The sequence below is a fragment of the Patagioenas fasciata genome, chromosome 1 (assembly GCF_037038585.1).
Source record: "Patagioenas fasciata isolate bPatFas1 chromosome 1, bPatFas1.hap1, whole genome shotgun sequence".
In the NCBI taxonomy this organism is placed as follows: domain Eukaryota; kingdom Metazoa; phylum Chordata; class Aves; order Columbiformes; family Columbidae; genus Patagioenas; species Patagioenas fasciata.
Window position 1 is genome coordinate 194217124 of NC_092520.1, and position 144179 is coordinate 194361302.

Sequence of the window (144179 nt, forward strand, 5' to 3'; positions counted from 1 at the left end):
AAGAAATTTGCTGAAACTGATTTAAAGCTGACATGATGAAATCCAGGAGGAAAAGGCTTTTACTGTGATTGTCAGAAATTCACGTTTCCCATTTTTCACTACAGAACATAATAAATGAGTTGAACATGCTTTATATTTCCCACAACTAGTAATTTCCTGTCTTTGGAAAGTTTTAGAGGGAGGAGCTCAGAGGTGCTGTGGGAGGGACTAAAATTCATATTAAAGTTTTGGCATGAGAGAGAAAATTGTCAGAGTAGAAGGTTTCTTCTGAGGTTTTGCCTTTTTTTTTTTTTTTTTCCCTAATTTAGGATGATAAGTGTTCGTGGTCAGATTCTTCTAATAATTCTTTTTTGGAATTCTGATTGTCAGATTATTCCCAGGATTGAAGAATGTGGACTTTCATGTTCTCAGGTAATCTCTTACTTGTTCCTGTTTGCTCTCTACTAATATAGTAGTTGTATGTTGTGAAAATAATTGGAAGAAATGCAAGAAAGCAAAAGTGGAAAAATATTTCTTCTGTCCTGAACATTCACTTTATATTCCTGTCATTCTGAATTAAGTATCCAAAGTGGCAAAGATGACTGTTAGTGAGGGAGTAAGGAAATGTATCTTGCACTACTTCCAGCTGCTGTTGTTAGTACACTTTTTAATTTGTCTTTTGTATTTGAAAAAATGATTTAGTTCATATTAATTACTTTGGAGAGTCAGTTTTTACAACAGCAGTGGTGCCAAAGAGATGAGGGAGGGAGGACTGAGAGGTTTCAGAAATTGCTAATTATATTAGGAATATATGAAACATTGATTTTCCTGTGAACAAATGAATAAAGTGTGGGAAAGAGTGAACTCTGGTTTTCATTTAGTGGGACGAATGTAACTGCAGTATCAAATTTAATGACTTATGTATGTGCATAAATGTGCAGTGTGAACAAAACCATCTCTTTAAAAGCTTTGAATTCTGTATGTTTCAAATATCCCCACAAAGGGGCAGTATGGAGATGTTCTGCTTCTGTTGGCATCCTGAAACTGTAAGAATAGAGTAAATTGAAAGATAAATTAAAAAAGGATAAAATAATAGGGAATCTGACTTCCAGTCTTATTAGAGGATGATAACTCTATACTTGCTGTGGAGAAGTGGAATTGATGGTATGAAAGAATCTGACCGTCTGTACAGGCTTCTGCTTGAAGATGTCAGTGTTTAGGACAGGCAATGAGACATAATGAAGATTATCTAAATGTTGTGGTACTAGTAAGATATTAAGTCAGTACATGTTACAGCAATTTATTCTATATTTTTTGTGTGTAGCCTAGAAAATATCAGGAATAAAGATGCTTATAGAATACTAGATTGAGGGGAAAAAATATCCCTCTATATTTAAACTTGTTTTATATTCCTGTATTAAATTTCTGTAGTCTCTATCAATTTAAATGATGCTTTTAGAATAATAAGAAACAGTCAGAAGATATTAATCTCTAGACATATCTGAGCACTTTTCAAGAAGTTTTATGTGCTTATGTTTATTAATGCAAAACCACATGCATTTAAAATAATTTATGCTCCTTGGTCTGCTGCAATGAGAGTTCAAAATAGAAATGATTTTCTGTTCTAATTTATTCCTCCAAACAGTGTATGGCTATCGGACTCAGCATGGAAAAAAACAATAGCAACATTTTCCAATGAGATTCCGTCTAAGGGATAGGATTTACCTCTGGGGACCTTAAGGGGCATCTTTCTCTGTCATATCTTAGGTGTGCATATTAGGAACACTGATTCACAGGATGCCTGAGATATAGACACAGCTCCGAGGTTTTGTGGGTGGTAGGCTGGAGCCTCTTATTTGCATTCAAGAATTTGTCTTTCAACTTTTCTGATACTGAAGGTTGAACAACTGAGAAAGGTGTGGGTTTTATTTTATTATTATTTTTTTAATTTACAGGGGAAATACATCCAATATAATGAATCAATCAATCATTTGTGATGTTCAAGATAGAATTCAGTTAATGTTCTCTGTGTAATGTTTCTCCTAGTTGTATTCAGTAGAATCTTGAATGCATGAATGACTTTTTAGGACAAAAATATTTTCTCATTAGGAGCAATAATGGTCTCAATGGGACAAATTACTGCCAGCGTAGCATTTTCAGTCTAGTGCAAAGCATTTTAGCTACATGAACTTTAGAGTCTCATGACTAGCTTGTTAGAGAAAACTGCTTCTTGCTTGTCCTTTGGAAGTAACTTCAATTTCCCTATGTAACTGCCCACAATTCGTGGCCTCAATCCCATTTCTACCTCAGTTACTTTAAAAGGGAGCAGTTTATCTTCTCTATAATTTATAACTCAACGGTCTTCATAGGGGCACTAACCAGGGGTTACAATTTATCTTTGTCCATGTGCAATATATGTGTTCTGCCTTCTCCTATAGCACATCATATCACAAAGTAGTGAATCAATGGCTTTTTTTCAAGCAATATGTTTAATGTTATAATGAGATACTGTAATTTTAAAACTATAAGAAGTTTTCTGTAGCTGATATTGCTATATATGAGTATTAAAGGTTTTTTTCTTTACAAAGTTCTCCCATATTTTTTGTAGTGGATTTCTCTTCTGCAGAGTCAACCCTGAGGCTCTGTGGTTTTTCATAAAGCAATAGGGGAATGAAAGGGAAGTAATTTGCATTCTTCTGCATTTTTCAAAATATCTGTGTTCTCAAAAGGTTTTGAGTAGGTTTAATAATTATAACTGCTGAGTTTGACCAGCAGACTACAATTTAAGGTGGCTGTGTCCCTTGAATATTTGCAAGCAATTTTGACCTTCTTGGCCAGTCCTGATCTGAGTAAAGCACTGGTTGTGCTTCAGAGGGAAATAGTGGCATAACTGTTTTCAGGTATGTGACCTAAGAACCCTTACACTGAACTGTTTAGATTTTGGATCTTCTTACAACTTTATGGATCATTCTTAGTTTACCATGAGTATTCAGCAAGACATCCCAGCATTGCCCTGTATAAGGCAATATCCAGGTTTCATTACTATAGCACAAACTGCACTGCTGTCCAGTACAGGAAAAGGAAAAACAAAAGGACTTTGGATGTTTATACAAGTATTATGTGAAGACTTAAACACCATGAAAATACACAGTTGCGGGTTCAGCAATGGCAAAGGAACGACCAAGCTTTTATGTCTTACGATTGATTTCTCCTTCCTTATTTTGATGGCTTGGCTTTAGAGCTTGCGTGATATTCTGGTATTGAAAGGTTAAATACAATGGCTTGGTTTCCATGCCTCACCCAATAGCAAACACAATTATCAACCAAGTTTCCCTGTAAAACATTGGGGAATCCCAGCCTGCAATTGAAATTGGGTTTGTGCACTGCTCATTTTACAATCCACATTGTTTGCAGGCTATACACAAAGCAACAGGCTTACACTAAATTTGACTCAACAGCTGGTGAAAATCAAGAGCCCTACATTTAAAATAAAATCTCCAGAAAATTACGAAATAATATTTGTATTGTATGCCATTAAAGGTAGTGATGCTTCCAAAGTCCATGGGTAAAGAAGGAAACCCTAAACTGAATCTGGGATTTCCCTCCAATTATAAAGGTTATTGGCAGCAGATTCTTGATATAGCTGCTGCCTGTTCATGCTATTCATAGTCAAACTATGTGGTGTTTCTTTACTGAATGTTTATGCCACAGATCAGACCATTCTGGCTGAATACTACCCACTGCAAAACCAGTGAGATAGTACAGTCCTTAGGCTGCTAACTCAGCTGCCATAAATCGACATTCTGTGTTCATTCTTAAGGTGAGCAATTTCTATTTTAAAAGAAATCTCAAGCCTCTAAAAGATGGACATGATAATCCAGGTGACATAATTCAGATGTTCTCTAAAATCTTATTGAAAAACTAGTTTTAGATGTGGAAAGTGTCTTAAGAGACTGATCAGAGACCTGGTTTCCTCAGAATGAGAGATACAGTGTGAAGTCCAAACATAGGAAGATGATTTATCACAAACTTTTTTGTGTATGCAATGATATACCTGATGACTGGAGGAGATGCATAAAAATATAAAACATAGCCTTTGATAATATTTGATGAGATGCAATACAATCCACGAGAGGATGCCCTAAGTAGAAAGCCTGGGTTTTGCATACCTGCCTGTCATTGACTCACTTGTGTGACCCTATTCGAGTAATTTCCTTTCTCCAGTTTTCACGAGCACAAAATAGTGCTGACCTTCCTGTGTAATGTGTCTTAATTATGTGTTTTAATTAAGTGCTTTGAATACTATAATTAAGTGTTAAGTACTCATTAGTCAAACAAGTCATACTTAAGGGGCTCAATCATGTTGAATCACTGTATTAGAGTAATATAAATTATTTGCTGAAATATCACAGAATCACAGAATGATTCGGGTTGGAAGGGACCTCTGGAAATCATCTAGTCCAACCACCCTGCTAAAGCAGGTTCACCTAGAGCAGGTTGCACAGGAATGTGTCCAGGTCTTTTTTTCATATTTCCAGAGAAGAAGATTCCACAACCTCTCTGGGCAGCCTGTTCCAGTGTTCTGGCCCCCGAAGTAAAGAATTTTCTCCTCATATTCAGATGGAACCTCCTGTGTTTCCGTTTGTGCTCATCACCCCTTATCCTGTCACTGGGTAGCACTTAAAAGAGTCTGACCACATCCTCTTGACACCCACCCTTGAGATATTTATAAGCATTGATAATATCTCCTCTCAGTCTTCTCCAGGCTAAACAGACCCAGCTTTCTCAGCCTTTCCTCATAAGCAAGATGCTCTAGGCCCCTAATCATCTTTGTAGCTCTCAGCTGGACTCTCTCCAGTAATTCCTTGTCCTTCTTAAACTAGGGAGACCAGAACTGGACACAGTACTGCAGATGTGGCCTCACCAGGGCAGAGTAGAGGGGCAGGATAACCTCCCTCGACCTGCTGATCATACTCAATGCACCCCAGGATACCGTTTGCCTTCTTGGCTGCATGGACACATGACCATGGTTAACTTCTTGTCCACCATGACTCCCAGGTCTTTTTCTTCAGTGCTGCTTTCCAGCAGGTTAACCCCTAACCTGTACTGGTGCCTGGGGTTATTCCTCCCCAGGTGCAGGACCCTACACTTGCCTTCATTGAGCTTCATTGGGTTCTTTTCTGCCCAACTCTGCAGCCTGTCCAGGTCTCGCTGAATGGCAGCACAGCCTTCTGGTGTGTCAGAAAACCAGGACAATCAGCCACTCCTCCCAGTTTGGTATCATCAGCAAATCTGCTGAGAGTGCACTCTGTCCATTAATTTAGGTCATTGATGGGTAGTTTGAACAAGGCTGGACCCAATACAGACTCCTGGTGGACACCACTAACTACAGGCCTCCAACTAAACTGTGCCACTGATCACAACCCTCTGATCTCTGCCATCCAGCCAGTTCATGATCCATCTCACTGTCTACTCATCCAACTCACACTTCCTGAGTGCACCTATGAAGATGTTATGTGAGACAGTGTCAAAAGCCTTGCTGAATTCAAGATAAACAACATCCACTGCTCTCCCCTCATCTACCCAGCCAGTCATGCTATTACAGAAGTCTATCAGGTTGGTCAAGCATTATTTCCCCTTGGTCAATCCATGTTGACTACTCCTGATAACATTATTTTCCTCCACATACTTAGAGGTTGCATCTAGAATGAGCTGTTCCATCACCTTTCCAGGAGGTGAGGTTGACTGGACTGTACTTTCCTTCTTGTCCTTTCTGAAGACTGGAGTGACATTGGCTTTCCTTCAGACCTCAGGCACCTCACCTGTCTCCGTGATATTTCAAACATGACAGAGAACGGCTTAGCAATAACACATGCCAGGTCTCTCAGCACTTGTGGATGCATCCTATTGGGGCCTATGTATTTGTGAGTGTCCAGTTTGTCTAAATGATCTCTGACCTGATCATCCTCAGCCAAGGGAAAGTCTTTGTTTCTCCAGACTTCCTCTCTTACCTCCAGGATCTGAGATTCCTGAGGGCTGACCTTAGCAGTAAAGATGAATCAAAGGCAGCATTCAGTAACTCTGCCTCCTCTGTATCCTCTGTCACCAGGGCACCCACCTCATTCAGCAGCGGGCCCACATTTTCCCAAGCCTTCCTTTTGCTACTGCTTGCCTTCTCTGATGGCAGTCAGGAGAGCTGCAGTTTAGCAAGCTTAGGTGATTTATCTCTTGGACTGTGTTTCACATTTGCTCTTTTAGGGTAAAAAGTAGCTTGGCAATGGCACAAGACACTTAAGCTTCTATATTTCGTACTCTGTCCTATGCTGCTGGTTGGGAGCCGTCCCATTTCCTCACTCCCTGAGAAGAAAACAGCCAGTGGCAGGTACAAGCAAGGACTTAAAAACTCTCCAGTGTTCCTCATTATTAGAGCATCTACCATCACTTATTCCAGGAGAGATGGAAATGGAGAAAGCTCTGCAATTCAGAACTTGCCAAAAATGCAACAATAGCACTTTTTTTTCCTTTCTTTCTCATTTCTCACTTCCTTAAGAACTCTGGAAAAAGGTTGCAAGGTGTGGAAAGAGATAAACCACTGGAGCAGCAAGAGCAGAGGCACCACAGACAGTCATGAAAGCTGGGGGCACAAAATCAGCAGATGTTGGAACTGGAACTGACAAGGTGTCCTGAAGCTGAAACACAAAGCAGTGCTAGAAGCTTCACCACTGTCAGAGGGCAACATAAATATGTGCAATCAGTACCTGTAGATGCTCAAAAAAAAGGATGTATAAGCAAGCTCAGCAGCAGGTGGGAGCAGCTGACCTTTATTATTGGCAGTGAATTTTATCTCACAAATCTCTTAGCCCTGATCTTAAGGTAGAAAGATACCCTTCAGCTTCATTTGGACCCAGAGCTCAGGGGTGAATATTGAGATTTCAGAATATGCGCAGTCCGCAGCTGCAGAATATTGCTGTCTGAGAGACTGCTTTGCAGTTGGAAAGCTACTTGTAATTTGGTCAGGACAATTTTTCTAGGAGAGGTAGTAACTTTAACAAGAATTCTTGCAGTAAGAATTGTTGCAGTAAGGTCTGGGATTAGCTTAATTTGTACATTTGCTGGAGCTGGCAATGCTGTACCTATTACTTTGTCACGTTTGTTTATACTGTCCCATACTTCCTCTCTTGCCAGAATGTCTGTGCATGGGAGAGAACTAGGAATGATCAAAAATGAGAAGAACCAAGAAAAGGTTTTAAAAGACTTCTTTCTGAGGATAGCTTTGGATTCTCCCCCAGCTTTTTGGCTCAGTATTGAGAAACTAGGCCTCAGTCCCAGACAGGTAGGGAACTTGGACCTAAGAATGGAGTTTCCTCCTATCCTTGACTGAAAAGAACTTAATTTCTGGCAGCCATGGATTCCCACACATCGTGCTGTGGCTACCAGGCTGTTCAAACCAGGAACCCACAGTTAAAGGCCTATGCATTTTGTTACCATCATCCCCACAACAGATCCTTAGATTTTATATATCAACTCTGACACAGATGTTTTCATAGTAGTTTTCATACTTTCAGGAAAATATTTGTCTTTGTAAAACCTTTTTTTTTTTTTTCTCATTTTGTTAACACTTATTTGCCATTTTTTGAAGGCCAGGAAATTATTTGCCATCTTAAATACACAGAACAGAAAATATGCCCTGAACAGCACTGTGTTGCTGAGGAAGTTCCAGACCAGCTCTGAAGTACTTGGCTAGGAATTATCACAGAACTAGTAAATTCATGTAGACTCAGGTGTGATATGGACACATCACATCCTTGATTGTGCCTTCACAACTGTAGGAATTTAGTGGGCCAGAATTTCTGAGGTCATGAATAAGCTGGAAAGTCACTGTAACAAATGATGCTGAGCCCTGGAATAGATTTCCTGCAGACCTTATAGAGATCTCCACACAGGCTAAACAAATATCTCTTGGATATGTCTCTGATAAAGATCATTCTTCCTAAGACAGAAATTTATTGTAGATGGCTTCTTGAGTTCTTTTCTAACCCTAATATCTCTGCTTTCATGCATAATTTTCTCTTTTGTGGGATCTAAAGATATTTTTTGAATCACAATTAACTCATTTCTTTGGAACAGTCAACAGAGTCTAAGACCTGTGTTGCTGTATTCTTGCTGTGCCCTTTCAGCATGTAAAATATGGGAGTCACCATAAAAGCTATGGGACATACAATCTCATTCAGGAAGTGTCTGTGGAAAAATGAAGAGAATTTTAGTTCTACTTTGCAGATTATCTGTGGCTCTTTCTCTTGCAAGAAAAAGTTTCAATTTAGTTGCTTTGAGTACATATGGTAAATTTCAATAATTTCTGGAAAACTGATTGTCTTGGAGTTGCCTCTACTTGCCTGCACGTTTTCAGAAAGTATGAATCATAGAAACAACATCGTACACTACTTGATGTGCATTCATTGTCTTATCTTGGAGAAACTTTGAGGAAATAGAATTTATTGCAGTTAATACACTTCACTGTCTCTAGTTTTGTTTTTTCTTTTCATCCCTACACATGCAAACTTCCTTGATCTTTTTCCCCCCTTCATCTCACTGACCTGCTCTTCTTCCTTCCATGATTGCAATGGCAGATTTCTTCATTACTTTTCAAATTTTGAAAACCAACCTTGTATTATAGTTTTTTATCTTTTTTTTTTTTAACATCTATTTTTGCAATTCTCATTATAGTATCGTGCTTCATGACACTATAATGGTGGGTAGTAGGTGTTCTTTTATTTTTTTCCCTTATTTTCAGTATATTATATTTACATATAGTAGAATAATTTTTAAAGCATGGTCACATCTGCATTAACCATTCAGTTTGCCTTTGTGGCTTATTTTCTCCTCCACTTAGGGAGAAAAAAACACATACACTTTTTAGGCAAGTGTGTACCATAGGTGCTTTTCATTGAGTAAGCGCTATAATTAAAAATGAGACACAGGGTGAAGCAACATATGCAGGTACTGAACACTGATAGGTTTATGAAACTGGGGCCTTGCCCAGGAATTATCGCTGTCTCTAGAGACAACAGAGTGTTGAGGAGAGTCAGCTGAAACAATGCTGCTGTTGTCAAGTTGGGGGAATCTTGCCTTTTCGGAAGTCCTTCTTTTGGACCTCTGCCTCCTTTAACTGGACTATGCTAACTTTAGCAACTACAGTGTGTGGAAGGTACAGAAGATGAAGCCAAACTATATGACTATTCCACTTTGTTTCTTTTTTTTTTCCCTCCTTCTCCCCACTCCTAAATTCCCACAAAATTATGCGTTAACAGTAAAAGGCTAAATAGACAGTGTAATGACTTTATAAGTAATTATTTTTTATTTTGTATTTTATATGATTTAGTCTTCCTAATAAATTCACAACTAGCTTCTATATCGATTGTCTCAAACTGCAAATGTTTCAGCTGGAGTGCACAGAACAGCTGTTTTCAGTAGGCCTTCTCTGCATGCCAAATTTTGAATGTTTTTTAATTTTTCATGTACTCACACTGCTAGCTATTTCAGGGAAAGGTATTTTTGGCTTTTGCTGCTCTTGATAGGGTAGGAAAGGCACGTATGCAGAGATTGTGGTATAAAACTTCCGATGTAGGATTAAGACTTTCAGGTACCATAATAATACGAATATGCATAGTTAGGAAATAATCCTCCCTTTCAAAAATTTTCAAGTATAAAGCTGCAAAAAAAAAAAAAAAAAGAGTTTTTCACCTGCATGTACTAAAAAGATTTTCCTCATTTTGCTGTGGCTAAAGTGTTTCTGTAACTCCAGCAAGCACAATTAGAGCGAGTCAGGCATGTTTATTGTTGTCTTTAATGGAAGCAGTTCATTAATTGATGCTGTGGCACCAGGAAGGAATGCAGTGGCCTCTCAGGATTGCCATCCCATACTACGCTACCGCTGCTTCAGATGGCCTGAGGAATCATTTGTGCAGCCTTACAGCAACATAAGCTAAGGCTACAATAAAACCAAAGTCAACATTTAAAAATATTTCTCAACAGGAAGAGCTATAATCAAGGGTAGTTCCAAGTTTATTTAGGCTTGAGATTCTTCTTTGTTTAAGGAAAAGAGGGAGAAACACCATTTTTATGGGAGCTACAAAAACCATAAACGTGCTCCCGCATTTCTCTCCATGGCTCAGCCCTGACGTGCTCTCTAAAGTCTTTAAACTGTTAAAATATGTTATTGGCAAGTGTGCTTTGATGTTCTAAATTTTACTTCGACTTTGTGATCTGTGCTGGCGAGGTTGAGATTAACAAGTTCTTTTTTTTTTTAGGGCTCTCTGCCCCCAACATTTCCGGATAGTACCTGTACAACATCCACCCATTCTATGACCCTGCTCTTTTCCTATGATTCCGGGTTATTAAATACAAATTAAATGGAGATCACGAGAAAGCATTAGCGACTTCTCAGAGCAGTATGAGAAACCTGCATGGTCAGCATGGTGCTGCCCCAGGTTAGGCAAGGGAAAAAGTTAAGCACTGAGTTAGTCTGAGCTCCACTCTCCAGAGCCCAGGCACCTGAGTTGTGAGCCAGAGTCTGACATTCTTTATTCAGAGCACTTACCAAGAGCCACTCTTCCAAAGTTTCAGTTTCTGTTTTTTTTTTTTTTTCTGATGACTGCTTAAAATAAAATGGAAATGACCTTTGAAGTAGGAAACAGGTGTCCCATTTGAATGTTGAAAGCATTCTACTTTAAAAATTTAGCTGCATCTTGGCTGTCCTTCTCTCAGACTATCATTCTTGCATTTCCTTTCTATACAATATTGCTGCTCTGACAGGAGGCCTGGGAAGCCCTTTTGTATACTGGGCAGTGTGGCAAACAGACAATTTAGGATTAGAACTGCTTCAGGCTAAGGAGGATGTTGAACCTGGCTGTCCCTTGAGACAAGGACATGGAAGCTAGAGTATTAAAGTGGGAACGTGCCCATATTCTGCTTCCCTCTTCAAATATTTCCAGTTTGAAAGAAGCTGGATGTGAGCTTTATTAGTTTGACCCCTGTGACTGTTAAATCTCCTCAAGCCACCTGCTACACTGGGGAATGCAGGCATCTCACAAGTGAGTGTGTGCTCTCCCAAAAAGCTTTTGTCATTCCAGCTTTGTTTTGTTCATGAACTAGACACCAAACTACATGCATCCAGGGAGCTTTCAGACCAGAAAGGGAGATAGGTGCCTAATAAGCTTATGTGCCTCTAGTGTAGAAGGGGCAATTAATAAGGTATTATAGATCATGGCGTTTGTCTGAGATTACCACGGTTTGCTTAAATCATGTTTCAGGTATGGAAATCCTCTTTTTGATTTGGTTGACAATCTTATTTTGCAAATGATGGAAAACCTTGTCTTGATTTCACTACCAGTAGTAATGCAAAATCCGCACAGCCAAAGTGCCTTACTTGGAAATAACGTGACAGTTTTCTCATGGAGAAAGCTGAAATTTGTAGAGGCAAAAAGTTTTTTCCCACTTGAATCTCATTCAAAGTTCATTCAAATTGGTGGAAAGAGTTTCAGTCACCCATAGTCCTCCACAACTTGTGAATGTGAGCAGGATGGCACGTACCATTTATAAAGGTCACAGTGTAGGGCAGAGTGCTGTTCTGCTCCTGATACTGACTCTAAACATAAGAACTCAGTAGTCTATTAGAGCAAAATGGTGAGGACTTCACTGTGTGTGCCAGAGCACTGGGAAGCCAGGCCTACAATATATTCCCATCTTTTACTGAGCAACAGTGTAAGGATGTATAAGAAGACAGTAAATTGAATGGGAAAGGATCTTCAGGCCAAAAGAAAATAATTTCCAAAAGAAATAGCCACTGCCTCCAGCAACAACAGGAGCATTTCTATCCTGGAGGGTCTCTTCTCATGAGCTTCACTTAAATTCTTCTTCTTTTTTTTTTTTTTTATCCCTCTTCTGTGGCAATCTCACGGCCCACAGATTCCAGTCACCTCTGAGGCTCCAAGTCTCAGTTCTGTCAGTGCTGCTGAGGGATCTTGACTAAATTTTTCTTGCAGCCTCTTTTGTGTTACAGAGATCATTATACCATCCTAACCTCAAAGCATGGTATATCCATGGTTGTTTGGAGAGCTTATGGAATCTACGTCCTCCAGTTTTTCAAGCAATGGCCAAAGTAATGGCTGAATTGATTTGATGTTGGTGACAGTATTGCATCTAGCAGGAGGCTGCACTTGACGACCTCCAGAGACCCCTTCCACTCTAAATTTGTTTGATTCCATTTTATCATACTCCGTATGAAATTTCCAGTCATTCATTGGAAGAATCATTAATGCTGTGTTAGAATGTCCCTGTCTCATTGTTAGGCTAGAAGTGCTGATTTGGTGGATTAGTTGTCCTTTCAAGTAGCTGAGCGGTCTGAAATTTTTGGAACTCCATGTATGGGATTGTGCTGATTTATACCAGCTGAGGGTATGGCATTCAAAGTCCATTTTAATTTTACTTTGTCTATTGTATGCAATTCTATTTTGTTAACAACTTGTATTAGTATTTTAGGAAGTGTAACATGAAAATTATTGACTTTTTTGTCTTATTATTTTTCTGTTGTTGTTTTTATTTCTTAAAAAAAAAAAAAAGCTAGAGTATACTGTTGCTTCAAGCAAATTCTGCTTCTTGTCCTGGAATTGGAGCATACAATAGAACAGGCAGCTTTTATTTCAGCCTGTCATAGCTCCTTTTGGTCTAATGAATTTAAAATCAAGTGGTTTCTGTGTAGGCCAGTTTTGTATCACAGCACGATTCTTACACACAATTCACTTTAAAAAAATACAAGGAGGTAATTTTCTTCCGAGTCATGAGGATGAAAGCAATATTATTTTGATCATGCATTCACTTATAGGAAAAATGCACATCACTGCAAAGTGTTCCCAGAAATATAATTACTGTGCTGCCAACTCTTTCACTTGTTTGTCTTTGTAAAAGGGATCCAGCAGCCACAGTGATGGTCAGAAAACGTTATGTGCCACATGTGTTCCAGCCAAAATACGGGACAGTCCATTTAAAATATGGAAACAGGATTCCTCTGCATCAATACAGTACAGGAGGAAGAACATACTGACTTGAAAATGGAAATCTCTGTTACACCTGAATAGCTACAGATAAACCGAAGGACAAACATCTAAGGGGCCTGAGGGTCTCATGTTAGTCATTGCTCCTGCACTACTGGGGTGCTGCTGGGCTGTAGCTGAAGTGTTGGACTTGTGACAATCAGGTCCATACATTTGCATATACATGTGAAATGGCAAACGGTGCAGGAAACAACGACTGGTACAAGGCTATGCTTTAGACTGCTGTGGAGCCTTACTGAAGCAGTAAACCAAATAATCTCTTCCGTGTTTGTTCATCATCAGTTCACCATTTAGTTGAGAAAACATTAATATGTCATTAAAACAGGCAGATGTTACCTTGCTCTGTTGGACACAAGCCAGCTCAAATTCATTAAGTGTGTGACCTCGTTAGCACTATACTGAGCCTGAACTTAACATCCCACTTCTCAGCGGTACTTATCTTCTGATGTTCAGCACTGCACTGATGTGATGGGCTCATTTTTGTTCAGCTTGGAGTGCACACAGAGAGGCTCAGAGCTGGATAATGTATAGGCACGACTCTGATGTTTTGTTTCTAGCATTCTGTAAAAAAATTCCAGCAATATCCGTGCAGTATTGTAGAAGCAATAGTTCCAAGTAGTCCAAAATAGTGCTTTGCCCTAAGTTCAGGTGCCTATTTCTTTTCTGCATGGATGGCAGTCCGAATATTTCATTCTGCTGTTGCTTAGTTGATCCCATTGCACACTGTTCACATGTATCTGATTACCACACTCTCAGTCAAAGCTGAAGAACAGCCTTGTGGTTTGCCGAGAATTAAAAAGGATCATCAGTAAGATAGTTTTACCTTGGCAATGAGAAGTAATTATGCATGACATCAAAACAAATGCAGTTGCTCCTATTGATAAAAGGTATTTTTGAGATGCTGTATCAGCAATACTATGAATTTTTAAGAGTTCTATATTTTCATATTGTTTGTCTTTATTATCTCCGTGCTTTCTCTTGCTATACAGAATTCTGTTTCCTTACATTTGGTAAGATAAATACAGGGGTGACCTTTAGAAGAATAGAATGAGAAAAATCCTGTGAGGTTCAAATCCCCACCAGCATCATGTAAAGTGCAAAGCTGTTATCTCCTTCACCTATGAAAACAGTGCTGGAAAAAGCTAAAGCATACTCAACTTTTTCCATTTGTGAAGTTCACCCTGGATAGCTTCTGGGACTGAATGCAGAAAGAAATTACAGTCATTTGTTTATAGTCAGAGGAGCTTATGACACAGCTCTAAATCCTCTCTGTTTCCATCCAAAGTGTTTAAATTGTATAGATCCATAACACTTTGCGTGTGGCTGTCCACTGCTCAAAGACCTTTTCTCTATGGAGGTGATTGAGATCACATTAGCATTGTCAAGTTTTTCACTAGAGGCCATGAGAAATCATTTAGGACTCTTATTGTTAGCAAATGAGACACATAACCACTGACGCAGTTATATGCGGTGCTTTTATTTCAGTGCTGGGAAACCAGGGGTTCACACCCAAAGCTGGTTTCTAACAACTGATTCAAACTACACCGTATTTATACAATTTGGTCACATACATATTAATTACTATTCTTGACAACCATTAGCATATTCCACACCTATTCTAACACAAACTGTCTATCTAAGTGATGCTAAGTAACATTCCCATGTTTATCAGTTATTTCTAAGTTACCTGTTTTAAAGAATATATCATAAATCTATGTCAATTTTAAGAATAGGGTTTGGTTACTAAATACAAGAATTCTATGGTTACAAGGTCTGCTTGTACAAAGATTCTATGGTTACAAGGTTGGTTGCTACCTTAATGTTCTCCTAAACTTGGTAAGAACCCTGCCTACAGCATCTTAGATTCAGCATCCCAGATATGGCATCCCAGATACAGCATCCTAGATACAGCATACAAAAATTAATTCAACTATAACATTATGACCCAGCATCTGTTGGCTTTTACCTCCATGAACTGAATGGGGTGAGCAGATGGAGAAAAGAAGGCTGCTGGTAGATTGACTTCATAGAAAGGGGTAAGTATCTCCCTCTCTGTATCAGAGGATAACTACTAATTTGACATGGTTGTGGTGGTCCCAAATGAGACAAAAAATATCACCACTTTACAAGGCACCAAATGAACCCTCGTAGGAAACCGTCTTTGGAATGGTGTATGGTTCTGGTCACTCCATTGGGAAAGATGCATTAAAGTAGAAATAACTGCTAAGAAGGGTGATGATAAGAAGGAAAGCTTGTTTTATTAGGGAGGAATAAAAGGGATTGGCTTTTATAGTCCACAAAAAAGCTGAGAAAAGTTATATTACTGGCTGTGGACAAATGGAAAGTAAATTCCAGGGTGAAAAGCATCTGTTTAAGTGGAAAGGTAATGGGTGCTATCAGAAGTCAATACAAGCTGACAATTTCTGTGTTCAAGTTAGAAATGAAAAGATTTGCTGCTGTTACAGAACAGGTCTTCTGGAGTAGCCTTGGCTATTGGAGCAGTGCACATGAAAACCTGACTGATTTTAAAATGAAGCTTCACCAGTTTTTGAAAGGAATTAGATGATATAGTATCTGTGGTTATCAGGGGGCTAGACCCACTGATTTGGGAGATCCTTTCTAATTGTGTGCAGAGCATCACCTCTTCACTGGAAATGGAAAAAGAACATGATTAGATTAATCACTTTTATCAGCCTTTTGGCTGCAATTTGCACATCAGTTATTGCAAGACCACACCACATTAAGACAGCACTTTTTAATGGTGGTGAAAGAAGATAAATTGTTGGAATAGAAGGAAATGTCAGAAGATGGTCATGTTCCTTTTTCTCTGCCCTGTTTTACAGTTGAACATAAAGTAGGAATGTGGGCAATAGCGTTGCCACCGAGGATCTCTCAAAATGGTGAAAAACTGTCTGCTGTACATTCGCTGACTTTAGTGTAGGCATTTTAATGGATGAATGTTAAATGTCTGACAGCAAGATCCCAATTAAAGAACACATTTTAAGGCATTTTGAGGCTTATTCCTCATGGAATTGTGAAAGAGCTGCCACCAACTCTGCTATGAACAAGGTATAACAGAACTGATAGGTAGATTGTAAAACCAATTTTGCCTTAGAATCTTTCCTGCATGACAGACTTATGTGCTTGAGTCAGTGCCTGGAGATATAAGAGGAAATGGGAAGCACATCTAATCTTTGCGGTTTTTTTCCTTGGCAATTTTAATTCATGAAAATACTCTCTGTGCCCCCAAATCCAAGTGTTTGTCTGCTGATCTCACTTTCTTCTCTATGGTCTTTAAATAAAACAATGTGACATTACAATTGGGACAGATTAAGGAGAAGTTGCTGTGCTAGCTAAAAAGTTGGCACCACACCTTCTATTCAGAATGCTGCCCATTGTTGGTGTCTGTTCAGATAACCTCTAGCTACAGTTGAGTAATACCAGAAATGGGGAAAACCCTAGAGAAATAGGAAAATCCCTAACTGTTTCTGCATTGTGTAAGATTATTTTGCTTAGGTTCTTTCCCTAAGCAGATATGAATCAAAGATGCTCTCTGTATAGGAATAAAGTGTACTATCATGTTCAGGATCTTATTTTTGCATAAAAGACACCCATGGTATTTGTGAAAGGGGAAGAAAATTTCCATTCTGGTTTTAGTGTGTTATGTTTTTCTATTGCATTCATCACTGAAAATTCCTGAAAATAAAAGGTATGGAAAGTGGGAGAGGAGCTTCATTAATTTATTTGAGTCCTTCTTTGAGACAAATGGTCTCTTTTGACTATTCTGCAAAATGATTATAAAAGAAAATTGCACCCCATACCCCTGGCATCGTACAATAAAAAAGAAACATTTAATAGAAAAAAAAAGTAATTAGGCTGTGAACAAATGCTTGCTGTAACTGGCAAATGTTTGTGCAAATGTTTGATTATTTATGTAAAACTTTCCAACAACTCTTCATCCAGAACAAAACCAAGTGCCCAAGAATGTCAAAATATCTCCCTATCAGAATAAAAATCACTGATGGATACATTTCTTGTTTTCCTATGGAGAAGATAAGCAAATAAATGCAAGATGGTACTGGAAGGTATTCAGATGGTAGGATTCACCTGAGCAATAGTGATAAACAAGATTTAATTAGGATAGACTAGAAGGTATAAGAGGATTTCTGCATTGTCTCACAGCCCTACAGAAGTGGGTAGATTTTTTTAATGTTTATAACTTAATTTATTTACATATGATTTGCATTTTTCAGGTGTCATAACAGGGGGTCCAAAACACTGGCCTTCTCCAAGTAAAAGTCTGAATCCTCTCAGTTTTGTGAGATTTTTGTTGTTTACTTCAATGGGATCTTGATTTTTTCCTAATGTATGTTTGTACCATGATTGTAACCAGAAAGAATGCTTGGAGAAATTAGCTTAAAGATGATATTCTAAGAAATTTTGACTGGGAATTGGAAAATTTCTCAAGCCACCTAACCAAAATATTTTCAATAGTCTGGCTGCAAAATGAGAAGTAATTTGCTAAATTATCAGCCCCATGAGAGATTAATTTCTTCCAGTAAGCAGTGTCTCAGTAATTAGTTCATCCAACAGTTAGGTTTTCTCACCAAGAAAGCTAGCTCCCTAACTCACTCACTCAATTTTTTTTGCAGTCATTTTGTGTATTTGTCTATTCTGCTCCCTAAGGCTGTGAAGAACCTCAAGTAAAGAGACTAAATTCAAATTGTCTTTCTGCATACTCCAGTGGGGTTTTATTAGAAATAATTCAAAAGGAGGTCCTTGAAACAGCAGTTAAAATTCCAGTGGGGTTTTATATGAGCTGGCATGTTCCACTTTTATTGGTTTAATGTTGCAATTAATTATTCAGAAAACTGCAGTCTTCTTTCTATTGATGAATGTGCACTGGGAGAATCAGCAAACTACCAATGAAGCTTTTTTGGGAGAGGCAGAAATAATTCATAAATGACAAATATTTCTATGAACTCATTAATGCAGAAGTGAAGTTGCATCAGTTACGTTTTTCAGTCCTTCAGGGGTATCTGAAGAATTTATGAAACCATTGAAATAGAAGTACCCCAGTTTTAGAAGAGTTATGTAAACAAGTTTGATTTCCTTTAGAGAGTCAGAGAATCATAGAGTAGTTTGGGTTGGAAGGGACCTTCCAAGGTCATCTAGTCCAATCCCCTTGAAATGAGCAGGGACATCTTCAACGAGATCAGGTTGCTCAGAGCCCCGTCCAGCCTGGCCTTGAATGTTTCCAGGGCTGGAGCATCCACAACTTCTCTGGGCAGCCTGTCCCAGTGTCTCACCACCCTCATCATAAAACATGTCTTCCTTGTGTCCAATATAAGCCTCCCCTCTTTTAGTTCAAAACTATTACCCCTTGTCCTATTGCAACAGGGCCTACTTCTTTGAGTGTTGTAGTATTCTGTAGCAGCAGCCAAAAAAATATCTATAGCAATGTCACAAATAATTTTTAGAATCTTCAGTCTATGAAAGTACATGACAATCTGTGTCTAATTATAAAAAGTGGTTTAAAATACCACCTTTTATGCTTCTGAACTTTTATGAGTAATAGTGACAAACTGCCAATTGTAAAAGGTGACAACTCACCTCCAGAAGTGATTATTAAAAATAAAAGTGCCAAAAGGACAAAAGAATGAGAACTAATACAGTTTAAATACTGGTCACTGGTTTTCCAAAGGCCTTCTTTAAAAACAAAGTTATGTAACAAAAAACTTAAAAGCAGTGATGAAGGACAGAAAACACACTTCTTGGGTACTCTAGGCAGCTGTCACAGGGTAGCCAACCTCCTGTCATTTCTCGCCTGCAGCAGTAATAGGATTTTGCTCTCCAGCTGTGTTCACGAGGAGGACAGAGCTGCCTGTGGATTAAAGCCTCCTGGAAGACCAAGCAATAATTATTTTATGATGTGCTAATGCTTACCCAGGCTGCAGCCTCTGTGTTTTTCTACAACTTGAAAACTTCCCAGTGTCCAGTGAGAGACTTTTGCTGGCTCTAAAACTCACAGGTTGTTGGCTTATTGACAAGATCCTAAAATGTTTTGAAAGAACTGAGAGCTCCCAGTCCACCCAAGGAGAGAGGAGACAGGGTGGTGCCCACTCTTTCTGTGGGTGTGACAAAAGTGTATGTGCCTGTGAATGAGACACCGGTTTTAAAGGAAAGCAGAGGGGAACATATATGCTGCGTACAAAGAAATACTGGTAAAAGTAATATGTCAGAAACTTGAATGCCAGAACAGGAGAAAACAGTATTCGCTGGCTAAGTAATAGCCTTTCTTTAGAACGTTATGCATAGTATTCGAATTAAGAGCTGTTGTTTTTATACTCTACAAAAATGTTAGCGTGTGGTTAAGGGTTTATTTTATTGGGAAAATGGATGCAGTCTGTCTGAAAGATAGCTGGCAACTTTTTAAAATCTCAGTGTTGGGTTCTCTTCGCCTCTTACAGTGGTAAGTGCTGTGCCTGAGTAATGTAATTTTCAGGAACTGGAGCCAGATGGTTCTCAGGAGTAAAAAGGCAAATCTTGTTTCTAAACTTCATTTGCAATTACTGTAATACTTCCTTCCATTGGCCTAGTGTGATCTTCTGAAAATGATACAATATTCAGAAGTGTTCTAGCTGTCTTCCACCGAAGAAATCACTTGCGTTCTTTGCCCTGGTATGAAGCAGTCCATGGTAACAAAACAATAAATAAGCTATTGGTTGGTGTGAATGACGGTACCTTGTAAAATGATGTCTGTATTTGTTGGAAGTGTTATACTTGTTATAACAATTACACCTCAGCAGAAATATGTGAAAAGAAGGATAATGCTGATCTTGTGTCCCTCTACGTATTGGGCTGCCATATGCAGTAGTCATATGCATTTTCACTGTGTTTGAAAATCTTTTTTTTAATCTTGAACATGATTTATGCTATGGACTTTGAATATGTATACTTGTTTAAGGTATGTTTATGTATGTGTACAATAACTTAGCAACATTTGTTTTTATTGCTACCTCAGCTTTTATAATGTTTTTTTTTTTTCTATTTGCAGGGGATTCATTGTAAAAGCAAACCTTCCAGTGAGTATACATCATTCACGTTTTTACTAATTTGCTTTTGAAAAATAAAGATAATTCATTGCTGATAATAAATCCACTTTTCTGGTGACATCAGATCACTGTCATGACAGGGTATTTCCCACCGCTTTCCTTGTATGAAACACTGGAAATTGGTAAGTTCTGATAAAGAATAGGTTAATAATGACTGTGTGTTGTTGCTTTATGATCTTCCTTACCATAGATGGTCATTGGGAGAATTTGCTTATTTATTTGCCATGGTTTATTCCTTCTATTTATTATTATTGCCTACAATAATAAAACAGGCTCTTGGATTACCTGAACTCTGAAGCCTCCATCAGTTGCTCCTCCAGTGCACACCGTCACTTGACAGGGGAGCATGAGGCAGCTGCGTTGCAGGCATCCCCCTGAGGTCAGTGCTGCTGGAGGCCCAGCTCTCAGCATCACTTGTCTCCACGGTGCCTTTCCCGCATCCCCGTGGCAGAGAGTCCACAGAAAGGGAGAAGCTGCAGCACTGAGCCATGACCACGTGAGATGCTGATGCTGCGGCATGGGGCGTGAGCTGAATGTCAGCTGTCATGAGTCTTACTCTGAAAGTGTGTCATTTGTGGGACACATGTTGATGCAGAGAGAAGGGACATGGCAGTGGAAGGGAGGCAGTCCAAAGTCCCACCTGAATAAAGTCTCTGGTCTTCTGCCAGTGAGCAGAGTGAGCTGTTGGTGGTTGGTTCAAGGACTGTGAATTAAACTTCTTAGGATTAGGCAGCTGAGCTGCTAGTTACACAAACTATGTGGAAGGAGTCCTAGAAGAAGAAAGAAATGGGAGCTGACCTCTGCTCTGCCTAGCTGAAGCATGCCTCCATGCCCTCTGGCAGCACAGGCTGAGGAAACCAAACCCTTCCCCCAGGTCTCAGAGGGAAGGACACTTGGTTATGAGTTAAAATCTGTGCTGGGTATTACACAAATACTGATCTAGATAGTGGAGACTCACTGTAGGTACCACGTGGTACTGATTCATTCTACCCACCTTAGAATAAGGTGAATTATGTGCTGGGAGGGAGGCAAGAGGGGTTCCCTCTCTCTGTTCGCTACCAAAGATACTTAGATGATGCACATGAGCTTAAACTAGATGTTTGGCTATTAGCTGGATGTAGACTTTGGGCACTGAAAGGTTTGTAAACCAAAGATCCTTATCTCGAAACATGATGTATGGGAAACAGAGCTGGTTGTAGGTTTTCCCTGCTGCCTGAAAATGAGTTATCAGCTATCTTTAATAGAAGTAACATGTAGGATGACTCAGCCTTATAGGACTGATGAAAAAACCATTTTTTTCAGTCTTCATCCTACTTCACTTGTGCAACAGTGGGTGTATACTAATTTCCATCATTTGGCACAGTATATCACCTTGTTGTCCATTATTTTGAAAGTTTGAAATACTTACCAAAAGTACAACTGTGAAACCCTTTTAATTTACTGTGCATTGAAATCTGTCATGAAAGAGAGACTCTCAGCCTGGAATTTAATCAATTTCGTAATTGGTGTAAGTACTTTTTAAGTAGCAAATTTTGGTATTTATTAACTGTAGTGCACTATACGGTTATCTTAGGAGAGTATATTTAGTTTGTTTGTGAGGTTTGTTGAATCATCGTAATGCACAAATGCAGCAGATACTGTGGTAAATCACATGCAAATAGGTTTGAAATGCCACTGTAATTTATACTCATGGAATGATGCTCCAGTGAAGCAATTTTAGTGTCCTTTAGATGTGCTCACAGATGTAGCACTGTCATTCAAATTCTTAAAATTCTTGCAGGAAAGAAATATCAGACAAAAAACCAGTTAGGATTTTCTATTGGGTGTTAGCCTGGACCTGTCATTAATAGGTTTTTGCTGCAACTTTTTTGCTCTTTTTCAATTTCATCTTCTTGCCTGAGGCTGCAAATTAACCATCTAATCATTTCTATTGTGTATTCATGGCTTATCTCTGGCTACTATTATCCAAGTGTACATAAGGTGTGTTTTGCTGTCATGACAGTTCTGGGTTGATTGCTGCATCATCAGATTAAAAAAATAATCTGCTGTGGTTGAGCTGATGGCAAGAGTACAAGGAAAGTGTCTACATGCTGAATAATAAGCCTTGGGTTCTTTATGCCAGGGCTAACGTGTCCATAATTAAGGAATCTTACAGCAACAATCACTCTCTCATGTAGGGCTAATTACAGTTATAATTCATAAACATAAAATTTAGGCAAGATTTACTCCACAGGTGGTTTGTGTAGCAAGATGTCTCTTTGTGTCCTCTGGGGTATAGATCATACCACTCGTGAGAAAAGGAAAGAGGTGTGTGTTCCAGAGGAAACTATCTAAGTGGGGGGATTAAAAGATGATAAGGTAAGAGCTTACTGAAGAATTAGTCAGAAATGAGACTCATACTGTGATTACTTATAGAATGAAAATTGTTTTCTGTCAGCTCTTCCTTGTATCATATATTGATTGTGATCCAAAACTAACATCCTCATGCATGATACGGTCCATTTAAATTATTATTACTGAGTTTTGCTGCATCTTTTGCAATTCTCAAAGTGCCTCATAAAACTAATGGAAGAACATCAAAAGTGGAAGAGTAATTTCATTTTATCCAGTGTAATACTTATTTATTCTCAGTTTGAAGTTAGAAACCACAATCAAGGAAGACAGTGTCCACACTTACAGACAGAGCGTAGTCCCTAAAACTGTGTTTGTGCAGCTGCCTGATACTAATCCAATGACAGTAACACATATGACTTAGGATTCTTCTGAGATAGTTCCAAGCCTGTTACATCTGACAATACCATACCTCAGGCAGGAATAACTAGAGACAAAATTCATTTAAGTCATGACAGTCTCTCCTAAAAATAAGTAGGGTCAAATAATATAGTCAAATTCACCCAAAGAGAATACTTTGTGAAGATTTGTCAGCTTTGACAATGTATATATATATATATGTATATACATTGCTCTTCCCTTAAATTATTTCTACATAGACATGGGAATAAGAAAGATTAGGCCTGGACGAAGAAATTTACACCAATAACCAAGGAAATGAACAGAAAGAGTTGCTCCTAGATGCCATTTGGTAGCTACAACTGTGTGTCATACGAGGCAGTCAAGAGAATATATTTTTGAGCAAAGAGTCAGAGCTAAAACTAATAATCACTCATCACATTATTAGTAACAATTATCAGGTAGTTCTGCAATATAATAATTTTCCAATTGACTGTGAGTGGATTGATTGGGTGTTGTACAATAACTCTTAAGGATTGTTATACCACCCACTCTTGGAACACAGAATATAGTGTTCACATCTGGCTGCTGTGCACTGTATTTCTTAAGGCTTCATCATCTCTGTGGAAATATGTTCACAAATTCTTCAAAAGTCATTGTACTCTACTGCTCTTAAGTTCTATTTTGTGTGTTTTGGACGATCTGTGTTTTTTCTTTGGTTTGCACAAATTGTCCTCTCTTTTTGCAAATATTACCTTAGATAATTGAGTGTTGATTTCACTGTCAGTTGAGGCAAAATGTCCTTGTTTTTCCACTCTTTTCCACTTGGTTTGTATCAGCATATCCTGTTGCCTCCAAAAGATGCTTAATGGCAAAAAAACCCAGGATAATGGAGTGGATGTTCAGGTGTGAAGTGTTTGTCTTTTCTGACTTTTGATGTGTATCATGCAGGGTTTATTTTTCCTGATACCAAGTGTGAGGGCACCTTAATGCCTGACAGAATCAAGCCAAGGTACCACATTCATGTCAGTCTATCTTCACACTCTGCCTGTATCAGTCCCTGGCAAGGGGCTTCGACTGCAACTGGACCCTGTGAAAGTGAGGATCTCATAACATAGAAAAAGGTCCTGTGCAGGTTAATACACTTTCAGTCTTTAAATTTAGAGCACTTTCCTTCATTGGAGGGGTTGGAGAAGTAAGTAAGGCGAAGTTTTACCCTTCTTCCTCCACATCCTACCCTTCTTCTGTGAGAACTGTGGATGTCTCTTTGTGTGAATTCATGGGCATCTGTGCTTGACAACAATTCTTGGCTAGACGTTGAGGAATGCACCTTTTCCTGATGATTTAAGAGTGTTATCCTGTATTTTGTGGCAAGGACAGTATCATGGTACTGGTGTTTCGTACTATGTTCTTCCCCAAACTAGCCGAAGTCCTCCTATGAAGACGTTCAGCCATATGACTAATAAGAGTCAGATTTTTTTTTGTTCTTCAAGCCTGTCCAAAGGGAGGCAGGTGGAGACTATGTGAAATGCTTTGTTTTATTTGGGTGTCTTTTAACTTTCATACTATGTACTCAAGTTGGAAGGGTAAGAAATATTTCAAAATTGCTATGATGTAGTTACAGCTAAAATGAAGTATACTGCATTGTACACCACAAAACCAAGGGAAAAAAATGCCTGGCATTTGTTCTGATGGTTTCTTGAGCTCTTATTTTTTGGGACTACAAACAATGTATGTGAGGTAGAGAAGCCCAAGGAATTCCCTGGGGATTAGATCCACTGTGCCAGCATCAATTAATAAATAAATAAGTGATTTCTGTTCAGGGCAGTCTGAGAAGCAGAAAGAGATTAAATATGGCAAACTGATGAGCACTGGGGCCTTAGGACCATTTTTTTCTTTTGCATTGGCCTACAAAAGGTGGCTGTGCAAACAGATGTCATTAGGTTTTGGGATAACTAAATTTGCATAGGAAAATAAGACAAGACACAGTAGCTGTGTTCCATGCCTACTGTTTACACCTTGAAGAAGGCCTGGATAATATTTATTGTGCTCTTGCTCTTCTGGTTCTACAAAACAAGGAAATCCTGTAGGTGTAAGGGATTTTTCCACTACTAGGAATGCAATGGTGCCCTCTTGTGTGAAAACAATATTTTAACAGTAGTTGAGACCATCAGCCAATCCTAAAATTAAAATACCACCTATGAGAGTTCTCACAATGTACAAGTAATGGTTTTGAAAAAAAGTATAAATTAACTGTTAGTCTAGACACGATCTGGCAGATCTGATTATTTAAAAACACTGTTAGTCTGAGTTCACTCTGCTAGCCTTAACTGTTTCAAGTGTGAATCCTTCCTCTTGTGGGTCAACACTTCCCTAACCCAGGAAATTTATTATCAAACCCCATCTGTAATGCAGTTTTTTCAACCCCCACTTGCATTGTTAGCAAAGCCAACCAACTCTGTTGGTCATGTGGGAAGTCTTAGGTAAAGTGCTGACTTTGCTATTTATCTCAGTGAAGCTGAAGCTTCACCTTTGGTGATTTCTCTTGGTCAGATATCCTATGCACAATGAGATTTCTCTTTCTTTGTATTTGCGTTTGCAGGTGGCATTTTTAACAGCTTCTGCCATGATGCGCCTGCATCTTTGTCTTCTACGGTACTGAAAAGCATGAAGATCTCAACAGTGATGAAATGTGTCCAAGGAAGCCCATGCTCTCTTCATTTGAACATCAAAGGAACTCTGAGTCTGGATGGTAGGAAACAGATTCGCTACTGAATAATTTCTGTTTACTTTTTTGTTTATAGCTTTCAGCCAAGTTTTGTTCCATATTGCAATATTTGTGTCAAGACTGTTTTCATGTAATTACATCAGAAAGATATTTTTTTGTGAAAGCCCTGGCCCTTCTTGAGGGGATGAGAACTAACATAATGAATTCAAGACAACTGAATTTTTACTTATAACATAATAGACTTCACTTGTCCTCTACCAGTGCCTCAAGCATACTGCTGCCCTTTTCTTTCTTGCTCTGACATGCGTGCACGCACACACACAGGGTAATTTTGTCTGCCTGGTCACTCAGTCATGGGCGACTGCCCCAACAGGAGAAACAGTTTATGTGTCTGAAGTTACAATTCTGCACTAAAATAGAATGAAAACACTCAAACTTTTGGGCATAGTCTATTTTTATTAACACCCTGCCACTCTTGTGCTTAGTGTGTTACCATTGAGATATTTCCTGGTGTGCTTCACTCAGAGTTACTAATTCTAGTTTTTTAATTTGCATAATTAAAGCTTCAATGTATTAAATGTATTAAAACCTTGCACCCACCCTCATGCATGTGTTATATATAATGCCCCTTTTTTAACAGAGATAAAATACATATGCCTTTCACCTAGAAAAAAAGCTTATGACATGGTATATTTTAATTTATTTTTTGTTTTTCTTAAAGATGCTCAAATGACGTTTTTGAAATCTATTCTTATCTCATTTAGAGAACAGCTTTAGAGAGCAGCATAGCGGTAAGGGACCTGGTGGTTCTGGTGGACAGCAGGATGACCATGAGCCAGCACTGTGTCCTTGTGGCCAGGAAGGCCAATGGCATCCTGGGGTGTATTACAAGGGGGGTGGTCAGTAGATCGAGAGAGGTTCTCCTTCCCCTCTACTCCGCCCTGGTGAGACCACATCTGGAATATTGTGTCCAGTTCTGGCCCCTCAGTTCAAGAAGGACAGGGAACTACTGGAGAGGGTCCAGCGCAGGGCAACAAAGATGATTAAGGGAGCGGAGCATCTCCCTTATGAGGAAAGGCTGAGGGAGCTGGGTCTCTTTAGCTTGGAGGAGACTGAGGGGTGACCTTATTAATGTTTACAAATATATAAGGGGTGAGTGTGATGAGGATGGACTCAGGCCCTTCTCAGTGACAACCAATGACAGGACAAAGGGTAATGGGTTCAAACTGGAACACAAGAGGTTCCACTTAAATTTGAGAATAAACTTCTCAGTGAGGGTAACAGAGCACTGGAACAGGCTGCCCAGGGGGGTTGTGGAGTCTCCTTCTCTGGAGACATTCAAAACCTGCCTGGACACGTTCCTGTGTAGCCTCATCTAAGTGTTCCTGCTCCGGCAGAGGAATTGGACTGGATGATATTTGAGGTCCCTTCCAATCCCTAACATTCTGTGATTCTGTGATTCTGTTTCAGAAAATATCCGTGGGCTGGAAATATGTTCTTTTTCACTGGACACACAGCAATCTCAATGCACAAATATAAGATTCACTAGGAAAAAAAGCAAGCTCCTTAATGGAAAGAAGGTAAACTCCGTTTTTGGGGTTGTTTTTCATTTAAATGTTGAACCTTTGGAAAAAAAAAAAATTCTCTCTCATTTTCTTCTCCTATTGACTTTGCAGAAAACTGCAATTAAATGTATGTTTCAGCATTGTGAAATGGAACATCGTAGAAAAATGTCCTTTCATAACCCATAAATTCAATTCTGTACCATTTTCATACTTCTTCCACTTACCTTTTTCCAAGACAAGGTGCCTCTCCAAAGCCTAATTTTCGTATCAATCTTGCTGGCTTTGTTTTTTTGTCCACCAGAATGTGGGGAAGCTTTTGTAACTCCAGTTGATAGGAAGTACAATGCCACAGGGATTTTAAGTCCATCCATATGATTCATTTAGGTCCAACCATGTCAATGGAATTTAAACATCTAGAAGACAGCCAAGTGCCTAAACACTTGTGCACATCTGTCCTAAATTCATGGTAATAATTGCAAGAGCAGAGTATAATTTTTTACTTAATGAAACCCAGAAGTATTTGTTATTAAAATTTGCAACTAGAAAAAAAAAAAAGAAGAAAAAAACCATCCTTGACCAACTGTTTAAAAGAGATGAATTTTTGCTTTCAATTACTGGTGGATAACTGTTAGTAATCCCATACAAAATGTGTTACTTGATGTTATATTGATTGCACATGTGAAACAAAGTTCCTCTCCCAAACTACAATTGCAGTTTACCCTCTGTAGTACCATGCGTTGATCAAATGTGTCTGTTGGCAATGCAGGGCCAGCAATAAACAATTGGAAGTTTTCAGAGTAAGGGAAGTTTCCTAGGCGAGACTTGACAAACATATTTAATGAAATTTTCTTAGTTTCAGTTCAGTGACTAGGATCATAAGGTATCTTCTACCCTCCAAATGGCTTGTACCAAACAGGAGTATATCCAGCATGAAAATCTATATGGAATTTAATAGTTTCTGATATCAGTGAGGGAATGACCTGCTATAATTGGACCTCAACTTTTGTCTTCTAAATTACTTTCTCTCTCACAAACAGTTACTGAAATTAATAAATTAGCTGAAATTGCCATTAAATCTTTCAACGGACATTTTTTTCCTCTTCTGCAAATGCCTATGCTTGTAAACTGCCTATAAACTTGGACTTTTGGTAGTATGAAAGACCTTTTTGTTTTTGACATCCAATAAGCATTGGGTATGCTTTTAGGATTATTTGATAGCTTGTATATATTTGGATTTCTGTAAGTGAAGAAGATAGCAACGTCCTGGGTTAGAAGTAATGATGCATTTTGAAATCCTTTCATTAAGTGTTATCTGCTTCTTTTACATTCTTAATGCTACAATATCTGAGACTACTTAATGCTCCTTGCAAATATGAATAAATCTAAACAAATAATATTGCTTGCTTAACTCTGATAATCAGTGGTTTTCATGTATTCTGGAAGTCATGCACAAACTTGATTTTACAAATGTTTTAAACAGGTACAGATACAGTTCAATTGCATTGAAGTCAATGTAGCACAACACATCTATGTGACCATGAAAACAGTACCAAATTACTGTGAAGTCAAGCTGAGTCAGGAATACTATGTGGAAGGTAGGAAAACATCTTAAACCAGATGGTTTTCAAGAAACGTCTTTTCAAAGAAAAAAAAAAAGCAAACCAAACCAAAAAACCCCAAATGCGATGCCAAACCACGTTCTGGAATACACTGGTTTAACTGATGGTAGATTACGCATGTCAGGACCAGTCTTACTCTACATTTCCATTATTTATTTTGTGCATATAAATGTTTGACTTGCTATATTTTTATTATTTTTATTAATATTATGTAAATTATTATTAGGTACTAGGTAAAGAAATGCAGTGTTATATCCTGTATTTCCACCTTAAACTGCTGGTGAGGTTTTCCAGTAGAAACCCCAGGCAGGTGAGATAGGTCCTTAAGGCAACTTATGATATAATCTCTGTTTGTGGCAAGGGTACTTTTATGCTGTTTATGTAGGAATGGATATAAATCTGCCTTTAAAAAGGGATATAAGAGATATGTTTCTTGTTGGGAAGCTAAAGGATAATTTGGTAGTTTATTTAGACAGTTGTATAAATAAAGCAGCACTGAAGAAAACTCTGGTTCTGTTTCGCAGATTGCCGAAACAGTGATGTGGGAAAATACATTCCATCTTGTTCAGGTGAGCTGATCTTCTATGTAACTTAAAGCTGTGAGGTATTTCTGGTGACCTATATAGTAATATGATTTCATAGCTGAATAAGCAGGGAAAAAAATGTTGATTTAGGACTACCACTACTACCATGTAATTGATAGGTAATGTCCTGGAAAATATGTTTCTTTATGTTGATTTGGAAATGCTAGATAACACATAGAGATATTAACAACCTATTTAATATTTAAACTTTTGGAAATAGGGTTGTGTCCTTTTCATGCATTTTGAATTGCTGGTTTTATATTTTTTTCTATAGACAGATCACATAAAACTGAACATATTCTCTAAGTAATGAAATTGCAAACTTAGGATAATCAACTTTTGTAGTAGTATTAGTGTGTATATTTCAAGTATTCGTACATAAACTACATAAGATTTTGAGTACTACGGTTGAGGTACAATCTTTAGGTGTCCTGGCCTCTCAGTATTGCCAGTGCTAATTTAAATAAATAAATTGAAATTTATTATCATGGAAATTATTGCATTGTGTAAAATAAGAATACCTTTGGGAATATCATGATATGAAATGAATGAATTCCAACATCCTAGGTAATAATCTATAGATGTTGAATTTTATTTTTTTTTTTTTTTCAGCTGGGAAGTTTGATTATAACGTAGACAGGGCAAAGAAAATCATATCAGTGAATGTATCCAACTTTCTTGGAGATCAGGATTATTACATTCGCCTGTGTCACAAATGGTTTACCTGTGAAGATATAGGAGCATTTGCTGTGGTGAGTTAAAGCTCAAAGGAGTTTGTTGAACTGGTGGAGGGTGACTCGTAGGTGGAAATGCTCACTGAGGTCATAGTTACAGGAAATGGCCTTCTATATCTTTATTTAGATTTGTTAAAAGTCATTTACTGTCCTGGATTCATGACTGTCTTTTTTATTTCAGATAAAAAGGAAGGAATCTTTTAAATCAGTTTCTCTGAAATATTCTCAGCTACTTCCTTGTCTTTGCATTGAGGTAATACAGTCTGGAATTTGATATATATATTTGTGCTTCAGAGCAAAGAAATTTTATCTGCAATTTGTGCTAAGAAAGGAGGAAAAAATCTGTAGAAAAAGGCTCTAGACCTAAGGTTTTGACTAAGGTTTGTCTGACCTTATGACTGCATAAATGTAGAAGAGATTTTTTAGGAAACACTAATTAGAACATGGAGACAGTAAGGAAATGTGATACAGTTTACATTAATTTATAGAAAGTATTATGTAAGATTAACTTGATTTTTTAATGAGAAATGAGAAGACAGAAAATTTAATCTGACTGAATTTCAGCGTAGCATTTGATTTACTATTGCATGAGAAACCAACAGAAGAATTGGGGAAGCTGGGGATGAGAACAAGATTTGTATGGTAGATAATAACTAGCTGGAGGGCTAACTCAACTACTGTTGAACAGGGCTGTGCTAGTAGGAAGCTTTTTTAGGGACCACACTTAGAGCATCCCTTATATAAATATTTTCGTCAATGACAAAGGCACAAAATATGGGAACATGTTAATGAGATTTACCGATTATACAGCTGAGGGATGTGATCAAAATGGAAGATGGTCAGGATAAATGGAAGAGACTAGAGATCTTCATATATGAAATAACTAAAGGAGGATGAAGAGTAATGTATGAGGTGAAAGTTCATACACTTGCTCAAATAAAATAATTCTTGCTCTAAGATGTGGGTCATCATTTAGAAATAATAGTGGAGAAAAAAAAGATCTGGGTGTAATATGGTTAAACTAACATGCTTACATGATGTAAATGTGAACAAAGCCGGTCCAGTGGTTTAGATTATTCCAAGCTATCAGGAAAGTATGGGCAAGTCCTTCTTTGAAATACTGTAGGCAATTCTTGTATCCATATTCAAGAATGATTAATTAAAATGGAAGATGTACATAAAAAATCAAGAATGGGTCAGAAATTGAGAGACTGTCTTATAAAGGAGATCCAAAGACCACGCTGTTTTAACGTGGTAAAACAGGTGCAAAGAGAAAATGTGTTTGTTGTCTAAATACACATCAGAAGGGTCACTTATCAGGAATAAAAAGTCTCCAAACCAATTTAAAATGATTGTGGTAAGCTAGAAACATACTATGTGACCTAGTTTCTCAGTGGATTTTGGGCAGGATTTACCTTGTGGATTAAGATACCTAAATGTAGACATCCAGATGGAGATATCTACATTTGAATTAGATGTCCAAACTCTTATAGTCAATGATGGCGATCTAGTTAATGAAGTCACTCAGCTGACCAAATGTAGATGACTGTTTTGGGATGTCCTGGATAGCACTGTAGACTCCACTGGTTGCATTGACTGGATCTTCATATGGTTACTGTAAGAGTAATTTGGGCACTTTAGTCACACTTAGATGTGTACAATGTAGGCACCTAAAATCAAATCCCTTAATAGGTGATTTGAACCACAAGGTCTCTTACAAGCCCAGGTAGTTTTTTCTTCATTGCACTCTGAAAGGTATGAGGTTACTGGAAAGATAGCACATACACAGGGAATGCCATAATATGATTGCTGAGCAAACAGATGGAAACTGTGAGTAACAGAAACGTTTGCAGATGAATCTAAATAATTAGGGTACTGTAACAGCCATGCACATATACTTGCAGATTGGATTGTTATTCCTCAGATTTTAAGGATACATCCTTTGCAAAGGCAAAGAGATCTGATATTATGATTCTTGAATGTCTTTTGATACCCCTAGCAAGTAATGACACTGTAAGAAACTTAATGAAAATCAAACTGTAAGACTTTCTAAATGAAATTGGGCTTTTAAATATGTGACTCATATGTAATAGGAATATAGCGATAGAAGCAATCACCTTAGTTCGTCAGGTCCAATCGCCCTAATGATGAAAAATCAAAAATATATCTAGTGCAAAACATCCTTTTAAGGATACTGCTTGCAAAGATTTTTAATAAACACAGCATCTTTATCTTTGCTGGAAATATTTTCTGTCACATTATGTCTGGAATGTTAAAAATGGATGGATCTGAGAATCTCTAGCTAATGGCCACTTTTTGAGTTGTAGGGTTGGCTGGCAATTCCAGATGCACGGAGGATACAACTTTGCCCCTTTGAAAATGGCAAGTATTGTGTGATTACTCTTCATATGAGTGATTTTCCATAGCTCCAGTAGTATGTCACAATTTGAAATTCATCTAAGTTGAAAATCATACATTACAAAACTCCAAGGAAATTGTCACATTGGTTTGCTCTATGGTGGGTAGAAAAAAATAACTTAATTCCAGATCAAATTGTTCAGAAAGTTTATGCCAATTTAAAACTAAGTAACTTTCTAATAATTTCCCACATTTTCTTAAGTCACGTGCAAACTGGTCAGAAGGAAGAAAAGCCACTGAAGTCAGCTTTGAAATGCTGATGTGAGAGGAGGACTTCAAGGAGAGATTTGAAGAGCGTGTATGACACCAAACTTAAGGAGGGAACAGGGATCTGAAAATAAGACGATTATCTGCATATTACCCATACTTAATGGGAAGTTATTCACACAAAGTGTTCCAGCAGAATCAGAGTTTGGTCTGACATGACAGCTGAAAAAGCTGAAAAAGAAATATAAAGGCCTTTAGTGGAAGCTTTACCAGGCAGATAGAAAAAAGCAGAGCCTGAAAAAGTGTTTTATTGTATTAAGTCCACCATAAATGCAACATTTTTTTTCCCCAAACTATGCTAAGAAGCCCATTAAGGGATTTTTAGTATTTGACTTAAAAAAAAAAAAAGAGAGAGAGAGAATAGAAGCATCAAGCCATAACAACATATCCAAACTCCTATAACATTCAAAATGTAACTGTGAAAACTGTCAGAACTGTTGGGAACTAGGACTTTGCAGCCAGGTTAAATGTTCTCCAAACATTAGCTTTATAGTACATGTCCATTTATTACAAACAGCATTTTTACAAAGAATAAAAATTTCCAGCAGTCTTTTAAAAACAGAATAAAAATGTCCACTTCATACAAAATGTCAGTATTTTGATGTATGCATATTGGGACACGAAGTTATGACAGCAAGAGGCTTGGCAGAATTAAAGGGTCTGGAAGTTATCTATTAGAAAATATGAAAAGGTTTTATTTCAGGACATTTCTGGGAGAAGCAATAGCAATAGGAATTGTTGTTATGTTTGACAGGAGTTGAATTTGGACACCTGGGGTTTCCACTCTGATGTAGACTCTGCTTCTTCACTTTGCTACATTTTCTAGTCACGAGTGTTGTTTGTTCTCTCCTCTTGAGCATCCATGTTTTCAAGTTTTTGCTTCACAAACAGTTGCAGGAATAATTTTTTCTCCTACTTCTGACTATTAGACAATCGTAAAACATTACAAAATACTGCCTATAAACTGAAATATCAGTTTCAATTTCATGCTGGAAATTCTCTCATCCACATGCAGCTAAATGGAAAAGAAAGTCAGTATGAAGTAACTAATTTGACCAATCAAATAAATAAGAGAGCTTCTTAAGATATCCCAAATACATGTTGACCAGCTCTAAAATTATGGTGTTCCCAATATGCATAGAAAGAAGATTTATATAAATGTTGTAGAAAAGTTATTTATTATGAATTACTTGCACATCTTTGTTTACCATTAGAGTTCTTGATATTCAGCTATGGGCTTGAATTTATCTTCTTACATACACATTGTGTGCAAGTAAGTCCTACACAAGGTGAACAGAATCTGAGTCTCCAGTACCATGACCTTGAGTCACTAATGTACAGATTAATTCCAATTTACCATACACGGTTAACCAGAGGTCCTTGCTTAGGAATGTACTTGCATTACACTCCCCCTGTGACGGATGGGCAGAGAATACACTTCCAGGAGCTTGTGCAGCCTCCTTGAGAGCCCTGGGGATGCCTGTCTGTCTATCACCACAGTGGGAGACTGCTAAGACTAAGATCACAGGTTGAGCACCTCTGGTAAATGCCAGGACTTTGGTGGGATGAACTCAAGGTTTATACCGCTACAGTGTGAAACACTGCGTTTCTGATTGGTAAAAATGACAAGGAAATGGAAAAGCAATGCATTTGTTTTTAAGCACATGTATAGGTACCAGGATTATGAACAGTTTTGATTCATTTTTAGACATCTTGAATTATGTTTCCACTGTTTGTACACAGATACGAAGGCACTATGGGATAATGTTGTTTATAACCCAGCGACACAAACGCTAGCTTGGGAGCCAGCCTGTCCTGTGCTTGTCATGGTTAACCTATGCAGGTTAATGAAATCTAACGACCACTGTGAAGATGTACAAAACTCTTTCAAGAATTCTTCTGAGAAAGTAAGAACTATGCAGATTTATTCAAACTGTCAGATCGAAGGCCACAACCAAGGACATAATGTGAAGAGCTAGACCTTGGAATAAGAGCAGTTGAAAATTCCTGTCTTCTTCTCTGATACTTAAAACTATCCACAATAGTAGTCTGTACTTGTACACTAACCACATGATTTGTTCAAAGAGCTCACTGACTCACTATTAAGAAATAAAAAGGGGAGATGACTGTGAAACTAGTAATGTTTGCTAAATTTTTGGAGGTAAATAGGGTCTGCTTTTCATTTTTTAGTAAAGGCACAATTCATCTGCCCTGACTTTGTTCTCTAAAAGAGAGGTGTTCAAGTCTGTGCTATTTGTGTCAGATTTTCTTTAAAGTAAGTAAGTGAAACAGATATATTGCAAGGGCAACTCCTTTCATCTGAAGATAGGCATATAAGAAAAGTCAGAGGGAATTCTCTCCAAAGGCACCTTTTTCTCTTCATTGACTATGACAAGAGTCTACTGTCATTAGATCAGATTCGGATATTTTACATTTAGACACCAAAAATGTGCGATGAAGCTAAATCTCTTTAAATCTTACTGGAGACATAGGGGTACCTTGGTAGGGCACAATTGTTTTGTACTCAATCTAAATATATTTGGAGTGACTTTATCGGCCTGGCCCAATGTCTTGAAATTGTGAGTTTCCTCAGTTCTTCCAGCACTTGCATTCTAAAGTTGAAAAGGGTTTTAATCGGTGTATCTTGAACTGCTTGATACTTCATCTGAAGTCTCATGATGCTGAATGCACTGGATTCATAAGGCTGGTTAGAATTCTGGCTTTCATCTTGAAATGTAGGTTTCAGGCTTTCCTGATTGTGGAGAGAAGTCAGTAAATTTGAGGTAACAACAGAAAAGACAAATAAAATCAAATACAAACTCTTAATTTTTAAAACTTTATGAGTAGTATTCTGATGACATGATTTGGGAAGGGCTGACTCAAGACAGTTGAATGCCTTTTTTGATTAGGACCTTCTGGCCAAGTGTTTAGTGGTTGTTCAGATTCACCATTTAATGGGTTACAACAAAGCTTTGATATTGCAAAACCAAATATATTTAATTTTACACATGCGAGCAGCCCCTGTGGGATTTGTCATCTACTGACAAGAAGAATAACTCATTGCTTGCAGGGAAAAAAAAAAGCCTAAAAAAGCTAAAATGAGGTTTGGCTGGTGATGGCCATATTACCCAGAACACAATCCAAAGTTAGTTTATTACAGACAATGAGTGCTTTCTCGTATTTACTCATTGCATTTAATGGCTGAATATTAATATTAATGGAATGAATTTTTTTTCCCTTTTTTTCTAATTAATCCTACAAGGTCTGATATTGAATTTGGTGCATTTATTGTACTCCCAAAGAACATCTCTATAGTGTGCTGGAGACTACTGCAGAGATTTCTCAGGTAGTGCCAGCTTCCCCAGTAAATCCACACAATGCCTCACACTCTAATACTATGCACATGTGCTGATTTAGGCCTCAAAGCTATTTTATATAACGCTTCTCTGTAATTAGGCTGAGACTTTCTCTGTTGATGGCAAAGCTGTCTCCATACCTGAGTGGACTCTTACAGAATGGTCTTCTGTGACCCTATTGTAGACATATCTGATGACATCTATTATATTCTTCTGCAAAAAGTTACAGGAAAGAGGTGTTACTCTGGTCACAATACCATGTGTTGTGCTCAGTCACCTGAGCAACAGTGTTTATTTAAGAAAGAGTGCTTCTTTAGATACTAATTATTTACATGAGACAAGGCTTATTACGGTGAAGCCCTTGCTGGGTAAACAGTTGTTAATCAAGAAATAAACAATTTGTAGGTCACTTAGTGGATGTCTAAAATTCAGTCTACATTTAAGTATTTTCTGGAATAGGGATATGGAAACTTGAAAAAATTCTGAACTGAAGGTGGAACAACAGTTTTAGGTGTATGTTTAAATGTTCTGCTGAGTCATTGATGAAAAATAAGGGACTGAAACAAGACGACTGTGTAATCAGAATTTTGCACACGAGCCACCATAGAATCAGTTCATTTACCTCTAGTGGACCAGACTGACTATAAAAAATGATATGTTACATAGAAAAAGAAGCAAATTATTCAGTAATCCAAAGTAGCGTTATTTCTATTCTTACTATTTTATGTGATTAACTTCCTGTGATATTTATGATGTAAACAAAGCAGTTCCTATCTCAGTAATCTAAAAATGAAAATTTTAGGTAATTGATTTTGTGGAACTAGTTAATAAAATTAGCTAATGCTGAGTGCTTTCTTTTCAAGCAGGTTAAATATTCTCGTGTGGACACTCACCCAAGACTTTGCATGAAGGTAAAAGTATTTCTTTTAAAAACACCTATTAACTGCCCTCTTTCTGTCAGCTCTAAAAAACCATGAGTTTCTAATGTTCTTTAGGATCAATATTTTGTTTCATAGCTCTGATAAATGGGAAGTAAGAATGAAGGAAATGTGAAAGATTAGATAAAAAGGAGGTTCCTTGGAAGTGCAGCAGCAGTGATAGGTAGAACACAGGTCAAATTTTCCCCTCTGTTTTCTCTGCTTAAGAAAAGCAGGAAAAATGTTTTAAGTCAATGAAAGCTCTGAAGCATGCACTCGACATATACATTTTTCCATGTTAATATTTGATAATAAAAAATATTTGCACACTACATTTATCAGAGTACCTTCTATTATTCTAGCTGAGAAAAAAATGCCACATAAGGTTAATGAAGGCATATTATTGTTTTATTTTAGATTACTTTAAGTCAATGGAACTACATGTTTCTGTTAAATAAGTATGTGTAATAATACTTGAAGAATTGGGGGACCTAATTCAAATCTAGGGTTGGAAGATACTATAGAGCAGGAAAGCTGTGAATTCATCTTCTACAACTTTCTGGAATGCACTGATCATCTCTAGTTACATCTGTAACCACAGACTGAAACTGAAAATTCAGTTTCCTAACTGATTTCTCTGCTTTCAGTTTACAACTAAGCAAGGCTCCTGGGTTAAATGTCCATTTGCTCATGGAGAATTTCCAGGTAAATATTTTTTTTTAAATTACATAATATTAAATTGTGAAAAACATTTAAATCAGTCACTAAATATGAGCCTTCTCCATTAAGCAAGTGTGATACGTTCACATCACTGTAGCTTGTAAATCCTAGCAAAGAGATTTGACAGCTTAATATTTCTATGTATCCCCAGTAGATCAAGTATTTATGAGTATAAAAAGTAATAGTGGGAATCAAAATAATTACTTGCATATCATTTGATGGCACTTAACTAATGAAAGAGGCTTTTATTTTAGGTATAAAAATTTAGTATATTATACATGAACCTTGTACATCTAAAAGTAAGTCTTTTCCCCTAATATCAGCTTGGAAAATGAGAGCTGCTGCAGTTGCAGAACAAATACAAGTTTTCTTCACATCCCAAACCAAGGCACAGTTCTCGGTGCTTGTGTGTAACAGGACACAGCTGGCCTCGTGTGAATCTATCGGGATGCACCATTCAGTCTCCGTGGTTTGTATATATTCTTTATTAAATATTTTAAGACTCTTAAATGTACCTAACCGCATTCATTTATGATCCCATTTACCACTCTACAGCTTGAAAGCATTAGCGAAGCCTTCCATGTACATACTGGAACAATTACTGGAAAAGTTTTAAAGCACGTAGTTCTAATTCTGATCTCACGCTGAAGTGAGAAATTAATAAAGATCTTGAAGTCAAATGAGTCACATCAAAGGAAGTGACTACTGAGTGGAACCTTATTATTCCTTTAACATCATTTTTGTGGTGTAGTATTTGTATTATGTGTGTAGCAAATTTTACTATTAGTATTTCTATGGGTCACTGATCCAACTGACCTGGCAAATCTCACATCATGACATGTAACACTTGAGGCATAAAATCCATGATAATCTTGAGCCACTCTAAATCTCACAGCTGCCGAAACAAACTCAACACAGAAAAAAGGTTAAGTTTTCAGCCAAATTAGCTTTTTGAGTCAGCTGACTGTATGACTACTCAACTACTTCCAGCAAAGTGGGGGCAGAGAGGGAAAATATTATGGGAGGGTGAGATTTCTTTTCAGGCAGCAGCTAGTCATGAAAGGGGAGCCTCATTCCTCTCTTGCAACTAAGCCTGTATCTCATATGTTTTCAGTCCAGCACTGTGGCTTGCCCTTGCCCTTCAACCCTGCCTGCCAGAGTTACCTTGTTGGCCTGACCTGTGATCTTCTGAGAGGTCCCTCTGGAAAGTGAGGTCATAGAACAGAAAAGTGGCTGTAGCATTATTTTTCAAGTAGGAGAATATTAGCAGGACAGGTCCTAGGAGCTACTAGGACCACGATGCTGAAAGGCATCCTGCTGGTTCAGCAGCCAGCTTCTCAGTGGTCTTATGTTCACCCCTAAATGTGTGCTCCTGCTGTGTGATACACTGACCACGTTTATGTCATATGATGGAGTTTGAGTAAATTGAGAAATGCAGATGTTGTGATTTCTATGGTTATTCCTGACTGTGCCCATTGACTTCATTCAGCTGCAGAGTGATGTGCTTTAGAAGACACAAGCACATTGTAGCTCCTACAGCTGCTCTCTTCTAGGATATGTTCCAGCTGAATGTGTCTCTTTGCCACTGTATGCAGATACATGCTGCACCTGTGACTTTTTCAAGTAGCTCTGATGCTTTCAGTCTGTAGGGTGCACATAGCAGGGGGTAGCTGACAAGTAGATGGCTCTTACACTCAAAGGGGTGGAAAGTGAAAGCTGAATTTGTTTTCTACTGAATCAGTTCAGGTCTTCATTACATCTCTGGTGCTGAATGTAACATAGCAGCTGTTAAAAGTAGAGTTTCCCAGCTCTGAGCTTTGTTGCTCAAGCTGAGGCCATGCTAAGTGGAACATGATAACTACTCCTGCAGGAGATCTCAAAGCTGAATAAACATGGGGAAAGGCCTGGGAAAAAACTGTTCACCTAATCAACACAAAGCACAGAAGGCATTTGTGCTGCTATCAAAAGTCTTTCCTAGTAGGGCAAGATATCTGGGTAAATGCTGTATTACTGGCAGAGATGGAGGTCTGTACAGTAGGAGAGTTGTCAAACACTCTGTTCAGTGAACATGTAGCAGTGGCACTTCCCTGCAACTGGTTTATTTCACGTGAAATCTGCGGAGCTCAGACTTTCTGGTTTTAAAGGTTCCCTGTGTGAACTGCTAAGTGAGAAGGGTAATGGTGGAGGCACAAATAAATCACAGCCAGGTGTTGAAGTGTGTGTTTCATGAAGGGCACCGATGCATTAAAAAGCATTGTTTTCTTCCTTCTGGTACAAAGCTGTTATGTCCTCTGCTAATGTGACAGGATGAGAGCCTGTATGAATTACACAGAGTTCCTGTCTCAATATCACGAGCAATATACACAAAGTTTTATCAAGTTTTAGCTTTGTGTTCCCAGAAACCAATGTCCATGCTCTACCTAGTAATCCCTGTTCAGTCATGCTTGAAAAAGGACATATTCTCCTAGTTTGCCCCAAAGTATTTTAGGAGTTTACCACACTAAAGAATAGGATTCATAGCTGTTAGTGGAGTAACTAACATTATTTTGAAGACAACCCATAAGCAATCCGACGCTAAGTGTCAGAACAGTCATTTAGGACAATTTTACCCCAAGGCTGAACTTGTTCTTAGCATGCAATGTGATGGTAAATCCAGAAGAACTGTAAAGACATGGTCATTCCTTCAACTCATGTACACCAGGGAAAAGAAGTGAAGATTCTCTTTGGTCAACATGGTGTGAGCAGCCACAGGGGGAGGGTATCCTGCCTTATGGTGCTTCATAAAATGCGAGAACATTAGTCCTCTTACTCTGCTGCCCAAATTGCACTTGGCAAAACTACACCAGCTGCTTATGGTCACTGAGATCTGGGGATATCTCTGAAAATAAAAAAAACATTCCATAATGAATATACATTTTATTAATTTTCTGATGCAGTAGAACATGTAGTATTATTGGCAAACAAGCCAAAGAGCTGGAGAGACACAATGCGTTTTCATTGTCCCAGGGTTTGGAAAATAATACTTTTCAATTTTTTAATTTTCATTAGGGAGATTCTGTATCAATTGCTATGTCACGGGAAATGTGTGGAACAACAATTTGCATTCAGGTATGTGTCTTGATTTTGCCAGCTACTATGTACAAAATCAGTAAATTATCACACCAAAAAAAACCAAAAAACCAAGCCAAAGCCCAAGCCCAAACCAAATAACAAAACTAAGCCAGCAGGCACTCTCACAGCTTCTTCCTCCCAGCCAAATCTGATCGCTGTGCAAATTGACTTGGCATAGAGCATTATTTATAGCTTAATGTGCTGCCACCACCTCTTGTTGAGATTAATTAACAGAGAAGTTGCTCTCCATGATCTTGCAGCTTTGTCAGTGGCAGATAAAGGCATATCATCAGGAAATTGTTAATCTGTCTTTATATTTTCCTTTGTAATAAAAAGTTCCAAGATATCAAAAGATCCAAGTAAATCATAGTTGAATTTTTTAAAAATTGACATTAGCTGGAAAAGGTTAGGTATCCAGCAAACAGCAGAGTAAGTGCACAGCATGCTAGAATTAGCACTCCTGAAAGTAGAGTTGAGCAAACTATTTCTGACATTTTTGCTTGCTATTTCTGTAGCTGAAATTAATTAAGACAACATTAATGGAAAATGAGCATGAAGCTGACAGGTGTATTCCTCTCTGGAGTTAATGTTCTCAGCAGACCCTTGAGCAAGAGAGACTGACAGCTGGAGTTGAGGCTCCAGAACCTGCCCTGAAAGGTCCTTGTCAGCTTCACTTGCTGCTGCTGGGAAGAAAGGGGCACGATGAAAGTGAGATTGGCAAGAGCCTTCTGGGTAATGAGAGTTATTCTTCTTTACCTAGTGAAAAATCAGATTGGGTGGTAAAATTGAAGTTTACCTGCATAAATTGTTTCTTTTATAAATAAGGCATTATCTGTCAGAATACAGTTCTCCATTAAAAAAAAAAAAAAAGTGGATTAGCTTCATCATTTAGAAACTTCAAAGTGATTGCAACTCACTAGCTATACTCCTGACTAGCTGTCTCCACATGCATTTATTTTAAAAAAAGATTTAAAAATTCAGTCACTCAAGCAAACTAATAAAGCAATCTCATTTTCTCAACACAAATGTTTGCTAACAGTTCTGCTGAAAGGGAAATAAGAACCAACTCTTTCTTTTCAAAGGGCTGGAGGACAGATGTAGATTATTCAGTTCCACTGCAGATTTGTGATATCCACTGTGGTAAGTATGAATGATAACAAAAGGTCTTGACTGTATAGAAGAGAAAATCTCAGGTGAACTGTGTTTTCACTGGGGAGCTGAGGTGGGATTCACCTGACTGAATGTGGATATCTGTGTCAGAGCTTTTAATAGATATACTTAGCTTCCTTTACAGACAATGGGCTCGTGTGCCTCAACTACTGTTTAATTAGCTACTGCAAGGGCAGCTTGTGTGGCTGCTTCTTCCTTGGAGAATTTTCCATCCTGTGCCAAGTTCTGCATGGCACACCTATATTTACCTTGCTGTCAATACATGAGGTAACTAGTTAAAAACAATCCTTGGCAAGTAGGCACATGATGCTATCATTGTAGTGGTTGGAGCACAGCCCTACTGTTAATTCCCCACCTCTGCAAACAGGACAGTAGTCCTTCCCTCTGCTGCAGGAGTATGGTGAAGGTGTTATTACAATTTGAGGTATACTCAGATGATACACTCATGGAGTCCAAATATTCCGAAATCTCCAAGCCCTGTAAGTAAGGTGTTATAGAAGATAATGAGTTCAGAGTGAACTAAGGCTCTGGGTTTTATGGTGAAGAGTGCAGGAGTGGATGGGCTAGGTTAGAGCTAAAAAGTCTAGAAGGAATCAAGCCGAGAGAAGGCTCAACCTGAGCACTGCCAAAAAACACCTCCCCAAACCCACCCACACAAACAACCTCCCCTCCCAGTTAATTGTAAATGTGATTCCTATGACAGATCTTCTCTGTTGTCTAAAAATATCCATCAGTTAACTATAGCTTCAGATTTGGAAGCCTGATACTAAAAAGGAGGGGGCTTGAATTTGTAGTCTAAGTATAGTTATCTGTGCAAGCCCTTGCATAATGCAGGTTCCGGTTTCTTCTCCACTTAAAAATTCATAATAAGCCCACTCAAGGTGAATCAATTAAATAGTCGGAGTGTTGTGATTCATGTAGTCTGGATGCATCTTCCTTACTCATACTTTCCTTTTAACAAATGTGAATGGTATGATGAAAGCATGTAACATAATGAGAGGCTCCAGAGATGGCAGTCTGGGAATTCCCTTCTACCTTATAGTAGAAGAGAATGGATCTGCTTATTAAATGGAAATGGCAGAACACCAAAAACTGAGTAAAGAACTTTTTTGGGCATAATATTTGATTTAAATGCGGAACTTTTTTATCACAAATTTTTGTTCTGATCTGTGGAGATTCAGAAAAAAATATGAGAAACTGTGCGCATATCAAGAATATCAGAACTGTAATACATAATCAGCATGTCTGTTGTATAAAGGGTATTAAGTACATGTATTCTACCATACTTTATATTTTTGGGATAATGCTATCCACATTAGAGGGTGGATAATTCCATCTCTGTCAACTGACCAGGAGCGTGTTGTGAAACCTCCCTCTGAGGCAGATGGTACAGGTCAGTGTCAGAGATGGGACACTGAACTAGGTAATTCTTCTGTTCTTTTTTGACTCATCAGGAGCCATCAACTGCTTGTCATGTGTAAGAGTTCTAATGTAACAGTAACAGCATTACTACTAAGGGCTATAATTTTCTTAAATGCTTATTTTCTGTAACAAAAATGTTTTCTCAAGCACTAGCTTTTTGAAATCAGATGATGAAAGCTCCTTAAAGACAGCGCCACTGAAGGCGATAATTCTTACACTGGGATGCTACTGTGTTTGAACCTAAGATGTTAGGAAAAACAATCCACATATATGTAAAGGAAACGTTAAACCTAAGATTTGTCCATATTTTGTGACAATTTGTCAAAGTAAATGAGAAATAACCCTATCATGGCATAGTGAAAATATTTACTGCACACATATTTGTAAAATAGAAATTTCACATTGTTAAGTATCACTGTTAAAGGTATCAAGCACCATCAATGTGTCCAAAAGAGTCATGATATTATTAACATGTATTTTGTTACTCAAAACCAGGATTCCAGTGCTGACAGTTTCTATTATTAAAAAATCAGTGTAGCTGACCATCATGAAGGCCGCTCTCTTCTCAGATGCAAAAAGAGTTTTCTGGCATGTAGAATGTATTATACTGCAATGCATTGTGTTTTTCTGTCTGTAGTTATGCATTAGAAAGGGGAAAATCCTAAATTTTCTTTTTCCTCTGACCACTTTTCTGGATTCCGCTTAATATAGCCACACATTCTGAGATATTTCACCTATTCAAGACAAAACTTCTCTGTTCTGAATGAAACAATAATGCAAATCGGTTAATTTGAGAATAAATCTGTGAACCATAATGAAAACAAAATGGCAACCTACATTTGAACTTGTTTCTTCAGGTTTTCGTGGTCAGACATATGGTGATGGAAACCCAGCAAAGGTCATGACACACAGGTATCCATCCAACGTACAGTCTAAAACTTCTTGGAGAGTTGATGGAGTTGTTAATCCTGAAAACATGGAGTCATCCTCTGTAATGAACAGAAGCAATGTCTGAGCGAATTTTGTACTAAGCGGCAGGAATATCAAGTTTCTGTCTCTCCCTTTTCCTTGTCCCCACTGAAGACATCTCTTGCTCCTGTCCTCTCTCTCCTCTTGCTTTCTCCCTCTCTGTTGCACCACAGTGCAGTCTGCCATCAGAGGGAGCTGCCTTCTGCTGAAGACAGAGGATGAAGGGAAACAAATAACCAGTGGAAGTGAGACATTTGTAAAGTAACAAGACAACCTTCAAGAGCTCTGGAAGAATCTCAGATTTACTGAGCATGAAGTTCATATTATTACCACGTGCCCTGTGCTTTCTCTCTGACATATGCAGGCAGATCAGTCCCCTCTGTGCTCTCACTCATTTCATGTGTCTGCTCAGCTGTTCCAGTGCATCTTTTCATTCCCACAATACTTCACAAAACACCTATTCCTAGGTTATAAACAAGTCAGTAATTATTGCAGTCCACAGATGTGTGATTTGGTAGACTCTGAGCTCTTAGAAATGCTCTTCCTTTAAGGATATCCTTTCAGAAGCAACCTAGAATGGTGGGACCAACGTAGAACTCCAAGGAGAGTAGAGATGCTCTGAAAAACCCTTGTTCAAAGATGGGAAGAAGATACAGCCTTGCAGAAGTTATGCAAGACATGTAGTTGAGAAGGGGGTACCGTCTTCACACTGAGGCAGTCTTTGGCTTTTCTCTTGTCAGAATATACCATTCAGAATCAAGTATCTTGGTTTTGTTTATTTGGTCATATAAGTACTGTTTGGACTGCGACAGTCCACAAATTGTAGACAAATGGTTAGATTTGTTTAACTCCAACTATATGTGAATGCAATGAACTCTCTCACACTTCAGAGAAAAAAAGCCAATCTTTACTCTTCTCTTTTTCCCCTAGAATGAAGAGTGTGCATTCCTTGCACTGAAGTTAACACCACTTTCTCAAGGTCCTTAGTATCTTCTCAACATCAAGTTGTATTTTGATGTAACTTGCAAATCTTGTCAAACTGGTCATCTCTCATGTTAGTAGTTCCTACTAATTGCTGTGAGATTATTCTCATGAGTGAAGAATTTACCAAATTAAGCCTATTCTAACATGTCCAAAAGAAGATGGATTATGATTCCTCATTTCCCAGTATTTCAAAACAAAAAATGTCTTAGATCACTTAGAGACTCAGGTTCATGTTTTCATTCTAAATTAATATTTTATATACAATATGCTATAAATGAGTACTTTTGTAGTACCTTGTGTACCTATAGAACAAGTATTTCAGATTTTCTTATTTGTAACCTTTTTTTTTTAAACCACAAGCAAAAGTTTTTGAGAAATGAATGGAGGAAGTTTTTGCAGCTTTGTTACATTATCTTTCTTTGTAATTTCCTTTGTTTTCTGATACCATTCTGATGATCTCACCATGACAGACCATATTCCTTAAATATGTCTAACAACTGCTTTCTGTGTTTACATTTGTGTTTGACTTGGAGATAACTTTCCTATTTGTCTGAGGAGGTACAAGTCTTTGGTTTCACAGCTATTTAAATCTGCCATGTGGAAATCTAGCCATCTAGACTGGAAGGAAACAGTTTAGTGGAAAGAACTGAAGTTTGTTTTGTTTTGTTTTGTGCTTGTGTTTTGTTTTGTTTGTTTGTTTGTTTTTCCCATTATATCAGTATTTATGCTCAACAGTTGAGAATAATATTACACACCATACTGATTATCAAACATTTGGCCTTTATTTCACTGAATATTCCTGTCAAACATCCTTAGTTTCTGTTGTGTAACAAGGAAACAAAATCAACAAAAAGATGATTAATAGCAAATCCTGAAACCATGTGGAATTACTCATGTGGGATCAGGAATATGGGTGGGGAGTGAGGGTCTGGAACAAGAAGTTGATCAATAAAAAATATTTTCCATCTGAATGTGCTTTTTTGTTTCAAGATTTTCAAAGAGACAAATGTGGTGTAAGAGACATATCTGCTGTGTTGAAACACAAGGGTTTGGGGGGGCCTTGAGAAGGATGAATTCTGCTTGGCTCCTTTGATATCAAAGCTTTGTTGTGTAGATGGCACATCTATTAGCTATATTCTTATTCCAAACAGTGCTATAGCTCCAAAAGCAGAGGCGGCAAGGCAGCTTTCCTAAAGCATTCAGTTACTTGCTTTGGCTGTGAAATAGAAGTGCTGGTCTATTCTGACATCTGCTTCTTGTTTAATGCCCTCCAGGCTGCAGCCAGAAACAAGACAGCCATTCAACTGGGAGAGCACCATAACGTTACTCTCTTCAGTTTCCTCCAGTGGAAAAGTATTTTCTGCAGGAAAGGTTGATTTGCACAGTGTTCTTTTCCTTGCAGTAGACTAGATATAAACTTTTTGAATATGTCCTCAGACTGAAAATGAATTAAAATTATACAGGTGTGTAGGATCTGAAAACCTAAGTGTAACTAAGACAAAACACCACCTGCAATGACAAGCTTATATGAGGTCCTGAGGCAACAATAGCTGTACTGAAGCTGGATGCTTTCAATGGTAGCATCTTGTTTCAGCTCCACAGACACTAAATCCTTTGCAGTATTTCTTCTCTTGTTGGCTGCAGTGATAGAAGTACTAAAGAGAAGGTGACCAGCCATGGTCCTGATCACTTTGGTGCTGTTCACAGGAAAGCTTGAATGGTGAACATAGCAGACGTGTCTGTAAGTAAAGTGTTCATTCATTCAAAGGTAGTAGCCTAGGCTCCCATTATGGCCACTGCAGAGAAACAGGTATGTCCCAAACCTAGTTCATTCTGCTTGGATACTTGTTTTAGAGGGAGCCTAGACAACTTAGTCTGAATCCTTGCCATTAGGACATTCCTGCTTATAACAACATTTGCAAATAATCCCTAATAGTATTTCCGTACTTTGACTCAGGTCTACCTGTTTGCATTTGTGCAGTGAGAAAACTGCTGGTAGCTTTTCTGATTGACTCCGAAGCTGACCTTTGAGATTCCTGTTTCTGATACACCACTTCAGATAAACACTGTCCCTTCTGATTATAAAATTCCTGCTCCACCTGAGATCAGCTCTTCCTGCTCTCTCAAATAGTCACTGGATGAGTCTATACTTGTAACACGCTGGAAGGACTTCCACTCAGGTGGTGCATTACTGTCCTTGTGACATTACAGCTGCAAATATAAAGTGTTTTTTTTTTTTTTATTTAAAGAAGGCATTCAAAACATTTTTAGGTTAATGCTGAAAGAAGACAGTATGAGAATCTTTCCCAACTCTAAAAGTATTAATTTCACTCAGCTGACCACTAAAATGTTTTCTTCTTCTGACCCAAACTATGCAATAGTTTTGCAATATTGACCAACAGACATGTAAACGTGCTGTAATAACAGTCAAATACAAAAATCCACCGTGTGATTGCCTATAGACTTGGCTAATTCTGTAAAGTCTCCATTCTTTTGCTGCTGATTGTGGGCCCAGTCCAATCACCCTATTTTGAGACAACCTTCAGTTATTTGGTTTTCATTTCATTTCATGTGTATCTGAGTCCTGGAAGTCACTTAGCTGCAGTTTTGTGGGAATATGCCTAAACTAATAAGATTTACTGAAAGGCAGGATAGACCATTTTGACCACAGGACTAATGTGGTTTCCAGATTAAGGATAACTTGCTCTGGCCAAGTCAGAGCACAGACAGCAATCTGGCATCTGTACTCACCTTGCTATATAAACAAAACTTCAGCCTTTTTTTTTTTTTTTTTTTTCCTGGGTATACGTTCTGTAGTGTTATTTGAGCCATGTTTCTCAAATCCGTTCTTTTTGTCATGACTTATTTAAGGTATGAGACTGAGCTGAACCTACGTCTTTTGAGGTTTCTTCAGAGACTCTGTGTTTTTTGAATGATTCAAGCTGAGGCATCCTTCCTATGTTCCTTCAAGTTTCTATGAGTTGATGATGAGAAGAAAACTTTCATAAATACCTAGCCTGACAAATTTCCCTTGGCCTGTTTTCAGGCAGCTGACTTCTGTAGAGTTCTGTGACCCTCAAGCTGCTTTCTAGGGGCACATTTCTAGCTCTTTAAGGGTGTGTTACAGACCACCTTTATTTGTGAGCCCCAACATGATCAGGCTCCACTTGCTTCTACTGCCAGAAGAATGTTCACCAGTTGTTGCTAGCCAGCTCACCAGACATCATCCCCACTTCCAAAAAGAAGTGCTACAACAAGACTTTTTCTTCTGCTTGACTTTATGTCCTTCAGATGTTGCTGCAAAACCTTCATATGCCATCTTACTGCATTGTTTTTTAATTTTGTTTGCTAATTTTCATTCCTGGGAGCTGTTCCACTGCAGCTCCATCTGGCCTCCACACGAAAATGAGCTCACAAGTTCTTGAATTGGATACCTTGGGGTGGATTTAGGCCTTTGTGTCATGCCCAAAGTCTGACAAGGGCCAGGGGGAGATAAGAACCTATTCCTTCACAGCTGAAGCATGTGTTAGTTCCTCAGTGACGAGCAATCTTCTGACTTTTTTTCTGTGAGCAGAACTCTTGAAGTTCAGAGTTAGATCTTTGCTCTGCCTTTCTCTAGTCCAGAAATGGCTTTGGAGATCTGTTCTTGAATAAATGAAATTATTAATGAGTTTATATTCTTCTCTCTTCTCCTATTTTTCCTTGTGGAAATGCCTCCAAGGAGGCAACCCTTTCAGTAACAGCCAGCTGGAACTAACTTAAAGGAATATTTTGTAGAGACAAACACCAACAGGATGCTGAGGTAAATGTGTTCCAGTTGCTACAAAGGTCTTATCAGGCACTTAAAAGTGATACAAAGCCAACTTTCAGGAAAGTGGATCTGAAGAGTTATTGTGAAATGACCCTCAGTCTTTGGGGAATACAAAACTCTCTGATATTTTGTTATTTTCTTTGTCTAATAAGCATTTTGTAGTCCCTAGGCTGAAAATGTATTGTTCCAGTTTACTTCAGGGTTCTGATCATCCACATTACATACATATTAATTCACTCCAGGACTTTAGTTTGGAGCAAACCAACTTTTCCCATCTGAGACAAAGCATGGGCACAGCTTAGGCTCCAGGGTATTTCCCCTCCCTTCAGGGGTGTGGATATAGCCAGTCTGCTCTTTAAAGAGCCCTGGCACAGTGTATGTACAACCTAGTCTGCAGACTAAGATTTACTCCATGGAAAAGATCACAAAGATAATGTAAATGTACTCATGAGGGCTGTTTATCACTTGTCATTACCTGCTTGGTGCAGAGACATTTGGTATCATGAGAAATAGCTGTACAAAAATCTCTGCTGTTGTGTCACTGCCTCAAATGAGAGAGGATGATGATTTCTGAGTGGATGCTCTACTGCACTCCAACTTAGCAATACTCTGTCATCTTTACAAGATAAAAGTACTGAGTGTGTTTGAAGAATGTAAACCACCGTCTATGTCTCCGGTATTTTATAAGACTCAAACACTACAGGCTAATTTGAATTAGATTCTCACAAGGTTTCATTCTCTTTCTCCATTAAATACTCCAGGATTTGGGTTCCAGCTTACAGAAATGAAGAACCTTTGCATGAGGTCTTCACTGGAGCCAGGTTTGTGTGGGACTCAGAATATAGGGTAGCAGCACTCCCTTATTTATATCTTAAGGTCTGTCATGGATCTTTTAAGTGTAATAGTCAATTTAACGGCATTCTGAAAAACTCCAGCAAAGTGGGAGGGTCACATAAAGAATGTTCATTGTAATATAGTTCACAACCACAATTCCCATCCCATGTCTAATCTCACAGTTGTGAATTTTTGTGAAGGGTGTGTGTGTGCATGTGTGTGGAAGTGTGAGACAAAGGGAGAGGAAGAATGAACTTGACCACGAGAAACTTTCTTTCAGTATTGTCTGCCCTGTGAACCAATTCTTGACAGCAACAATTGCTGTGCCTGCCAGAAACAACATTGTTCACTGCTCACGTAGCATTCTCATTAAGAAAACAGACTTTATCCCACCCAAAGAAAGTACACCTCCGATCTGTAAGTCATCTGTAGTAATCAGGAGTAAATCCCAGAAAAATATGGATTCCATTTTTCTTATATGTTATTTTTCACTTGGCAATATATGCATACTACCGAGTTTCATTTCCCAGAAGCACAAAAGCTCTTAATTCTCCTGTGAAGTCCAGTGATTCATTTCCAGGTAAGTGGAAAGCAATGCACTTTTTAGACTATGAGACATGTGGAACAGCCTTTGAAATGTGCGTAATTACAGATTTTGTCCAGAAAGTACAAATTAAGTATATGGTATAGAAGAATAAGAAAATAAAAATTTTGATGAGCTCTGGATCAGGCCACTATGAGCTTCCATACTTTTGCTGCCATTCTTCCTAGTTCCCCTAAATGCTTGACTTCAGGTCCCCATCAATATAAGCCAGAGCAGGATGCAGTTCTGATATTATGTGGGGGTACCTACTTTTTTCACAGCTGCCGGAACTGTGTCCTGTGACAAAGATGCTCCTCCTTCAACCATGTTGTATCACGTGATGGGACGACTGTCTTCCCTTTACATCATCTCTAAATCAAGTCCAACCTGGGGAAGGAAGGTGAGGCTGGAGCTGGAGGCACACATTCCCTTTCTGCCATACAACATTGCCTTTTCTCTCCAGTTCTTGGAGCCCAGCTGGTTGGCACGTGGGAAATTGGGGTGGAGGACCCACAAGAAGCAAAAAACACTGGGGAATGTAGGGAATCGCAGAGGTAGGAAAAGTTAAATACTTTCTACTGTGTAGCCTGTCCACAAAACCATTTTTTATGAGTTAGCCAAGATTTCAATGCACAATGGAAGCAGAGCTTCTCTGTGCCACTACATTTTTCAGATTTTTATCCAGTCACATCCAGCTTCCCTGACATTGTATAAGGACATATGAGAGTTTGTACTCATTCAAATCAAAGGTTCATCTAGCTTGTACTCTGCCTTCAACAGGTACATCTGTAAATGGCCAGGACAAACATTTGGTAGTATTCCCCAGCCTCAATGTCTATATCTTAAGAACTTTATAAAGGATTTTTTTTTCTTTTAATCTCTGGGTTTTTATAATTGCAATTTGACTAAGTCTTTTTTTGAACTCATGTAAACTTCTCAAACCTTCTATGGCTTCTGGCAAGGGACTCCACGGTTTAAGCAGGTGACGTGTGAAGTATCTGTCTTTGCTTTAAACCTGTCACCAGCCACCATGCCATTCACCTAGCTCTAGCTCTTGTGCTGTAAGGGACAATGAACCGTTTCTCTCTATTATTTTCTCATACTCATTATGCTTAATTGACCTATACATAATCCCCTCCTGATCTTTTCGTCAGTCTGAAGAATTCAGGTCTATTTAATTGTTCTTTACATGGAAATCATGTGAACTGTATATAGTACTCAAAATATGAGTGTTTAATGAGTTTATACAGTGGCTTAGTGATGTTCTATCCTGCTATCTGTTCCCTAACTAATAGTGCTGACAACTACATGCCTGCTTTTAACTGAAACTACTAAGTATTGAACTGTTGACAACACGGAACTGTTAGCAATCTGAGATCTCCTTCCTTAGTGCTTATGGCTAGATCAGAGTTTAGCACTATATTACAAAAAAATGCAGCTTTATTCTCTGTTCAGACCCCACTTCTTATAGACTGGACAGAAAAAGAGAGACTTTATTATTACTACTTTAACTAAGCAAAATATGAAGGCAAAAAAAGACACCTGCTGACACTTCCCTTGTATTAGACAGTTTTTGGTAACACTTCCATGCATGTTAATATGCCTCTGTGCCAATCTGCAGCGAATACCCAGCCAGAGGATGTTTAGTCTGTACCTGTGTCCTCATACAGTAAGTTGTGAAATATGGTGGCACCCATGCATTGTTATATAATAACTCTGTGCTCTTTATACAGTCAGGTTTCAAGGGAACATGGTCCTGATCTTCCAGTCCAAATCACTTCTACCTAGAGCAGGCTGTATGTGACTATATCATATATGGACTATAATAGTTTTCTGCGAGATGAGTAGCTTTAGAAAAATTTTGCAATCTACTCATTATGGTTGTTTTTGTTTTCATGAGTCTACAGAGTTACTGTGGTCAAGCATGGGACACATTCTGCATGTAGTTAAGGTTTCATGGCAGGAATTAAGATGATGGGGCGGGATCAATGGTGTTTTCTGTAGCTGTAAAGATTGTGGGTTTTTTTTCCCACACACATCACTTTATTTATCAGCATTGAATATCACCTACAATTTTATCACCAGCTGCTCACTATTATGAAACCCATTTGTAATTTGGATACCTTAGGAAGATCAGCAAATGTTTTATATCAGTGCCTAAATAATTTATGAGCATATTGAACAGCTGAGAAACCAACACATGCTTAACTACAACAGTAAAAATTTACATCAATATTTCTTCTTAAATTGCTGGATACCTTTTCCATGCCCTCTATCTCATCCTCAGGGTTTTTTGTCACTAGAAGACACTGTTATCTTCAGATAGATTGCTTAATAGCACAGCTGGGGCCAAAAATGATAGCTGTGGAATGGAGTTGCACTGACTTGCAATTAGCCGTGGAGTGCTCCAAAGGGAAATACTCTGTAGTGAATAATATCTCTCCCTGTATTTATTTCTTAATTTATGCAAAGTACTCTTTGCTTTGGATTAGTCATCCTTGTTCACCTTCTCAGCTGTGATTTTTATCAAACATTTCTTAACAGCTGCGTAGGTTTAGCATTTATTTGATTCATTGTGAAAAGCTGGACACAACATTCAAACCGCAATGACTGGTAAGGAAAGAACAGACTATCTGTTAGGCCTAGGCTGAAGTCTTGCTGCATTTGGGAGTCTGATAGGGGGAATTTCAACCTGTGTTGAAATGTACTTCCAAAATTGCATGGTTCCCCATTGCATTCTCCATGCAATATCCAGGACACTTAGTTATCTTATTGTTTGTTTGTTCATTTGTTTGTTTATTTTTTTCCTTAACATCTGTCAGTCTCTTTGATTTTCAAGACAGACCATTTGGAAAACTCTCTGGACACCATGGCTTTGTGTGTTTTCAAGGCCCAGCGGGACCCATCAGCAGAAACTCAGCCTCTCTTTCCTCTTAAAAGTGATGCAGAAGAAGAAATAGAAGCCTTCCCCCTCTTGGTGCACTTGAGTACTGAAGGTTATGGTATGATGGTTTGGAAGTTAGCTTATCCAGTAGCTTATTCAGTAGGATGTGAAACCAGGTGATTGCTAACACTGGGGGTGTCTGAGCTCTGGTATTGACTTTTTGTACTGCCCCATCTCCAGAATTTGGGAATTGCACAAACCAGCTTTCGGATCTGACAGAAAACATGAAGGGGAAGAGGGACTCACATCCCTTTACACACTAATAAATGCAAAGCAGAGGCTTGAGGTACAGTGAGGAGAACAAACAAGGCTGGAAATTCCCTCTGGGGACTGATGAGACTGAACCTCAACACAAACTTGTCATGACCAACACCCCAACACTGATGTGTCCTGAGCTGCCTTTTCCTGGCATCTCATTAGCTCATGGGAAGGAACAGGAGTCTCTTGGACAGAGTCTGAGAGCTGGCCCCTGAATATATGGCTGTGCTGTGACATCTGTGAAGGTAGAACCACAGCTTTGGTTCGGGTGGGGAGTGCAACATTTTTGCTGTGTGTGCTGAAGGTAGCCTGCAAAACCTGGGGCCTGGGCCAGCTTGCTGGGACAACTGAATATGTGCCAGGAAAACATCTCCAAAGCATTTATTTGGAAAAGAGGATAGATAATAGGTACATGAAATTCTCTACCTTCCTGTTCTAACGTGCATTTCATAAAGCAAACACATATATATGCAATGTCGATTAACATGAGGTACAGGAAGCAGATCTGGGTGAGGCTCTGTTTGGGCTCTTGCTCATAGCAGAGGAGACCTGTTCATCATGAGGTGGAGGGATTGCTCTGGGGGTGACTTTCCTGTTGCTTCACTGGAAAAGAAATATGGTTTCCTAAAAGCAACTGAAACATAATTACAGATTAATCAGTTAAATTGTGGTGCTTCATGATATTATTTACAGGCAATTGTTTTCCTCATGAAAAGCAGTGGTGGCTTTGCCATGATGGCTGCAGGGCTTTGTTGCACTCTCCATAGATGTGGCTCCTCTGGTTTACCTAACATTGCTCCACATACAGCTTTCAGAGGAAAAATGGGTTGCTTACCATCATGAAAGTTTTTGCAAAGCTTTAAATCCACAGTTCCCTAATAGTTTTCTGTCAAGGCAGCTAAATACATTTTTCAGACGCCTTTTGTTTCTCATCTCTCTTCAGACACCCATTTCCTACCCACTTGTATGTACTGTAGATAATCCTCGGCAGTTTCCTTCTCATGGTGCTTCTGTTTGAGCTCCAGGGTTCACAAAGCATTCTTCTACTCTGAACATGGAACCACAGTCAGAACAGCAAATACTGCCATTTTTACCTCACAGCTCTTTAGCTCTGAATTTTTTACTAACTTTACTTATTAATATAGCAACACCAGACCCTGTGGAAGATCCTTCCACTTTGCAAAGATGAGAATGGGGAAGTGAATGCAAGTTTTCAAACGATGTTCTTTCCTATAAAAATCTCAGTTCCACTAAGATGCAAGTGAAACAAAAGGAGAAGAATGTTAAAATGATGTCTAAAAGGGAGAAATGTGCAACGTATGACTAATGTGGAATCTTTTGAAACAAAATACAAAGGATACATCTACTGTCAAATTATCCCTTCCTGTGAGGTAACAACTGAGGTATGAATTGCAGAGCCAGGTCTTCAGGACCACACATGCACACGTGAAGAGGTAATTTTTAAGGAGAGAGTACTGCTTGATTGTGAATTCTGACTTTGAAAGTGACTTGGCTTTACTGCCTTGGTTTTCCTTATTACAGAGGTATAAGTTTGCATTAATACTTCTCCCAGTATTGCACAAACAAGTATCTTCTGGTCTGCTCATAGTGTCCTTGGATCCAGTCATGCAGACCAAAGACTGGCTTCCATCTCTGCACCCTCTCTAGCACTTATTTTCTCATAGCTTCCATTGGAAGAAAACAAAAAAACCCCATAGACATATTGTTTGTCGTGGTTTAACCACTGCCAGCAACTAGGACCATGCACCTACTCGCTCACCTGCCAACTAGAATAGGGGAGAGAACCAGAAAGGGAAAAAAACCTCCTGGGTTGATATAAGAACCATTTAATACAACAGCAAAGGAAGAGAAAAATCATAATAGAATATACAAAACAAGAGATACACAACACAATTGTTCATCGCCCATGGCACCTATAACACATTAATTCCTGAAAAGTGTTATTTGCCACCTGGCCAACTCCAGCTTACATACTTAGCATGACATCATATGGTAAGGAATATCCCTTTGGCCAGCTTGGGTCAGCCATCCTGGCTGTGTTCCCTCACAGCTTCTTGTGCACCATGGGAGCATGGGAAGGAGAAAAAGCCCTTAACTACCCAGTAACAAGCAAAACATCAGTGTATTATCAATATTCTTCTCATACTAAATCCAAACCACAGCTGCTAGAAAGAAATTTAACTCTATTCCAGCTGAAACCAGGACACTGTTTTATTGCATTGTGACTGCACAATCTTCTTCCTAATTTTTTTTGGCCAGAGATATTAAAATGTTTATTTTGCTCTACATGTTCCTGTGGTGAGAAATTGGCTTCAGAAGTAATTTCTGCATTTTCTTGTTATCAGTTATCTATTCTACTTTAGTAATTTATTATCTGTTTTACTTTAGTCATTTGCATCCTCCAGCTGTTTCTGTGGACAGACATAATTTTTCATTGGATAGGAAGAGGGACGTAATATCAATGTTTGCCTTTCAGGTGGTTTTTAGTTTATTTGAAGTTGTCTTTGAGAATTGCTTCACTATCAGATAGGAATCTAAATGCTGAAATCAGGTATCTTCTCTTATCTCTTTCATTATCTCTTTCCTCATCTCTTGTTTTCTAGGCCTCCCTGAAAATTATTCCAGTCCTTGAACTCTGTTAACTTAAGGCTGAATTCTTGGACTCATTTTTACTGGACCTTCACCACCAATAACAACCATTTCAATATAAATTCTCATTCCAGAATCTGATTTTTAGCTTCAGTCAATTGCATAAGATAATGCCTTGGAGTGATTCCAGGTGCTCTTTCAAGCAGACATGATGAACAAGAAAATTCTGCAAGAGGTTTCAGAGGGAGAATTAATCTAGTCAATGCCTGTGCCATGGTGGCCATGCCACCACAGAAAACAGCCTATTGCTGTGTCCAGGTAATTATGTTACTTCCTTGGCTCCAATGGATGCTTGCTGTGTTAGGGAGCTGAGCCTCATCATGGAAACAACAATAACCAAGGTTATGATCTGACACACAACCTATTAGAAAAGTGCTGATCCTTGGCTGCCTTCCAGTTACAACACAGCTTCTTTTCATTTTCAGAAAAGGGTAACTCAGGGAAAGTAAACCCGCTAATTCTAAAAGCACAATCTGTCCCCAACTTCCTATAGGGAAACTAAGCAAATATAATACAGTCTGTAATTTGTGTAAGTTTGTTCAAAGTTGGGAATTTCCAGTTGACAGGCACTTCTGAAAACTGGTGCAATAATCATGAATGATGAATCTTATGAAGAGTAATAACAACAGGAATGATCGTTTCCAGTAAGGCTGTCATGATAAGACCAAGTCAGCCAGTGCTGGGAACCCCACAGAACTAGAGAGCAACATGGTGTGACAAAGGGAGAAGCTACCGTAATACAGTAAATGTCCTTACTGTCAATCATCTCATGTGGGTGTGTGAGGAAGTGTGACTTCCTCTTCTCTGCTGGTTATGGGTTATTTCAGATGAGAAAACCCCTTGGGATTTGTGTAAATGCCACTGGGAGCTGGGATCTTTGTGCACTACCCAAGGGATTGCCACTGCTCAGCCTACGCTCATCTGAATGGTCTTAACTGGTTTGTTGTAGAACTGAAAAAAAATCACTGCAACTAAGGAGGGCAAAGGTCAGTTAGGAAGGTCTAAGTCATTGGTTTTTTTTCCATGCTAAGCAATCCTGTTCCTAACCAGTTAGCAGCTACTCAAATGGCAAGGTTAATGAGACAAAAAAAAACCCAAAAAACATGAAAACCCTCTACAGGTTTCATTTTTCTTAATACTATCCCATAAAGGGAGTAAGATAAGGAACCTCCAGATGAGGTCAAGGATATGGTATCCCAACTCCCTGGATATTTGGAAAATCTGGAAGAAGAGGAGGAGGCTTTAAGTGTATGTAGCACTGTCTAACCTAGAACTTGCTGTTGGAAACTATCCCTTCCACTAGGCTGCTTTCTGCAGGAACAGAATTATGGAATTATAGAATAATTTTGGTTGGAAGAGACCTTCAAGATCAAGTCCAACTGTTAACCCAACACTGGCACTAAACCATGTCCCTAAGAACCTCATCTATGCATCTTTTAAACACCTCCACGGATGGTGACTCAACCACTTCCCCGGGCAGCCTGTTCCAATGCCTGACAACCCTTACCTTGAAGAAGTTTTTCCTAGTATCCAATCTAAACCTCTCCTGGTACAACTTGAGGCCATTTCCTCTTATCCTGTCACTTGTTACTTGGGAAAGCAGACTAAACCCCACCTCACTACAACTTCTTTTCGGGTAGTTGCAGAGAGTGATAAGGCTCCGCTCAGTCTCCTTTTCTCCAGACTAAATAGCCCCAGTTCCCTCAGCTGCTCCTCATCAAACTTGTGCTCCAGACCCTTCACCAGCTTCACTGCCTTCCTCTGAATTCTCTCCAGCACCTCAATGTCTTTCTTGTAGTGACAGGCCCAAAACTGAACACAGGATTTGAGGTATGGCCTCACTAGTGTTGAGTACAGGGCTATGATCACTTCCCTAGTCCTGCTGGACACTCTATTTCTGATATGAGCCAGGATGCTGTTGGTTTTCTTGGCCACCTGGGCACACTGCTGGCTCATGTTCAGCCAGCTGTTGACCAACACCCCAGGTCCTTTTTTTTGCCAGGCACCTTTCCAGCCACTCTTCCCCGAGTCTGTTGGGGTTGTTATGGGGTTGTTATGACCCAAGTGCAAGACCTGGCACTTGGCCTCGTTGAACCTCATACAATTGGCCTCAGCCCAACAATCCAGCAAAAGGAGGTGGAAGGCTTTGCAGCTGGCAGGCTGATATTTACCCACTCACATTTTAGACAGCTGGGATTTCAAATTGGAAATTTGGGGATTGCCAGTGGATCAGTAACACGTGGAGTTGCCACTCTTAAGCTGCAACACTCTGGAGATACTGTATTAGTTTTGCTTTCGGCAGAGCTCCAGGAGCCTCAGGGATATGGGCTGCTGAGGACAGTCATGCCGAATGCACTCCAAGCGGTGTGGTTTAGCACTGCTCCTTTCCACATAGGTGGTGAGGGAATGAACTAGCATTTTCACTTTTAATGAGGCATATTAAGTATGAAAGTTGAGAAAGAGATTGATCACTGACTGGATATGCTCTGTTTGCTGTAGATGTTTGCTCTTTATCGGACTAACCCATGCCAGATTGTTGGATCGATCTGAATTATGGAAATACTTAACTGGAATTTATTGCCAATGTATAGTAAGCCACAGGAGTGTAAGCAAATCAAAGGTAATAACAAATGGCTGCTTCCTCTTTTTGGGTGAACTTCTCAGCTTTCATGTGTATGCTGAACTAATTGGGCAGTCCTAGGTGTTAAAATGTTATTCCTTGGCTAATGTACTGTGCAATGACTTTTTTGGAAAATAATAACCTATACTACATCAGTCTGATTAGACCTATCTGAAATATAACTGACAAATTTATGCTAAACAGGAAAGGGTAGCAATTTTTTTCCAGCTTTTGAATTGTGATGGAGTTGGTCACAGTTGTAACATACATTTCAAATTTGCTATAGAAAGGGAAATCAGGATTTTCCCCTAAATAAAAACTCATTTGGGGTGTGCTTTCTGATCAGTTGGTTCTGGTCAGGAGTCTTCTCCGAACCAAAAAGGTTTGCATGGCATCTTTTCATAAAGAACTGTGCCCCTTAACATAATTTGTTATATAGAGTTGAATAGGAAGGAGTTGGTGTCTTTTTCAAGCAGGAGCAGACCCAGCTCAGCAGCAGAAGAAAACTTATGAGTTCTGTGCAGATACAAACAGTGAAAAGTCCTCTGGGGACTGGGAAATAAAAATAGAGGATAAGGCTGTATTGATATAAGTTACCAGACTCTTTGAGATCTAAGTACAACATGCAGGTGTTGTGGTATAGATAGAACTGCCCATGAAGCGAGGAAACACATACCTCTCTGAAAAATCTTCTGTGAAGTGAATGTGGGTTTATCAAGCAGGGACAGACAGGTACAGGCTTGGGGACTGGAATGTGGGTGTCACTGGATTTCTTCCAGCAACACCAGCCATGTGCTGTCCAAAGAGTTTTTAAGAGATGGCCTCGGGCAGCCAGTCATTTGACACATTATATCCGTGCTCCGTGTTTGTCTCTCTTACTGCAGTAAATTCCAGTAAGGAGCTGCCTCCTGCAGCTGGCATGTTCCTCACCAAATGACAAGTTATTTACTGTAATTCTTCCTTCTGCTCAATCAGGAGCATATCTCCACTGCCTTGTTTACTTTGATTCCCTTCCCATAGAGCAAAAGGAAAGATGATCAACTTTGGCCTGCTGTCAAGACCAAATAAAGCCGTGGCTTCCCATTAAAAAAAAAAAAAAAAAAAAAAGAGAGAAAATTATTTTGCACTCCGAAAACTCTGAATTGCAGGAAAACCTGAGACATTTCAAGCTACTCTAGCCAGTAACTGTGATTTAGTTTAAATAATTAGGGTGCAAGATATATGGACTCAGAGGTCATAAAAATGAGTTACAGAGAGAGAGTCTTTGGGATTGGTAAAATATTTGCATATATGCGGATTACGGGGATGAGGAAGAGGTAAAGTTATTTGACAGGACGCTTGTTACCACTTCAATAAAATGAACAAATATTATAGCCTGTGTTTAGCTATATGCCTCTCATGTTTGTTTTCATATAGCTCATGGTTACTCCCATGGCAGCAGAACTACAGCTTAGTCAGTCACTTTCCTTTGTTACTGACTTTTAAAAAATGCCTAGAATAGATTCCTTTTCAGTAGCACAGGTGTGGTCTAATTTACAAGCTCATTTGAGTGACTTCTCATTTTGCCTTAATATTTTTGCAATATCACTTCTTCCTAGAAATTGAAGTACATCCGTGTTACCTAATTCCTAGTACAAACCTTCCAAAACTTATTTTTGGTTATATCATCAAGTCACCACGCCTTTTGAAACTTCTTTTGGTGTCCTTCCAGTGGTCACCCTCTTTGCCATGCCACACTGACCGAAAAGGAGACCTCGAGGTCCAAACACACAGAGTGTAGTACCAGTCACCAACATGTGGTCATGGGTCTCCTGGGGTGGCCTTGCTGCACAGCTTCGTGTTGGCCCCCTGGTTCTGTAGCTAGCAATCCTAGCACATTGTTGGTGGGTGCAGCAGATCTGGCAGGAGATAAGTATGATGGATTACGTGTGGGACTAGGCACTGAGACAGTAAATGGTGGGAGCGAGGCAGTGTCTGTGGTGCTGAGTGGAGATGGCAGTAGGAGGGCCGAAGTTTATTAGGCATTTTGGGTGATGCATAGCAGAGAGTGATGCACTGGTACACCAGGGATTTCGGAGTTAGGCTGTGGGGCAGCTATTGGGTATTTAAGTAGTTTGGGGAAATAGGAGTTTGTTTCTGGAGGTGAATGTCTCTGTGTGCCTAGTCTGGCAGGCAGAGTCCCTGCCCAACCACCTCCCAGTCCAGGGGAGTGGGTCCTGCTCTGCATGACAAAAAGAAAAAGTCTTCTTCATTTAAGTGACAGAAGATGCTGTCACACAGATCTGAAATTATTTCACATTTACTACATTGTTTATTGCTATTGCTCTGAATCATGGTTCTCTGTGAGGAGTCACCAGTCAGTCAGGCTAAGATTTAAACAGGAAAGTGTGTTAAAAAAAAAAAAAAGTCATTCCTTAGGGTTTTTCCTGGTAGATTACAAACCTCTATCAGCAAGATTTTGCACAGTGTCTTGGTTATAGTAACTATTGTTTCTACAAAGACAATGAAAATAAAATGCTTGTAGAGAGCTGGAATTTGGCTGTGAAACACTGGTCCACCACACAGATTTATTGGTCTATAAAAATTACAAGCATTAAACCAGCCTTTTTTTTTAGGTTTTATGAAATCTATTAAAAAAATCTAACACTATAAAAATGTGATATAATTTGTGACATCTCTTAAAGTTATAAAAAAAAAAAAAAAAAGACTAGATCAGGGTAAACCAACTGAAATTTAAACATACTGTCTATGCTGCTGCCAAAAATATAAAATCACGTTTGAGTGCCACAGTCTTATTTCATAGCACATGCCTGAAGATAAATTTTATGGTTCAGATAAAGCCTTTTCATTTATGACTCTTTTCTTGTAGGGGACTCTACTAACGTAGACATGGCCAGTATTTCATGGTAACCAGCATTATGGTTTGCTGTGGTAAATGTAAAAGGAAAAGACTAGAAAAATGTTTATATATGGTAGGTTCTTCTTTGCTGCAATATCTTTTTGTAACTTCATGACCTAATTGGCTGAAGTCAGTACGTTTTTAGTACAGTTAAACAGAACCCAGTTTCAATCCCAAGCAAAATTCCAACATTTCAACATTTGTTTTTGTTACACATGAAGAAAAAACGTGAGCACATAGCTATTCACAGAACAGATGTTCCCACAAAATTTTAATTAAAAATCTGGAAGTTTTTCTGCTGCTTTTAAAATCTAAATGAAATGTTATCATAGTCCACAATCAAAAGAATCCACTTCGGTTTACTGAAGTGAGCCCAAATGATTCATTTTCAGGTCTTCACATCCCATCATACATCCAGCATAATGAAGCAATATGACTGTGCAGAGTGATCAAACAAAAATATGTATTCACAATAAAAAATAAAATAATTGAGAAGCCTCTGATCTAGTAGCTGGGGCAGCAATTTGGCTGGTGATAGGATTCATCTGATCAGGTGTAGACATCTACTACTGAGCTGGTTGTCTGCTCTCTTATTATTGGCACTGTTTGGAAAGAGAACAAGGTTCAGTTTCTGAATGTAACTTAATAACATAGACTCAGCTAATGACCTAATTCTAGGCAATTTTAATGAGTAGAAACAGTCCTTTTGAGGTGAAATCCTTTGCCAATATTTACTTCAGAGAGAGAGAGAAAAGGACCCAGAGGCAGGCATAAAACATATTCAACTTTTATATTTCATCATTCTCAGGCAAATGTCTGTCAGATATTTTACTGCGCAGATTGACCAAATGACAGGACATTCCCTGCAAACTCCTTCAGCTCAGAGAGCCCGTGAATGGTCTCTGTAGAATGTCTAAGGACAATCAGTATAACTAATGACAGACAAAGACAATGAAGTGAGAAGAAGTAAGAGCTTTTCTGAATGCCAGGAGGTAATCAAGCTTTTGAACTCGTGCATCTCACATCAGATCGCTCTGTGCTGCAGTTATTAGAACAGTCTGGTGGATAACTTAATCAGGCACGTCTTTAAACGCCACAAGTGAACAGTCATAGATTCTGAACAGATTTTGTACTTGGTGCGGGTTTGACTTGTTTACAGGGATAGCCAAAAAGAAATGTAAGAGTTAGGAACGCCTTGTCAGTGTCTCCTGGACAATGGAGGAATGTATCACTGTAGGCTTGCTCTCAGCTCCTTCTGATTGCTATGGCTCTTTCCAAAACCAGAGGGGAATCCTGTGACTCCACCCAACCCAAACCTTCTGTACTCCATTCTGTTATCATAGAATGGAGGTGGGAGGAAGAACATCCTATTACCCCTCAGCCTAAAACTAGATGGTTGCTGTGGTAAGTGAAAACCTGTTCTCTACTAGTCTTTGCTGCCTTAATTGTCATCAGCAAAACCTTGACAGGTGGAACTACCATGCTTTATGATGAGGTCTTCTGTCTGAAAAAGACTAACACTATGTGACCTATTGCAACTCTCCACACACATCTGGAGACCGTAAGAAGCACTGAAGCAGCCTGTTCCTCAATTTCATCACGCTATTCATGATTACATTGTTTCTACCTGGATAAGATATTTCTTAAAAATCCACTCTGCTGACAGAGACTGGAGAATCTTTGCTAATCTAAAGAAGCTGAATTATGCTCTTCCCCACAGCTATCAAACCCTATATAGGAACAGTGACCTAAAATCTAGGTGCCAGACAGTATCCCATTCTCTGTCTTCTGGATCATATAGTTTGGGTGTTGCTATGGCCATAACAGAGGTGGAGGGTATGTCAATCTCCAACCATTTAGGAACTCTCCAAAAGGATGGTAGATTGCACAAAGAGCTCTGGCAAGATGGCCAGGATGGACTTGGTTGTGAATGTAAGAGTATTTTTAGCATTTTTAATGGACCGTTTTCTGTTGATGTTGTGCTATTTACATTTTTTTTCGCATGCAGTGAAACAGGGCACCAGAGATATTTCAGCAGTGTCAGTGAAAAAAAGACATTTGAAAGAGCAAACGCAAATCTCTGATGACACAACAATTTACAGAAGCCTCTGGATTTAACAGGTAGCAAAGCACTCCTGTAGTCATTGTTCTTCTTCACTTCTGCATACTATGAATTTGGCGTTGCCCACAGCAGATAATCTCCCAAAGGTCTTCCCTGCTTGACCATGAGTCAGCAATGTGCCCTAGTGGCCAAGAAGGCCAACGGTATCCTAGGGTGCATTAAGAACAGTGTGGCCAGCACGTCGAAGGTTCTTCTCCCCTTCTACTCTGCCCTGGTGAGACCGCATCTGGAGTACTGTGTCCAGTTCTGGGTTCCCCAGTTTAAGAAGGACAAGGAACTACTGGAGGGAGTCCAGTGGAGGGCTATGAAGATGATTAGGGGTCTAGAGCACCTTTCTCATGAGGAGAGACTGAGAGAGCTGGGTCTGTTCAGCCTGGAGAAGGGAAGGCTGAGAGGGGATCTTATCAATGTTAATAAATATCTCAAGGGTGGATGTCAAGAGGATGGGACCAGACTCCTTTCAGTGGTGCCAAATGATAGGATGAGGGGCAACGGGCACAGACTGAAGCATGGGAACTTTAATCTGAGTATGAGGAGAAACTTCTTTTCTTTGAGGCTGCCAGAGCACTGGAACAGGCTGCCCAGAGAAATTGTGGAGTCTCCTTCTCTGGAGACATTCAAAACCCACCTGGACACATTCCTGTGCAATCTACTCTAGGTGTACCTGCAGGTGGATTGGACTAGATGATGTCCAGAGGTCCTTTCAAAGCTCAACCATTCTGTGATTCTGTGATTTTTTTCCCAGTAACGTATGTTACAGTAGCCGGAGTTTTTCAGAGTGTGTTGCCTACTCTTATTTGCCTTGTTTTCCTCAGCAAGGGTACTGCTATGTTACAGGCACAGGCTGTCCTCTGGCCCATGTCATGAAGTGTGAGGCATAACAGAGTACATGTCCGCTACGTATCTATATAGGCAGGTAAAGATCTTCACTGTTGTCTCTTGAATATACACAGCAAAGAGACTGCAAGGCCAGAAAGAAGTGCCATGCATATGGCAAGAGCTCTTACACAGTTCCACACACTTGCAGGAAAAATGACTTCTCACTTCTAAAACTGCTTTCCTTTCATAATTTCATTGCTCTCTTGCAGCCCAGTGTGCTGGTAGCTCTGGTATCTTCACTCATGTAACTTTTCTGTCAGGGATTGCCTGGCAAAAAGGAAGGCATGATTCAGTCTCTGGGCCAAGCTCAGCCCCTGGGGATCCCTAATAAATAAGCACAGGCACACACTGTTTTGCACACTGATGCAGAACTGTGGGGAAATTAAATTAAATAGAGGAAATTAAACCAAGCTCTCTAGGCTTTGATGAAAAGCTTTTTCCTCAGGCATAAGCAATACACTGTACAAATGGGTATAAACAAAGGGAACATTGGGGGAGAGAAACAAAATACATGTCATGAATATCCCCAAAGGCAAACTACCACCCCCAGAAGATACTAGTGCCAGGCTAAATACAAGTTTTTCCCCTGTGAGGGTGGAAGCAGGATGTAGTGGATCACCTCAGACAATCACAACAGCCATCACCTTGTGTGCTCATTGTTCTGGAAGATTGGAACCTCTACTGCTGAAGCTTATTTTTCAGGTCATGGCTGAAAAGTAAGGTCTGGATTTCCTTGGAGAACTACCTGAAATTCTTTTTCTTTAAGCCAGTTGCCAGTGGATAACGAAAGCTGTCTTCACCTGTAGCTGTACTGGGTGACACAAGACCTGAGTGGAGGGCAAGTCACTTGAGCAAATTATTAACATTATATATGACAAAGAGGACAAAAGAAAATAATGCAACAAGAAGAGCAAAAAGATATGTTTGTTGTACGATTCACGTTCCCAATCCAACTTTTGCCACTGCAAATGACAAAAGATGGATGTGCTATTAACTGGTAATTTTTCCATGGTAAAGGTTTTGTAATGTTGCTGTGTTGTCTGTCCAATATAGAAGTAATGGGACATCTTTGCTGGGTTCTGGGAATGGGGAATTAATTTAAACTGTGGTTACCTTAGCTCACGTACAGGAATTTCAGTGGTAGGGGAACCTTCTTTCAGGGTTTTCATTTTACATGGTGACTAGAAATTACCTGCCCCAACTTCATAATCAACCCAGAAAGGATTGAACCTTGGGAGTTCCTCTTTCACATTTCAGCGCAGCAGTGGTTTCTCTCTGTACCTTCCCACATATGGGAAGTTTTGAAATGTCTTGTGCACCACAAGTTGCTCATATGGTTTGGGAATCCCTGACCAGAGGCCACTTTGAGCTGCCTCCCCCACTTTCCCAGCCTCTCAGGTGTATTCCAAGGCTTTGCTTAAAGCAGATTTTTTTGGCTGTTTCAGAAAGCTATGTTGTTTATTCCAAGAATCCATCTGAAGAATTTACACATCAAAGCCCATGCTGCCAAGCAATACGAAGAATGTTTAATAAAACCAAGACACAATCCTAATGAAATAAATGCTTATTGTATCCAATGTGATCTCAATGTGTATGAAGGTATAGGACAAAAATTCTCACTGTTCAAAATGGTGGTATAATTATTTTAATATGATAAAAACTAGGCGAAGACACATTCACGTCATGTCAATTACATTTGTCTTTTACAAGCAGAAGTGCAGAAATCGCACCTGCAGATGGGGAGACGATGTTCCTGTGGCTCGTCCATAAGCTGTGGACATGCTCCCATGGCAGCTGAAGGGCAGAACCTGCACTGCCCTCTCTGCAGGTATCAGCTGTTGCTCATCTGAGCTGAGATGTGACTGAACTTGGTGCTATCACTCTTCAGCCTGCATTGCTGATATTCCCACTGTTTCTGAAGATCCCCTCTCACTGACTGATGTTGCCTTTTAAAGTACATGTCAGATCTTGATGAACAGTCAGTATCTTGACAAATGATAGCCCCATGTGTAGTAATACAGCGATGCAGAAGCAAAGGGTCCTCCTCCTTCTCCTGGTACTTGATTGGCACTGCCATTGGTAATGCCACCCAAACCGATGACTGTGTGTGTGAAGAATGTGTCATTGAGCAAGACTGTTGCTCTTCTGGAGGTCATGGTCACCACCATGAGAATCCACAGCATTGTCAAGTGTATTGCTGCCCTCCAGTGAGGTGTGAGAAAGTTTTGGTAGTAACTCAAAGGATTTCTCAAGAATGCTTAAGAAAAAAGTAAAGCTAAAAGCAGGAGTGGCATGTGCTGCTCTTTCTGTGCAAGTACAATTCTGGGAAACTGGGAAAATAGCAAAATTAAGAAGTTACATTGCAACATGGGGTTACTTCATCCAGGAGCAGTGAGTGCTTCCATTTTTTTGTGAAGGTGGCTCAATCAACACTGTTTTGCGATTGAGGGGAAAATTTGTGCTTGAAGTCAGGACAGTTTCATGCACTTGGGATCCAAGGAGGTTTTATTTGTGCACAAACTTTGTCTTTTAATAAAATTGGTCGAGAAAAGCCCCTGTGAAAGGACTGAAATCTGTTGTGTGGGTTTTTTTTTTTTTTTCATGTATACTTTTAAACTAAGGTTACCTACAGAAGGAACAAGTCCAGATGTGAGGAGCCCCAACTCTGTTCTTCACTCAGGGAAGAGAGGTTGGTGTACACAGTTTGTCAGCTACTGGTGGTGGAGCTGATGGCTTAAGACTGCTTGGGCCACTCATCACAGCTGGAGGACTGAGGTCCTTCACCTACATTTTTCTCCTCTCGCCCTCAATTGCATGATTTTCCTGTTCCTCTTGCACCAATTTGCACTCATCAACCCCTGAGCTGATTTTACTCCCTTACTTGGCAGAAAACTGAAACAGGAAAAAAATGGTCTTCTGCTTGATTAGAGATAGGCTGGGGCTTCATGGAGAGAAAGGTAAAGATAACAGGAAGAACACGTTTTTTAGAGACCATATCTCTTTAGTAATTTTGTTTGAATTTACCCTGGCTTCAGAGCAGGTTTGATCCCTGAACTGAGAAAAGGGTCTAGTCCCACAGGTACTGAACTAAATGTCTTAATGCTCTTAATGTTTCACACAGAGAGTTAATTCCTGCCCTCTCTGAAATGGCAGGAATTGGCATTAATGGAACTGTGGTGCTACCTCTCTTGGTTGAAATAAAATTGTTGAGATTGCAAATGAGAATTAGTATACCAAGCTGATAACAGTTCTTTTCTGCCTCTGCAAGACAGGTTTTCAGAGTTGACTTGACTATCTTGACAAAATTGCTATGAAATTAAAGCTGTGCAAGAGTAGTACAATGGAAAGCATCAAAAAATATGATGTGGAACAGTGTAAACTGCTGAAGAAGTGCAGTACTAGAGTTTTGTGTTGGATAGGGACGTGGACTGGAATTTGGAGAATCTGAATGCTGGCCTGTACTTTGCCCACGACTTAGTTTATGACCCAAAATGAGGCACTCAACCCTTCTGTGTGTTACCTTGTGTGCAAATGAAACCAAGTAGATATTAACTTCTTGTTTTGACATCAAAGAATAATAATAATAAAAAAGCCTTATGTAAATGATAAATAGTAAAGGTTCACAATACAAGATACTCCTGGAGATTGTGTCGTATGTTACCCTTTTTAAATTAGCTGCTTTACCAAACCTCCCTCCACTTTTTTCAAACCACAGAAATTCTACTTACTGAAACGTACAAAGTCTTGCAGAGTTTTGTCCTGGAGACAAGCCTCTACTGTTGAAACTCATTACCACATGTTGATTTCCTCGGTATCATTTGGCAACAATCTAAATGGCATTTCTGGAATTTCATCTGCTCTTGCCCAGGAAAATAAACACAAAGTCCCGGTACCCTGGTGGGGCTCACTGCTGCTCCCCCTCCTTGTGAGAGACGGTGGCTGTCAGCATACGGTTTGAGGGTGTGTGAAAGATGGTGGGCCTTAACACATGGCATAAGTGTGGAAGGCTGAGATATTGAGAATTATTTGTTTCAAAGCTTGCTTGCTAAAATACTATGCTTAACGTCTGCTTGTTATAGAAAAATGCTTGCTCACGCTGCTTGCTTAATTGGACCCACTGTAAAGGCCTAAATACAGTGAATTAAAGTGCAAAATGCATGATCACTGTGAACTGATTAAACTCAAAGAATGCTTGAAGCTTATGTAAGCTCAAGTGAAGCTCCAGCGATATCAGCCACCAACATCTGCGACAAGGCCTGCAGCGTGCTCAGGCAGCTCCTGCCACCAACTGCCATAAAATGACCAAGTTACGACTTGCAAGTGTGGCCATCCACCACCAGGACCAAAACCTGTCACCTGGGACCGGCAGACCTGAGCACTGCCAGCACCTGTCGGGACCTGGACTCTGATACTGGCACAACCCGAGACCTACAAACTACTGAGCATTACCAGGACCTGAGACCTGCAAACTGGCACAGTGCTACCGAGGCCTGAAACCTGAGAGCTGCCCCACAGGAGACGACGCTTGGATCCCTGGCGGTGACTCTCTTGCTTATCTCTTGCTTATCTTCTTGCATGCTTGCTTAACTTTTCTCCTGATTTCTCCCCCTTTGTTGCTGTAGCTTTAGGTGTGAAAATGAAATAAATTTGTTCTGTCTTTAGGCCTAAAAATAGATAAGATTGTTTAGCGGTATCTGACCTCGTTTGTGTCTTAATCTCACTCTTGGAACCATTTTTGAACTTTCCTGAGTCCAAAATTGGACCGGGAGCCCACACTCCCCTCTCCAGATACTGCTTTTTATTGGAAAGACCAGGACTCCGTCACCGCAGCCCAGCGAAGCTACGGGAGCTCCTTTCCCCAGGGACACTCGCCCCGTGAGGAGAGCGAACCGGGGTAAACGGCCCTTTCACGGGAGCTGCGAGCGAGCGGGACAGCGCCCGCCACACGCGCTGCCCGCGCCCCTGCCCGCGCCCCTGCCCGCGCCGCAGCCCGCGGGCGCCCCCTGGCGGCGATGTCGCGTCCTGTTCCCGGGCGGTGGCGGTGGGGGCGGAGGAGGCGGTGGGGGCGGGGGAGGCGATGGCGGTCCCGGGGCTGCTCGGGAGCCCGGCCCGCCGGAAGCACGAAGGCGGCGAGTGAGCACCGAAGCGGACTCCGTTTTGTTCTGCCGATCCTGCAGAAGAGCTGCCGCACGCCGGGCGAAGGGCGATGAGTCCTCCGCCTGCTGCTGGCAATTGCTTTCCCGTGTCGCATCCCCGGGGGCACTTCCTGCCAGCATGGGTGGCGCTGCCTTCTCTCCGCAGCCTCAGCGGGACTTGGGGTAAACTGCAGAAAATGAAGATGGATCGCTGAACGCCTACCATCCCTTGAGGATTTACCGAGGAATTAACCTAGGAGATTGAACAGAAATAACTCCAAAGTCTCAGGGTGTTCAGCAGAGAATTCTGTTTTCCAAGAATTGTTAAATAAAGTGGAGTTGTATAACAGGAATACAGCAGCTTTCCCGTGTATTTTGACATTGCATGCATCTCTCATGGTGTAGCACAGGCTGGTGGCTCCCACGGGCTGGGGCTGGGAGCAGTGGGGGCTGCCCATGGGATATGCCAGGGCAGGACCTGACTCCTAGAAAAAGTGTCTACGTTGGGCTTCCAGATTACCGTCTAATCGGTCTGTCTCAGTGGTGATAAGGGAGGACAATGTGAAAGCATTTGTGAGGCCCTAGACAGTGGTAGAAAACCCTGGTGGCAGAATGTTTGCCTGCCACCAGCCAGGTCCCCCTGCACTTACACAGCCTGAGGCGTGACTGGCTGGGTGACGGCGCTGGCGAAAAGGACCATGGATACAACAAAAATTATTACCCAAAAATGCACCCTTACGTGAAAGTGGCCAGCTGGGCTGCAATAGGTAGTGGCACCAGCAAGTTGAGGGAGGTGATCCTTACTCCCTGACTCAGCCCTGGTGAGACCACAGCTCGAGTGCTCTGTCCAGATTTGGGCTCCACAGGGCAAGAAGGACATGGACATGCTGGAGTGAGTCCTGCAAAGGACCATGGAGATGATTAAGGCATTAGAAACAATCCCGACGTACAAGGAGAAACTGAGATCGGGTTGTTTAGACTGCAGAAGAGAAAGTGCAGGGGCATATTATCAATGTGTGCAAATATCTGATGCGGGACAGCAAAGAAGATAGCCAGATCTTGCTAAGTGGTATCCAGTGAAAGAACAAGAGAGAATTGTCACAAATTGAAGTATGAGGATTCTTATTTCAACATAAGGGAAACTTTTTTACTTTGAGGGTGATCTAACACAGGCACAGGTCACCTAGAGAAGTTGTGGAGTCTCTGTCCTTGCATATATTAAAAACTCAGCTGGACATGATCCACAGCAACCTGGTCTAGGTGACCTTGCTTTGAGCAGGGAGGTTGCACTAGGTAATCTTCAGAGGTCCACGCCAGCCTCAGCCATTGTGATCCTGTGATTCCAGGAAAAGTGTTTTTAAAGCAAGAGAAGTGCCTTCTTTTTAAAAGAAATATGAAGAAGAAAAATGTAGTTGGAGAGGGAAAGATAACATAACAAAAGAGCGTAGAAGCAGAGTCAGGTCATTCCTCCAAGCCCTGGAGGAACAGAGACACTTTGTGAGAGAACAGAAATTAGATTAGGAAAGTGAAAGTCCACCTGGAGTTGAATTTAATGAGGGATGTGAAGGGTGTTCTGTGTATTAGAAAGTGTAGCAAAATGTGCTTGGATTACAAATGCCCATGTTATTTATGTATGGCAAAATAACCTGAAATGAGCATTTTTCATAAGGAACATATTCAAACAGAAGGTGTACCTTCTTGAAAGAGGGTATATTCTTTGACCCATGAATTCACAATTATTTGAAGATTAGATCACTCCCAGACTCCTGTTTCTGTATAATGTATTCAGTATTTTTACTCCTATAGCACATCAACGCTGTCCTACCAAATATTTGCTCTATATGAAACAACCAACGATGTAGTAAAATTTCCAAGTGTGATTTTCCTGTTTGCATGTCTACCTTCTGTCATGTTGATTCCAATAATTTACCACTTTGTAGGCAAGTATATATGATTCTAGCAAAGGAGAAAATTCCCCTTGCAGTATCAGAAACTTCTGAGAGAAATTCTCTTCTGGGGAGCATCGTGAACACCTGGGAGACACCAGAGGTAAGCCTGTGAGAACTGTAGGAAAAGAAACATTCCCACCAGGGACTGCAGCTTAAGCAGGCACTTGGAGGGTTTTTTATTATTCAGTGTAGGGTTGCTGCATTTCTATCTCATCTTCCAGGTTGAAATTTGGCTGTTGGACAGTGAGTGAGCCCCTCACAACTGATCTGAGGCATGCAGATTGCCATGAAGTGCATAAACAAAGTTAGATCTAATGAATCCCATCTGTTTCAGGATCACCACATTTCAGCTGTGGAGTTGCACCTCAATGACCATCAGCTTGATGCAGATTCCTCAAGTCCTCACAGATTTCCTGGACAGAATTTGCAGATGGAAACAGATGACGGATCTGAGAACTCAAGTGGATGACAGCTCAGTTTTGAGGCAGTTTCCAGTTGTACCTGTAGGCCCTTCATTGTCAGGGACTGAGGAGCCATCTGACGAGTTCCAGAAAAATCATGAGACACATGAGGTGTTGTTTTTTTTTTTTTTTCCCTTGTTTTTAAATTTAAAGAAAGATTTCTCCCCCCCATTTGATTCCTAGTCTTTGTTTCCGTTGCCCTGACACTTTCATGCTTTTCAAGAGCTGTGGTTTTAGTATGACTTTGCATTTTAGGAAGGCTCAGGAAATTACGAAGTTTATATCTGAGAGAAGTTGGCCTTTTCCTTTCAGGTACTAGCTTCTTCAACAGAAATGATTTCCATTCTAATTTTTTAAATTGGCCTAATTTGATATTGGCCCATTTCTCATTAATCAAAACAGGCCACAGAATGAAATAACTTTTTAATTTCAAAAGGTGAAAATGTTTCTAAAATTCACCATTTGGAGGATTTTTCTGCTTGTATAGTTTCAACTACAGGGGGAAAACTAGAAAGATAAAAGCTGAGACTCAGCTTTTCTCTCCTGTGGAGAGATGAGGGAAATGGCTTTTTCTTAAATCTCCTTCAGTTGCCTCTTAAACTAGAATATTTTAAGTGTTCGGTTAAACAGAAAAATGATTTCTCATGTCTGGAACAAAATTGAACACATTTACACATCAAAAGCTCAAATTAATATTTGTGGGAACTACTAGATTACCTAAAGATATTCTTAAAGATACAGATGTTAAGCTGATGAACTATTTTGGAATATATCTGTTAGACTCAGGCACCAAAAAAGTTTAAACCGTCACATATAGTATGTCTTGAATTTTTATAAGGTACTTGAAATTAGTAGGATTATTCCCCAGAATCAGAGCATTCCTCAGCTCTGTTCTGTCCACTTCCCTATATGTTGTAACTGCATTCGTAAGAAGCCTGGAAATGTTCGTAGCTTGGATAAGAGTAAAGTTTTTATAAAATACATGTTGCTGAATATCTCATTCTGCTTTCCAAAATGCATTACTCATCTTGAAGCCAATAGGACTAGGGTAAAGTTGGAAAATAGCTCTCTCTTACTCTTAAAGAAGATATCTGAAATAGAATTATCTCTTGCCTGCAGCCTGGAAAGGAATTTTCATAGATGTTAAACCATAAACACCTTTTGGAAGATTGTCACAATGTGCACTATACATATTTATGGTTAGAATGCCTCAGGTCTGTATTTTAAACAGGTAGTTCTGATCTAATAGTGTCTGCAAGCTGTAGATTTGCTTTAAATTGTATCTTGGTTTGGATATGGGAATCGGACTACGGATCTAGAGTTTATGACAGTATGTTTTATAGCTGGCTGCCTGTGTTGCACGGTGTGGATTTTAGTACTGTTCTGGCATTTCATATGCCCATTTAGTGGAAAAAACAACATTAACACCTTTGATGTGAAGCACTGCAGTAAAATTATAGCACGAAGGCCTTCCTGCTCGTAAACAAGTCCACTAGATGTCCCTCCAGCTCCTTGTGATGATAATGCAAGGATGATTGACCAAATGGATCTAAGATGAAGAGCACTGCATTTTATGTCCCATATCTTGCATGCATAGCTTTTCTTGGCTTCCTACAGAAGTTATGACTGCAACATAAATCCAGTTTGAGAAGGTGAAGGTAGGCATCTTCCTTCCACATGTGTACACATGTGGTTTAGACCTTTCAAATTATTTTTGTCCTTCTAACTTTCCCTTTTAACAGATTTTTTGCAGTGATTTGAATAGAAGGAAAATGCAATCTCTCGCTGTACGGATAGCAGGCAGATATAAGACTGGGGTGGAAAAGTGAATACATTTGGTAGGTTTTGCTGGTTTTTTAAAGGAAAAAGACAATTTAGCTGTCTCAACATTTCTACTCTGCAGGTGAGGGCCGGTCTGGGAGCTAATCCAACACAACAGTCCAGTTAGGTGGCCTGATCAGCCATTCAGTCTTACTATGAAAGTGACCAGCCCAGATACCTCAGAAAAGACACTTTTTCACTCCACCCTGAAACATGAAGATTAATCTCCTCTGAAATGCTTTTAGCTCTGTTCCATATTTTCTTCTGCTACCTCTGAATACGTAATCTCCTTTTCCATCTTGCTACTGTTCTGATGCTTGTGACATCTGGAAATGTAGCTCCAGAGTTTGAGTAAATATCATGTGAGAGAATATTCTATTTTGATTGAATATCCTGTTACTTTTGTGCTTCAGCACAGAGAAAATGAATTTCTCAGTCTTATTCTTTGTATATTTTAATCCTATAGCCTCTTATTCACCTGTTTTCTAAGGAAAACAATGCTCATATTTTTATGATTTCTACCGATATCCCTACTCTTTCTCATCACCTTTTCCTTCAATTTCTCCATCAGTTTCTCTATGTTATGATTAACTTGGTGAGGTGACTAGTGTGGCATAAATTTCTTTAGATGACAAAACCACAGGAGATGGGGCTAACATATTGCTAACTTCCTAACAAGGTTGCCAACTCATACATAGCTTCCTCCCATCAACAAGATGTGTAAGGAACAGTGTGTCCGTATTTCTCTTGGCAAGATAACATACTAGGAACACTAGATGTAGACAAAATAAATTAGTTAAGATACAGAAAAAAAATACCCCATTGGATAGCTTCATCTGCACCACTACTCGTATACTGATTACACAGACTGATAGCTATTTTCAACAGAGGGGAAATTGTGTTGAAAATAAGGGATATTGCTTTATAATCAGGAGGTGCTTCTGTTGTTAAATTTAATATGACCGTTCCATTATCTTCTGCTTGCAGTGCATCCTGTCTCTCAAAGCAAATCTCTTGTACAGTGATGTAGCACGTGTACTTAGATACAGAGTTAATAGAAAGTTAATAAGTGCTCTGTAGAAACCTTTGCTGGATGTCAGGGACGTAAATAGTGTAGGGCAGACTCTTGCACTTTAATTTTCTGCTGTAGGTTTATACTATAATGTCAGAGAGGAAATGCTTGGTTATGTGACATGGTAACTAAAAGCAAAGACACTTCAGTCAAAAAACCCTGATGGTACAGAGAGAAAAAACCTGTGCTATTTAGAACCAGAGCAATAGTTTCTCCAATCCTCTAGATTCCTTCTGCTCCAGCTGTGATTGGCATAGCCTAGTTATGAAATCTAATATTGTTGAACTGACGATGTGGGTAAGACATGGTGGAAAGAATGTATGGAGAACATATCCAGCAATGACAGTGGATTAGAGTGAGGGTGTGGGGAAAGTGACTGTATGAAGAGGCAGCAATGTTGCTGTGCTGATTTATATTAGTAAATCAGACCACTGGACTCTGAATCAACTCTGGCACAAAAGTACACTACTTCCAGCCCTTCTCAATAAAGCAGGCTAACCCATAGGCAAAACAGAAGGTGGTAACACTACATCTCTATTGAGAGCAAAGATAAAATTCTGGTTCTCTCTGTTGAGAATTTGACACAAATCATGTAAGATATTTTTCTCTGACTGCAAGCACACAAAAAGTTTAGAAAACTGCAAGTCAGTTCACTATGGGAAAAAGATATTCCCAGTTATGTATACCAAAAACAGGTGGGAAAATCAGGATGACCAGTCAGAGAAGTTATCCCTATGCTTGTAGGATGTCCTGGAGTACACAAAAGTGGGGAAGCTGGTGATATTGCTCCATGTTGGAAGCCAGGACTCAAATGTAGAAGGAGCCAGGACTCAAATGTAGAAGGATCCAGAAAAAGTTGTTATGAAAGGATAGGATGCGTTTTAGTTTGAATATTTAGTAGTGTCAGACATGTCCAAATATTTTGATGGTGGTAAAGACTACGTTCATTCGCAGATTGCATTGTGAAGGAGCTTCTCCAGACCTATTAATCATAAGGGATCCGATGATTCCCTGTCCCTGCATGGCACCTCCTCTTGGTCCTTCTCTCTTGCTTAGATCCTCTGTACTTGCTGTTGTTTTGTTACTGCTCTTGCGGTATTGCCTGCCACAGATAGGAAGGAACAGGGGAAGAAATTAGCAACATGTTTTCTCCTTTGTCCTCTGCTCGCCTTTCTTCCTAACCCATTACTCCTCTCTCCATAGACCATGGGAAACCAGACAAGGGAAGGAACATTAGAGAGGTTGATGGGAAATTCCTGTCTTATCTCTGTTCCTCTTCTGAATGAAAACTACATGCCTGTACTAGTCCTCTAAGTCCTTTCAGTCCTAAAGTTGTCACTTTACATCTATCTCTTACCCAACCCTGTTCCCCTGTTTGCCAGCTGATGTTTTTTGGGATTATTAAATAGAAAGGATCATTATTTGTTGGTTACTTAGTAATGACCATGATAGAAGTCTTCGGAAGGGCAATACTCCTTAAATTCTTTGCTGCTGAAGTTAATAGTTCATATTTTGACACGTATCTGATTGTCAGTGTTGAGAGTGTACATGAAGACAGATGTCAGGATCAAGTCATGTCCAAGTAGTAAATAGCGTCATCTACACCAAATTTCTCACTTTGAGACAGAGGTGCAAACTCATGCACTTGTAATGTATTGGGAGTGCTACTGGCTATTTCAGACACATAAAGATAGATACCTAAACTTCTGACCTTGCTTTACTTTGTAAGAGAAGCCATACTACTGATCCTTGCCTGGACAGATGCTCATCATTTATCATGTAAAAAGAAGCATCCAACTATGTAGGATTCTTTGCGTAATATTCTTCAGCGTGGTTGCCACAGGGAAATAATTAGCTTTTATTTATTTAGAAAACGCATTTTACTAAATCTCTGCCTGTTACACTTCAGGTCTTGCTTGCAAAACATAAGACAGAGAACAAATCAACCAAGCTAGTAACGTACATATGATATGTTTTCTCGTTGGACAAAAACATCTTGTTTTAGGTTGACTGACAAGAACAGCATCCTCTTTTTCTTATTTATTAGTATTTTAGAAGATAGGTAATTTTAACATAATAATACAAAATCAAGAGATAAACATTACTTGTTAATCACTGAAATCTCTTTTGTAGTTCAGACAATCATAACAGAGAGATAATTCATGGCAATAAAGCCAAGCAAGAAGACTATTAATTGTTTTAGATGGAAATATTTCTATGATAAAAATTTCAGCAAGGATTTTCTGTATGAGTCTGTTTCTTTATCTTTTAGAAAGTCTGTTATTTGCGAACGAACTCTATATAGTAGCTCACAGCGACTGCAGTTCCAGTACTTTGAAAGACATAGGTTCATAATTGCCAAAATCTTTCTCAAATATTTTTATTTGGAGTAGTTTTTTACAGACCAAAAGATAGTCATGAATAGATTGTTGATGATTTCAGATTCTAGACCTGCAATCTAGTAAATATGAGCCTGATACGGGGCTATCACAAAGTGCTACTTCCCTCTGATGACACTATTTTACATAACACAACTGGAAAAAGCTCACTTGTGAAGGATGACAAGGCTTAGTCTGCAGAACATGGAAAAATCAGATTGCATCTAGGCTGTGTCTTTGGGACTGTCCATCTGTGGAAATTTAGTTTGTTCTTATGAAGTTCACACAGTGTCTAGGCTTGTGGTTACATGGTGTAGTTTTTTAGGGGTACAGCTTGGTGAGATAATTTGTATGCACTCAACTTTAACCAGAAGGGACAGGTTCATGTTCTAACAAGGACAAATTCTCAACCCATAACTTAATTACCTTGTCATGAGAATGAGAGAGGCCATTTGAAGATCCGGATTTATTTTCCTTCTTCACTTTCCTATTTCTCTGTGATTGTTAATACTCAGGAGAAGAAATACATTACTAGAAGTGGGCCTAAAATTTTTCCTCACTGTTTTTGGAGAACTTCTCAACTTGAGTTTTTGATGCTACCATTTCTTGTCTTCAATAAACTATCAGAAAACATAATCTACAGTTTGACTTGTCACATTTTGCATGGAACATAAGGGTTTGTAGTATGGTTGGTGACACCATGAGTAGGTTTCTTGGTTTAGAAACAACCTTAGATATTGTAATAAAACATGCCAGTTTCTTAAAAATAACCACAAGGAAAATTTCACCAGTGTTCTCTGACCTGAATTATCTTCACAGCAGAATCTGTGCACATTAATGGATGATTGCTACAGGCAGTCTTGGGCACCAAGTGTGTGTCTTGACTGTGTGTAACTCTACATTGGAGTAAGATGTGGGTGGGTCCTGTCTCCCATCCTCCATAGGCAGCAAACCCAGGCAGGGATGGCAAGTACTGAGACTGACACAAGTTCCCATATCTCCCCCATGGCAGAAGATTGGGACAGTAGCATTAATGATGATTCTGACAATCTCTTATAAAATTTAGGAAAAAAATGTGCCAATTAAATGGGTTTATTTGTAATAAAATGCATGTTGACCTTTGCTCTTCTGCACTCTACCACCTATATTTTACACTAATAGAAGTTTAAATTAAAAGTTTGGGGCATCTCTTGACATGAACTGGTACTTGCGCCCCTTGTGAAGTGATGCAAATGACAGTATCAATTGTGTAGAAACAGATCACCTTTACCCTAATTTCGTCAGATCAAAAGCTTTCTCTTCAGAATTTTATGTATGAGTGTGGTATTAGCAAAGCTGTATTAATTTGGTTATTAATGGGCATAAAGGATGTTTATTGAAAGATGTAGTTCATTGAACACACTCTGAACTGAGTTTCCCAGAAGTCAAAGATTTGTATTCTGTGCTGAATGTCATGGAAAACACTTTCTTTTTCCATTTTAGTCATCCTATTTACTATGTGCTGCTTCTCAAGTCTGTCATCATGCTGTTGTTCTTGCCTCATGTTTTCATTCTTTTCTTTATGTATGCTAGTTATCTTGATCCCAGCTTTTATTTTTTTTCAGTTGGGTAATTAATAGAGTTGGCTTCACTCCTTTTATGCCCATGCTGAATTTGCCTCATTTCTATATTGCTTTTCAATTCCTACGTCAGCAGAGATCTCTAGTTACAATAGCTTCATGTTTCCTGGAAGTTCTGCGTCACGGGGCCAAATTTATCCCTGGTGTATTTTCCATTGACACAGAAATTACACCAAGAATGAATCATCCTCTAGTGTTTATGTTCATCTGGTATTATTTTTTCCTCAGACATTGTTCATTTATATTAATCATGTAATACTGGTAGTCATTTGAATGATATGAAATCGAATTATGTTGTTTTGGGCACTTTGCAAAGACAAGAACAATGAAATAAGATTATGGAAGTCACAGATCCAGGCTAGTCTTGTTTTTTTCACATAATGTACAAAGTACTCATGATAAGTAGTAGATCTTACTGCAGTCTATTTTTCATTGTTCTGAAAAAAAAAAAAGAAATTTAAGATGGAAAAATAGATTTTAGAGATATACTTGCATTTGGGAGTACAAAAGCCACTGATTCCTCTGACCCTTATACAGAACAAAAAGATGACTAGGAGTCAACTAGCTTTAAAGTGATATGCACTGAAGAACATGCAGAGCAACCCTTCTGAGGTCTGATATGGGTGCTTAATATGCAGTTAAACAGTGGAGCTTTTCATTGTGTTTGTTAATAATCCTAGCGAACTACACATACAAAAAGGTAAAAATACTATCAGAGTTGCAAAATATTTAAATCCAGTGTTCTTCTCCTCAACACTGGTTGTAAGTAGCTGGGAGAGACAAGCATAAGAAAAATGAGATTTTTCATTGCCAGTTCAGTGCCTGCCTTAACTCTGATCTTAAATAGCTGGCTGCATCCCTGCGGCTCTAGTGTATTCAGCCAGTCCGTGGGGATGATCCTTTCACCATTGACATAGCAGGAGCAGCTGTAAGAGGGCAGAAGAGTTTCTGAAGCTGTTTCATTGATTCTCCTCTGAGCTGAGAGACAGTAGGACCTAGCCAGTTATTATATACTCCTTACCAGCTGGCCAATATGTCAGTGCATGGTGGTGGGGCCTGGGTATGAGACTTTGCCAGGGAGGGCAAAGGAGTACTGGAAAGTAATCTGGATTTTGTCTGGATCAGCATGATGACTCTGTTGTCTCCATGACACTAATGTTGAATTTCAAGCCAGCATGAGGAGCCTTCTCTTTGGTGCTTTGCAGGCAGCACTCTGCAAAGGAAAAACAAGTTGTAGAATGTAATAGTTCAATTAATAAAACATATTCTGTAAGTCTTCCTTCCCACAGCTGGTTTTCAGTGATTCATATTGTACAGCACACAGTTTCTTGTGAAGTCTATTTAGTTTGGGGGTAATAGCTGGGCTCTGTTTACAGAAGGTGAAATTATGAGATCTCTGGATCCTGATTGCTTCATTTTAAACTCACTCTGATGCCACTTCTGCCTCAGTCCTATAGCAGGACTGTGAGCTGGGGAGAAGGAATGAGCCCAAACTTCTGCATTTTCGGTATTCTAGTGCTGTGATGGTCTGGAAAATTACTCTTTTAGCTCTGGCATTGAAGTGAAGCAAATTTGGGCCAAGATAACACATGGGTGCTGGAGTGTGTCTTCCTGGCGAAGATTGTTGGCAAAATGGATCCCAAGAAGAGCCTTGGTGCTTCAGAGATGCAAAGAGAGCTGGGGAGGAAGTCAAAGTGAGAAACTTTGGTAACATGTGTTCACTGTGCTTGCCTTCGTACATATTTTTGTAGAAGTAAAGCATGAAATATCTAATCTTTGCATACTCTCTTTTTTAAACAATAAATGAAACCAGGGAAAATATTTTGGGCTTTTATTTCACTTTTCAAAACTGTCAGCAAATTTAATCCTAAAGCCACCAAATATTGTGCCCAAAAGAAAAAAGATAAGTTTTGACAACTGTATTTTTGGAAATTTGTGGTAAAAGCATGAAGAAGTGGCATATATTACTCACTGAACAGACAGACAGAAAAACTACTCTTTTTTTACCTCTCCTTACCCAGCCATTCTGGACTGAAATTTTTGAAGATGTGAGAAACCCTGATTCAATTATCTTGCAATTCTAGAGGGTTTGAACCCATATCTCACAACAGAGTTCACTAACCACTATTATATGTGTTACTTCAAAGAAGATTTCCTTCAAGTACTTAGTGATGTTCAACATTACATAGAATACTAAACCACTTGGTGGATAAGGGATAGGAACTTAGCTGTCTTGCCTGTTTTTTCTTTCTTTACCCTGATACATATTTCATGTAAAGTGGACTTACTCTAATAGGAGAGACTAAGAACAACACTGATATATGCTTTGGAGTGGTTCAAACTCTCCCTGGGAAATGGGAGACAAGAGTTTAATGCTCTTAGGAAGTGGAGGGGGTCCTGTATCCTCCAAATAATCTGAACTCCAGATATCCCATATCTTTAAAATACTCTAACACTGCACTGTGAGTTGTTCACTATTTGCTTCCACAAATCTTCCTCCTCTTGTATTTCAAGTACAAAAGCCCAAATACTTTGCTTGATGGTTTCTGCAAGGATGTTCACCTGTGGGAGAACTAGAGCAAAAGATGTAAACCCTAATTTTGAAAGATGTAAGACCACACTCATGAAAGCCTTTAGGGAACAGGCTTAAGTGCCCATCACAACCTTCTGGTAGCAACCAAATGAGAGTGAACAAGCTGTTTTAAGGTAATCTCACTCATCCTTAACAGGTCCTACAGGTAGATCAGCAGCATCTCTACATCAGGGACTGATAAGAGATCAAGTGAAATTGGCAGGAATACTTACTGTTTTGGATTATAAGTAATTGTAATGGGGAAAAGTAAAAGAAAGCATGAGTAATGCTCAAAACTACAAAGACTAACGTGGGCATTTGCACATGAATGTGACTTGCAGTTCTTTATTTCCCAGTATGTGATCTTGAGCAAATTCAAACCAAGTGCTGTCTTTGTTCACTGCTTTAATAGCTACAAACTTCCTTAAAGGAAAGACACTTTTACTTTTGTCATCTTATCAACTTCATGTGAAATAGAACTTAGCTGTCTAAAACAGCTTTGTGTCTCAAAGTGCTCTACAAAGTAGGAGCTTTGTAGAGACTGATTGTGCATTGACATATAAGCAAATGGAATGGACAGGTGTGTTTCACAATAACTTTTGCACAGTGTTTTATTTGAAAGCCTGGAAGAGCTGTCCAGCTGTGCTGCATAATCTTGCTATACTTCTTTTTCATGTCATAAAGTCAGTCTGACAGAACTGTGATGAAAAGAAATTACTCTTATACATATCAAAGTGGACCTGTAGCTTATCAGGCTGTTGCTAAACAATGGTAATTTGGATTACGTCCAGATGGCTTTCATGTGGTAGTAGGCCTGTGTTTGTGCGGTTCTGACATGGGAGTGTAATTTAAAATATGAATTAATCTATAACAAACCGTTTGTAGGTTGGTTAAAGATTTATGTCTTGCAAGACAAGTTTTCCAGTGTTTTAAACTATTATTGACACAATGATGGTGGCTCCCAAATGTGAATGTTCCTTCACATCAGTTCATATAAATGTTATTCAGCTGTTGTTTAAATATTTAAAACTCAATTTTATTTCGAAAATGCAGACATCATTAAAGATAATAGTTGTTTTTAAACAACTGAAAAGGCAGGAGAGGTCTGAAAGTACAGTTTTTCCCCATAATTTGAAGTGACTTGCTGATTAGGGTAGTGCATTTAATTTCAGAGTAATATCTTTGTTCTCCTTGCAGGTTTTGAAACAACATGTCCATATTATGAATTCACTCTGATAAATATTTCTTGTCTCTTTCTTTCAAACAGAGATCCAGTGCACAGCATGAACAAATATGAATCTCGTATTTGGAGAAGCATGATAAGCATTTCAAAATTCAGCCACAGTATCATCAAATATATTCCCGATTGGAAAGAGAGACTATAATTAACCTACTAAAGCTTTTCAATGTGGATGATCACAGTTGTTTTCATTTCTTTCAGGAGCACATTTTTGGAAGTATGTGGTATTTTAAACTATGGGTAAAACCTAAAAGTTTGTGGTTTACTTTGAGAAGACAGGTGTATTGCCAGATTCAGGAGTGTGGCTTCTCAGAGATGATACCTCTTTGTACATAACTCAGAGTCTTTTGTGAAAAACTAGGGACCTACATTCATGCTTGAATGAGAGCACCTAGCTGCATATGAAGAACAGCAAGAATCCTGGCTTTCTTGGCTCTCTGACTAGGTTTATGCAGGTCAGAGTTTTCTCAGAAGTTTTGAAACTTCTGTCCATGCTACTGGGGTTCTTGAATCTTTGTGGCTTCTCTTTAAATAAGGCACAGCTTTCACTGCATCTAGAGATCAATAGTCACCTGGTAGCAGGGTGTAACATTCTCTGGCATTGGCTTTTTGTGATCAGCCTAACCCAGACAAACTCTAACTGCTACCTTGAGATTTTTGACAAGTGAACTCCATCAGAGAGGGGATGATGATACTGTTTGTTGATTTTATCAGTCGTTTCTTTCGCTGAGTTTTGTGTCACTGATCTAGGAAACACGCCTCGCTTAGCATGTCTACCATCAGCCGTGACTTCACCGTATCTTGTTTCCTGTTTCTAGTGCTGCAGTTGTTCTCTGGGCTTAGTGGCTTTATCAGGATGGTTTCTCGTAGCTTGTGGTTAGGTTGCACTCCCACTGATGATAAATGGTGATTGAGTTATTCCTTTCTAAAGACTACAGCCAATGGATGATAGCTCCTGCTGCTGATACTGCAATTTTACCCAGAAATTGTTCCATGCAAAACCATCTATGCTGGGAAGGAATAGCAGAACCTCAGGTTCTTTTAGAGCAGGTGAAAAATGAGTTTGTACTTTTAGGGCCCTCCTTGAGCTCTTCTTCTGGACTTACAAATAATGAATTCCATTATTTATGGAACAACAGTTTCAACAGCAGGGTTGAGGTGTGCTACTCACTTCCTTGTAGTCTAAGGCATGGTTTTGAGGACAATCTTCAGAGGAAGTAAAGCATCTGAGAAATGCCTTGGATCCTGTTTTCCTACTTGAGTTATGGTAACACAACAGCTCACTCTGCAATGTTCATCAGACCCTGAGGGTTACAGTGGATTTCTGATTCACTGTTGGCAACATGTGCCATCTCATTAGAAACTCTTGGAGATGTTGGCCGTCAGGTGAGCATCACTTCTTCGCCAATATTGAGAGGACTGAATTTGAACCCTTAGGATGTTGCAATTCATGTTCCATTTGTATGGATAACTGACTTGCTCTTTTCTGTTTGCGTATGGGAATCATGCAGATTCCAGGACAGCTGGATTGTCCACAAAGTTTTACACAGCATGCATGTTGTGCTGGAGGAAGATCACTCTAATTTTGGCAGAGGTGGGATCCCATTTATTAGCATTTTCTACTCATGGATATAGGTATTTTCCTCATTATTTCTCTTATTTTTCTGTAGAGCTACAAGATACATATGGTCTGAGATTTACCCTTACCAGTAGTCAACTGTTTCCCTGACCTGGGGAATGACGGTGTCTGCATCTGTTTTACCAGAATAAATGGGTGCTCTGTTTATGCCCTAATTATTCCACCTGCAGTAATGTGTAATGCTTCTTTTCCACAGAGAAACATAATCCAGGTCACAATCCTGCCCAAAGTAAACGTTGTTTACAGCCTGGCATCTTAATCTATGTGTACAAACTCCAATTACATGAACTGTTACTTCTCATGTAATACTATATCATAAGGTTAGAACAAGTGGTTCTGGATATTCAGTTTTGATTTAGCTCACAAGTTGTGATTTCTTGCAAAACATGAACGGGTTTTGGGTTCCTTGGAGCTGGTGCTGTTGTGTATCTAGGCTCATGGGAGCTCTGATTCCACTGGAGACAGCAGGGGACATATCATGCTTCACATCATGTTGTAGTTTCAGGGCAGTTTTTATTACAGGCATTCCAATGATATTCTTATTCAGAGCACATATCTAATTTCATGCAGGCTCTGCTAGTCTGGTGCCATTAGACATATTGTTTGCACAGTTGGTAGGATTTTGAGGAGTGTTGAAAGTAAGAAGTGGATTCACTTTTATCTTTAAATTTCTAGGGAAACACAACTGTGCAATCAATTCTTCCTGTGACATTGCCATCCTTAGCCAGCTTTGTTGAAAGTATGTAACTTCAACATGTGAAGCTTTGATGACTTATGCTCTGTCACATTTAGAGTGAATAAAAGCTCACCATTTGTGTTTTACAGGCACTGAAACAATTAAGTGTACAGTGAATTGCAGTAATTAAAGTAAAAGGGCATTTTCTGTCTACTGGAGCAGTAACAGCACATCAGCAAGGCAGAAAGATTGGCTGTGGGATTTGGAGTATCCCAGGAGGAGAGGAAGATGAAACATTGAGGTGGTCACGGAGAAGGGGCAACAGCATTCTGTGAGCAGTTAAAAAGTCAGTGCCCCATCTTTATAAGCAGAGGAGTCTGACTGTGGTTCCTAATCTGGTAGGACGTGGGCAAGTAGCTCTTCGCAGCAATTTGGGAATGCTCCATCAAGGCAACTGAGCACACATGCTCAGGAGGGAGTTTAACTTCTGAATCATCAAAGAGCGATTCAGAAAAAGCAGTAAGTCTTGTTATTTGCAGTAAAAGTAAGCCAGATTTCTGTCTTCCTTGTAACTGTATTTGTTTAAACTGTTTATCTTGTTGCCAGTAGTCAAATTCTCTGTGATATGCTGAATGCAATTTATTGTTATTTTTATTTCAGCACCTCTCAGGATTTATGTAAATGGTCCCAGGACTGATCTCACTGATACTGTCCCCAGAAAAGTAGTCTGTTTCTGCTACTGTATTTCTCTTATCTGTTACAGAGGGGGGACCAAAAGTCTCCCATCTTCCAGTGTGAGGAGAGCACTGGGGCACAGTGGAAGTACTGAATGTTCTGTTCACAGTTTTGTTCATGTGCTTGCCCTGTCCTTACCATCTAGAGCTTACTGTTTATCCGTACCTCAGTCAGTAACTTGATGTTCTTTACATTTAAAGTAAGAGAACAGCACATTTTGTAATATCTGTCAAACTATGAAGGATAAATAGAGCTTTTAATCATGGCTGATTCCATGTATGTCTCATTCATAACTTCTGGAGGTGCTGGAATCCAGGCTATCACGTTTTCTTTTGTGTCATGGGGAAAACTGAATGCTGTAATGCCTGTGTCCCTCTGTTCTTCTCTTGATGTCCTTTACCCATGCAGGTGAAGTTGGACAGGTTTCCTGATCCTCACCGAGTGACTTAAGTTTCCAGACCTGTGTTCAGTGACTGCCGGGAGCCTAACAGCTACACTAGAAACTGAAAAACGTGTGAAAGGCGTGGAAACCTGAAATACTGTGTCAGAACATGGTACAATCTGTCTTTCAATGAGTTACAGTTTTCAGAGGCTTTGATCCAACTAGTTGAGAATTTCATTGGTGTGGTTACACAAAGAAATTGAGAACTGGTCATCTGCAAAGCAACCTTAATATATGTATGTTTTTAAGCAAGTTAGCTTATATCTGAAAATGCCAAAAATGAAATTATTTTTGCAGTGCCTTAGGAAACTCAGCTGGTTTTCCAGCTTATTGTTAGTTCATATCTTTTGCCACCAAAAAGGCTGAGAAATCATACTGCCTTCTTTAGAAAAAAATTTGTTCAGGGGATAAAATGCAAAAGCAGCCTGCAGGAGCCTCTTCTTTTTGAGTATCTTTTGAAACTGACTATTGGTTTAGATTTTTGTTTTTCCTTAAGGGGTGACCTCCACACACAGCAGTCCTTTTGAGCGAGCTTATTCCACTTGCTCTGAATTATCTGATCAGCACAACGCTGTTATACAATGCTTCATACAGTGCGAGAATTTCCTGTCCTGAAAACCTTTCATGAGTCAAGAAGCCAGAATGAATGTATACAACTTCTGTTCTGAAATTTCAAGGGAATAGGTTTGAGTAAGAATATGTTTTTAAATGCACAGTCTCACTTGAGCTGCATTATGCTACAGCTTGCTGTCCACAGCCTTTATGTTCCATAACAATATTAGAATAAGCTAGGGCTCCTGTGGCCTAACTTCTCATTGTAAATCTCACACTGAAACCCTCCGTTGCCTGAACTGCTCTATGCACAAGGTATTTATAGAGAGAGTAGGATACAGCAGAATCCCTCTTATCACAGCACACAGGTCTGCTCCATCACACAGAGGAATCAGTGTTACTCTAGGTGCTTTCAAGGGTACATCAGATGCAAGTTCAATTTTGAAACCACAGTCTAATAAATAACTGCCATCTGCTTGAATGTATGGGTGCTGCATATATTTCCTTTTAGTTCCACAAACCTTCTCTTATTTCCCTGCAAAAAGCAAATTTGCAGCTCTTATGTGTTTCCCTTTGCCTGTATATCTTCTCAGTTATTAGTGTCATGCCTATTTTAAACTGAGGCTTTTGCCTATATATCAGCTCTTAGTAAAAGAGGGGCATGATTGCCAAAAGAGATCTTTTGGCATAGTGACTACTTAATATACTTAATCTTCAATGAGAAAGTAATCACTAAAATTAAGTTAAACCTTTGATCACAGTCAAAATCTCCTTTCTTTTACTTCAGAATTGAAAATATTTATGTGGACACCTGTAGAAATCACCTGTCTGTTTGTAGGTATTGTACTTAAAGGTCCTGGATCACCTGCTGCTCCAGCTGCTGTGCATTTAATGTTGTCAAAACCAGAGCTGATTCCTAAAAAAGATTTCTGAAGCAAGTAGTAGGTAGCAAAACTGTTTTCCTCTCTAAATGCTTCACTTCCCACCTGCAGTGGCTGAGTATGCTACACAACAGCAGGTCAGATTTAGACATACAACATTTGCATAATTGAAAGAAATGATATTGATTAATGAAGTCCACTTGATATATAAATTAACTTTAGTTGTTGTTGTTGTTTATTTTTAACATATATTTTATTTGTATCAGCTCTGAGCCTTGCAAATCACCTTCAAGGAAAATCTAAAGCACGAACAAAGAGGTCTGCCACTTCCGAGATTCCAAGATTCTGTTGGTTTGCAAAAGTGCATCAAATGTTTTCAGAATAAGAATATTTACAACTGTGATTATGCAGTGAATTAAGGAACAGTCAAAAATAGACCCCAACACTGATTCCACTGAAATTAGTGTTACACTTCTGTATCTGATTTGGGGATTTTAATGCTCTGCTTGACTGGCTGTTCTTTCTTTCTTTTTTTTTTTTTTCTTTAAAGTTGATGTGTCCCTGCAGAACATCGTGCTTTTGACAATAATAATGATGGATCAGTTCATTTTTGAAGGAAAGAATAGAGTCTATAAAAGAGTAAATCCACTTATTTATGGGCTACGTGGCTGGTAGGCCAGACTGTCAAAGTAGAAATATTTGAAAGTGAACTTTTCTACTTTAATACAGCATTGACATATGCTTAGTGTTTTCTTCCATATGCTTTATATCAATGACATTTTACGAAGTCATTGCAGTGGTCACTAGGAATGTAAGAATATGGGTTATTTCGCATGTATTGAATTTAGAAGAATGAATGAAAATAAATGACCCGGTTATGTGGAATATCTTGACAATAGTTTTTCCTAATACTTTAAGAGTAACTGTAGATTTAATCTGCACAGCATCAGTTCTGGTATAAATAAATGTTGGTAAAAGAGAATCCATGTGCCTGTTTCTCTCAGAAATAGTTATTTTTTTTGATTTTGTATTCAATCGTGCAAAGTGAGTTGTGAATCAGCCGCCACACTCTGAATCATCAAAATACTTCTATATTATCAGCAGACATTAAAGCCAACATATTGTTCAAGTGGGAAGAATAATGCAAGTATAAAGCATCCTGGTAAGTCAGTGGTGTGTGTAGGAAGCACCATGGCATTGTGTAATGGGAAGAGCAGCCTGGAATCGATCCTGCCACTTCTTCCCGGGGAAAACCGCCAGAGACTTGAGCTGTTAAATCAGTGTTGCGCTTTAATGAAATTCCTGGCACATCTAATACTAAAAGTCCCCTGAAGGGAAAATATTGTAAATCTGGCTGGTAGCGCTAGAAGTGAGGCTTGTAAGTTGGGAAAGAGGTTGTTGCTTGTGGCATTTGTTGGGATCTGGGAGAGGTGCTGCTTCCCACCCGTGGGGCTGTCCCCAGGGCAGCCGACCGAGAGCTGCCACCCGCTGCTGGGTGTGAGGGGTGTCGGCTGTGACTGCTGGCACCGAGCCCTGGATGTGAGCAGGGATGTGAGGGTGCCCCATGGAACCACTGCATGGAAACTCGTGTCAATGGATAGTGTAATAAATTAAATGAACTGTGAGTAGATAAGGATATGGACCAGGTGGCTTGTGAGCCTTGTGTGTTTCCATACAGGGCAATATGTGATGAACTCCGTGACTGTGTGCGTAAGTGAGAAAGGAAGCAGTTGACAAAATGTTTATACTGAAAAATAAAATTTTGCTTCAACGACTGCTCATAGGTGCCAGTCATTTAGGGAAAACCCTCTTTTTACTTTCCTTATGAATTTCAGAAGTTTGGTTTCTAAGAATTTCAATGTACTTGCACTTGGCAAATGCAGGCAAATGCACTAATGCAATGTCTATTACATATCCATTTAATAATAATGAGGATATCACTTGAGACTGATGCATATTATAACAATAAGTACATAACATAATGTGTATGCATCTGTGTGCATGTGCCGCATGGATTTTTGGCTTGATAAAGTTTTGGCTTCTCACTTGGGCAGTCCAGGGAACTGAGCTGGATCTGCCATAGCCTATTTTACTTTATCTCCCTGTCTTCATTCCTGATGCTTCTTTGAAATTCTCCTGTTTTGAAGAAATACATTTTTTCATTTTTTTCCCAAAGAAAGAGGTACAGTTAGCTAGAAGTGGACTTTCACTGTAGTTATACTTATCCCATCACTGTAGTCATACCTATTCCATCACTACCTACTGCACAGCTTGGTCTGAAGCAAGAGGATCATTTGTCTCATATAGATAACCCGGTGAAGTTCACCAGTGGTCTTATGATGTGGAGTCTGTTCCACATCTCTACTTTTCATAATGTATGGAATGCCTATATGAGGTCACACAGGAACATGTCGAGGTGGGTTTTGAATGTCTCCAGGGAAGGAGACTTCACAACCTCCCTGGGCAGCCTGTTCCAGTGCTCTGTCACCCTCACTGAGAAGAAGTTTCTTCTCAAATTTAAATGGAACCTCTTGTGTTCCAGCTTGATCCCATTACCCCTTGTCCTATCATTGTTTGCCACTGAGAAGAGCCTGGCTCCATCCTCATGGCACTCACATTTTATATACTTATAGACATTAATAAGGTCTCCCCTTAGTCTCCTCCAAACTAAAGAGACCCAGCTCCCTCAGCCTTTCTTCATAAGGGAGATGCTCCACTGCCTTAATCATCTTTGTTGCCGTAGGCTGGACTCTCTCCAGCAGTTCCCTGTCCTTCTTGAACTGAGGGGCCCAGAACTGAACACAATACTCCAGATGGGGTCTCACCAGGGTGGAGTAGAGGGGAAGGAGAACCTCTCTCGATCTACTAACCACCCCCCTTCTAATACACCCCAGGATGCCATTGGCCTTCCTGGCCACAAGGGCACAGTGCTGGCTCATGGTCATCCTGCTGTCCACCAGGACCCCCAGGTCCTTTTCCCCTACACTACTTTCTAATAGATCATTCCCCAGCCTATACTGGAACCTGGGGTTGTTCCTGCCCAGATGCAGGACTCTACACTTTCCCTTGTTAAATTTCATCAGGTTATTCCCTGCCCAACTCTCCAGCCTGTCCAGGTCCCACTGGATGGCCTCACAGCCTTCTGGTGTGTCAGCCACTCCTCCCAGCTTAGTGTCATCAGCAAACTTGCTGATAGTACACTCAATTCCCTCGTCTAAATCGTTAATGAATATATTGAATATTATTGGCCCCAGTACTGACCCCTGAGGCACTCCACTAGATACTGGCCCCCAACTGGACTCCGCACCATTGACCACCACTCTCTGGCTTCTCTCCTTAAGCCAGTTTGCAATCCACCTCACTACTCTATTGTCCAGACCACACCTCCTTAATTTAGCAACTAGGATGCTATGGGAGACTGTGTCAAATGCTTTGCGTTAGATATTCTATTTAGTTTCTAAAATGCATTTTTTTTTAAGCTGGTGTTATTGTTAGAATATATTCAGGTTCCTCATGGTTAAAATTATTAACTGAGTTCTTGAAAGTCTTTTCTGTGGAGTAGATGAACATCAGATTACTGGGAATGCCTAGTGTGCACTAGCATTACATGGAATTATGCCATTTAAGACTTTGTAGTAAAGTTCGACTTTAGAAAAGTTTGGAAGTGAGTTTTCCATCACATCTGAACAATTATTGCGAAAGAATTTCCACAAATATTTCAATCCTTCAGTAATTTTTACTATAACTCCTTTTGTAACCACTGTCTGTAAACATTTCCTTTGAATCTTCAAAAAAAAAAGAGACGAAGATCAGTTTATTTGTAAGTACTTCCAAAACAGTCACGTTATCTCAACTGAATTCTGAATTAATCACTCTGCTGTAATTACTATTCTCTTAAAACTGTGTGCAGTCCGTGGCTGAGGCTCTTGCAACCAGAGTCCAAACCTTTTTTTTTTTTTTAACTTATGAGTGTTTTTCCTCAAGAAATTGTGTACACTCTTTCTTTTAGAAAGAGACAGGAGAAATAAATGGTATTCCTAAAAGTCTTTGGTCTCCACATTTTTGGGATGCTCTTAACTTTCAAAACAACTCAGTTCTATAAAACTTCATAGGACTCACCTATCTGACAAGCCAGCAAGGATTACTTTAGATAGTATATAAAACAGATCCCTTGCCTCCAAAATCCTCAGTATCTATGAGGCTGAGAAAGGCACACTGGTGACTGCTCACACCAGCAAATTTCTCAGTATTTAAGGCAGCTGGTTGTTCTCTGCATTTTCCTTCTGTAGGCACTGCAGGAAGTGAGCAAGAAAAATTCTATTCCAGGGGCAGTTTAGAGCAGGAATTTCTTTTTCTCCCCTTGGAAAAAGACACCTTTCTCTTCCCATTGGCTGTGAGTGAGAGACTTGCTGGTTAAATTAAGTGCCTAAAATTGGTGAGTGTTAATAATTTCCATGGTATGTATGCACACCTTTGTGCATTGCACAGGTTGTAGCCTATGTAGTATTATCACTTCTCTGTTAGGTTCTCTCTGCTATTTAACCTTCCTGCAGGATTCCACTGTAACAAAACAAAAGCACTTCTGTGCCTCCCAGTCCAGGACTAGGTACAATCACACTTCTGTTAACTCATTATGGAACTGGGCCTGCTCAGCTACATTTCTCTCCTTCCACAGTACGCAACCAAATAGTTTTAGTAAAAGTAGAGGTTCAGTTAGCCGGTGGAACAAAAGATCACTTCAGAGAGGTGATTTTTAATCTTAAGTGTGTATTTTACTCCCCTAATCTTATACATCATCAAAAGCTAATTTGGAAGGCATTACTCTTCTGGGCTAAAGGAGCAGACCAGTCTGCAGTCCTCTGGAAGCCTAGAATTCCTTGGGGCTTCGCGTGGGCTTTGTCTGCCAAAGAACATTCCCTGAGTCCTTTTTTTTTTTTTTCTAATATATATATTCTTTTTTTCCCTCCTTTTTTTTTTTTTTTCTGGTCAGCCACACTCCAAGATGAGTTGATTCTCAAATTGCACCTTCTTTTCCAGAGTTTAAAGGAAAAACACATTAAGGTTGTCCGCAAAGAACATCTACATAGATGTTAGCCACCCTAAGAAGTAATTTAGGTAAGTAGAGATACTCAAGTGAGAATAAACCATTTAAGTGTAGGAAAGGCTGTGGCAGAGCACAGTTGCTCAGATCAATATGGAAGCTTATGAGATCTCAGAAAACATCTCAGGCAAAACTCTTTTTATGTGGAAGTGGAATTCAGACACTCTGAGACTGCTCTGCACTGTGAATCGAAGACTGGTGAATGGGGATGATTAGGAAATTTCCTTTGACAGCGCCATCCTGGTCAAACTTAAAACAGTTATATAGACAAAAGTTCCAGCTGCTGACCCTAAATCTTCAGCCTTTTGAACACTCCTGACTTAATGACATCAACAAAAACTGATGTTTTTCACAAACAAAAGGAGCTTAAATCTTTGCAGCTTTGACTTATTAGCAAACCATTGTACTCTCTCAACACTCACAAGAAGAACATTAGAGATGATGGCATCTTAATTGCAATCTGAAGTCTCTACATTGTGCTGCAGGAGGCAATCAGCTGAAGAACTGCAACATAAAACAATGTATAAAACTGGAAGTAGGATGCAGGTTGGATCATCAAAGCTGCTGGTTTTGATGGTCGTCTATAGACAAGGAGAAACTAAATTCTAAATCTTGTTAAGCTCATGAGTGGTCTCTCGCTTATTGTACTGAAACAATTATGCAGTACTTACACTGAAGGCAGAGCTTAACACAATTCAGAGATGTCTTCTGAAGATCCCTCAGGACAGAAACTGTAAACACTTAAGTGTGACTTTCAAGTTTGCCAAGACTAAAGTGCAATGTATGTGAAAGAAGAACCGAAGCCCACACACTTCCTAACTTTGCAGGAGAAAGGTGGGGAAAATGGACCTTAAAGACCATGTATGAGCAGTTACATTTATACCATCCTAAAATTACATTCAGCCCTTTGAGGGCAAGCGTGAGGCTGATGTGACCCCTGGTGGAAACGAGTTTGACACCCCTGTTATAGACCATCTCTACTGGAAAATAACAGTATTTGCAGGACCTTCAAGAATTCTGGCTGTGATGTTGCTCCATGATGTTCACTACATTAAAATTACATATTTTTTAATGTATTTGGGCTGCCTTTGTTTTAAAGCGTACAGGACAAATTGTCCAATTTATTTCCTTTAAGTTAACATACTTACATTTGTAGAGAAATCACTGCTCTGAAGCCTACAGAACAGAGTTTATGGCTGTAGTGCTATATTATGAAATACTCATGCAACTTCATTATTTCCACTGAACTCCTCCCCAACACGGTTTGGTTATGCAAAAAAAGTTATGGATGTGAACACTCCATTCAATATATTTGAAGGGAAGTGAGAGGGGAAAAGGAAAATGCAATAATTAAACATGTTTTAAAATATTAGGTATTAGAAACATAATCTTTATAGTATTTTTTATGAAATGGGAAACCACTTCTGAATTTTCTCTCTTAAAGGCAACTGAAGCATATGGCTTCCATTGCCAAAGTCACCTGGGACACTTTGTAGTGCTCTTAGGGACAGGGGAACTAAACACAAAACAGCCTCAATGATTAAAACATTTTTCCTCCTTTTGCATGAAAAAGGGACTGAAGTACTTTTATTTCTAAATTAGAAGCAATTCCAAAACAATAATGTATTCATTAAGGATCTCTTTCAAGACTTGGTTTGGTATATCCCAGGTGATATTTTCAGTGAGACTCCCAAGGAAGTAATAAACAACAAATCCATATTTTATTAGAATTGAAAATGAATATTTAAGTTTTTAATGGAGAAAACTCAAATTAGCAATGCAAGATACTTTACAAACCCTGTTTATTCTAGTTGTCTCCTGTCTTTTGTAACCCTGCTGTACCAGTTTCGATCAGATCAGCCTTCTTGGTTGCAGCAAACTTTCCTTCCTATATTCAAGGGACTTCCTTTAACCTCCAGTTTTCAGAGATACATGGCATGGAGTAAAGCAACTGTTCTGTAATGCTTTGAATTCAAAATTTTACTGCAATCTTTTCACTACTTTGGCATCATGTTCAGGAAAACTGGCCTGTTCTGTCAACTTGGCTTTAATATGCAAATATTTTATTATTTTCTAAATGGTTTCTTTCTCCTCTTTTTATGTTCTTTGAAAGTAAAAGTGCATTTTCTAAAATAAAGGATGAAGGAAAACAGATGAAGAAAGTTCTCAGAGTTGCATTTCACAGTCCTTGGATATTTTGTTGCTAGTGTTGTTGTCTGTTTTAAGATTGAAGCTTGCCTTTTCTTACAAATCTCCTGAAATTACTTCAGTTTCCTTAATATTTTAATTAATAAATTAAGCATCCCTACTGTCTACCTATCTCTTATGATACTCTCCATATGTAGCATCTCCTAATTTTCAATAGCAATGCAAGCAATTTTGCTGTCTTATACTGTTTGCTAAATGAATTCAGTGTTTGAATCAATATTGAGGTTTGCTGTGTGTAGTTGCGGTCAAATCTATGATAAATTATGCTTTCATCAGTGTTATTAAAAATAGCACTCATAGACTATTTATCTATTAACATGCTGTCACTAGGGAAAAATTCATATAAAACTGGCTTGCAATTGCATAAAGAATTCCTGTCGTTTCTTCAGATGCTAACAAATTACATTTTAGATTCATCGTCTTTCCTCTCCACTTCTTTCCCATCTCTCCAACAACTTTTTTCCCTTCCCCTCCTTTTCTGTTGATATACTCATTATTTTCTGAATGAATGCCAACACCGTAGCAGATTTTTCAAAGACTCTCATCATAGCGGACATTTTGAGCTGTGGCTTTGACAGATTGCACATTTTGAAAGTGTGATACTGTAGCAAGCTTTTTGGTAAATTTGGCAGAATACATACTGTCTTAAAATCCACTGCTGAAAAGTGAAAAATCTATTAGATGTAGGTTGGCAGGATACATGTGACCTGCTGACAGGCTGTGCACATATTTTATTTGATTCCAGGAGCAAGGAATCCAATTCTCAGGAGTTTATGAAGAATTACAGTAAATGTCATTTACGGAAAAAAAAGACAGTCTTGGAAAAATTAGATTGTAGGAGATGACTGAAAAAAGAGTTGTAACAGTTTTCATCTTACATATAGGGATTTTAGTGAAATTATGAATGGTAGAGAATAGATAGGAAGCATGGTAGTAGTGTACGTTATACTGCTAAAGAGCTGCTTTGATTAACATTCCCCCCCGCGCACCTCCTTGTTGGAGAAAGAGTTTGCAAGTAGAGGAAACCTTTTCATTTTCCAGTGCTCAAAATACAGGCTTACACTTGTGATTTTGATTCTCGATTTTCAATGCTGAGGCTGGGACACTCAGTATCCCATGACTGTCCTGCAGGAAAGAGCTCAGCTGCCAAAAGCAAAGGGGGTTTTACTACAATTTACTTGCATGCAGAATGCTGCTCTGAGGAGTTTCCCTTGTAGCTTTAAGATCTGTTACCTTGCTTAGCGGTTCCTCAAAAGGTGCCTGTTACACAGTCTTGTATGAGAGGGTATCAAAGCCAACATTCAGTGCATATTGACCCAAGAAGCACCCTGTGTGTTTATGTTGCTAAACTGCAGTGTCATGAGTTTAGTTTGAATATTCAGGTCATGATGCTGCCCAAAGGGGTGACAGGACCCTCCTTCTCATCCTTGTCTACATACTGTCTTCTCCACCTTTGTATTGGTATTGGCTTTTGGCACCCTATGGTTAGTTGGATCAAACAGCTGATCTAACTGAAAACTAATTATAGCACAAAAGAAAAATGTTAGGTTACAACTGGATCAGGATGCTTGATGGGCATGTGGGTACTAGTACTGATGCAAGGAGAGGAGGAAACATGCTGTTAGAGCAAGTAAAGGGCAGAACTAAATTTTTGGTAGTGACTTCACTTCGCAATTTTTTTTTAATTCAGTGAAGTGTACTCATCAGAGGAATAAATGGATTACCTAAATCTCTCCAAAACTATGGCTGGATTTAGGATGATATTCAAACAATCACATTTAAAACTGGTGGCATCTACATTGCACCTCATTGCAGTGTAAGTGAACCTTAAAAGTTGCTTTTTTTGCTCCCCACATAAAATTCCTACATTAGGTAATAATAGTGGAATATTAAAACAGATCTTAACAGAACAGCTAAATTGGCTATTAGATTTTCTGTCTTTTGTGGAAATATGCTTTATCAGACGTTTGTGCTCATTTCCATTTCTCAAGAGAAGTCATTGTACCACTTGCATGTTTGGGAATTTCACAGGTTTTGCATTGCAAAAAGAATACAATGTTCTGATTTTTTTAATATTCCATATTCCCCTTGAAAACATGTAGCCTCAGTGCTGACCATGTTGTGATGTAGTAGTAAAAAGTACATACAAAACATTATGTATTACTTTCTAATTAACATTTGCATGGGCAACCTAAAGCAGATGTGTTTTTCATGTCTATTTCTTTCTTTGTAACTTTTAGGGACATTAAACTGAAGAGAGGAAAGATAAAGAATGAAGAATATGAAACAAAGTCTATTTAACAAGGGAAAGGATTATAAAAAAATAAAAATCAAAACTACAGAGTCTGGAGTCTATAAGTTTGGTTTTTAATATTTGAAACTGATTCCTGCTTCTAGTACTACTTTTGTGTCTCAAACTATGAAATAATTTAAGTGTTTCTCAGATAAGAAACAGGATGTAGGGATTATAATCCATAGTGAATTCTATAAATTGAAGCCTTGGATTTTTTTGTTGTAGACTTGACCAAGAGACCTTAGACTGTTTTAGGGAGACCTATTCTGTTTTGGAAAGATGAACACTGTCACTACAAACAGAGTGTAACTCAAAATGTCACAGGAGATTTCAGATAGAAGTGTCCTAAGGGGCTGGAGGCGTTTATAGTTTCTGTGAGTGGGTTTGGGTGTACAGGAGAGAAATTACAAGCTTATAAATATACTTATAAGGACGTTCATACTGATCTTTGCACATCAGATGTGGTCAGCTGCTGATATGCAGTGTGGATCTGTCCTATGAGGCTTTTTTACATAACAGCTAGAAATGTAAGAAGAGGGTTGCACAATTTGTAGCCTGCTGAGCCATTCTCTTGGTCGTGAGGGACAGATCTGAGAATGCAAGCAAAAATAGGTGATATGGGAAGTTGGTCAGATTGCCCAGCTGGTCACTGATATGAAGTCCACTTGCCAGCACACTCGTCCTCCCATCTCATCCCAACCCTGCATCAGAAACTGCTGGACAAGCATGGGTTTGGCAGCCTGGTGCTGATATCTGAAAACACTGGAGAAGGAAAATTAAAAATAGGTAACACAGAAATACAGGGGATGTGTGCAAGGGGGTGGATGTTGGCAAATAAAAACAAGGAGGTAGTGCTGGGATGGCAGTTAGAGATGCTGCAGTAAAGTGAAAGGGGTATGAATGGAAAAGTGGAGAAGGTGTTTGGGGTTTGGCACCCTTGACCTTAAATACAGCAGTCTCTGAGTTGCGCATAACTGTACCGAGGTTACAGAGGTACTAAAGCTGTCAGGTTCGTAAGGCTGGGTCTGACAAGGTAAGTGTTAATACGTAATCAACTATAAAAATCAAGATGGCATTTGCTTGTATGATTTGTGTTATAAAGGAGGCACTTATAAAGAGTTAAGATGATATTTTATGTTTGCTGTGAATAGCAGAGTATTTTTCTCCAAACTTTCAGTGTATGCTATTGGAGGGGCAGCATTTAATATAAAATACATTTTTTGTTTTGCTCCACTGTATCAGTTCCTGATTTAAGTATTAATTTAGAATAAAGTACCACCCATCAATCACAACTTACATGTCTTCATACTTTCCTTTGTTGTCATCTTCAATCTTGAACTGGCACGTTCCAAATATGTGTCAGTCTTTAATCGGTGTAGCCAGAATGGCATCCAACCTTTTGCAAGTTTTAGTGTACTTTTTCTGAGCTGACATCTGATCTGTCATATTCACACCTCTTGAAAACGTGAAGATGTAGGCAACAGGGTTAGTATAAGAATTATGTAATTGTGAGACAAAATGTATAAATGCTTTTCAGTAAATTCTTTATTTTTTTTTAAGACCATATAAAAATACTGTCATTTCATCATTTGTATTAAATGTGTGTATGGAAAAAAAATAAGTTACCAAAATTCTAATTATTCTCCCAATATGTGTACATGAAACCATGACCCTTAGAACTGAGGTTCTGTCTTCAGGCAAAATATAATTCCATTTATTGCAGCTCCTTGCTCATAAGCAACAAGATAATTCTGAACAGCAGGGGTTGACTTCCAAAAGGAGAAAAAGAAAATCCTTCACAGATCTTGAAACAGTAGTCCTTTTTGCTTTTTTTTTTCCCTCTGTTTTCACTTTGGATGCACACTTTAATGTATTTTACTGAACTATGAAACTCCTTTCTTCAGGTCACTGGGGAGGAATTGACATTCTTGCAGATGCATATGATCTAGCCACTTAATTATGAAAAGAAGAATTGAAAATGCCTAGCTAGCTGCGTGCATTTGTATTAAAAATCAAATGTATGATATCTTTGGATTAATCATTTTTGCATTTGTCTGACAGATACAGAAGCACTTGTGCAGACAGACAGACCATGCTAAAATGCATTAGGGACCGAGATGGGAGTATGCACATGGGGAGTACTTGAAGCCACAAGCGACTAAAGGCTAAACTTGCCATGAGGACTGTTCACTTGCTCTCATGTCACTGTTCAGAGATACAAAGGCCCCATTCAAGATCTGTTGTATCTCAGAGGCAGGAAGAGAAGTGTGTAAACTATGCGTGAGTCCTTGGGAGGGCTTGATTTACCAAGCAAATGAGTTACACACTGAGGATATTGAGTTCGGTTCATACTAAAGAAAACACTGACCATCTCTTTGGAATAACAGAAAGGCTAGAGCACTTACTGAGCAGTGGATACCTACAACTGAATCTAGGTGTTCCTACTGTGGCAGGGGGATTGGACTAGATGATGTTTTGAGGTCCCTTCCAATCCCTAACATTCTGTGATTCTGTGTGATTCTGTGAATTCATTACTTTTGTTAAACAGACATGAATCCTGAACTCCCAGTTCACAAAAGGGTGCCATGGCCACCAGGGAGCAACATGTCTTACCTGGCAGGGTGAACAATTTCACCAGTGACAATATCAGTTCCTGTGTGCAGAAAGGAGCACTGGAATCATGGGCTAAGGACATTACAGAAAAGCAAGTTGAAACCCAAGTATGGACACATGCAGATGTTACTGGGGCAGAAGGGTTGCTCCTGGGGTTGCCTGTGCATTTTGCTTCAAGGACTTACTAAAAGGAGTGCATCGGCAGCACTGGAAAGCAGGATCACACTCCAGAACAGCATTTACTGATTTACTTATCAGTATAAAAATGCCACTTGAAGCATTTACTTAATAATTTACATGGCTCTCGTCCTAATCAGAAACCCTCTGAATTTGATGAGCTTTTCCATTCATTTTTCGCAGTGTAGGCTTAGGCTGTAAATTTAAAATTGTCTGTGCCTCTGTCAAAGAAGTGTTGTATTACATTTCAAACAATGTTTACCACTGATTATATGAGTTGTCACTTTGATTACAAAAAGAGGCTCTGCAGGGAGTTGCTAATAGTTGCTCTAATAAAGAGTCAGACCATAAAAGACCAGAAGACTCAATATAAATTATAATTGTGCTTTAATTTACAATAGATGTCTTACAAAATGTTCTCTAAGGAATATTTTCAAAATAAGTCATCCATGCAACTGTTCTTAAAGGGAAAGGGACTTTGTGGCAGAATGAAGCATTGCATCCTATCTGTGGGGAAAAAAAAAATATATATATATTCTTTTCTATAATATATTGCAAAACAAAATACTTGAAATACCAAATAAGATATTTAGAATTCAAGAATTTGAAGGTGCTGTGAGTCTACTCTCTTTCTCAGCGAAGCATGGTCTTTTCCTTTGTTGCATCTAGGAGCAGTACCACATTAACCTCAGGCAGCATCGATCATAAAGTTGAAGTGACAGGACTAAGTTCCTGGAGGAAGGATGTGAGGATGCTTCTTACATTTGCATTAAACATCAAAACACAGTTTAGAATAGATGCTGACTGAATGTACAAAATTCAAAGGACATTTAAGGCTAGTAGCTCTAAGTAGTAGTTTACCAGACTGCTCTAATGGTAGAATAGGAATTTCATATCACATAACATAAAGAAGGGAGCCTCTGTAGCTGACACTAAACGAAAATCTGAATTCAGCCAAAAATCTACCTGCTAAGCCAGCTTTTTTGTTTGTTTGTTCTGCTATTTTTTGCTTTCTACTATGGAATAAGATTAAACCCAAGCTTTTATGTTTTTCATCAATATATAACACCTCTCAACTTTCAAAACAAAAAGAGCAACTTAACACTATACATGCAATTTTCAGAGTATGGCAAGGAGTCATATGCATTATCAGATAAGTGATAATTTGATATTAATTAAGTCCTGTTTCTGTATGGCAGGAATGGCCTAATCAAATCCTGTCCACAGCTCATTAACAGTGGTCCTGCCCTCTGGGCACTGAGCACCAGAAATGCCTGCTGCAGTCTGTCATCCTGACTCCCTCTTTCCATGCTCTAGGACAGTAAACACAGGGGTATTAATATCCAGACTGCAATCAAGAGATCATGCTGTTTTAAATCATCCTATTATCATATTTGTATCTTCTTGTCTTTCTTTCCTGTGGTGAATTTAGCTATCTACTGCTTTATGCAATTTCTTACATAAAGCCTCACTTTTAGAGGCTGTACAACTAGAAGTAAAACACTTAAAACCACATACACTAGAATAAATAGAATGACCCTTTGTTCCCACCTGTTGCTTAAGCAATTTAAAATTATGTACACCGAAAGTAAGGCTATTTAATACTCTGTGAATTTTCACAGAAGGGTGACCCAAAGTGATATTACATTTTTCCTTTAATTGTAATGCATAAAGAAAAAAAATAGAGTTCAATGACTTCTTTGGTTTTGTTGCAGTTTAAAATTTATTTTTTAAAATACAAAACAAAATTGGCTGAGAGAACTGAGGAGAAAAGGAATTAGTCATGACCACAGTGTAAGAACTGTAATAGAATATATCTAAAAACTTATTTATGTCTTTTTCTGTTGTTAACATCTGATTTGCATTTTTCTGTCTGTAAGCTTTCCTAGTCTCTCAGCTCAAACCAGGTACTACTTTGGGGAAAGACAGATATGCCTAGAAAGGCAACCTGATACCAGATTTCCCTGGAGATGTTATGAAATGAGTACATGCTTCAAAAGAGAAGCCACAAATAAAAAGAAAAAGTGCATATTTATTGTTGGCCTTTGAGTTGGCTTACCAGGACTGGCAGAGCTCAGTGCTCAGGCACTTTGAAGGTGAACATGTAAAGCCGCGCATGCCATGAGCTGGTGGGGTTTTTGTTCTAGAAGGTTTGCCTTACACCTCTTGAAACAAATGGAGTATTTTTCTTATCCAGTCAACTGAAAGAGGGTGGTTTTGTTAAATTTTCCCTGTAGAAACAATGAACCCATGGTAAAATATGGGGTTGGTGTGGAGGGGCAGCAGTGTATGGCAATCTCTTCCTGGTTTGAATACCCAGTAAAGGAGTTATTCTGAGAGAGTTGGGATGCCCAACAGAGAAGTCCTCACTTCTAGCTATTTATCTGCATTTCTGTTACAGGCTATTTCCGTATCTCAAGCTAGTCTCTGTGATACTTTCTAGCAGGTTTTGTGGCTTGCGCTTCACGGGATGCTAAACTTTCTTATTTACACTAAAAACATGACCACAGAAAAGAATATTTTTTGGATCTCTCTTGCTCACCTCATTAAAAGCTGTACAGATATATGAACATTGCTTTTATGGGAGATCAGAAGGTGTGCATTAATCTTTTAATCAATAATTTAAAAGAAAAATGATTCTCTTTGTGCATATGAGCTTATTCTTAACAGGGTGATCAAAATGAATGGCAAGGCACAAAAAAACAGGTCTGAAATAGCTGGCACAGCATGTTATACCTATGGTTAGATTTCAGACGTTTTCTGTATGCAATTAAAATTCATTATGTCTTTGTACAAGAGCTTATTTAGGAAGTCTGACATGGAGAAATTACTTGAGCAATTTGACTTATCATATTTTTATGCATATAGTAATCTTTGAAAGGTTTCTGTTAGATTGAGTGTTCAGAATTAACAGTAATTTTGCTTTTACTTTCCAACTGTAACCACAGTAATAGAACCTAATGTATTTCAAAGACAATTCTAAACATTTTTTATCAGTTCAATTCAGCCCAATGAATTCTTGAAATAGAAATGTTATTTTTAAAATGTTGAGTTTACAAAGACTGTCAGAAAAGAAAATATTGATATAAAACTTAGGAACAGTGCCTTGCTGTTTATTCATTGAAGTGAGATGTTCCAAGTTTTTTTATAAACCAGTGCATCTTTCCTGCTGTACATATCTTGGATTTCCAGATTCAGTTATTGTTTAGGAATGAACCCCTCATTGCCCTTAGTGCACTTTTTCCTTTTATCCTTTCAAGGTGACTTTATTAGCTGTGTCTCCAGATGCAGATGAGGCAGGAGCAGAGAGAAACAGGGAGGCAAGAAGGGTATTAGGCAGGCTGTGAATATCTAGGCCACAAACACAAGTTGATATGTTACTACTTGTTAACTGGTTGATAATTTTTAGGGAGGAATATCAGTTAATTTCATCCAGTTAATACATATTAAGGCACATGGCCATGGAAATCAAGATGGTAATGCTTTTCTCCACACTGAGTACATTTATTCACAGGAAATACAAATATCTTTGATCAAAGCCACCTAGACACTGTATTAAGTATGTCTACTGCAGGTACCTTGCTTAACTGTAGCAGCTGTCTTGGATTTTTAGGCTAACAAAGTGACTGTTAAAGGCTTAATGTCCATAACTGCTGAATGCCTACTTGCTAGAGTAAGAGGAGAGTCAAATTCACAGCTGTCACATACAGGCATATTGGGGTAATACCACAGTCCCTTTTTCTTTTCCCTCTCCCTACAAGCCCCTCCAAGTCTACAAACATTTTATTAAGAAAAAAAAAAAGAATAATGAGGAGCTGTCTAAGCACAAGAAATATAGGCCAAAATGCAGAAGGGCCAAGATCATTATTTTTAGCAAAGCACTCTGACTGTTTTTGTTCTGAAAACACTTATAACTAAGAATTGGCCTCTGTGTGAAGTAGAAGAGCCCTGCTGATACTAGATTGATGCTCCTCATAGGAAGGTGAACTGCAGAATTTTGGCCTCAAAAGCAGCTGCCATCATGGGCCTTTTTTTTTTTTCTCTCCCCTGTATGTGTGTGTCTCAAGAGGTTAGCTGTTAAATTAGAAGCTGTGATTTGTGTTCAGAGTGGAGATGGAAGAGTTTCTACTAACTTGCAATATAATTTCTACTAACTTGCAATATAATTACTTATGTTGCTGAGTGGGTTGTGTTTGAGGTGTTTGTAGCATTGCAGAGTGATGGTTCTACAGCAGACTCTCAGAAGACTGCTCGTCCCAATGAGGCACTGCTTCTTTAGCTCAGAAGGGGAAAGCTGAATGTATTGATTTCTTCCTATATTTAGGATACAATGAACGAAAACCATATCTTATGCCTGAACTGAGCAAACTGGAGAAAACTGTAACAAATGAAAGAATAAAGCAGCTTGTTAAGGATTCTGTTTAAAAATGGAATTGAAACCCATTTTTTGTCACCTGATAGAAGTGTCTGAACACTGAAAGCTATTAGTTTTGATTCTGTGGAACAGTTATCTTATGAACAGCCAGGATCTTAGTTTGCGATTTTGTACTCTTGACTTTCTTGACTTCTAAGGAACAAACAAGCAAAGGGAAGAATTGGACCTGTTTGAAAAGCTGAAACAATTAAAACTGGCAGAATGGATACTTGTTTTATCGGAAGTGAATTTACAGCTCTTCTTCAAATAGGGAAGGTGAGAAATTCTTATAAAATGAAAATGAGGACTTGAACTGGTAAAATCAAGAGGATGTTCCACTACATGTATAGTTAGAACAGGACCCAGCTCTGTTGACTGTTATTTAGTTGATCCCAGCCTGCATACCTCACTGTTTAAGGTTCATGAAAGCATTTATATTATGTGAGCAATTGAAATGATGTTCAAGACTACATTGTTTTAAATTTAGGGGTGTTTTATGTTATATATTTTCACCATTCATGGAAATGAGACAGAAAAAGCTCATGTTTATGTTTTGCTCACCAAATTGAATTGGGCAATAGCCTGAAATCCATCTGTAAGTTCATTCTGTGGTTTTCACAAAGTTTGTGAATTCAGCAGAGAAGACAGTGAATACAAGGCTTGTGGTAGTGTTTCCACATACAAGTATGCATATGACTTAAACGACAGGTAGCAATGGATCTCTTTTCTGAGTTAACTACAATGATTCATGAAACGGAGCCAAAACTTGATCGTAACTACAGCAAAAATACTTGCTTACTGGCCCTTTCAATCTGTAGTATATGGATGTCCTTTTAGTCCTCCTCAAAGATTTGTAAGCACGTGCCAGAAATAAACAGCTGACCTAAGGAATTCTCCCCTTCTCATCTGCTTGGGTTATAGGTTTATGGCAGTAACGAGTTGTGGAAATCAATCTTTCGTAAGCTCTGCCCTTTATGCTTTACTCAGAGGGTTGCTCTCGCATCTATAAATAATCCATTTGTGGATGTGTTTGAAGATAAAAGAGGCTGGCATGCAAAAAAGCTTTGTCATGTTCTCCAGTTACTTATCCAAAAATGAAAGCACTAAACCTGGGGTGTTTTGGGTTCACCTTATTGATTTAGATGTTTCTTCCTACAAAATCCTGTTAATGCAGATTGCATTTTCAAGACAGGGCTTACAGTACAGACAAGACTTAAAAATATATATTGCCTATAAAATTCTAACAGAATAAAACTGTCCAATTCTATCTTGTAAGCAAGGACCCAGTTAATAGAAGCAACACAAATGAAATGTAACAACTTGCAAACGAAGCTGTTTATGTGCATGTACTATATTTCCTCAAAGCTATGCAAGACAAAGGATGAAGGGTGAAAACACTGTTTGTTATCTTGTATAATTCTTAAGGTTTTACATAGACCGTTTATCCAGCTTCAACCATGTGGACTAATTGAAAACTAGCAGTCCTAAACTGTAAGAAGAAAAGAATCTGTTAACACAGATCCCTTTCCAGAAATCCTTACATTGTATGATGAGCTCATTTTATATACATACATATATATATATACATATTTTTTTTTTTTTTGCATTAGTAGCAGATATTTTGATATGTTGTTTATTTGCCCTATTGTGCTCCCTCCTCCTTGTGCTCCAGTGGAAAAGTCACTTTCCCTTTGTAGTGGCCTGTTGAGTGAAAAAATAACCTGCTATGTAGTAAACAGGCTTCTCAGACAGGACTGCTTCTCCCTTGCTGTTCTGTTCTCTTGGGAGAGCAATAGTTTTCCATATGTATCTTGGTGACAAGCCGTGGATGGAGGATGTTATTTATGATTTAACTACTCTTTATCATCCCTTATCTTAGGGGCAATAGTGTAGCATAGTCAGGCCTCCATGTCTTTGCAGTGAACCAGAGAAAGCTAAAGAGTCCTATCACTATGTATGGAATGGGGTGAAGACTGTTACACTGCTTAATTTCAGCTCTCCCCTTGTGGGTAGTTAAAGGCAGGGAAGCCTTTATCTTGTGTTTTCGCTGGTGCTTGAACTGACCTGAGGAGCCTGTGTTTTCCCTTGTGTTGTTTTCACTATTCTGTGCATGTTGGATCTCTGTGGAGACAGCATTTGTCATTTTTCTGAGGTGACAAGGACTTCTAATGATGCAAAAATCCAAATCTTTTCCACTATTTCCTTTGTGACTTTCAGCTTGCTTGTTTGTCTGTCCTTGCAAAGCCTTGTGTTATCATTTCCTGATTTAGGACCACTTAGGAAGATACCTTGAAAACTATGCTATTATAGATTGTCTGATTTTGTTATAGGTTGCTTCTGTGAAGTATGAGCTTATGTTTGAAACCAAAAGCAACAAAACAGACAATGGGGCTGCTGAATGCACCTCTTCAATTAGTGGTTAAGGGCTGGAAATGCCGTGTAACCAAAGGTTGTAACCAAAGGTCAGCAGCTGCTGTGAATCAAAACAGAGCTGAGAAGAGGCTGAGTTTGTGCCACAGAAGGTGCTGTGAGGTACCTCCTCCTGTTTTCAGCTTGATTTTTATCTGCTGTTTTGGGTACCACTGTTACTCTTGGAGTAACACAGGTGCATTCCAGACTTGGACAAATCATTCCTGTGTGAGGAGGGGTCTGAAAAACTGAAAGTACAACCTATAGAATTTCAAATATTTTTTTAGGAACTATGGTTTTAAAATAATTGCTTTATTTCCTTGGTTGTGGTGGGCATGTTGCTTTTAACATTCTCTGGAAGTGCCAGAACAGCCACTGGTCACATGCCTCACCTGTAGCACTCTGAAACAGTGAGCTGCACAATAGCAGTGAAACACCATTGGAGTTCTCCAAAACCCCAGGAAGCGTATTTGGTTGGAGCAGATCAAACAGTAATGAAACAGCTGAGAGAAACTGGGTAGTGCAGAAGGAATTTACAAAGAACATACTCTCCAAGTCTTCCTTTGGTACAATGAATTGAAGGCCAATGTTAACACCATAAGCAGCTCCATATTGTAGAAACTGTCTGTTATTCTGTTTGTGTGTAAGCATGAAATTGATAAGCAGGTAAATATCCGTTAAAAAGCAACTATTTGTAGGAGGTACAAAATACCTCTATGAAATCCCCTCCCTAAATCAACCAGCTCATCATTCTTCCTTGCTTGGTATCTATGAGTGGCTGCACCAGGTTTGCTAACTCAGATATATTTAAGTATCAGGCCTCTCTGGAATGCTGGAACTGGAGGGTTTTGCTAATCACAGTTCTGTGTAAAGCTGTCAGGAGGTTTGATATTGACTTGAGAAAAACTACAACTTCAATGCTAGTTTTCAACTGCAACAAGAAGGGTGTTATCGATATATTAGGATAAGCTACGGGTAAGAAGTACCTTTAAGTAGTTGATATTGATTTATAACTGAAACTCCCAAACCCTGCAGAATTTCATTTAACTTTTGCTTTGATCTTTCTAATATTTAGTGCAGTTGTTTGTTTTTAATGGCATACACACCTGAAATAACTGTTTAGAGACCTCATTCTTCAGAAACTATATAATACCCAACAGTACAATAATATCTGGAAACAGAAGACAACTGTAAAGGCTTTAGACAAACATGTCTTGCTTCACTGTTGAGTAAATGAAGCAAGATTCATGTTCCTAAATAAGTGTGTTGGACTGCAAATGGAAAAGCAAAATGAAGAAATCCAAGTTCTTAATTTCCATACTGCATTATGAGATTAGAAATATGCTGATCTGAGTAGGAACTGTAAAAATGCGTAATGCCTTTTGACAGAGATCATAAATCATGGGCTTTTCAAGGCTATTGGTAGAGCTGTTTTTAAAATACTTATGTTAGATAATGCTTTGTGCTATTTTTTGAATCATATGGTCTCCCCAAATTATTCAGGTTATTTCAATAGCTTCATTTCATACTCAAATGTACAAAGAAACCCTCAAATTTCTAATGTCGTGGTTCTAGATTTATTGATACATAAATTATAATGCTTTTAACATCAGGATGGAATGCTGAAGATAAAACCTGTGTATGCAATGGTATTGTGACAGTATCCACAAGGAGGTAAACCAGAGAAATAAACCCAAGTTGATTTTTTTTTCCTCTGAAATTAATAATGTGCTTCTTTTTTTTTTTTTTTTTTAATGTCTAGATTTAAAAACATTTCCAGATAAATTATCCTGGAAAGCTACAAAAAAAGTTCTGACTTTAATAGTCTTGCTTGTTCAGAATCTTATGTTGAGTAATACTTTCCACTGAAATCTATTAGTTAAGTATTATTCAGTATTAATAAGAGTATCAAAGTTTTCTCCAATGATTGTATAGAACATCATGTGCAACTGAAGATTTGTCACATGAGAAGAGGTCTTGCAATGTTTAATTCTTTCTTTAGGAAACTGCAAAGAGGTCTGGGTATCCTGAAAGCCTACTGAAAGGATCTACAATATTATTCCTTTTTTTTCCTCAAAAACGATAAATTGAACAAGTTTTTATGTGAGTTGTTGGAAAGCAGACAAAATTTCTTAAAATGATAGTCTGCTTCTCTGGGAGTTCATGCGTGTCATAATAAAGACTTCATTGGAAAAATGAAGCTTTGCTAACAAAACAAGAATAGGATACGTATGAACATGGCATTTACAGGCTTCATGCCCTGCCCCCCTCAGAAACGTCAAAGCATTTTACAAAAACTTGTAGAACATATAGTTGCAAATAAATATTTAAAAATAAGTGTGTATTAGTACCTTTACTGTACAGAAAAATGAGAGAATAACAGAGTAGACACTGATTTTCCTGGTGTTACATACAAAGTCACTGACAGAGTAATTAAAATAACTGATACTATTCATTTCTTGTTCTTGGTTTTAGGCATGGAACCACAGCTTCTCTGGTGTGACTGAAATCTAAGGTTAAAAGTCGCAAATGACAGACAAAATGTAGACTTATTTTTATTTTAAGATAATGAAGTCTCACTCTTCAGGGAAAATTTGTCTTGAAAAGTTGTATTTCTTGATTAGAGTAGGTTTTCTTAAAGGGCTCTTGGGGCACTGAATTTGTGACACTGTGTTCAAAACAGTACTTGAGTTCCTGAAGGTTGCTCTAAATGAAATACTCCATAAGACTCCTTGGGAATAAAATAGTCTAGAAGACTGTCCTGCATTTGAGATGAAAACTTGTAAGACCATACCTGTTTTTCTAAACAAAAAGAGTCAAAGTTCAACAGAATTATCTGCTGGCTAGAAAGAAAGAAGCGCTAGAGCTGGCAGAGTTTATAAAATTAGTGACCTAACTCCACAGTTTTATGTCCCCTCTTAACACACAACTGAGTTTACAAACATGCTTAGCTGAGGGATAGGATCTCATGTGGCACATGACAACGTAGATCGACAGATTTCAACCACCTGATGGCTGGGAACCTGGTACCTACAATCCTCAGACTGTATGAGAAACTTTTTTTGTCACTCTCAGTTATATTACTTAATTTCTATTTTGGCTGATACATATCACCTACATTATGTTTGTGGTTTACGTTTCCCCCTTCTTAGTCATCAAGTCAAGCTTGCATTCTCTTTCAACAACTCTTTTTTAGCCACTAGATCTCAAAAGCCTGCCCTGGTACCTAAATACATATTGCATAGATCTCAGTCTGCTTCAGGAGGAAATGTCACCCTGCTTTTTTTCATGTCAAAAGAGAAAATTATTTGAATGCTATGAAGCAGCTGGAGCTCACAAGAGAAGGTTTTCAGCTAGGCCAGAGCCTATCCTGCTGCCCTGGGTCAGATTAATACCCCAAATAGTTCCTGGCAACAAGAGCTGCGAAATCTTAGAGTCAACACTTGAACCCCCCTGATGCATATGATCTCTCCTGTTTTATTCTGGGTAAATGTTACTGGTAAGCGCTACAGCCTGCTTGGTCTTTTTCAGCAGTCCCCTCCAGACTGGTGAGCTGCCTCCATTTCCAGTTTGATTTAGTGGATATTTGCGTGCTTTTGGGCTTTACAGTGAGATTTTTTTTTACCTGTTTGTCAGTCACTGCATACACATTCTTTGACTTCTTCAGGGAGACTTCTGAAAGAGTTAAAGATCAGAGGAAGTGGAGGTTTAGGGATTTTGTAACACTAAGGTTCAGTGCAGCATGAATGCTGTGTAATTGATTATATTACTGTCTGTATGTTGCCAACATGTCCTGTTTTCCTTATTTTTTTTTTAATACCTCAGAATGTGTTTAGTCCACAGTCTTGATAACTAAAAATATACTTAGATTTAGGATTTAAAAATTACTTTTAAATAAGAATATAAATTGTTTAGGAGGAGAGAGTTTTCTCTCGTATTCTGTGATTGTAGTTTACGACTTCTCTACTTCTAAAGCTGATTTTAATATTTTTCATTAAATCTAGTATATTCTTTCTTCCCAAGAGCCATGCCTCTTCATTATAACCGTTTCCATCAATGACAAGATCAGAGACCATTTTTAATGTTAAATAGGACAGAAGGGTAGAAATTAGTACTTAAAGGGTGAAACCATTAGTATTTCTGACTGCTTCTATGTATTCATCACTGCCTGATACAGATCAGTATTAATAATGGGAGCAGCCAGACACAATCCATCTGCTGGATATTCCCTTTCTCTCTATGCACTGACTGCCTTGTCTTCTTTCTCAGACACTGCCTGCTCTGGTCTCCAGACAGGAAACCCAGACATGGCCATTCATCAATGCTGCTATAATCTGTCTGATTTTATTAGCTTTTGAATTTTATCACCAAAATGAAAAAGAACGGGGCGGGGGGGCAAGGAGAACCCAGCAGTATGATTCTCCCATACCTATGCATTCTGCTCAGTACAGCAGATTGAGACCAGACAAAAAGTAAGAAGTGAAAAGGTACCTGACAAATTTGCTCCCCCCATCTCTTTTATTTTTAAGAGCTTGATCTATTTTATTTGATTTCTTCTTCAACAGAGACATTGTGTGCTGCAGTCAAGGTTTCCGGTAGATTGAGTTTTTTTCCTTCATTTAAGATTTCATGGGTGCAGATTGAATATTCTGTGTTATTGTGAGACCCATCTAGGATTGCATTTTGTTTTGGAGGGGAGACCCAAACAGCATGTTGAAATTGAGTTTTTCGGAGCAGCTGTATGGAGAGAGGCAATCTAGTGCCTCTTGTCCCAACTGGGAAAATCCCAGTTGGAATAACTGTTTGGGGCAAGGAATGTTAGACTACATACAGACCGCCCTTCTGACAAATGGAGAGAAAACAGGAGTGGACTAAAGATTTTGATCTTTTCTGGTGAAGTGGCACAAACAGTTTCAACCCAAGGAGCCGTCACAGGAAATCACTGAATGGGATTGCATATTTTGATCGCATTTACCCCCTGTACTCGGTTTCTGGTGAGGTGGAGAAGGTGAAATTTAGGTTGTGAGGAAGGGTCCACCTTGGAGCTGTATGGATATAATTGTATTTTCTCAAGGAGAGCAAGTTCTTTGTAAACTCCTACAGATAACTTGCAGGGGTAGTCTAGGCAGAAGTAGAGCATGGATTCACAGAAGTGTAGTATTTGCAGGAAATGAAGGAATTTCCTACTTATCACCCTTTGCAGACTCTACGGAAGTGAAGGAATAGTTACCTTACAGTTTGTACTAGGCAGAAGAATAAATATAAGCACTTTATACTCCTGCATTATTTTCCTACTCAATTTTTAACACTTGTGAGCTGCCCGCTGGGCTGTTTCTGTCAGTGTAGGCTTTAGAAGAAAATGGCCCAGAGATGCTGTGACACTTGTTCATTGGCATGTTGAGTTGTTGGTACGTTGAAAACGGCATGGTAAAACTTCTGTCATACGCTCTGATCATTTGCCTACTCTTTTCACATGTTGTGTGAAAAACGTTGATTAATATATCATATTGTATATCTTTGAAATATTATTAGCAATTTTATATTAGGTTTTAAATCAACCCTTTCACCCAATAATACTATCCAAGTATTTGGATATACAAGTAAATAGAATGTTATAATCCAGTTTATAAAGTATTCTTCAGTACCAGAAAGATTAGTACAAGTTAAGTAAATTTTATGGAATTTACACTTCACTTAACATTTGACTGAGATGACTGACCATATTTGCTCCAGGTAGCCTAGATAACAGTTTCTTCTTTGCTTTCTGATGAGAGAGAGAGTCACATGCGTAGGTTAGTAATGTATCAATGATTTTTATTACTCAACTGAATCTTTACGAGTTTGTGTATGTTAATTTTCTAAGCCATTCATAATAATTTTCATAAGATCTATATTACTGCAAGAAAGCAACTTAAACTGCTCCCTCAGGAAATTGCTTGAGTTACATCTAACTACAATTAACTATAATTAAGGCTATTAAAACTTCATTGTCTCAGAAATTTTCATGCATAGCATAGATGTTGGGGCAGAGACTGTAGTATTTTTGAGTGCTTGTGCAAGTGGTTATGGGTTCAGAAGCTCTCATACAAACGATAATTTGGGACTTGGCAGAGTAGACTGTATTAGCTAGCAGAGATCTAAAGCTCTCATTTTTCTATAGAAACATTCTATGCACTTCTAGCTGAAGATGGATTTAAATATTAGTTCATTTTCACATGTCTGCAATCTTTAAGGAGTTCTGGAAGAATCTGGAGCTTTTTCAGAGCTCCACATTAAAAGTTTTTTCAGTGAATTTATATGCTATTGCTGTGTGAGAGGAAAGGTACTTTCGGTATTTTTAGTGTAACTGCACACTGACACAAATATAATTGTCTTTATTTATTTGCATACAGAGGTATTTCAAAGAATCTAGATGAATACAGTGGAATACTTAGGCACTTCATTGCACGTAAATAGTAAAGAGCATCAAGTGTTTTGGTATTATGTGACCTGTATGTACAATGTAATCAACAAAGCAATAGTCACTGTATTTTTCACTCAGAAAACAAAGCATAAAGCTGTGAATATTAAATGTAAATTCTTGATCAAATTCTGTTAGTATTTAAAGGTAGTTTGACTGCTCATACATGCCACCAAAATTCTGTATTATCATTTATTTGTATGGCAGCTAGTAGATATCACTTAGCTGAATGAACGCTGCTTTGAAACTGTGGAGTAAACTAGAAAATAAGGGATATTCCTCTGGAAAATATTTACTTGGTGGAGCTGTCCATCTGCTTTCTCTCTCACATTACTCACTTGAAGTCTTGATCTTAGAAGCAACATAAGAGTAATAAACTAACTTTCAAGACCATATTTATTCAGTTCTCCCTCTGCAGGGTATTTGAGTACACATCTGTCATCTTAAATAGAGATCAGAAATGTGAACGTTATGGAACAGAATCTGGAAAAGACTTCACAATGATGTCTTTGAAAAAAGGCAAATAAATTTTGGAACTTCCTTGATTCTATAATGAAATTATAGCATTCGAAAGTGGAATGATGTTTGTGGTGCTTTTCCAGAATGATATACAGCAACCTGTAGTAGCAGCATTGCTATGTGGATTACCATTTTTTATAAATTCAATTTGCATTATAGTGGTAAGATCTTTTACTATGGCACTACTGATTTTGCACTTCAGTATGGTATGTAGAAGAGAGCAGTAAGAATTCTATTAGTAGAGATCAAAGGAGCTTTTGCAGTACTTGATGTGTCTGGCATCTTGGTATGTCTCTAATTCTGTAGAAAAATGTGCACTGAAGCATCTATAGAGAGTCTAAAGTTTTGTATTGGTATAGCATAAATCTACAAACAGTGGAATCATACATTTATATAAGTCTTGCATAAAATGGAGCCTAAGAGAGAGAATTATTTTTGTATTTTCAATTCCTCATTTTTGGAAACCCAAGAGCTGCAATTTACCAGAACTGGAAATACAGAAAGTATAGTTATTTGGAATATAAATCTTGATCAAGACCAAGAGGATTTCTTTCAAAAATCATGTAGTTCAAAACTCTGTCCTTTTAAGTTAATAACATACCCACCAATGACCTGTGGGGTAGAACCTTTTTATACAATGGCATTGTTCTCAAAATACTCATACAGAAAGTGGGAAAATCATATTGGATCTTTGTACCCTAAAGCATTCAAAACCTCTTCTCCTGTCTTTTATGAGTCAACTGTAAACATCCTGCTGCAATTTGTTCATGAAACTTGCAGCCTCTACATCTCTTATTGGAATTAGGAAAGTGTTTGACAAACACAAGCTAAGATTCATGTGAAGGAAGGAAGTGGAAGAAAGTGCGTGGTTGTGCAGAAGAGCACTTGGCTTTTAATTTGGTCATCAGCAAAGTCCTCTGTGGTTGAAGACCCGTAGGTCACAGGTCTTGCTCCAAGGATTGCTGCTTATAACTGAAGTAACACCACTTCTCCAGCAGCGTTCTTTTGAAAGAAGACTTCTTTCTAAGAAACTGAATCTATCCAGGATGTAAGAAGTGTACCCTGAAAGTGCTCATCTGTTATTCTGAGTTCAATAACTGGATAAAAGAGTAATTGTGTTACTGAAAAAGCAATTAGAACTATAAAAATACATTACAGGATTGCTACAGCTATTTCATGTAGTTACTGCCTAAATATTTGTTTTCAGCTATGTGTAAAGAGAAATGAAAGGTCAAGGTATTACAGTGCACACCTTAGAAATCACTTTTCTAAAATGATGACTGTTGTTTTCATTGTCTTTGTTTTAAGCTAATTTAAGCCATTGTCATATCTTTATGGAAAAAGGTATTTGAAGCAATAGGGACCTCTAATCAAAGAAGACGGACACTGTCATATATGAGGGAGTGTGTAAGAGTGATTAATAATTTGAATTACATAGATAGGGGGTTTCTCAAGGTATTGTTTCAATTTAAGAGACTGACTGGTTGTAGTGGTTTGACCTTGGCTGGTTGCCAGACACCCACACAGCTGTTCTCTCATTCCTCCTCTTCAAAAGGACAGAGGGGTGAAATTAGATGGAGAAGCTTGTGGGCTGAGATAAAGATAAGGAGATCACTTACCAATTACTCTCACAGCAAAAAGGGCTTGGGGAAAATTAATTTAATTTATTGCCATTTAAGATAGATTTGGATGATGACAAACAAAGACAAATTAAAACACCTTGCTTCCCCTCTCCAGTTTTTTTCTCAACCTCAACTTAAATGCTTCGTTTCTGACTCCTTGACCTCTTACCATCTTATGTGGCACAGGGTGGGTGGGGAATGGGGGTTATGGTCAATCCATAACAGCTCCTCTCCATTGCTCCTTCCTTCTCACGCTTTTCCCTGCTCTAGCGTGGATCCTCTCCACAGGCTGCAGTCTGTCACCAAATATCCACCTTCTGTGGTGCGGGGTCCTCCACGAGCTACACTGTGGATATCTGCTCTGCTGCGGTCTCTCCATGGGGAGCAGGAAAATACCTGCTCTGCTCTGGTCCCCTTCACAGCTACAGGAGAATCTCCGCTCTGGCGCCTGGAGCATCTCCTGCCTTCCTCCTCCTCCCACCTTGCTGTCACAGGGCTGTTTCTCACAGCTGGAGTAAACTTCTTTTCTGGTTAATATATAGTGTGGACAAAATGGCCTCTAACCAGTGGATAGCAGCAAATCAGCATCTTTTCACCTCCCCAAAAGGTAATGGATGCACTCTGGGTCCAGCATTTCTTAGTGAAATCTTGTTGTTAAACAAAGAATGCATGCGGAGTTCTCTTTGTGTTGAGGCAGCAGGAACAAAAAGAAAGCAATTTTTTTTTTAGTCAGAAATCGCAGTGTCAACATGCAGCTCTGAATGGTGATACTTTATTTCTATCCTTTCCCAAGCTCATTCTAGGAAATTCTCTAGAATTTCTTGGCTTTTCTGGTTGCTTTTTGCTTCACACATGCGTTATCCTTGTCCTCATCTCCTTTGTAGGTCTTTCTTCAGGAAATTTTTCAGCTTGAATAGCTTACTTTTGCTTAAGGCTACGTAACAGGGAGATGGCTTCCCTTGTTTCAAGCTAGCTTGCTTGACAAAGGAATGTAATTGCTTTGACCTACATACATGCCAGCCAGAGGTTAGACATATATAAAATTCTGACTGAAAAGAAGAAATCAGCAGAAAATTACTCAGGATGATTTAAAATGGGAGGGATAGAAATGAAATACCTATAAATGGGCTGCTTCAATTCCTTTAAACAAGATTATTTATTATACTTCTGCCAAAGTGCAAGAAAACATGATTCTTATATTGAGGACAGAGCCAAAACATACAACAAAGAATTTTTGTCTATATTCCAGCTGCAGACTCCTCTAGTTAGCTCTTCTTACCCATCAAAATGATATCTACAGGGCCATTACAAGAGACTTGGATAGTGCCGTCTACTATCAAAATGCAACAAAATATGTTAAGGGGAATGTAAATGTATTGTAATTGTATTGTTTCAGGAACTAAGTTTAAATAGACAACTCCTTCCCTGTTGTATCATACACAGGTCTGCTTCACTAATTTCATATCTTCTGTTAATTTTGAGCAGGAATCCATCAATAACATTATTTTATTTCCCTAGCAGAGCTAGTCCAAACAATGTTTCACAGAGTTTGCTTAACATGGAATCATAGAATGGTTTGGGTTGTCCCTGTCCTCCTGACCAGGGACATCTTTCGCTAGATCAGATTGCTCAAAGCAACCTCCAACCAGACTTTGAACACTTCCAATAATAGGGGGATTCACAGCTTCTCTGGGCAATCGGTTCCAGTGTCTCAACACCCTCATCGTAAAAAATTTCTGCCTTATGTCCAGTCTAAATATATCCTTTCTCAGTTTAAAACTGTCCTCCCTTGTCCTGTCCCTGCTGACCCTGATAGAAGTCTCAGTCTGTCTTTATTATAAGCTCATTTGAAGTATTGAAAGGCTTCAATAAGGTGTATCTGGAGCCTTCTATTCTCCAGGGTGAACAAGCCCAACTGTCTTAGGCTATCTTCACAGAAGAGGTGCTCCAGCCCTCTGACCATTTCCATGTTCGTCCTCTAGAACTGCTCCAAGATTTTCTTGTACTGAGAACCTCAGAGCTGGGTGTAGTACTCCAGGTGAGGTCTCATGAGAGCAGAGTAGAGGGCGAGAATCACCTTCTCAGCCTGCTGGCCACACTTCTTTTGATGCAGCCCAGGATGTGGTTGGCTTTCTGGGCTGCAAGTGCACATTCCTGACTCATGTCCAGTTGTTTGTTCATCAGTATCCCCAAGTCCTTCTCTCCAGGCTGCTCTCAATCCATTCATCCCCCAATCTGTATCAAAGGCCTTACAGAATTTCAGGTAGGTAACACCCATAGCTCTTCCCTTGTCCACTGATGCAGTCACTTCATTGCATAAGGCCACCAGATCAGTCAGGCACCCCACCCAGTTTATCCTACCTAACTAATGGGGAATGTTGATTGATTCTGATACTTTTTTATCCCTGTATGGGTAAAACTAAATGTTAAAATACAGGATTTCCTGTAGGCCATCAATTTCCATGTCTAAGAGGTAGAGACAGTTGCCACTGTTTCTGTAAAGAAATTTGTGTGTGTGTGTGTGCTAATCTGAGGTGAAAAGGGTACCTCTAGGCTTCAGGCAAGTCTTTGAAACAATCAGAGGCAAGTAAAAAAGCCTGCTCAGACTTTAATCTCATCAGTGTAGTGATCATGTGGTACCTTGCTTTGGATGTAGGCCAGCTACCAGCAAGGGTATCTCTCTTGCTGAAGCCTGTGCTGGCAACTTTTCATTGCTGTTATCTTGTGCTAGTAAACTTAAACTTGGAGCAGATATGTCTTCCTATATTGAAATGCAGCCTCATCTGCAATGCAGATAAACCTTTGCTGGAAGACATTAATTTCTCCTAATGTGCTCTCTGAGAGTTAGCTGCCTTGTCTAAGCTTATTGTCTCAGTTGCTCTAGTAGTCAATGTAACTGATACCTCCTCAGGGTGATTCACCCTACTGGGCTTAGACATCCAACCTAGGAAAGTGCAAAGCACTCTCCAGAGGGATCAGTCTCTCTCTCAAACCTTTTTAATAGCATTAAGAGAGAGAGTTCCACCTTTGGTATCAAAGAACTAATCTTACTAAAGCTTTATTATTATTACTTTTTTTTTTTTTTGAGCTTTCACTAAGCATCAAGAAAGCTTTCTGACTGTGTATGAAGAAATATGCTTTATGCCCTTCATGAGTTTTCATTGCCATGTTTAGTGAATTGAGGCTACCTTTGTGTCAGTTTTACCTGTATTTTCCACATAGCACCAGACTTTGTTTACCTTGGTCCTTTTCAGAAAGAAGATCTTGTTATGACAAACCCTTTTTACCCTTAGTTAACAGCCCAGAATATTGTTTAAAATGAAGTGTATAGATTGAAATTTATATTAATTATCATAAGTCTTTGTCATTTTCTTCTCTGTAATTTTGAGACTTATTAAAATGTAGATGACAGTACTGGAAATGAATCACTGCTAATGCCTTTTATTATTACTGTTCACTCTAAAACACTGAATAAAATGGTAATACGAGAAATTGACATAGAGGAAGACAGAGTCACTTATTATATGCAATCTTGAGTAGTCTAAGCATGGATTAACTAGCTCACATTGGCAATAATATTATTAAGTTGTGTGAGTTCTTGTTTGTAATAAGGAAATAACTGTGAATAAATCAATTGTTACATGAACTTCCCATGGTCAATGTCTTATTTTAAAACAGCTTTCTAGTGTCAAATAAAGAGAATGGTCAACAGACAAGCAAAATTAAGGGAGCAGATTAATGCGTGGTTCACAAAAGGAATGTATTATAAACGACCTTGAGTCATGGTCAATTAGTTTTTTGTTTCAGCAATTATTATAGGAATAATCTCCTTCATAAATTTGAGAGTATCTATTTTTAGAGAATAAAGCATATGAATTCATTTTTCAGAACATACCATACAGAAAAAAATAAACTGAGGTAATTTGCCTCTATTGTGAATCCAGTCAGTAAGACAAAGGGACTTACATCAGTATAAATAGGGATGGTGTTCATTTCTGGAAAGCATTTAAAAATGGTTCTGCTACCTGGCTATCGTAATATGGTACTATGCTTAGTCTTTTTAAATTGCCAAAATGGGTGTTAGTAGGTCAATCTTAAAGGAACACTCAATATAAACATGCTAAATCTCTTATTGAGCATGGCCTTCAGTAAGCATTTGGTAGTAAAGCAGCTCGTCTTCTGTGGACATCTCTTAATTAAATTCTGCAGTTTAGTAACCATGTTATGTAACAGTCAACAGTAGTTTAAATCATGCTCTGCCTTTATTTAAGACTTCATACCTGAAGTGAAAGGACAGCCTGTTAGCAGTTGTCGGAGTATGTTGTTTTATGATCACTTGCACCAAAACTAAGTGATTCGTTTGGCAATGGGGACACGCAACTACTTTGTTAGCAGGTCCATATATTGATGAAACCACTGAAAAAAATAATATTGAAAGGAAATTTCCTTGCCTTGTTAATGATGTATCACATGAGATCAGGATGTTCTTCCTGAGAATCTCCAGCACTCTGTACCACTTCCTCAGCTGGAACTTTCAGATCTGATGTGGCCAGGGTGGACACTGGGGAATGCTTCTACTTTCCAGGAATAACCTTGGTCTTTTGAAGACATACAGTCCAGATTGACAGGCTTGCAAATTCATAAAAGAACAAGAAAACATAAAGCTGCTTCTTAGATGATGGAAACTGAGTCAAATCTTACTACTCCTTAAATGGAAAAATTAAGTAATTGGGAGTGCCATGAGGATGGAGTCAGGCTCTTCTCAGTGGCAAACAATGATAGGACAAGGGGCAATGGGATCAAGCTGGAACACAAGAGGTTCCACTTAAATTTGAGAAAGAACTTCTTCTCAGTGAGGGTAACAGAGCACTGGAACAGGCTGCCCAGGGAGGTTGTGGAGTCTCCTTCCCTGGAGACATTCAAAGCCCGCCTGGACATGTTCCTGTGCGACCTCACCTAGGCGTTCCTGCTCCAGCAGGGGGATTGGACTAGATGATCTTTTGAGGTCCCTTCCAATCCCTAACATACTGTGATACTGTGATACTGTGAATATCTGTTCCTTCTTTAATGATGATTACCTCTTCACTGTAGTCTTAAAAGGTCAGGGTTGAAAAAGGACAAGATGGTAAGGTCGTCATATCTTCCAGCAGATGAAATATGCACAGCTTGGCTGACCTTTGCCCTGCAAATACAGAGAAGTATAAAAAATGTCAACATTAAGTATGACAAATACTACTGATTTTTCTTGTTAGATGAACCATCTACCTTTGTGATGCTAGGATGAATTATGACTACTGCTTGTCAGTAGCAATGGTGTTTGTTTTTTTTTTTTTTTTCCTGGTTGCTTAAAATTTGTCCTCATTGAAGGCTTGCATTCCTGGAGAACTAGAAGTTTCTGTAGCCTGATGACATGGACATACAGTCTGGCTCTGCTGATGGTAAAGGTTACTGCCCTCAGCTCCTTGTTTTGCTGTCAGAGACAATTGCCCTCTTACATCTGCCTGCACACAGCTCATGTGAGCACTCCCTAACCTTTTCCAAGAAAGATAAACTTGGGTAGCTTAAATAGTTTAAAATAATAGTTCTGCTGAGCTGTCTTGTTTGATGAGTGATTGCAATCTTTTAATTAATGTTGTTTTCAGAGAGCAGCTCTCTGTATATCTGTGGAAGGGGACAATCACAGGCATACTTTAATGTTCACCCAGAATTTAACTGGCTTGTTTCCTATCAAAAAAGTATGTCAATATAAGTTCTGACAATGTACTTTATCTCTGCTATAGTGTTTTGGAATCTTTCCCTTAGAAAAAAAGATGCACCGATCAATCTAGGGCTTTGCATGGTTTACATTTCAATTTTATAATTACTGAGTCAATCAACTGTAACATATAAAGCATAAGCTATATTCTGAAGTGCATGGGCTTTATGCATTCAGAATATTACGACATGATTTATAACACTGAACTACTGTAACTGACTCAAAATCAGTTTGAGGGTAAACAAATTGTTTGCTACCTTTTATTAGCACAGTGGTCAGTAGTCTCATAATAAAGTAGTCTGGGTGTGTATAATTATGCCGAAGTGGTATAATGAATATAGCAAATATAAATAGAGAATTTGATCAAATAAACACTTCATGGATTTTTTTTTTTCCGAAACAGTTTCCAGACTGTTGTGAGGAATTAAATTGTTCTGCCTTGCTTGTCTTAGAGAAATGCTCATACTACTCACACTTTCTCACTGCTCTCTAATAATCAAATATTGAACGGGAAAAGTGAATTGAACTGCCATAGTTCTTGGATCACTTCTGGAGTAGGGAAACACCAAGATTTTCAAACAATTTCTCTAAGTCAAAGACTAGGCTACTGCTGGACTTCTCTTACAGCTGTAGTTTTCTATTTATCTCAATATTATAACTCTAATTTTAACCAAGCTGTGAGTCAATGCTACATTTGCTGTAGACTTTTTGGTCCAGGCATTCTTGACGTCTTATAGCATATTAAAAAATAAGGTTAATTGTTACAGAATTTTATAATTTATGAATGCAATAATTTCAAGGAAAAAAAAATCATTGAAATAATGAAAATAATCTCAAATTCTTCCTCTTCTGTCAAATTCCTTCCTTCTGTCTGAATACCAAATCCCTATTACATCAATATATTGAAGCTGAAACTTTTACCTTTGTCTAGGTTTATGTGGAGTCTTGGAGAAATGTAAAGGGAAAGAGATTTACTGAATAATTTCACAATGCCTAAAAAGGATGATAACTGTTGTTTACTTTATAATTGCAGTTTAAATGTCTATATAAATATTTATTCCAGCTAATGACCTTTGACTTTATAATGTCTTTTCATTCTTCGGAGAACTGGTTTACAAAACTGTCTTTAATCCATTTTTATAAGACAGTTTTATTGGTGATACTATTATATTACTGTAATGAAAAGTCATCAACACACTACCTTCCTGTTCCTATATTCTCTCCTGCACCTGTGATTGTTATCAGTGTGTTTTGATTATTTTTTTTTCCCCCTAGTACTGACTTACTCAAGAAGAGGAAACTTCATCTTTAATTGGACCAAGATGATACAGACATTATTAATCGATAAAAATATTACCATAAGTTCATCTTTGTTGGGTTACTTTGAACACATAAAACCCAGGAAAAGTTTGAGTTGTCTCATAGGTCAGGAGAAACTCACCAGAAATCAGATTTTTTCACTGTGTTATAAAAGGAGTCCTCCAAACTAGATGACATAGAAGAATAGTGGAGTAGAAGTGCAGTTATAGTTGTGCAATGCTTCCAAGTGAGTCAGGAAATGTCTACAATTATTTTCATGTAGTCAGTCCCTTCCAGCTCTTAGAAAGTGATAAATTAAAAAAAATGCAGCAAGAAAGAGAGAATTATTTATGTAAGCCACAAGGATTATAGAATACCCTTTTTACCTGAAACCAGAGCTTTCTTAAAATCTGCTTGATTTATATAAAAACTTTTTACAGGTTTTCATATGCAGCAATGTTTGTACAAATATATAAAAAGTAGATGAGGTGGTGTCTTGACCCTGACATTCTTGTCCAGCAGCAATGTTCTTGGGCCAAGGGCTGCCTCTGAAACACTGTGCTAAATAACAGCTGATAGCTCTGTCTTCACTCAATTTCTTCAATGATGAGGAGTCCCCTTATATTTTCAGCCATCCTGTGACCAAGGGTTCCAAAATTTAACTGTGTTCCATATGGAAAAAGCGATATCCTTTGTTGCATGCCTTGTATTCCAAGAAATAATAACAGTTTGCTTTTCCCTAAACCACACATGTGTCATACATCTAGCATTCCTTACATTCAGTGCTAAGAGAGCTCTGGGCCAGAATTTAAATAGAAGTCTATACAGGCCTTTCCAATATATTTTTCTGAAAAGTATAGTTTGTATTTTTACACTCTACCCAGGAGGATTGGGTTGTGTACTCTGTATGCTGGCTCTTACCTGTTACCTGAAGGTATGAAATCTCATATTGGTAGGTTTCAAGGAGCATTGCCTACATGATTTTGACATGCTTCAATTGTTGGAATATGAAAAGCTGGCAACTACTGTTCCATTCACACTTTTTCAGACCATTACATCTTTGATTTAGCTTCAAGTTTGGATACCCTGACTGGAGGTTTGTACAGCTGCACAATAACGAAATGCAGGTTATTAGATTCTTCCATTCTCACTGAGCTTCTGTGGAAGAGACTCCATGTATTCAGAAGTAGTCATTTTGCTGCCACCTTTGAAATCCCAACAGTGGCTGCAGGAATGGAGGCAGCCCTGTGCTTTGTGGAGTGCTGCCCTGTGTAGTCCAGGGCCAGTGAGAAGACATGCTGGAGGATATATGTGCATTCTCCAAGTATTGTCAATATATGGGGTTTTCACTGCAATCCTAGGTAATTAGTGAATAGGCAGAGTGTGCCCATTGCTGCGTCAGTCCTCTTCCCTTCTTTGATCCCAACTGATATACAGAAATGGTCCTGTCTGAATACTGCTGATCAAACGACCATGACCAACAGAGTTTATGTCAGGTCCTTCTTTCTGCTAGCCACTAAAAGCAGGAGAAGCATGTATGCAAAATGAAATTTGCTCTGTACATTACTGTTCACTGAGAAACCTGCTAAAGAAGTGGGAGTGCAGTGGGAAATCTGTTTTAGCTAGCTGAGTGATTTCACCCATCAGCAATACCTCTTAAGATCACCTGAATTCACTAGCTGAAGATGGTTTTAAGACCTTTAAGAGAATCAAAGAATTAGAGGGAAACTTTGTTATTGGTAAAATCATTATTTCCATGTTCCTTTACCACTAATGAATGTAATATATAAATAAATACAGAGGTTTCTCTGATAAGGATGTGTATTGAATACAAAGAATGTGTTAGGACAGCTTGTTTGGATACTTGATTCAGAATGAGTGCATTGCAATTGCTCTCCTGATTAGACTGTGAGCACATTCCTGCAGTCCTTTAACAAGTGCCTTTTTAGTAACTAGAATGGAAAATAGAAGCAAGTGCTTGAGGAACAAAGAGAAGTTGTTTGGTTTTTTATAAACACAGCTCTTTGAGATCTTCTGTCTATATGGGTTTACCAACCCTCTGTCCTTTTTTCTGCTGTAGTCAGATGTGCTATCAGCATCTTTCTGGACATGAAAGGACACAGTGTTTTGTTGTTGTTCTGCACCCTCCTTTATACACTTTTGAAGTGGCATGATAATAACATACTGTAAATAATTAGATGTAAACAGGCAAATAAATTTTTTTCTCTCTTGATATGTTAATACAGTAACCAAATGTGTCCTCCTTCTGCACACACATTGTACACAATTACAAGAGTGGCAGAGCAAGAATATGAATTTTTTGTGTATGAAGGGCATCAAATGGCTGTTTTGCATCAAAATATAGCCTCTACAGGTGTATGTATAGTAGTTATAACGTGATACTAATGTGTGAGGCAGCAATGGGGCTGTTTTGTGCGTATAATGACAGTCTGATAGTCTGATATGTAGAAATAACCAAATAATTCATGAGCCAAACAATCGTGTACGGTAAAGCCTTGCTAGCCCTGCCTTGCTTTCTATGAAGAAAGTTGTTTCTCATTTTTGGGTCCATAGGGGACCGGTACATGCAAGTCAGCCTGAGCTGCATTTAGGTTTCCCAATTCAAAGAACCACTGTATGCAGGCTTTTTCAAAATTACATTTGAATTTACTTAACAATAACTGAAAAATAAATAAGCCTTAGTTCTAACAAACCTCTTTGTATCAACCAAGATAAATTACCCCATCCCTGCATGCTAGGTTATGTGATTAAAGGTTTATCTTCAAGAACATAGAGGAGCTCAGAGGAACAACTACAGGCGGGAGAATCCAGGAGCCTTATCAGCAGCCCCCAGCCTGGCTCCTCCCAGGCCCACCCTGGAAAGGTGATCAGCCCCATGGTCCAGAGGTGACAACCGCCAACTTAAGTTAATGAAAGAGGATTTCCCTGGGGAAACTTCTTAGACAATGTTATCAGATTTTGCTAAACAGCTCAGCGCCAGGTGAGGTTTACACTGGACATTAGGAAGCATTTTTTTACTGAGAAGGTGGTCAAACACTGGAACAGGATTCCTAGAGAGGTGGTCAATGCCAGAAGCCTGTCAGTATTTAAGAGGCATTTGGACAGTATTGTTAATAATTTGCTTTAAGTTGGTCAGCCCTGAATTGGTCAGGCAGTTGGACTACATGATTGTTGCAGGTCACTTCCAATTGAAATTATTCTATTCTATTCTATTCTATTCTATTCTATTCTATTCTATTCTATTCTATTCTATTCTATTCTATTCTATTCCATGCCATTCCATTCCATTCCATTCCATTCCATTCCATTCCATTCCATTCCATTCCATTCCATTCCATTCCATTCCATTCCATTTCTGAATTGTCAATAAAGTTTGCTACACAGGGAGCAATGTAGGGTATCCTCCTTTGCTCTGCAGACAATTTTAAGGGGATAGGATGTACAGGACCATTGTTGAATGTATTTTGTGGTTATTATGTGATAAAAAAGGTCTGTGGGCACTGGGTACCTTATGATCCTCTAAGTTACTTCCCCAAATGCCAAAGAAGCTAACTGAATTCTATCTGCCTGAAGTTTGAAACAGACTATCCAGTTCTTCACTTTCAGTCTTATAAGAGTTGAATAACATTACTGAAGCCTGTTGACTTTTTTTTTTTTTCAGAAAATATGTTTGCAGCTGGTGAACTACACATTTGCTAAATAAATGATGTCGTCCTCTATTTTACAAGTTTTTAAGCAAGGGACAATGGCTTCAGTATATGGTGACTGCTTTTAGGATAATGTTGAGAGGTTGTAATCTTGCAGAAAATACAGCTACTTTGGATGGACAGACATGTGGAATAAATGGCTTATAGATAATCCCCTGTGAACAGATGTGGCATGTCTGAGGCTGGTTATGGATCTGCTATGTTAATTGGTGAGAATGAAGTTGAGTTCTTCAGGAATAAATCAGAGCTGTCAAACAGTATCTAAAATGATAGTCATTTCCTGGTTGTCACAGATAATACTGCTAATGGTTGTCAGTGGAATCTTTGTACAAAAGATATTACATTTCCGTACTTTTTTATCTCTTAGTAATGTTCTTATTTACTTTTCACTGGCTACAGTATTGAAAGATGCACACTATTAACACTCAGCTGTTCACACCAGAAGAATCCCCTAGTCAGCTATGAAATAAGCAGTGACTCTTGCTGGACTGATTTCTTTGTCATCAATTTAAGAACATATACATAAAGTGGATTTAAGCTGAGACAGGTTTAAGACCACCACATGCTTTCCAGCTCTTCCTGAAATCTATTTTCCCAAGCTATTTATTCCTTTTTTTGAGGTAAGTTTGGAAGACCTCTGGCCTGCATGGTGCACTAGGTGTACCTTGTATCTTCCTAAAGTCCTGAAAATGGTGAAACATTTGATTTATCTCCGTGACAAGGTAACCCCATCTAAAACAGAAGTGGGAAAGGCCAGATTATTCCTTTTGACACAGTCAAAAGTTATAGTTCAAGTGAACCATCAGTTCCACTGAAATATACAAAAAAGTGTGAGTGTAGACTTTATTCAGAATTATGGGAGATGTAAAATGATACACTTTATTTTATCCATCATTATTATCTGTTATTAAAAAATTCAGGCTCTGTTTTCCTTATTTCATGATATTTGGCTGACATGGCATTTTCTAACATGAATTCCTCACAGTCTCCAACTGTATTTCTTTGTTTTTTTGTTTGGCACTTTTTCACAAGTTATGAATAGAAATTTGTCTCTATTGACTGCAGCCTTGGGTAGACAATCAGAAAAAACTCGAAAGTATTCAGAAAAAAATTCTCATGGATTTCAAGGGGATCTGCCCTCCCAAAACTTTAGAGTCTTTTTCCAAATCACTTTTTGACTCTTGTGATGTGTACAAGTGCCTGGATTTCTTTCACTCTTTGCCTGTCAACTACTGTAACTTGACTTGTAATCTTACACTACTAGCACCCAGTCAGGCTTGAGCTAATAAAACCAGATTTGGAAAAAATCTAACTTTAGACTTGATTGAGCATTCAGAAATTATTTTTCTACCCATTTACTTAATTCCCTTGAATTAGATAAAAATCCAGACTTTGATCTTTCAAATATATCTGAAATGCAAACATATCAAATTTGAGAAATGTCTTCAGCAGTCTAAAATATGTTAACCAATTGGTAAAGAAGGCAAATAAAATGAGCCTTCACCTCATTTGTTCAAGGCCTTTATAAGAGTCTGGCTTTCATGGAAATAATGTGATTTAGATAACCAGTTGCTCAATGTGAATAGGAGATAACACAGTTACAGATTAAAGGTTTGATTTTAGATGTCTTCATTTCTAGTTTCCCTTAATGACTAATTTCCAGACATTAAAAGCTCAGCAGTTTCTTAAATAAGAAAATAGAAGGAAACAACACTTGACTAAGGACAGTCATTTACTGTATTTGGAAATATGCCCCAAACCTACTGAGGGTAGAAGGCTTATGATTAAGATGCCAGATGCATACCTGCAGGAGTCTGTGTGTGTCCAGAGTGTTAAAACTCCCATTACAGTCAATGGAGACCAGACCACAGGTACTTACTGTTGTTTTAACACGTGCAGATGTCACCTGTGAGAGGTTGCACTCTTGTGGAGTGGCTGCTAGAGGCCAGACAGAATTACTCAGACCATCCAAATGGAATTACGTATTATGTCTGGGTAACTGAAATTATCACCTAGTCAGTATGATACAAGGGGAGACTACGGATGGCTCAGCTCACCCTAAAATAGATCTTGGACTGTTACATTATGCTGTGTTTGTATAGCATCTTGTAGAATGGGGTTGTCCACCACTGGGGATACTACATACTATTAACACAGATAAAGTATTGGTGCTGTTTCAAATGTAATACATTGTAGAATAGCGTGTTATGAGAATGAAAGTGCATTAAAAGATCATGACTCTCTCATACTACTGTAATGGAGGCTGCATAAATACCTAAGTGAAGCAAATTTGCAACAATCAGCTTATTCATGAACAAAACTGAGCTACATTATCTGAATAAACAATTTACTGAAAATAGTTCCCTTGGCTGTTATATCAAAATTGATTTACATAAACAATAGAGCATGTTATAGGAAGATGTTGTTCTGTTCTGCCATGTACTCAGGAAAGCATCAGAAGAATGTTTAGAAATTAAATAATTTTCATACAGAATTCCTGATTTCACTCCAGCAACTACAGTGTGATTTATTCAAAGTTCTTTTTAGTGGAGGCCTTGCCTTGGCATAGGCAGATGAAATAAATATTTTGAGAACATGTCCAGGCTGTTTGCTTCTGACCCTTCTGGGTATACCATAAGTATTTGCTCTTTCATATTTAAGGGGTTTTTACTGATGAGGAAAGCCTGTATTGCTCTCTGAATACCGACTGTTGTGTGATTATGAATTCTGTTTTTTCCATATAAATACTGGAAGTAAAATTTTGGTTCCTCAAAGACTAGTGTGATAGTTCTGCAGTTGGGCTTCAGCAGCATCATGTCCTGTAATTCACTCAGCTGTAGTCAGAGTTCACATATAAAATTGCATATGATAAAATATTGTCCTTTAGTGTGTCAAGGACTGATAGCATCATTTTTCCAGCAGTGTTTCACTGAAGAGAAATGAATTGAGGTCACTAGACTTCAGTGTAGGAAACGTGTGCTGAACTCATCAAACATTAGAGGTACAGAATTGCTTGGATTTCTATGAGGAGTATGGGCATCTTAAGCATTATGGGAAAAGCTCTAATTCCACTGAAATGTGAATTCACCCAGGGTAGGGCTGAATGAGAGTGAAACTGGTTTCTTTGTGCTAGTATTCTTACCTCTTGTGTTGGATGGGTGTCCTGTAAGATACCTCTTCCTGAGTATACCAGTATAATTATATAGGCTCAGGGTCTTCCAATATACAGATACCTACTGTTGATTTCACCCTTTTATCAACCCTTTTCATGGCAAAACAGAGAAAAGGTCCCACAATGTTTAATTTTCTTTCTTTTTAGGCTAGGATTTTCAGAGTTGAAGAAACAAAAGGATTTCAAAACATAAAAAGGAATTAGAGACATAAATAAGAAAATTCATAATACTGAGAAAATGTATTGCCTTCTTACAAACTATAACTTTAACTTTCTAATATGATGAGTAAAATGTGAGCTTGAATTAGCTTCAACTTCTTTCTAAAGAGATTATGAAGGTTGTATTCAGACAAAACCTGCTCTTATTTATAATGGTCATATACTTGTAAGTTCATTGAAATGTTTTTCCTCACAAAGATTTTTCAATTAAGAATTATGGATTCTAATTTTTTTTCTCTGAATATTACGGTGATTATCATATAAATATACATACATTTAGAAAGAACACAACTTAGAAAAAGATTCTTAATTTCACTCTGGTATGGATTACTACCCTCAGGTTCTACTATAGTAGATTGCTGATGAAATGCCCTTATTCATTTTGGGAGACAAAATGCTATTTTTGATATTTGACTTGACAATTTTTTTTTGCTTGAATGCCTTCATGCAGTTTTCAATCAAAAGCCACCAGCTATCCTGTGCTGTGTAAAATGCAGCAAGTTGAAAAGCTAACACATTCCATCAGGAATGTACTGTAATAGACTCAATACTCTTGAAGTGAAGCCATGATAATGAAATGCCATTAACCCTACATCTGATCAGTTAGATAAATTCTCATTTGAAGAAATGAGTTTTCCATAATCTAACACTATTAAATATATGTAGAATCATAGAATTATTTAGATTGGAAAGGACTCATGAGATCAACGAGTCCAATCATAAATTTAACACAGCCAAGTCCACCGCTAAACCATGTCCTTAAGTGCCACATCTACACATCTTTTAAACACCTCCAGGGATGGTGACTCAACCACTTCCCCGGGCAGCCTGTTCCATTGACTGACAACCCTCTCTATGAAGAATCCAATCTAAACCACCCTAGCACAACTTGAGGCCATTTCCTCTTGTCCTATCACTTGTTATTTGGGAAAAGAGACCAACACCCACTTCGCTACAACATCCTTTCAGGTAGTTGTAGAGAGTGCTAAGGTGTCCCCTCAGCCTCCTTTTCTCCAGGCTGAACAGCACCAGATCCCTCAGCTTCTCCTTAGAAGACTTGTGCTCCAGACCCTTCACCAGCTTCGTTGCCCTATTCGTATGCTCACCTCTAGGTAGGTATTTCATCTGTGTGTGCACACATTTATGTGTGCATATTGTATTTCCAGATGCAGCTTGTAAAGCTAGACTTAAATATTAGAATATACACTGGAAATTTAATGATTCCAAAAGGAAATCTTATTATTCCAAGAAATTCAGAGCAAGAAGTCCAAATATCTGAAAGGTGAAAACAGGGATATCTGTGACACTGGAGGCAGCAGGATTTGTCTCCAGCAGACCTGTATAAACCTCTAACACATTCTGAACCTTGTTTCCTGCTGTGTTAAGCGTAGTGGTGCACTATACCAGCACCCATCCAGCCACCATGGGATGCAAAATGCACGCCACCTACACAATAGCGCACAGTGTTTGGGCATTCCCAACAGCATTTGTCTCACTGAGTGGAAGTGTATGGGAAAAGAGCACAAACTCTGTAACACTTACTATTTGGAGGTGGTCAGTTTGGTTAAATTAAGCTTATTTTTAAAACATGTTTCAAGTTTTTCAGTTTGCTTCACGTTTCCTTTGGAATATCACTGACATTTGAGCAACATAATTTATAGGGTCGCAGATAGATGGTATTGACTTGAACCACTTGTGTAGCTCATACATGCCTTTATTGCTTTGAAATGTGATATGTCATGAGCAGGAAGATCAGCAGTTAATGTAAATGCTTGAAAATCCATGCATGTTCTTGATTAATGCGTTCCTAGATTTATGATTCAAATATGGTACTACTGTATTGTTAATTTTCTTAAGATCAGTGAGTAATCAATTGGCAAGTGCCATTTCCATAACTATTCAAAAACACTAATGCACTTCTGGAAGACAGAAGTACAAAATTATTTTCAAATAGTAAGCATTAAGATATCACTGATTAGTAGTTTTGCACACAATTAAGACCAGATAATGAATTCCTCAGTTTTAAAAATGACTTTAAATCCACTTATATTAGATACTGTATAATACTATCTATATATATGCATATATACAATATCTCTACATACTTATCTGACACTGTATATTAATATCTGTATATTAGAAATCAAGGGCTTGATTTCAAACCATACCCAGTTTCTTTTAGTCCTATTTATGTAATACTTATGCATATCATGTAAGTTCCATGTCTTACTATATATTTAAAAGAGTGAAAAATATATATTATTTATATTTTTACATTACAAGACAAAAATGAAATTATATAGATATGCACTGTGCTTTCAGATGCCATTATGAACCTGTAAGACTAGAGACTATAACTGAAAGTCTCTATTTCTCCACTTCAGAAAGAAGATTTAATCTCTATACTTTATAAAGAAATGAGTTGAATTAAGAACTAAGAATAGCTCTTAATGTTGTAGACATTTTTGGTAACAGATATTAGCTAAAGATATTAATTAAATAGAAGTGAAAGCTGCAGCAAATTTTCTGAAAGATGATTTTTAGTAGAAACATGAATGCATAGAGAAGAAAAGAACTTTTGCAGCTCACCATTTCTAGCAGTGTTTGGTTTGAAAGCTTGTACAGATTGTGCCAAAATTATGTTGCTGAGTTTTCATATGAATTAAGACATTAACTTTGTTTTAAACCAAAAATAATGAAAATGCCTCAAGTATCCGTTTCACTTAAAAATTATCTGTAACTTACATAGAAGCAAGATGAAAACTCAGTGATGACTTAACATCAGCAATTTTTTCTCACATTACAGATTTCAAATTTTCTGGAAACTCAATTTCCCATTCGTGGGTGTCTGAAACAATTTGAGATAACCTAATGCATCTGCCTAACATCTAGCAGCTGCTAGAGAAAGATGTAGATTGATTACAGGTCCCATTCCTTATTTGCCAGGTCACTATGGATCCACAAAGGCATTTCAAAAGCACTAGATATCTGTTGACCAACTGGAGCAAATTCATTGTAGGGCCACCACAATGGCTGGTGGATGGAGCACTTGTTCTATGAGGAGGGGTTGAGGAGACGCGGTTGTTCAGCCTAGAGAAGAGGTATTTCTGGGGTGCCTGCACAGTATCCTCCAGGGCCTAAGGCGAGGTCATCCAGAAGACAAAGGCAGGCTTTTCACTGTGGGGCATGGATGAAAGACAACAGGGACGTGTTGAAACAGAGAGGTTCAGATTGTATATAAAGAGAAATGTTTTCACCGTGACAGCAGTTAAGCATTGGAGGAAGGTACGCAGAGAGGCTATGCAGTCTCTCTTAATCTTGAAAGGTTTTCAAGACTGTAGTGGATAAAGCCACGAGCAACCTTGTCTGACTTCCTGAGATGCCTTCCAACCTGCAAAACCTTTCCCAGTGTGGTCAGAAGGGCTGAGAGCTACTCAGACCACCAAATCGTTGCTTGGGATTCATGTAATCTACTTCAGATTGCCTGCCTTATAACAAGATACAGTACCTATGAAGATACATCTTTTGGTTGCATAACAAGCTGACAGTGACTCTCCTAGATGTCTAGCTTAAATATATATTTTTTTAGTAATATAATGCTGGCTGAAATAAAGATTACATATAGTTTCGTAGTTGCCATTTTCTTTTGAAGAAAATATAGGATGAACTCTCATTGCTCTCAGTATTTACATAACATATTGCAATTCTAATGATACAAATGAAGGAAGATGGAAACAAAATGAAATCTAGAACACTTGAAGAAAAATGCAGAAAAAAATTGCCATTAAAGTATTTAAAAGTTCTAGTAGCTGCCTTAAATGGATGCTGTGAATAGACTGTTTTGATGAGAAAGAAAGGCAGTTGTGCAGAACAAAACAGAAACATAAAAAAATTCAGTCATTCAGCTTCCTGGCATAACTCCATTTGGCAAGAGATTTTAAAGATTTGTTTTGATTTTAAAACTTTGGTACTTAGAAAAACAGAAATGTAGCTGTATGGTTTGCCATAAAATAGAATGCAATACAATCTGAAATGAACTCATTAATCTTACTGTAATATCTCAGATTATTTGGTTAATTGCAGAGTAGCACTGATTAATTATTTAGTTGCCATAAAACAAACTCCCATATATAAAACCCAAGAAAAGTCTGCAGCCTCATTTAAACACATTAAAATGCTGTGGTGTAGACACATTTGAACAAATCTCTGGAGGCAGAGAACAGAGACAAATGCAACCAGGGAGGTTTTCACCTCCAGAGATTCCAGTTCAGGTCTGTGTCTGCTGTGTCTTCTGGAGCTCAATGGGAAAAGTCACAGCAGCTAAATTCTTGGCTTTAGTAGCTCCCAGTTTGTGTCAATGCAGGTGTAACAGATGTAGAGGGTAGGATTCTGCTCTGGATGAAGACATGGAAAAGTAGGAGTCTATATGCATTTATTAATACACATGGGCTGGATATCTCAACCCTCGCTGTAGTCTCTGGACAGCTAATCAATGGGGCCTAGAAAGACATTCAGGTCATGCTGAAACAGACACTTGGTATTTTACTGCTTTTTTTCCCATAAACATTTATCTAGAGCAGCTTGGGATTCCTTAGGGTATACTGTCTGGCTTCCAGTTGCCACTCCAGAAGGATCCAGAAGACTTTCTATAGGGCTCATGTCATATCTGCCAGTCCCATGTGGTTTGGTGTTACTCAGTGTCTTGGGCTACCCTAGATGCCTTGTCACATTCAAATTTGTGATACGTTTTGTGAAAAAAGGAGTACACTTTATATATGGATCAAATAATTTGTTGCTGGTTGAAATAAAATAGGACCACAGCACATCCTAGTCCAGTTAAATGACACACTTCCAACAATAATATGGACTGTTCAATTTAAATAATTTAATTAATGAGGATAAAGTTAATAATGCAATTAAGATATACAGGCTGTATCTATTGAGGAGCAGCAGGAGGACAGCAGCTCTGCGAGGGGGGAGAAGCCAGGTGCTGCAGGTGAGCCCATTTCTGACCATATCCTCACTGATGGATGCTGTCCCATAGCTCCTGAGCAGGGTGAGGAGAGCCGGGGTGGTGATGACAGAGTTCAGACTGTGGTAACTTGGCTGCTTTGCACCTAGCAGAAGCAGAACAAGTTCTTGCAGCATGTGAGCTGCTACAGTACCATATTTCCTAGCTATAGGACTATGTGTGGGCAGCAGATTAAAGCTCCATATCTCAACTGGCAGCAGTTCATGTGTAGACTTCTGGATTTGGGAGTCTTTATTTGCAACTACTCAACCAAGTGTTTCTATGTGATGACTGACAACCTTTATTCAGCAGCAGGACTGAGAACATTACTAATAGTAGTGAACCTGATATAGTGTAAGCAATGTTTGGAATATTCTTGAGCAGGTCTTTGAGTGAATTTTCTTAAACTTCTGTTGTCACCAGTGATCAAGTGCAAAGAGAAATTTTACATCAGATCTAAGAATGGAGATCAAATACTCAGGAATTTATGCCCTGTTCAATTTACTAATAGTCATTAATCTTCAGCATAATTTGAAAGTCAGTCTTATTTCCTTAGAAAGACATTCCAAATTCTAGACGAATTAATGGTCCGGGCAGAAATGTGTGATTCTGTATAACAGTGTAATTATGCAGAATGTGAAATTCAAGAGCTCTTAATTCATGGAACAATTGTATTTTACTTCAATATTTTACATGGCTGTCTGATATAGACACAGTATGTGCATATAAAAGGAGTGTGTATGAAACGTTTTTGTATTTGCATTATGAACATTGTGTCACACATTAAGGGAATATAGCTAACAGAAAAAACCCCAATTGCTGTGCCAACATTTTTTCTGTCCTCCCAGAATTAGCAAGGCATGTATTTTTATAGTTTAACAAGCTTTCCTATTAGATTTTGAAAAATGAATCTAGTTATTGACATGGTTGAAGCATATTCAATTAGTCTTGATTTGGTATATTTGATTTAAAGGTTTTTGATTATTTGTTCCATGTTCTAAGTTGACAACTTAGAAATTGAATGAAATTAACCTGTCAAGAAGGATTAATGAACTGATTTTGTTCACTAGTTTAGATGATTTACACGAATTCCACTGCAGCTGATTTTGCCGCTGAACCAGTATTCATTTCTGAAAATGGATTAAGGGTCAAAATTATGATATCCCATACTTTCATATACCAATTAACATTCATTTACAAGGGGGGAGAAAAGAAAATATATAAAGCAGTGAACTATTCTGTAGTTTAATTAAAACTACATTTTTTTTTTTGTTAAAGTATTAACATATTCATAGATTATTAGTTTATACATCCAGTACTGATAAGCATAATTGATGGACAAAATAATTAATTGAATCTTAGTTAAACCTATTTTTATTGCATTAAATATATTGTAAATCTACTTCTCAAATGCAGTGGAGGCTTAGTGAGCTGTTATGGATATGAAAAAGCACATCAATATGCAGAAGAAAATACTTCTGTAGTGTTCTAGTAACCTGTGAATGATTTCTTACACCTGAATGTTCAAATTCAGCTCACTCTAGCCTTGGAAATCTGATAGATGGCATCAGTGGAGGGAACAGGTTTGTGTGTGCCTGAAGAATAAAGAACCTTCATTTGTCCGCCATCTCAGGTTCCAGCTGACGAGGAGTGGAGAGAAGGCATGGACCATTTTGAGTTGTAAATCTAGAGATTGATTGAAATTTGTTTTTCAGTACGATTTAGATTGAGGCAACCAACAGGCTTGACTGAGAAGTCACAATGACTTAGAAATTATCTTAGTTCTGAGTTAGAATCAGTTGACTATCAGTGTCTGCTTTTGGCGGACGGACAGTCAGTCAGATGGTTACATGTGTTGGCTATTAATGCTAGGATTACTGCTTAGATTCTACTAGCAACTGCCTAGATGGTATTGAAATACGAGAAAAAGATGGTAGAACTGGGCTGAAGAAATTGTTTGGATGCAAAGCGGTGGACTGATAGAAAACAAGAGCAAATGAAGAATAACAGCTGAACAGATCTGTTTGCAAAGCCAACAGGGAGACATTTTATCACAGGCTACTTACTGCTGTTTCCCATTACAGCTTTAGTGCTACAGCTACTTTGTTTTTGACGGAAATTTTCATTTGGGCATCTATTATTGTGACAGAACCATTGCTTGAATTATGAAAATGTAAGCAGAGTTAATTGTAATTTTTTTTTTCTGAGTAATCTAGAATTTTACTAAAGCCAGCAAGCAAATTTTCTTTCAAATTAAATGAAATACTTGTTCTAGAGCACAATAATGATCTCTAGGTTTCAAAAATACTAAAGAAGATAGTTTTCATTGTACCATGTGTACAAAGGCTCTCTGTAGATAGTACTTTTGATTTCACTGCTGTTGGGTATTATATCCTCTTCCTTATCCTGCTGTTCTACAAGATATTATTTTTAATTTTTGCAAACCACTGTACCTTAAACAGGGGTAGTGCAAAACCAGTGATTTTGTTATTCAGGCAATGGCTGAAAATTCTTAAGCTGCATGTCAAAAGGTTATGTTAACTTACTTTTAATATACTTAAGAGTGAATTTCATTTTATGTGCAGCATATTACATTTTGTATTGGAGTGATATTTTAAAAAAAGACAGTTCATTCCATAACTTCAGTGTATTGAAAAATGGGCAGAATTAAAGACCATTAAACCAATGGCTTTTCAGTGTATTGTTCCCACCACAATACATTTTAGTATTGATAAGACAACTCTCACTCTCTAATGAGAGTAGTTCTTAGATGTGGTTATTTCTCCAGGACACTACCTCTTGTGAATATGTCTTCACTGTCAAGATCCTGAATAAGTTAAAATATAAGTTATACTGGTTATTTAATTGAAACATATTAATAATATTAGGAAAGAAAGCTCTTACATCTAGTATATTTCTGCACACTTTCCTTATGAAGAAGACTTTTAGCCAAGACAGCTTCTGTGACTTTTCTTTAGGAAAGTATAAGTAGAAGAGGCAGGAACTTGGTAATATTTCACCAGCAGATTGCACATAAGATTTTGGCTGTAATTAAATTATAGGCACTTTAATACTAATATTTTATCTTGAGTAACCACAGATTGCTAAATATCTCTGGACAAAGGCAAAAAAGAAGCTCCTTAGAGCCTATCTATTTCGCAACATAATGATTTCAGTTTCTGTTGAATTAAAGGAAATCTCTTCCAATCTGATTGTGTTAGCCCTCTGTGTAATCCTTTATTCTACGAATGGTCCAAGGTCCCCTTGATCTCTCCAGTTACTTGTGTTGTCATATGGCCAAGTGGCTCCATCTTTCCTTATGTCCTTTTAAGTGTCTGCTGAATAAACGGCAGATGCAGAACATGAACATGTGCACTGGTTTCCCTGGATCAGGTTTAGGCAAACAGAGAGACCTGAGGGAGTGCTTCAGTTTACCATTTCCCTCCGTAAGCCACACTGGGATTGTTATCTGCAATTTAACTGCACATCTGTGTGCCTCCAGGTACCTTCATTAATCACAATGGATCTTGGACATATATGTATGTCTGAACCAGGAGCTCCCTTCAGCTCCCTCTTGTCCTGTACTACCTTTGGTAGCATCATTGCTATTACTTACTGCCATTGTGGTAGTCCAGAAGTGCCCTAAAGGGAGACTTATGCTAAGCACACGGACACACAACATCACGTTAGTGCTCCCTGAAGCAAGGCCTGGATAATCCCCTCTATTTGTCACCTCACCACCCGATTGACCTATGTTTTTTCCTATGTTTTTTTCCACTCAGTAGAAAATATATACACCTTAAATTGTTTCTTAATTGTACTGGCTACTTCTGAAATGGTGGAATCATTTGTATCCAATAATAAGGCTCAAGTAAAAAAAATGTGTGGATGACTGATTTTGTGCTTATTTTGGTATAATGAGATTATTTTGAGGTACATCAGATTTCTATTTATAGCAATGAACTGTTTCAATGTGATTTTACCCTGGGACTAATTAGATGTGTAAAGTTAAATATGTCTGAAACTCTTCAGAATCAAGACCTTGCTCTGTGCTTTTAAAATTTAAATAATTTCTACCTTTTCCTGTCTTAAAGTTCACATAACATCAGGATTATGAAAATGAGCAATACCAAGGGCTACTATCTCCATCTTGTGTGTTCAGTGTTTATAATTTGTAAAAAATAATCCAAAAAAGCATCCCAATAGTACAAGATTTTTGCAAAGCGAAATAACAAAAGTGTTTACTGTTTCTTATTTTTTCTTCTTTGGCATCCGCAAAAAAGACAAAGCAACAACACAGATAGATAGATAGATAGATAGATAGATAGATAGATAGATAGATAGATCTCCTTCATTAAAATTGCAAAGGTTCCTGGGGCCAGGAAAGTAATTTGTGAAGGCACAGAGGTAAACATTTTGCACAAAGGAAATTAATAAAATGTTCCCCAGTGGTTCTGAAACAGGGTTGCTAAAATATTTTCCTTGCTATGCATGGAATAATGAGGTCACAATATCAAACAGAGAGTTTCACGCTTGGACTACAATGGCACAATGGCTCAGGGCTTTCAGCAGTGTCTAGCAGCTTTTTGCACTTCTTCCCAGGGCTAGGGCAGCCTCCGGAACAACTGCCCCCAGCCCCAGGCCTTTCCCACGAGGGTCCTGTCATAGTTACAACCACCGGAATTTGGATCTTCCTTCCATGGGTATGCACCTCCAGAGGGTTTCACCTGAGAGCCAAGTGCATTACATGCACGTAGGCTGCAGTGAGGAAAATCTCTGTCAAGCCTTTTACTACTGCCATTCTGTGTGTAAATATGTTTTCTTCCATTATCCACTTACACACATGTGCACAATGAAACATACATTCTACTGAATAGATGCTCTCAAAAATATTCACAACAGCACAAGTAAGCAAAGTATGACCACCGCTACAAAATGCAGCTGGTAATAAATTTTAAAGAAAAATTGTGGAATAGCAGAAAAACACACACACAAAAAAAAAAGTGAGAAATTTCAGGGTAAAAGAGCTTCAGTCCTCTTTGTTTAGTGTCAAATGCTTTTGTGATGTATGTGTTGAGAATTGAGATTGCTCAAATACGTTTCTTGTTGGTTTAGTTACTAATGGTAGAACTTAAAAGACTGATTTTAAATTGTAAATCTTACCTTCTAACACAATTATGCCAAAATTTATATTATTATTTTGAAAAAGGCAGGCAAAGATGAAATTACAGACAAAATTCATGTATTAATGTGTGTTTGCTTTTGCATGACCAGAAAGAGAAAGGCTTATTTTCCCATAAAAAAAGTGTAGTGTTATTACTTTAAAACTATAATACTGTAAGTGGGCTATTGCTAACACAGGAATAAAAAAGGGAAAAAAGATGGGTGGAAAATTGCAAACTGAATGAAAAGAAGTCTAATGATATAAAAAAGAATGTCTAGTGACATAAAAAGGAAAATAGAATAAAACTGCTAAGTGGAAAAAAAGAAAATGTAAAAGGTGTGTGTGTGTGTAAAAATTAGAGACAATGAAAGATCTGTTAAACAGAAAATTTGGAATAGAGAAGCATGAAAGTTTTGCTTGTTCCTAACTGGCTGTGGAACCAGCCTGCTGGGGATCAGGATTTAGCACTCTGCAGTCTCCCTTTGGGTTTTATCAAATCTAGCTGGACAAGCTCAGAAGGCTCTACAAGTCCAAGTTTTCTCTGCAATTATGTTCACTGGAATAGTGAGTAAATGACATCAGAATTCCAAAGCAGTAGCAAGTGACTTCTTTATTCAGTATTCATTTCTATGGACATGTTAAAAATTGTGCAGGGGAGTTTCATTTCTTCCTAGAAGTGAGAAATAATAATTTGGCTAGAACGTGTTGAAATGATTACCCAATCATGTCTCCTGTCACTTGCCTAGCTGCAGGCCAAATCAGTGTCAAAAAAAAATCCTCCTTGAAAGCTGCAAAAAAAGATTAAATCTGTTCCTGTTTTACCAAGAGGACACTGAAATGCGAAGATTCTCTGGAGTCTGCCTTGCTTTATATGGAATGCTTTATTATCTTCTTACATTTTCATTTACTTCAAAGAAAAAAAACTTGAATGCAACCTTAATTATGGATTTCTGTGTGTGAGGTGAGAAGATGTTCAATAATACAAATCTATTACAAGCAGCTGTTACATTGCCATGAAATGTGTTAGGATGGTACATATTTCTAATCAAAATATTTGGTTAACAAGAAGGTCAAAGGAGCAATTAGTGGAGGAATACAGTTCCATTGTGTGCCGTGTACTATTTGACTACAATACAAACTGACACCAGGGCGATTTCTGCTGTTGGAATCACAGAGGTGGCCTGGGGCACTTTATCAAGCTTAGTTTGACCCTGACAGCTTTTGACCAGCTATTTGTTGTCATATCTTTCTGACTGAACAAGATGACAAATACGTACAAGACCTCATGCTCAAATGCTGCATTCTGTGAAGTGAGACAGATTTTGACCTTTAATTGGTAGAGGTCTCCGGGTCTTGTGACTCCACATCTGCTAACTTCATTGTCTTGGAGTGGACAGAAATTCTGTTAACTACTGTAGCAGTATGTGCACCCAGAATAGGAAAAATGTAGTTGCAGTTAAATGGCATCAGAAGATGTTATTCCACAGGACAGTCCGTTTTTTAAGAAAAGAGATTGTTCTGACTTTACAGAAAAAGAGAGGTTTTGCTGCAAGTAATAAGCCTCTACTGATTCAGGTTATTCTGTACTGATGCAGGAGCCTAACCTGACAAAAGAAAATAAAGGATTTGGGCTGTGTTTGGAAACAGATGAATAAATAAATAGGAACTTTGTCCAGGGCTAGAACATTTGAAGAAATATATATTTACACATTTTTATCAAGTAGAGATCTATGAGCAGTTTCAGAAGTTAGCGTTTCAAAAGAGGAAAAACAAATCATTGATAATTTTTTTTGTGGCACTAACCAAAATGAGAACTTTTAAAATTTTTTTTCTGTAAAGGATTAGAATTTTTCAGTTGACCTTTAGGAGATATAGATTGCACACAAAATCCTTTACCACATATGTTTTCATTTGCGATCAAACACAAGGTACCTAATACTTGAAATATTATTTCTTTACTTGGTTTCCCTCTGTTTTGTGTTTGCTCACATACTTCCATGCATATGAGATTGGTACCCAAACACATTCAGTTGTTTGTGGATTACTGTTCTGCCTTTCTGAATACTAACAGTCTATAAACTACAAGATGAGGAAAATTTCCCTGGAGAAATTAAGAAGTATAGAAAGGCTCTTCGCTAGAGAGCTGACTGCCAGACAAAGGGTCGAAAATCAGTGAGCAACAAAACAGAGGGGATAGTTTATAAATGAGTACACAGAACATCGGTAACCTAGTCCTGTGTGACTTCTCATTCCTGCTCTTGGACTGCTTTTGTGAAGCCATTAGGAGGTGAGCTGACCAGATGAATGTCCTGTGATCTCAGTTCCTTTTGTTTTAGCCCCTCCACACATAACAGCTCCAGGAAGGCATGAAGAGGGTAATTTCACGGGTCTCTGCTCAAACAGACCAGATATTTTCGAGGTACCACTTGGCAGCTCTTCAGTACCAGAGTTTCTGGCCTCCTGCTCTTACCAGGTCCCTCTTTTGCCTGGAAGTGCCCTCATCAATAACTGTTATTTGCCTCTTTCTTCTATTTGCTCTTCAGGTCTTAGCTTTCACAGAACCTGCTTTCAGCTACCTGCTGCCTACTTCCCTCTCCAGTAGTAATTCCTTGGACACCTGCCTGTATCTAGAGGCTCATCTTACACTCAGTCTCTTGTGTTTTTCCCCTGAAAATCTCTGTCACTGGATTCCTATTTTTTCCCTGTTTCAGCAAGGACCCAGAATGGTGCTTCTGTCAAATGTATCCGATTTAGTGAGTACGACAGGACTACCAGTATATTAACGTATGTATTACAACATATGTGAAAGTATATAGGCTTATTTGATGTGAAAATGTAGCTACGCTATTTCGGCTGTGGTGAATAATTTAAGATTTCATAAAATACTGCTTCTGACAGTAACAGAAATCAAGAAAGATTTTAATGTTTTCACATTACTCCTTATTTCAAGCTATTTTAAAGTAGAATATATAATGATTAGTGGCAGTGACTTATGATGGGAGAATGTCTAGTGGGTACCATGTAGTCAGCACAAAGTATTTTTCACTTAGGAGGATGTAGTTCCTCTATGGAGTCTTTAATCATACAGTTGATTTTAATGGGCATATACGTGAGGGCTACTGTTTAGCAAGGATTTTCAGGGCCAGGCTTTTGTTTAATGAAGATGTTAATGGTAGAAGCACGTTATAAAAAGCATGACAGTAAAACTCTTTAAGTACCAGCTTGAGAGGTATTAGAAAAACTAGTGTCAACTAGGTAATACAGAGATCTACAGAGAAAAATACTAGAAATATAGCAGAAAATTAGGGTGTGAGGCTGAACAAATGCAAGCAGAAAGTAACCTATAAAACAAATATTTAGCACCATGTAGAAACCCAGAAAGCAGAAAATAAGGCATTTGTTTGCAGCATGATAAGGACTTGAAACTAGATTCGTGTCATCAGAAATACCACAATTCAGTCTCTCATTCCAAGAGAAAGCTGTGGTAACAATCTTGATGAACCGTATGCTGAGGAATACTCTGTAAGTAGTAATCATTTGCAATTATTGCTAGTAGTTGGATTTTGTGTCTTTCTGTTTTACAACTGCACTTAGTTCAAGAATGATGTGAATAGAATCTTCTACACCAGCAGTTTGGCTTTGTGTCCCAATTACAGCTGGATTAAAATAATTAAAGTCTCCAAACTTCATAGAAGTTAAAAATGTTAGGTTCAATGATTTTTTTTT

At 38.6% G+C, this 144179-nt stretch overlaps 1 protein-coding gene across 4 annotated transcripts; it reads left to right on the plus strand.

Moving 5' to 3' along the window:
• Positions 1–252: 252 nt before the first annotated feature.
• On the plus strand, positions 253–46468 carry IL17REL (interleukin 17 receptor E like). Of its 4 annotated transcripts, XM_065858866.2 has the most exons (17): positions 253–411; positions 20146–20173; positions 25536–25685; positions 27132–27241; positions 28707–28821; positions 29370–29414; positions 30042–30181; positions 30345–30416; positions 32491–32545; positions 34592–34755; positions 37068–37115; positions 37769–37826; positions 38165–38310; positions 40890–40949; positions 42035–42092; positions 44402–44456; positions 45444–46468. In XM_065858866.2, exons 1-17 carry the CDS (start codon positions 310–312, stop codon positions 45469–45471), a joined length of 1434 nt encoding a protein of 477 aa, XP_065714938.2. In that variant the 5' UTR covers positions 253–309; the 3' UTR covers positions 45472–46468. The 4 variants fall into 4 exon arrangements, with proteins under 4 accessions (XP_065714938.2, XP_071659777.1, XP_071659778.1 ...); XM_071803676.1 differs by having other exon boundaries at positions 44402–46468; XM_071803677.1 differs by having other exon boundaries at positions 37071–37115; positions 44402–46468.
• The last annotated feature ends 97711 nt before the right edge of the window (positions 46469–144179 follow it).

What these genes read in the sequence shown, in the direction of transcription:
- IL17REL (XM_071803676.1), top strand. Translation starts at nt 310, where the DNA reads ATGATAAGTGTTCGTGGTCAGATTCTTCTAATAATTCTTTTTTGGAAT. An exon ending in TTGTAAAAGCAAACCTTCCA is followed by an intron (nt 20,174 to 25,535) that starts GTGAGTATACAT and finishes TTGCGTTTGCAG; the next exon opens with GTGGCATTTTTAACAGCTTC. An exon ending in TGCTCATGGAGAATTTCCAG is followed by an intron (nt 37,827 to 38,164) that starts GTAAATATTTTT and finishes CCCTAATATCAG; the next exon opens with CTTGGAAAATGAGAGCTGCT.